The sequence below is a fragment of the Sciurus vulgaris genome, assembly GCF_902686455.1.
Source record: "Sciurus vulgaris genome assembly, chromosome: 6".
In the NCBI taxonomy this organism is placed as follows: domain Eukaryota; kingdom Metazoa; phylum Chordata; class Mammalia; order Rodentia; family Sciuridae; genus Sciurus; species Sciurus vulgaris.
The window spans coordinates 58,999,825-59,144,003 of NC_136466.1; the positions used below are offsets into that span (position 1 = coordinate 58,999,825).

General features: G+C 35.6%; 2 protein-coding genes across 4 annotated transcripts in view; both read left to right on the forward strand.

The window, feature by feature from the left end:
* The first annotated feature begins 21,188 nt into the window (after positions 1–21,188).
* On the forward strand, positions 21,189–76,047 carry SLC27A6 (solute carrier family 27 member 6). Of its 3 annotated transcripts, none has more exons than XM_079143862.1 (11): positions 21,189–21,428; positions 22,135–22,758; positions 32,330–32,533; positions 37,983–38,141; positions 42,021–42,145; positions 56,945–57,139; positions 64,315–64,405; positions 67,056–67,254; positions 68,574–68,671; positions 70,698–70,828; positions 75,366–76,047. In XM_079143862.1, the coding sequence occupies exons 2-11, from the start codon at positions 22,278–22,280 to the stop codon at positions 75,540–75,542; spliced, it is 1,860 nt and encodes a 619-aa protein (XP_078999988.1). In that variant the 5' UTR covers positions 21,189–21,428; positions 22,135–22,277; the 3' UTR covers positions 75,543–76,047. The 3 variants fall into 3 exon arrangements, with proteins under 3 accessions (XP_078999988.1, XP_078999989.1, XP_078999987.1); XM_079143863.1 differs by lacking the exon at positions 21,189–21,428 and adding an exon at positions 21,475–21,567; XM_079143861.1 differs by lacking the exon at positions 21,189–21,428 and adding an exon at positions 21,629–21,831.
* A 56,332-nt stretch (positions 76,048–132,379) lies between these two features.
* The window catches only part of ISOC1 (isochorismatase domain containing 1), a 22,151-nt gene continuing 10,351 nt past the window's right edge, over positions 132,380–144,179 (forward strand). The window contains exons 1-3 of the mRNA XM_079144677.1: positions 132,380–132,771; positions 142,432–142,551; positions 142,649–142,852. Of these exons, the coding sequence (XP_079000803.1) occupies positions 132,463–132,771; positions 142,432–142,551; positions 142,649–142,852 (633 nt within the window). The 5' untranslated portion in view covers positions 132,380–132,462. The remainder of the gene's footprint in view (positions 132,772–142,431; positions 142,552–142,648; positions 142,853–144,179) is intronic.

The following is a 144,179-nucleotide window of genomic DNA, read 5'->3' on the forward strand; positions in this document are numbered from 1 at the left end:
TTGTTATGGAGTGTGTGAGAATTACAAACCACCATGCATACTGAGACAAATTGAAAGGGAGAAAAGGTTCTTCAGAGAGCATGCCAAGCAAGCAGCAGCTGGGAGCAGGCTAATGCCTCAAAGAACACCCAGCACCTGAATTTTGGAAGTACAGAGTTTATAAAGGCAAAAACCACAAGAACAATTGAGGCACATGTAGGTCAGAAAGACCCTGTAGAGGCAGTTATTTTGAATACATGAGAGAATTGTTTTGATTATACGTTTCGGAGTCATTTTGTTATATATCAGGGCCATAGTCAGGGACATGGGAAGGTCCTACTGTACTGTCAACATAGATACAGCTGTCAGGAGGCTGAAAAGAAACTCTATGAGTAAGCATACAATAGAGTCAGGTCACAACAAAATGGCATTACCTTGGTTCTTTTCCATTTCAGGGTAATTACTTCATAAATATATTCCTACGTAAAACACACACACACACACACACAAACACTCTCACACACACACACACACACACACATCAATGAATTTGTTTAACAGGACATTCACAAGAAATATAGTAACCAAAAGAACATTTATATTTAGTTAATAATATTTCTTATTAGAAATAGATATTAAAAAACACATACATATATTACATATGCTCTTTCTGAATAATTTACTATTAATGAGATTTAAACAAACAAGCAAACTAAAAGAATCAGATTCTATTAAGAATGCCTTGGTGGTAGATGCTTCTGTGTGTGTATGATGATGAATCTCTATTTTTAATCTAGTGAACAAGCATCATTTTTTTCCTACAAAATCTTATGCAACGCAAATCTGCATAAAAACTAAACAGTTCATGAGCTTATATCAGAAAATAATCTGGCCTTGCCAAAAATAGAAAAGGAGTTGCCAAAGTAACTCAGATAGTAAGTGGGTGGGTTAGCCTCAAAAAGCATAGTACTAAAATACAGAGATGTAACCTTATGTCTCATAATCTATCTTCCAAACCCTCCTGAACCAGTCTTATAACCCTCAAATGCATTATCAATTAAGTTTAAGGTTTTAAGAAAAACATTCACAAAGTCTTGTATTAAATCCCTTCCTCATTCTATCTCCATAGTGAATCTCAGTAAGCTATAACTTACCCTATCCTTCTAATATGATGTGAGGAAATATACCAAGAAAATATTGAGCAATGTGGATAATTTCCATTTTGCTAAATGAAGCTCCTGCCTCACATCTTCTGCTCTTTTTACTTTGGTCCCTCTGCTGTCCTTCCTGCTTTATATTCAAATGCCAGGTTGATTCTTAAGCTGGGAGTAGGGATCTCTTCCTTCAGTGGACTCTGCCTCTTCCCTGCCTCAGTTGGCAGGGAAATATTTTTTTTTCCATTTCAGTATTTGATAGTGTCTGGTAGACACAGGGAAAGCTGGAAACATTGATAGCAATAGAGGGAGTTGCAAAAGTAAAACCAACACATTAAAGAAATTCCCAAATGTTCAGTAAATTATCGTTTAGTGAATTAAATTTTGTCATTTATCAAATTGATCTTTCACATTGGTAATTTAAGGGTCAAATACACATGACAGTCAGTGGAGTATGACCAGCTGAGAAAGGAAGGACTGAGATAGACCAAGTTAGAGATGTCCAGCAGGACATCTAGTGGAGGAGCCGCTGAATGGGTTCCAGGAGTGATTTTCTCTCACTTGTGGGCTGAGGGTACTTAAAACATCAGGCAATGCTGCTCAGAAGTCTTCCAGTAGATGCTGTTTGCTAAATAAGGGCTGATTGAGCCCCTTGGTAATCTGTTGATTAAATGGAATCAAGGAAATATAATATCCTTGAGTTAGATATACATTCTTCCCATTTTACCTGAAACTCCAACTGGCCATTGTGGTTATATGAAAACAGGAATACCATGCCAGACATCCTAGCCCTTTATTCTTAGTACTGAGACTGATGAATAGAAAGGTGCCACGAGTTTGGATTTTCTGGAATAGTGACAGGAGGGAATAATGAGGCCAGTGTTCAAACTTCAGAAGAAGTGAAATTTTCAGGCAGACATTTTCCCAGTATATTAGCTTTGAAACTGAGTATAAGCCAAGGAACCTCTTCTGTCTTTAGTGGAAGGTCCAAGTAGAATCATTACAGAGAGATGAGAGATACAGCTTATACCTGCCAAGGCTCCCTGATACCTTATGGACCCTAAGGATATATGACTACTGATTGAGGTTTTTGTATTTTTGATTTAACTTCTTGGACCCTATTAATTGTTATGCAGCTTCTCCAAATCCAGACAACATCCTGCTATTGGAATAGTCAGTGACAGTGAGAGATATAAAAAGGTAGTATAATGAAGGCTGTCAATAGATTAACTTATTGGAGAGAATTATAGTATGGCAATTTTGACCCAAAGGAGTGAGTGATAGGTTAAGTGATATGACACTGAGGGTACTCCTCAGTTTACAGGGTTCCTTGCATTTGCTATTAATTTGGAAATGGGTACTATGTAGAACTATGTAAAGTACCTGGAGTTCTATAAAAGGGTCCACTCTGAGAATATAAATTAGAATTCTTTAGTTTTTTTTATTGGTTCTTCTTAATTATATATGACAGTACAATACATTTTGATACAATTATACAAGCATGGAATGTATCTTCTAATTAGGAGCCCCTTCTTGTGTATGGACATGAAGGTGGAATTCACTTAGGTATTTTTGTATGTGCATATTGGAAAATCATGTTAGATTTATTCTACTGTTTTTCCTATTTCTATCCTCCTCCCTTCCTTTTATTTCCCCTTTGTCTAATCTACTGAACTTCTGTTCTTCCCCTCCCCAAACCTTTTATTATGGTTTAACTTCCACATATCAGCAAAAACACTCAACCTTCGGTTTATTAGGATTGTCTTATTTCACTTAACTTGATAGTCTGCAGATCCACCCATTCACTGTCAAATGACATAAGGTCATTCCTTTTTATGTCTGAGTAAGATTCCATTGTGTATATATACCACAATTTATTTATCCATTCATCTGTTGATGGGTATCTAGGTTGGTTCCATAGCTTTAACTATTGTGAATTGAAAGGCTATAAACATTGATATAGTTATGTCAATGTAAGATGCTGATTTAAAAATCTTTGCATATATGCTCTTTAGTCTTATATCGTGTGATCTTGGAGGCAAGAGGAAGGAAGAATTGAGTACACAGAACTGGAGATAACTCGTAGCAGGGGTTTGCATTGAGTGTGAAGACCAATATGCAGATTCACTGAGACCAGATGACAGGTTGCTAGCAGGTCAAGAGCAGGTATTAAAAAAACACTGTGATCTACCCAGTCTAGATGAATAAGTTCAGTAGAGTGGGTCCTTATGTCAAGTGGGCATCACCAGACAACCCTGAAGTCCAGATTCTATATGCTTGATATTGCCAATGGTTCATCTGCATTAGGTGCAGACATAGTGTAAGACATAAGCTTCCTGGGTGAGATGACACTTCATTAATTAACATTCCTTCCAGAGTCCTGTCAAAGATGGTCAGGAGTTGAATGAGGTACTCTTATGTTTAACCTGTGGCCAGATGACAATAGCAAGGTTCACAGGTGCTTCTCCCTCTCCCAAGAAATTCCTTAGCTTAAGATTCTTCCTGCATGGTATTTCTGGGAGGCCTGTCCCTTGTGCTTTTTAGAGAAGGGTGTCAGTTATTGTGTTTATTTTGGTTCTGTTTGTTGTAACAGGATCAAAGGAACCTGGTGTTGACTCTTTCTTGGAGATCCACAGCTTTGATGGAGTAACAGGTTTTCCCCATCTGATTTTGGATTTCTTTTACTAGCAAAAGGATATGTTGTTAAATTCACAGTGCTATTCATGATAATTCTACCCTGAAAAGGGTCCATTTAGGCTTATTGGAACCTTTCTCAGTTCAGAAGCCAATTGTAAAAAGTAGACAATTATTTCCTGGTGGCAAAGTTTAGACAGTCCTTGTCAGAAACCTTTATGGTTTTATTTGATATTATATTATGCAGCTCATGAACATCATGGAGTCAATGAGCCCAAATTTGTATGTGCTTCCTGTAGCAAATTAGGACACACATTCTTAAAATAGTTAAGGAACAATATCTCTTTGAAGCATGTAGCCTAAGAGTTTTCAGGCCATGTTCTATCATGTCTTTCATTTCTGAAAAGGACTGTTTGTTTGGTTTAGTTTTTTTTTTTTTTTTTTTTGAGACAAAAATCACAATATATCTCTCAGTTGTATTGCTTTAACAATCATTGACATATTTGTAAACTAGAGCATCACTGCGTATGTGTCTGGGTGCTATATGTTTTCTTTTTTTTTAAAGTTTTGTAAGTTTTTAATTTTTTGCATAGTTTAAGTTTTTTTTATTGTAAACAAATGGGATACATTTGATTCTCTTTACATGGAGTAAAGGCATACCATTCGTGTAATCATAATTTTACACAGGGCAATGTTGTTTGATTCATCTGCCACTTTTTCCCCATTCCCGCCCAACCCACCCACCCCTCTTTTCCCTCTATACAGACCTTCCTTCCTCCATCCTTGCCCCCCTCCCTAACCCTAATACTAAACCTAACCCTAACCCTAACGCTAACCCTTCAACCCCCCATTATATGTCATCATCCACTTATCAGCGAGATCATTTGTCTTTTGGTTTTTTGAGAGTGGCTTATCTCACTTAGCATGATATCCTCTAATTTCATCCATTTGCCTGCAAATGCCATAATTTTATCATTCTTTAGGGCCGAGTAATATTCCATTGTATATATGTGCCACAGTTTCTTTATCCTTTCATCAATTGAAGGACATCTAGTTTGGTTCCACAATCTGGCTATGGTGAATTGAGCAGCAATGAACACTGATGTGGCTGTATCTCTGTAGTATGCTGATTTTAAGTCATTTGGGTATAGGCCAAGGAGTGGGATAGCTGGCTCAAATGGTGGTTCCATTCCAAGCTTTCTGAGAAATCTCCATACTGCTTTCCAGAGTGGCTGCACTCATTTGCAACCCCACCAGCAATGTATGAGTGTACCTTTTTCCCCACATCCTTGCCAACACCTATTGTTGCTTGTATTCTTGTTAATCGCCATTCTAATTGGGGTGAGATGAAATCTTAGGGTAGTTTTGATTTGCATTTCTCTTATTACTAGAGATGTTGGTGAACATTTTTTCATATATCTGTTGATTGCTTGTACATCTTCTATGAAGTGTCTGTCATTTCCTTAGCCCATTTGTTGATTGGATTATTTGTATTCTTGATATAGAGTTTTTTGAGTTCTTTATATATTCTGGAAATTAGCGCTCTATCTGTAGTATGACTGGCAAAGATTTTCTCCCACTCTGTAGGCTCTCTCTTCACATTACTGATAGTTTCCGTTGCTGAGAGAAAGCTTTTTAGTTTGAATCTATCCCAGTTGTTGATTCTTGCTTTTATTTCTTGGGCTATGGGAGTCCTGTTAAGGAAGTCTGATCCTAAGCCGACATGTTGGAGATTTGGACCTACTTTTTCTTCTATAAGATGCAGGGTCTCTGGTCTGATTCTGAGGTCCTTGATCAATTTTGAGTTGAGTTTTGTGCAGGGGGAGAGATAGGGGTTTAATTTCATTCTGTTGCATATGGCTTTCCAGATTTCCCAGCATCATTTGTTGAAAAGGCTATCTTATCTCCATTGCATATTTTTGGCCCCTTTGTCTAGTATGAGAAAATTGTATTTATTTGAGTTTGTGTCCATGTCCTCTATTCTGTACCATTGATCTACCTGTCTATTTTGGTACCAATACCATGCCATTTTTGTTACTATTGCTTTGTAAAAGTGTTGAAGATCTGGTATTGCGATACCCCTGCTTCACTCTTTCTGCTGAGGATTGCTTTAGCTATTCTGGGTTTCTTATTCTTCCAGATGAATTTCATAATTACTTGCTCTATTCCTGTAAGGTACATCATTGGGATTTTAATTGAAATTGCATTGAATCTGTATAGAACTTTAGGTAGTATGGCCATTTTGACAATATTAATTCTGCCTATCCAAGAACATGGGAGATCTTTCCATCTTCTAAGGTTTTCTTTAATTTCTTTCTTTAGTGTTCTGTAGTTCTCATTGTAGAGGTCATTCACCTCTTTTGTGAGATTGATTCCCAAGTATTTTATTCTTTTCGATGCTATTTTGAATGGGGTAGTTTTCCTAACTTCTCTTTCTGAAGATTCATCACTTATGTATAAAAATGCATTGGATTTATGAGCATTGATCTTGTAACCTGCAATTTACTGAATTCACTTATGAGTTCTAAGAGTTTTCTGGTGGAATTTCCAGGTTCCTCTAAATATATAATCATGTCATCAGCGAACAGGGATAGTTTGAGTTCTTCTTTTCCAATTCGTTTCCATTTAATTTCTTTGGTTTGTCTAATTGCTTTGACTAGAGTTTCAAGGACCATATTGAATAGAAGTGGTGAAAGAGGGCATCCCTGCCTTGTTCCAGGTTTTAGGGGGAATGCTTTCAGTTTTTCACCATTTAGAATGATATTGGCCATGGGCTTAGCGTAGATAGCCTTTACAATGGGAAGGAATGTTCCTACTATCTCTATTTTTTCTAGTGTTTTGAGCATGAAGGGATGCTGATTTTATCGAATGCTTTTTCTGCATCTATATAATATCTAAATAATCATGTGATTCTTAACTTTAAGTTTGTTGATATGGTGAATGACATTTATTGATTTCCGGATGTTGAACCATCCGGAAAACTTGCATCCCTGGGATAAAACCCACTTGATCGTGGTGCACTATCTTTTTAATATATTTTTGTATGCGATTTGCTAAAATTTTATTGAGAATTTTTGCGTCGAAGTTCATTAAGGATATTGGTCTGAAATTTTCTTTCCGCGATGTGTCTCTGTCTGGTTTAGGTATCAGGGTGATATTGGCTTCATAGAATGAATTTGGGAGGTTTCCCTCCTCTTCTATTTCATGGAATACTTTGTGGAATGTTGGAATGAGCCCTTCTTTAAAGGTTTTGTAGAACTCAACTGAGAACCCATCTGATCCTGGACTTTTCTTTGTTGGTAGGCTTTTGATGACCTCTTCTATTTCATTGCTTGAAATTGATTTATTGAAGTTGTGTATGTCCTCCTCATTCAGTTTAGGTAATTCATATGTCTCTAGAAACTTGTTGATGTCTTCGAGGTTTTCTGTTTTGTTGGAATATAGATTTTCAAAATAGCTTCTAATTATATTTTGTATTTCACTCGTGTCTGTTGTGATATTTCCTTGTTCATTCCAAATTTTAGTAATTTGAGTTTTCTCCCTCTTTCTTCTTTGTAAGTGTGGCTAAGGGTTTATCAATTTTGTTTATTTTTTCAAAGGACCAACTATTTATTTTGTTAATTTTTCCGATTGTATCTTTTGTTTCAATTTCATTGATTTCAGCTCTGATTTTAACTATTTCCTGTCTTCTACTACTTTTGTTGTTGGTCTGCTGTTCTTTTTCTAGGGCTTTGAGCTGTAGTGTTAAGTCGTTTATTTGTTGATTTTTACTTCTTTTTTTTGAATGCACCCCATCAAATAAATCTTCCTCTAAGTACTGCTTTCATAGTGTCCCAGAGATTTTGATAAGATGTGTCTTTGTTCTCGTTTACTTCTAAGAATTTTTAAAATTTCCCTCCTGATGTCTTTTGTTATCCATTCATCATATAATAGCATCATTTAATCTTCAGGTATTGGAGAAGTTTCTGTTTTTTATTCTGTCATTTATTTCTAATTTCAATCCATTATGATCTGTTAGAGAACAAGGTAGTATCTCTATCTTCTTGTATTTGCTCACAGAAGCTTTGTGGCATAAAATATGGTCTATTTTAGAGAAGGATTCATGTGCTGCTGAGAAGAAAGTGTATTCGTTCTTTGTTGGATGGTATATTCTATATAAGTTGGTTAAGTCCAAATTGTTGATTGTGTTATTGAGATCTATGGTTTCTTTATTCAATTTTTGTTCGGAAGATCTATCCAGTGGTGAGAGAGGTGTGTTAAAATCACCTAGTATTATTGTGTTGTGGTCTATTTGATTTCTGGAATTGAGAAGGCTTTGTTTGACATACATGGATGAGCCAATGTTTGGGGCATAGATATTTGTGATTGTTATGTCTTGCTGATTTATGCTTCCCTTAGCAGTATGTAATGTCCTTCTTTATCCCTTCTGACTAGTTTTAGCTTGAAGTCCACATTATCTGATATGAGGATGGATACTCCAGCTTTTTTGCTGTGTCCATGTGCATGGTATGTTTTTACCCATCCTTTCACCGTTAGTCTGTGGCTATCTCTTTCTATGAGATGAGTCTCTTGCAGGCAGCATATTGTTGGATTTTTCCTTTTAATCCAATCTGCCAGCCTATGTCTTTTGATTGATGAGTTCAGGCATTAACATTCAGGGTTATTATTGTGATATGATTTGTATTCCCAGTCAAAACAAAAATTTTTGTTTTTTTTACATGATTTGGTTTCTCCTTTATTTGACTATTCCTTTAGGCTAGTTCCTCCCGTTGCTGATTTGCATCATTGTTTTTCGTCTCTTTCTCATAGAATATTTTGCTGAGAATGTTCTGTAATGCCGGCTTTCTTTTTGTAAATTCTTTTAGCTTTGTTTATCATGGAAGGATTTTATTTCATCGTCAAATCTGAAAGTAAGTTTTGCTGGGTATGAGATTCTTGGTTGGCATCCATTTTCTTTCAGGGCTTGGTAAATGTTGTTCCAGGCCCTTCTAGCTTTTAGGGTCTGAATTGAAAAATCTGCTGATATTCTTATTGGTTTCCCCCTGAATGTAATTTGATTCTTTTCTCTTGCGGCCTTTAAAATTCTGTCTTTATTTTTTATGTTAGGTATTTTCGTAATAATGTGTTTTGGTGTGGGTCTGTTGTAATTTTGTATATTTGGAGTCCTATAAGCCTCTTGTACTTGGTTTTCCATTTTATTCTTCAGATTTGGGAAATTTTCTGATACTATTTCATTGAATAAATTGTTCATTCCTTTGGTCTGTTGCTCTAGGCCTTCCTCAATCCCAATAATTCTTAAATTTGGCCTTTTCATGATATCCCATAGTTCTTGTAGACTCTGATCATGATTTCTTACCATCTTCTCTGTTTGTTCAACTTTGTTTTCAAGATTAAATATTTTTTCTTCAATGTCTGAGGTTCTGTCTTCCAGGTGTTCTATCCTATTGGTTATGCTTTCTATGGAGTTTTTAACTTGGATTGGTTCCTTCATTTCAAGGATTTCTGTTTTTTGTTTTTTTTTTTTTTTTTTTCAGTATCACTAACTCTTTATTGAAATGATCTCTTGCTTCCCGTATTTGCTCTTTTAACTGTTGATTGGTGTGATTATTTAATGCCTGCATTTGCTCTTTCATCTCCTCCTTCAATGCCTGCATTTGCTCTTTCATCTCCTCATTTGCTTCCCTGATTGTTTTAATTATGTACATTCTGAACTCCCTTTCTGTCATTTCTTCTGCTGTGCTGTCATTGGGTTTTATTGATATGGTATCTAGCTTTGTTTGGGACATTTTCTTCCCTTATTTTCTCATATTGGTCAGATATTAGTGAGACTCTGAAATATTGTAGTTTTCCTCTTTGGCTTATAGTGTCCCTGTAGATTTCCAGTATATCACCTCCCAGCCTTCAGTAGCCTGAAGTCTTGGAGGAACTTGATAATGCTGTGCTTCCGAAGAAAGCTGCCCCTAGCCTGATACTGGTTCCAGGGCTGGGGACTGGCTCTGTGCGGAGAGGTTCTCACTGGGCGGCCTGCTCCCAGAAGATGGCTGTGGAAGGAGCCTGCTGCTGGAGGGAGTAGCGCTGCTTGGGGAAGACTCTAGCTGCCCTGCCCTGCTCCGAGAAGTTGCCCCTGTCTGGGCCTGCTGCCCGGGCCGAGCTTCACCCAGTGGGAGAGACTCACCCCACAGCTCTATGTTAGTCTGAGTCTCTCATTGCCTCCCCTTCCTGAATCCTGGCTTCTGGAGCGATGGGAGATGCAGTCACCCTCTAGTCCGCCATTTTGGATAAATGGTTTAGTTTTTGTTTTATATTTGTTTTTTATAATTTGCTATACATGTAGGAAATAGTTTTGTACAAAGGAAACATGGATTTTGAATGTATGTAGTTTCATGTCAAATAAAACAAAATTACCATTCTAAAGGCATGAAAGACTTTAATAATAGTATTAGAATATAGAACCAAAACTTTTATATTTGGTAAAATGAATTAACTTTTATAGACATAATTGGTATAAATTTTGTGTGTTTAATTCCAGACCACTTTAATAAAGCAATTCACAGAAGTTTTTTAGCTTCCCAGGGCATATAAAAGTTATGTTCATACTATATTGTAAAAAATTAAGTGTGCAATATTAACATGGTAATAAAAGTGTACTTTCCTTAATTTAGAATAATTAATTGCTAACAAATGCTAAAAGTCATCTAATTCTTCAGTGTGTTGCAGTCTTCTTTGATGTTGGAGGGTCTTGCCTCTGTATTGATGGCTGCTGCCTAATCAGGTTGTGATTGATGAAGGCTGGGATGATGATGGCAATTGCTTAAAATAAGACACAGTGAAGTTTTCTGCATTGATTGACTCCTCCTTTCATGAAAGATTTTTCTGTTGCATGCAATGCTGTTTTAAAGCAATTTACTCACAGTAGAATGTTTTTCAAAATGGAGGAAATCCTCTGAAGTGCTCCTGTTTTATCAACTAAAATTTTATATAGTATTCTAAATACTTGGTATTTCAGCAATGTCCATGATATCTTCACCAGGAGGAGATTCCATCTGAAGAAACCACTTTCTTTGCTCATTCATAAGAAGTGTCTCCTCATCCACTTATATTTTATCATGAGATTGCAGCAATTTAGTCATATCTTTAGGCTCCACTTATAATTAAATTCTCTTGCTATTTCTACCACGTCTGCAGTATCTTCTTCCAATGGATTCTTGAACCTTTCAAAGTCATCTCTGAATGTTGGAATCAACTTCTTCAAACATCCTGTTGTTGTTGATATTTTGACCTACCATGAATCATGAATGTTCTTAATGGCATCTAGAATGAGGAATTTCTACCAGAATTCTTTTAATTTATTTGACCTATATTCAACAGATGAATTACTATCTATGACATCTATAGCCTTATGAAAGATGTTCCTTAAATAATAAGACTTGAAAGTTGAAATCACTCCTTGATCCATGGGTTGCAGGATGGATGTGTTAGCAGGTCTGAAATGTCATTGTTTGGTTTCATCAGAGCTCTTGGGTGACCAGGTCCATGGTCAATGAGCAGTAATATTTTGAAAGAAACCTTTTTTCCTATCACTAGATTTCAACAGTAGTCCTAAATAATTAGCAAACCATTATGTAAACAGATGAGCTGTCATCCAGGTTTTGCTGTTCTATTCATAGAGCACAGGATGAATCAATTCAGTATTTTAAAGATCCTAGAATTTTCAGAATGGTAAATGAACATTGATTTCAACTTAAAGTGATCAGGTACATTATCCCCTAATAAGGGAGTCAATCAATTCTTTGAAATTTGAAGACAGACACTGACTTCTCTCTGGTTGTGCAAGTTCCACCTAGATGACATCTCCTTCCAATATACTGCTGTTTTGTCCATGGTGAAAATCTATTGTTGCATGTATCACTTTTTGAATTACCTTAGATAGACCTAGAAAACTTGCTGAAGTCTCTGCATCAGCAGTTGCTGCTTTGCCTTGAAGTTTTATGTTTGGAAGATGGCTTCTTTTCTTAAACCTGATGAAAAGACTGTTAGCTCCAAATTTATCTCCTGTTGCTTCCTGACCCCTCTCAGCCTTCATAGAATTGGAGAGAGTGGGATCTTCCTCTACACTTTCTCTGCATCAGCAATAAGGCTGTTTCACTTTCTTATCATTTGTATGTTCACTGTTAATTTGCTTCAAGAACTTTTCCTTTGCACGAACAACTTGGCTAACCCATGAAAAAGGTCTAGCTTTCAGCCTAACTCAGCTTTCAATGTGTCTTCATCACTAAACCTCATCATTTCTAGATTTGACTTCAAGTCAGAGATGTGTGACATTTATTTTCACTTGAACACTTAGGAGTCATTTTAGGGTTATTAATTGACCTAACTTCATTATGTTGTATCTCATGTAATAGAGAAGCCCTGAGGAGAGGGAGAGAGAATGATGTGGAAATGACCAGTCAGTGGGATAGTCAGAACACACAACCATTATATATTAAGTTTACCATCTCATATAACTGTGGTTCATGGCACTTTCTATTACAGTATTAATAGCTAAGATCACAGATGACCATAATAGATATTATAATAAGGTAAAAAAGATAAAATATTACTAAAAATTACCAAAATATTACACAGATTCACAATGTGAGCACATACTGTTAAAAAATGTCACTGATGGACTTGTTTCATCCAAGGTTGCCACAGATCTTAAATTTGTAAGAAGAGTAATTTCTGCAAAGTAAAGTAAAGTCAAGAGCAATAAAATGAGGTATGCTTTTACTTACTTGGGGGACCATTTTATATAGTTCCTGGTATTTCCAGTTTAGTGGAAAGGAATCTTCTTAGAGGCTTCTTTTTGTATTTCTCCAATACTATCATACACTGATGGTAGGTATTCTAATGGTACACAAGGAGGGTATCTGATTATATCTAGAACAATTACAAATATATTTACTCTTTGACTCAGAAATCCCATAGAAAGCTATCCTGAATTTCTACCTGCAAAGGTATGCAACATATGCACAAACTCATTAATTGTAATATCATTTGTAATGGCAAAAAATTGGAAATAAGCCTAAATGCGCATAAGTAGGAAGTGAGTTGAATTAAATAATGACATTGTCATATAATGGAGTATATGCAATCATAAAGAAAGTGAAGAGAATTTCTATATAAAGATAGGTGTGCCACACTAATGAAGAGAAGGAGAATCACTAAAATTTGTGACGAAAAGGGAAAGATCACAACAGACACCATTGAAAGACATAACATAATTAGAAACTACTTTGAAAATGTATACTCCAACAAAATAGAAAATATTGAAGACATCGACAAACTTTTAGAGACAAATGATCCTCCCAAACTGAATCAGGAAGATGTATACAATTTAAACAGATCAATTTCAGGCACCAAAATAGAAGAAGCCATCAAAAACCTACCAACCAAGAAAAGCCCAGGACCAGATGGATTCTCAGCTGAACTCTACAAGAACTTTAAAGAACTAATACCAATACTCTTCAAAGTATTCCAGGAAATAGAAAAGGAGGGAACCCTTCCAAACTCATTCTATTAGGCTAGTATCACTCTGATACCAAAACCAGACAAAGACTTATAAAAAAAAAAAAAAAAACTTTAGACCAATATCCCTGATGAATATATATGCAAAAAACCTTAACAAAATACTGGCAAATCACATACAAAAATATATTAAAAAGATAGTGCACCATGATCAAGTGGGGCTTATCCCAGGGATGCAAGGTTGGTTCAAAATCTGGAAATCAATAAATGTAATACATCATATCAATACACTTAAGGTTAAGAATCATATGACTATTTCAATAGATGCTGAGAAAGTGTTTAATAAAATACCGCACCCCTTCATGCTTAAAACACTAGAAAAAAATAGGAATAGTAGGAATATACTTCAACATTGTAAAGGCTATCTATGCAAACCACAGTCAACATCATTCTTAATGGAGAAAAACTGAAAGCATTCCCTCTAAAAACTGGAACAAGACAGGGATAACCTCTTTCACCACTTCTATTCAAAATTGTCCTTGAAACACTAGCCAGAGAAATTAGACAGACCAAAGAAATTAAAGGGGTACAAAAAGAAAAAGAAGAACTCAAGCTGTCACTATTTGCCGATGACACGATTCTATATTTAGAGGATTAAAAAACTCCACTAAAAAACTTCTAGAATTAACAAATGAATTCAGCAAAGTAGCAGGATATAAAATCAACACGCATAAATCTAATGCATTTCTATTCATAAATGATGAATCCTCTGAAGGAGAAATTAGGAAAACTACACCATTCACAATAGCCTCAAAAAAAAAAAAAAAATACTTGGAAATCAATCTAACCAAAGAGGTGAAAGACCTCTACAATGAAAACTACAGAACACTAAAGAAAGAAATTGAAGAAAACTTTAGAAGATGGAAAGATCTCCCATGTTCTTGGATAGGCAGAATTAATATTGTCAAAATGGCCATTCTACCAAAGGCGCTATTCAGATTCAGTGCAATTCCAATTAAAGTTTCAATGACATTCCTCATAGATATAGAAAAAGCAATCATGAACATCTGGAAGAATAAGACACCTTGAACAGCCAAAACAATCCTGAATAGAAAAAGTGAAGCAGGGAGTATCACAATACCAGACCGTAAACTATACTACAGAGCAATAATAACAAAAATGGCATGATATTGGCACCAAAGTAGACAGGCAGGCCAATGGAACAGAATAGAAGACACAGTGACGAAGCCATATGAATACAGTCACCTTATATTAGACAAACATACAATGGAGAAAAGATAGACTATTTTCAACAAATGGTGCTGGGAAAACTGGAAATCTATATGCAGTAAAATGAAATTAAACCTCTATCTCTCATCCTGCACAGAATTCAACTCAAAATGGATCAAGGACTTAGGAATTAGACCAGAGACCCTGCATCAAATAGAAGAGAAATAGGCCAGAATCTTCATTATGTTGACTTAGGATCAGACTTCCTTAACAAGACTCCCAAAGCAAAAGAAATCAAAGCAAGAATCAATAAATGGGATGAACTCAAACAAAAAAGTTTTTCTCAGCAAAGGATACAATCTATAATGTGAAAAGAGAGCCTACAGAGTGGGAGAAAATCTTTTCCACATGCACTTCAGATAGAGCGCTTATCTCCAAAATTTATGAAGAACTTACAAAAATTTACACAAAAAATACAAAGAATCCAATCAATAAATGGACCAAGGAACTGGACAGACACTTTACAGAAGAAGACATACAGGCAATTAATAAATATATGACAAAGTGTACAACATCTCTAGTAATTAGAGAAATGCAAATTAAAACAACTCTAAGATTTCATCTTGCTCCAATTAGAATGGCTACTATCAAGAACACAGACAATAATAGATGTTGACATGGATTTGGGGGAAAAGGTACACTTTTACATTGCTGGTGGAGTTGCAAATTGGTGTAGCTACTCTGGAAAGCAGTGTGGAGAATCTTCAGAAAACTGGAATGGACCCACCATTTGACCCAGCTATCCCACTCCTTGGCTTATACCCAAAGGAGTTAAAATCAGCATACTACAGTGATGCAGCCATATCAATGTTCATAGCTGCTCAATTCACAATAGCTAGATTGTGGAACCAACCTAGATGCCCTTCAACAGATGAATGGATAAAGAAACTGTGGTATAAATACACAATGGAATATTATTCAGTTATAAAGAAGAATATATTATGGCATTTGCAAATAAATGGATGGAATTGGAGAATATCATGCTAAGTGAAATAAGCCAATCCCAAAAAAACCAAAGGCCAAATGTTTTCCCTGATAAGTGGATGATGATATGTAATGAGGGAGAGAGGGGGGGAGTGAGAGAAGAATGGAGGATCTTTAGATTATGTAGAAGGAAATGGGAGTGGGGGGTATGAAAAATGGTGGAATGAGACAGGCATCATTACCCTATGTACATGTATGATTACACAAATAGCATGAAGCTACATTGTGTACAACCATAGAAACGAAATGATGTACCCCATTTGTGTACAATGAATCAAAATGCAGTCTGTAAAAAATAAATAAATAAAAAATAAAAAAAAGATAGGTGTAAATACCAGTATAAAATGAATGGAAAGAACAAGGTGCATATCACTTATATAGAAATATATATAGATATTTATAAAATAAAAGAAATATATATATTATAAATATGTATTGTAATATATATACAAGTATATATGCATATATATTTGTAAAATAAAAGAAAGAAAATAAGTCAGAACTCTTTCCTACATTTGCAGAAATAAACATTAGACGGATGAACTAATAAAGGTATTACTATAAACATACTGGTAACAAGAGTGGAAAGGATAAAGTGAAAATCAGAAGTGAGTTATCATCTTTTTATTATTCTATTTTTTTTTTTTTTGTGGTGCTGGGGATTGAACCCAGGGCCTCGTGCTTGCAAGGCAAGCATTCTACCAACTGAGCTATATCCCCAGCCCTATTATATAATTTTTAAAGCCAATATATTATAAGTTTAAAGTACAATAATAGTTTAAAGCAAATTAAAAGATGTTTCTCAACAACAGAAGTCATTGCACACATTCTCCACTTTAAGTATTGGTAAGAATGAAGAATTTATCTCCCTTTTCTTACATACTCTATTTCAGAATAATCATGCAGTTCTTATCAATGAAAGGAAGATCTTTCAGAAAATCATGTTAGATGGTAATATAGAAAGAATGATAGAATTAAGGAATTATTTTTTCATATGTATGAGATAATTAATTCATGCAAGAATCCACTAACATCTGTTAAAATAATTTAGTGAAAGATTGATAGAAATCTCAATATTCACAGATGATCAAAATACCACTTTCTTGTTACGTTTGAGGTAGCACATTGAAAGGGGAGAAACATAACCAGGCTTTATCACCACTGATACCAGTAGTCAACTTTATAATAAACAAGAATGTTATGTTGTCTAATCCACAACAACCAGATATTATGTTTATTCATTCTGATGTAATGTAGCATAAAGAATATAATATTACCTAAGACGTTCTTCAAAAAATGTTTAACCTGAGCCTAATCAAGTCTGTAGGTCCAATTACCAGTTTACATGAAATGCAGAAGACAAAAGAGCTTGTCAAAGGGGAACAGAGAAAGACAATCAGACAAGATTGTTGAAAGTGGGACATGCCACAAGACCTCTGACCTCTTTGCTTTAACAAATAAATCTTGGGGTAAAAATAAAGAGGTTGTGATAGGGACTATTTTGAGAGGAATTAAATATGAAGAAGCAAGTATTAGAGAAAATATTAAATAGTCATTGGCTTTATTAGATGTGATTATGGTACTGTGATTGGGTAAGAAAATGTCCTTTTTCAGAGATGCATCCTTAAATATTTAGGGGAAGAATGTCGTGCTTGCAATGTATTTAAAATATTTTAGGGGAAAAAATACATGAAATGAATAGTGCATAATGTTAATCAGGAAATCCAGGAGAGGAGCATGTGGTGGGAGTAGTCTGATATTTTATTATTGATACCATTCCATATATTTGAAAATTTTAACTTAATATAAAATAAAACAAACAAACACCATTTGGTGTGATTTCTCTGATCCCTTTCCCCTTCCCTATGACCAGGAGAGGCCAAGAGCTAGAGCAGCTGCCTTGAATTCATAAGTATAAACCACAAGTTGAAGTTGGCAGTCATGCCAGTCCTGGACCATCAACCTACCCAGAGGAAAATAATTATTATAATTAAGTCATTGGAAAAACATTTAAAAATAAGTGTCATGAACTTGCAAAATGTATTGCGATGGAATATATGCTCTAAGCCTCTGAAGTCCCACACTCCCTGCCCATGTTTTTGAGACAGAATCTTTTTTTATGAGAGAAGCAAGAGCAGGGGCTCATGGGACAACCCACTGCAGCATCCAGAGCATGGTTGATTCCTAACAAAAGTTGCCAAAGACTATCATTGACATATCTCACCAGTGACAAAATGCTCTGCCTCCGTGTAAGTGGCTTATAAACTAGAAATGAAGCTACTCTAAGGCCCAGTCAACAATAAAAACTTTACTTTAATATGTTTTCCAACCAGTCAATTTTACCAACACAAAGAAAGGGGAAATTGTCATAACCAGAAGTATCTGCATATAAGACAGGTGTTTTAAAAATACCATTAGTAAAATACATGTGTCAAATATCTTCTTGGCAGAATTCTGATTGGCATAAATTTCTAGGTATAGTTTGCATTTAGTAGTAAAAATGGTAGTTAAATATTTAATTTGTTTGGGAGTTACTCCCAAGACTATTATTATAGAATCACTTACTGTGCTATAAAATTTTTATATTTTAAGAAGTATTTGATGTGTCCAAGACATGTAGTATTTTAAAAGCACTCCTCACCTTTAATATTGAGTTTGCTTTATGAGGCCTCTTGTGGAATAATATTCTGGGCAATGATTATTCATTAATCCAAATAAACATTAGATTATAAGGAAGAGTAAGTTTCTCATCAAAAAAGTTGATATCATATCCTAAATGCAGTGACTGAAAACTGAACAGGACCCTATTCCTGGGTAGAATTATATTCAACATTCTCATCCCCAGTTTTTCTCCTTTGAAATGGAAAGATGAAGATGAAGACAGTACCCTATCTCCTGGTATCTGTGGGAGAGGAGGAACATTTCTGGTGAGTGCTTTGCTCCAGATTGTAAAACTACTCCCTGTGAGGGAGATAGGAGTAATTTCATTTCTTCTTTGGTTAAGACCTATCAGCAAACATACATGGCCTGTGATCCCCTGCTAAGGTTGTTTGTGGGAGGAATCCTACTTCTTTTTCTCTGCAATGAGACTTAGTACTCTTACCATTCTGTCGTGGGCCACCTCTAGGAAGAGGAACCATGGTCCAAACATAGTCATGGAAACAGAAGGTTGGTAGTCAATTAGGACACCAGATTAGGAGAGTTGAGCAGAACTCTCATGGCCTTCGTAGACTGTACTGTTCACTTCTCCACAGTTTCAGGGAGTAATTCTTCCATAGTTCCTGTGGGCCCTTTCATTCAAGAGGAAACTTAGACGATCCCATTTTTAGAGTCATAGCTCCTTCAAATATTCCATTCCACCTCCATCCCTTTTCCCACACTCCAGCTGTTGTCAAGATAATCAGAACTCCTTGACCCATTGTAACACATTGTGATGTTCTGCAAAGTAGCACCATTTGAGATCATTCTGCATCCCTTGCTTCCTACCCAAGTTTCCCATTATCCAAATGGTCATTGTTGCAGAATTGCATCAGGAGGCTACTAGAGGCAAGTGATTGACAGTATGAAATCAGAATTCTTAGAATAAAGTGGCAAAATCCTGTGAACATGAGTTCATGTCTGTTCTATGATGCTATATGTTCTGTACTACTTTGATCTACTCACTAAACAACTGGTTCTCAACAGAAATGAGTGTGCAGAGGGGACGGGAAGTGTGTTAGGAGAGTGAAGTAAAAAGTGAGGAAAGGGTTGAGAGCATATGTAGACTGAAAATAAACTTCATTTTTGCATCAATTTAGTCACATTTTTAGTTTCAAATTATATTAGAGAAAAATATAAAATGTCTTATTACCTAAAAGGAAACCTGAGAAATAGTACACTGTTTCTGATCAAAATTAATGTTAACACAAATGTATAGACTATTTGAGTGTGTTTATTTCTCTTTATTTTAGTTAAATGATGGATTTAGTCACTTGAAGCTACTGCTGCTGACTTTTCTTATGTTAGCTAAAAATTATATCAATTTTACTTAGAGATCTTTTGTAATATTGAAAGTGAATATTAAACTTCTGGTCAAAATAGGAAAAGACTCATGGGCTGAAATAGGAATGCCTGAGGTACTGTCCCAGGATTTTTATGGATTACCCCTTCCATAGTGAGGCATGAAATTGGTTTGGACTGGGATACATTTTTGTAACATGTGCTTGTAGTTATTCCTAATAAATGAAACTCTTGGACTTATGGCACCAAATATAACCTGCATTCATTTATATCAGTAGTTGCTAAAAATTTAAGTCCATTCCTTGGGATTCTGATAGAAAGTTGGTGTCACATAATGAGTTTTTCATAAAATTAGTTTTCTTCGTTTTAAAAGACTGTCCTTTATTACAATGGTACTATACTCCTTTCTTTTTTTTTAATGCTGAAATAAATTGTTCCTTTATGCAGCAATGTTGAGAGTAAATGGTAATTGCCATAATGTGTTTTTAATTTAGCAAAATAAAAAGATGGCAAACCACTATTTTCCCCCATTTTTCTACCATATGAGGACAGAATTTCCTCATATTGGAAATCCAAACATCTGAGACTAACTCCATATTCTATTCTGACTTAAATGTTGTTTCCTAGGAGGCAACTGAATTATACCAGCGCTGGGAGAGGAAACAATATAACTTCAAAGACACTTTTCAAGTTGTAAAGTACTTGATGCTAATAGTTTTGTATTTAACTAAAGATATTTTTGTATTTAAAAATAAAAAACTAGAACATCTGAGGAAAGCGTGAAAGAGTTTTCTTCATCTACATGAGAGGATTTTAAGAGTCGATGTTAATTGAGGGTTCTTTGTCGTGACTTCAAAGAAATCAGGTTAATAAACCAGAGCCTGTCTTTGGAATTGTCAGGTTTTTCTTTTGTGGGGGAATCTGAAGTTAGGCAGAAACCAACTACAGATCATAGGATGGACAGCAATGTGAGGCCATGCTTAATTATATCAATACACACAATTAACCATTTATATACACTTTGAAGTCAAGAGCTGGGATAATGATGCTGTCTGCTAGGGGGGGAAAGTGTAATTAAGTGCTCCTTAGTGTTTTATTTTTAGTAAAAGTCACCTTTGTATAAAATTTTATCTTTTTTTATTCTGCTTCCTTTCTACTCCAAGCTCTCTTTAGAATTCTTAGTTCAAAGTTTTGATAATCATTAAATGACTTAACTGAAAAATATCTAACTTAAACATAGATAGGCAGCATTTTATACTTTATTTTTTTAACGTGGATTGACTATCAATTTAAGTTGTCAAATCGATAAAAAAAATTGGAAACTTTTGTAAAAAAGCACTGTGGAGGCACTCTAACGATACTAGTTTCAATGTAAGTGTAAACACCAACCTGTTTTCAAATATACCTGCCTTAAGGAAAAAAAAAATTGTGATGTTTATTAAGTTCAAACATCCCCTCCTTTCTCACAAATACTATTTTGAATGTGTCCAATTCATAAGTATATTTCTCTCCCCCTCAGTTCTTTGTTGTTGCTGTTGCTATTGTTTTCATTTTTTTCCAGTCTCTAGCTTTGTTCCCACTGTTGATTCTATGAATGAGCTCTAGTGCTCTACTCTTCTCCCCTGTGCCTCCGGACCCAAATCCCAGCAGCCTCTCCATGCTATGCCTTCCGGATCCCTGGCTGTCTCTGCATGGAACTGTCCTGTTTCCTGCCAGAAGTCTGGTCCCGGGCTTGGTTCGTGGAGTGGGAGCTGGCCAGCGCTGCCCAGGTATCCCAGTGGCTGTACGTGCTCCGGGAGGAGCGGGCCAGAGCGCCCAGGCTGGTGCAGCTGTGGGCGGCGGAGTCAGGACTGGAGTTGGCCTGGCGCCTGGCGGCAGGAGGTAGGCGGGTGACTATCCCGCTGCTGTTGGGAGAACAGATACACAACCCCAAGGACTCGCAGATCCGGAGCTGCGGCTGAGTGGGGGCAGTTCCTTCCACCAGATGCGGTGGTCACCTGGGAACAGTTGGATAGGACGGGTGCGTTCGAGCGCAGCTACTAGGCACTGGGCGGGGCGGAGTGGCGCTGCGGCTCCCTGGGGCCCTGCAAGGTTGGGGGCGCGAGCAGAGGCGGGGCCTCGAGACCCTGCCTAGTTGCTGGCTGGGTAGAGACAGGAAGCCACTGCATTTCAGTCTTCCTCACCTCAACCTCTCCCGGTTCGAATTCAGCCTCTGGATTTTAGCCTCCAGAGAAACTACCTCGAGAAGGGAGAGCATCTGCTTCTGGAGCTACTTCTTCTGAGGGTAGTGGAGTTTGCTTAGGGTCCCAGAGGCCGGGGGAGCGCGGGCGAGGGCTGGGAAGTACAGTACAATTCAGCAGAGTGAGGGCGGACGTCTGGGGTCGGGGGCCAGGGCGCTGCGCTGGGCTGGGCAGAGCTGGGCTGGGCTGGGCTAGAAGGCAGACTCCCAGCCCCTGCGGGTGCCTCTGTTGATTTCTTGTAATATTTATATAGACTTTCTGCTCTACACCAACCCGGTGTCCCAAGCCTTACTCCAGCATTCATTGAGGCAAACTTCTGGGTGCAAATCTCTGGTTCTGTTTCACAGGATCACTCGGGAAAGGGTGACAGGAACTGCAGGTGCCCTCCCTGAGCAGTGAGGACTGGTGGTCTTCGCCGAGGGAGCCACGGATCCTGAAAGAGGACACTGGTAGGGTTGGGATCAGAGCGGTCTCTGGCCCTGTGGCCTCCATGCTCTTGTCATGGCTAACAGGACTAGGGACTGGAATGATCTTTCTGCACTGCGTGCAGAGACTTCTTTTCCCTTATTTCTGGGATGATTTCTGGTTCCTGCTGAAGGTGGTGCGCTTTGGAATTCAGACTGCAAAATACAAACGAAGAGGCGAGCTGGTCACTGTGCTGGATAAATTCCTGAGCCATGCCAAGAGGCAACCCCAGAAACCTTTCATCATTTATGAAGGAGACATCTACACTTACCAGGATGTGGATAAAAGGAGTAACAAAGTGGCCCGTGTCTTCCTGAACCACTCCTCACTGGAAAAGGGGGACACTGTGGCTTTGCTGATGAGTAATGAGCCTGACTTCGTTCACATGTGGTTTGGCCTGGCTAAGCTGGGCTGCGTGGTGGCCTTCCTCAACTACAACGTTCGCGCCAACTCCCTTCTGCATTGCATTCGCACCTGTGAGCCCAAGGCCCTAGTGGTGGGCGCAGGTAGAGTATGGCGTGTGATCTGCTTAGGGAGAATGTGACCAGACCTATTTTCCTTTTTTTTTTTTTTTTTTTTTTTTTCCAATTTGTTCTTTTTAGATATACATGACAGTACAGTGTATTTTGACTTATATATACATGGAATATAACTTATTCTAATTAGGATCTCATTCTTGTGGTTGTATATGATGTGGGGTTTCACGTTGTGTATTTATATATGAACATAGGAAAGTTATGTCGGATACATTCTACTGGCTTTCCTATTCCCATCCCCCCTTCCTTCCTTTCATTCCCCTTTGTCTAATCCAAGGAACTTCTATTCTTCCCTATCCCTCCTTAATTGTGTGTTTGCATCCACATATCAGAGAGAACATTCAGCCTTTGTTTTTTGGGAACCTATTTTCCTGTCCTCCTTTCCCTTTAAAATGGTTCATAACTAATAATTGTAGATGTGTGAGAAAGTGTGCATGCTAAGAGTACAAAATAGTTTTACAATTCTATGGCAAGTGGTTTAAAAACCTCCTATGCCCCTTCAATCATTCACTCTTTTGTAGATTAGTTAATATCAATACAGTTTCAGAAAGCTTTTATGAAATCTCTGCTTCCTTCCATTTTGGGAGGGGGCAATTTTACTGCTCTAGGTAACTTCAGTCTTTGCAAGAATAGAGAGACAGAGAACTTATTTGGTTGTAAGTTTTATAAGATCTAGTAAAAAGTTTGACGAATAAGAAAGTCATGTTGACTTCATTGTGGAATACTTATCAGCCTCTAATGGTAAATTTATCAAGGATGATTGCATTGGCAGAACAGATTTGTTTACTCTGAATTGCATGAATTCTTATCTTCATGTCTGCTCTTATTTTATATGGTCTGCAAGCTAGGATTTGCCAGAGCAAGGTTGGGCCCCTACCTGCCAGCCAGTGGGCAGACTTTTGGCAGACTCTAGATCTCTTTCTCTCTTCCCCTGCTTCCCATGTGTGCATCATTATTATTTTCTCTGAGTAAGTTCTATCCTTCCTTTTATCTCCATCTTGGTGTTAAAATGGGGGTTTGGTTATAGATATTTACACTGATCTGTGAAGAAAAGTCTTTGGTTTAGTTACTAAATAACCAAGAATCTAAGAAGATAGATTGCTTAACAAAATGAAATTGAAGTATGAAAAATGATACTTATTTGATACAATCTAAATGATTTATGCAGATTCTTCTTGCATGGGGATAGGAAGGTGAGGGAGCAGGAAGAGCAGGAGGATTGGTGGTTAAGTACCTTCATGAAAATATTTAAGTATTTTAGATTAATAGATACATACTGAAACTTCATAGAGAGTTTTTAAATTCATGGAGCAGTGTAGAAAAACAATCTACATTTTTAATAACCTATATATCTCTGAAGTATACAAATTTATTATATAATATTTGTATATGACAGAAAACTGGGCTAGATGACATGAAGGAGGGTCAGCCCTTCAAAATCTCTTCGTAGTTCTCATTGTCCTTCCAACTTAGCATGGGGCCTGATACAGTGGTAAAATATTGACTTTCAATGTTGTTCTCTAAGACTGCAGGAGCTGGGAAGCAAGAGTGTCCTTTGGGTGTTGTTTGTTCATTTTTTTGCTCCTATCTTCCAAGATTAAACTCTTACCTTGGAAAGAGGTTAACCATTGTGATAAGTTTCAGTGACCTGTAGCAATAAGAATACATGGTCATACAGAATGTTGACAAAGTGGTAAAACAATGTCTATTACAGAATGCAAATGTGAATGTCCAGGATGAGTGAAATGTGAGTGCTGCAGGAAAAGTAGCCCAAGTTTGTCTGTGGATACACTGACATTTTGTCACATCTCTCATATTGCTCAACCTGATTAGATTGTGGAATTCCCACAGCCAATGTGAACCCCAAGTTATGCCAAAAATGATAAAGCCCTAAGTTTCTTCAGAAGAATATATTGAAAGGGTCACAGTATCCCTGAAAAGCTTTATGTTTCATGATGTTGAGGCCAGTCTGAGAAGCATTCCCAAATCTGTTGCCTGAAACATGATCTTTTTGAGATGTATTGGGCTGGTTACTCCCAAATTAAGAGCATTCAGACTTTGCTGTTCACTTAATTGTTACTTAATTAACTCCAATTAATTTTGCAGTTTTACTTGGGTTACTTTTTGCTTTGCTTGCCAGTCAATAACTGTATTATTTCCTTGATTTTTTTTTTTAACACCAACAGCTAGTTTTTTGTTCTTGTTGTTGTTGTTGTTTTCAATATAGAAAAAGTTACTTTGGGATACTAGAGTTTCAAGTCAAGACTACTTAGATGGTTTGCTAGATAAATAGGTAGCTGGAAACCTCAAGCTTACATAATGTGAACCATTCTTTCTAGTATATCTCCAAGATATAAATTACATGTGTTTATCAAAGATATGACACTTCTTTTTTGATTAAGGTTTTGTTTGTTTTGGTTTTGATTAAGATGTAGCTTAGATCATACCTGCTTCTTTTTATTTAAAGCTCCTATCCTGCATACCATACTCTTGACCTTTTGAGTTGCATCAGTTAATAAAATATATCCATAGTTTTAAGACTTTACATTTTAGAATTTTTAGATATCCTTTTTGAATATTTCTGAGGGAGATGTAGTAATAAATCATTATATCCCTAGGGAAGGCATATTGAGGTGGAAAGACAAGTCAAGTGAGTTAGAGTAAACCAGACAGATCTGAATTTCATGTTTTTCCACTTCATAGCTGATGATATTATCTGTGTCACTTTACCAAGTTGCAAAGTGTAAATAATACTGTGTACTTAATAGCAGCTTTTTCAAAGTGACTGAGTGCTTGATATGTACTAACTAGATCCTTATTGAATTAAAATAATTGCTATTATGATTATAAAGTCATAATAAGGAGCTTTTAATAAGGGATCTCATTTGGATTTTGCTGCTACAACCTAATTTGGTGCTAGTTAAAGAAAATTAGTGTAAAGTTTGTTTGAAACAGGACCTCAAATACATTATGTTTTAGCAAAATTTTATTTTTCATAGGTCATATAAAACCAGTTTTAAACAAGTTTATTATCAGGCCAGACCAGATAATAACCTTGGTGATAGACTTAAAAGCAACAAAGTACATTTGAGAATTTAGTAACTTTTTTTTTGGGGGGGGGGTGGTTACCAGGAATTGAACTCAGGGACATTCAACCACTGAGCCATATCCCCAGCCCTATTTTAGTATTTTATTTAGAGTAAATAGATGAGGGTAATATGAATTTTTAAGTTGTTCTTTTATAATAATGATTTAACATGTGATTCTTTAAGAAGAGAGAAAGCAAGTTGCTTGGCACCTCACTTTGCTGAGGCTGACTTTGAACTTACAATCCTCCTGCCTCAGGCTTCTGAGCCACTGTGATTACAGGCGTGCACTACTGCACCTGGCTAGCACTTAGCAAGTTTGCTAATAAAAGGTTCACTCTGCTCTCATTTTGATAACTGGTTTCAAAGGTAGAGATAGTTGAGGTTCCTTTGCTGTGTTGTTTGGTACCTGTGTTGCTAATCATTAGAAGCACTGTGCCTAAGAGGTAACAATTACTTTAGGTACCCTAGGCATCCACAAGATTTCAGGTTCACTGGCATGTTTTTAACTTGCTTTCTCTCTTCTTAGAGAATCACATGTTAAATCATTATTATAAAAGAACAACTTAAAAATTCATATTACCCTCATCTATTTACTTTAGATTTGATAATATATTACATCTCAACCTATTTTAAGAATTTTGGGTTTATCTTCTCAAGAAATTCTGATCTTCTCTATACATGTAGGAGTGCACATAACTGTTCACTGTGAGTTTTCATGAGCCATTATGATTCTCTAAATGACTTTCAGCCATAAAAGCAATTGCCTTGTAAAGATCAAGAGGATGAGTTAGGGGGAAAACAAGACCCTTCAAGTTTTATAGAATTTGATATTTATATATTGAGATAGATAAAATAACTGTCTCTTGTGAACTTTATTACCAGAGTATTATGATCTTTACCTGCTATTTCAGTTTTCAGGGCATTTAAGAATTTTTATATCTATTTCGTACAATGGCAGTTTTATATGTGTGTGTGTGTGTGTGTGTGTATACATATATATATATATTTTTCCCCACCTTATACTAAGCTAGGTCAAGCATTAGATCCACTTCAAAAGAAAACAATTTTACTGTTTAAAAACTACAGTATAATCACAAAACTAAACAGAAAATTGAGTGGATTGAGATTAATGGAAAAGGGAAGAACTATTTGATAAATCATATTGAGAACAACTGATTTTAAAAATAATTATAATGAATAGCAATATGGTATAGGTCTTAAATTTTAGGGAATGGATTTTGGAGTTTAGTACACCTGTATTAAAACACAAGTTCTACTGTTTATTAACATAGGCAGGTCAGTTAGCTTTTCTACCTTTTTTTGCCTTCAAATTTCTATATTTGATCTCTAAAAGTAGAGGTAGCACACATTTCCTAGAATTATCATGACAGTTAATTAATATTTACCAAAATAGCTGTTACATTATTCATGATGAATGAGTTTTGTGGCCTGATATTAAGTATGAATATCTATATCTCAGTATGCATTGCTTAGGACATTGCTGATTTAAGCTCAGTTTTCTTAGAAACCACAGCCTAGCCATGCATTCTCTGACAAGTCTGTTTAGCTTCTCTACAGGAAGATGATAGTTATAAGCATGTAGTAAGATTTATAATGGAAAGTTCAAGCGAAACATTTGTAGTTGATTTTCATATTAGGCTTATTCATGCATAAAAGTTTCATTTTTGTTAGGTTTTTGGTGATAGGGATAGATCCCAGTGCCTCACCCATACTAACTACATACTACTGAGCTATGCCCCCATTCCTACATAAAAATCGAAAAGTTTGATTTACCAGTGCATAAAAAACTATAATTGGTTGATTGCCTTCCTATACCTTTGAAAATATTAGCCTTTCCTACGTAGAATAAGATCATATTAAGTTTTTATTGCAGCACAAATAGCATAATTCATCACCAATGATATATTACAGAAATAGATGAAACTTTTATCCACTGATTTTATAGTCTCTTAAATGTGAATAGGAGATATAATTATACTATAGAAATAAGAAATTAAATTGTGCAAAAAGTGCTAAAATGTCAATAGTCAGAGATCATAATTCACATGTTTTTGTTCTTGTGACCCCATTTAACACAGTGCCCTACTTATGGGAGAAAATATATGCTTCTTAAAAGAGCATGTTCCTTTAAAAAAGACATTGAGCCTTCTCTTGCAATGTAAACTGTTAAAAGATTATAGGAAATCTAGCTCTTATTTTTCAATAACAGGTTATTTTCAGGACCTGAATCTATTCGTGAATTCCATGGTACAAAGTTCAGTTCCTTTAACCAGTTGTCTACCTACTACCTACAGTGTGTGTAGTCAGCAGAAGGAAGGAGTAGGGTACATGTCAATCTTTGGAGATGTCACAATTCTACAGGTGTCAAAGGTAGTGCATTTCACTGAGGAGTAAATCTTGATATACCAAAATCAAGTTTCCTTGAAGTATTTAAATATATGCTACTGTTACAGAGCTGGGCCCTCTGGGAAACCGAGGCAGTGGGAAGACCTCCTCTTCAAACCCTGATTCTTATAATCGCGTCAGAAAGATTTAAGACTGTTCTTTCAGAGAAACAAGCATGAGTCTATTGAAGGGATACAAAAGGGAAAGGGGACACTCTCAAGGGAGAGAATGGGTCCTCTCAGGCAGGAGAGGGACAGTGTGCCCTTCTTGCTCTAGTTTTATTGGAGATCACAGAGATATTTCCAGGGAGACCTGCCTAGGTCCACCTCTTGACTTCTGACTGATAGCAGGTGACATCAGACCTTCAAGACCCCACTGCCATGACAATTCCAGGTCACCTTGGTCCATGTTGACCAGTTCTGATTGGATTCTTAACCATAAATTCTTACAGATTTAATGGTGAGGAAGAATTATCCTTACCTGAGTTTTGGGATCTGGTCTGTGAAAAGGGTCACACATGTCTCCCTCTTCAGGGTAACTTGGTTCCTCTCATTGACATGATTTCAGGCCTGCATTTCTCCTGCACATAGCAGGTGTTTTGCTAAGGAATGTGACAGTCTCTCCATGCAAGCCAGGCAGGCTGCAGGTAAATTGCTTCTTGGAAAAGGAAGCCTGTGGGGGTCAGCACGGTGGACCCGTTTTATAGAATCATTCCCTTAACCTTGTGTTCCCACCTCTCGCACCTGCCTGTCCCCTATCACTACTTTGTGTCAGGACTTAACATTCAGAATTTACTTTCAAAATGACAAACCCCTTTTTCATTTCATCGAGAAAATTTGACAGTGATAATAGTGACACTTTTTCCTTTCACACTTTTGCTTCAGTTTTCATCAGCAGCATCCACATTTTCTATCACTGTTGAAGAAATAATTTGATTAGAAAAAATTCTATCTCAGAATTCTACCTCAGTTAAATCAATTACTTCTAAGAAAACAGAATTCTATTTCCTCTAATTCCTGATCATTCTTTTTTCTTGCAACTATTTCCACTCTTTGTAAATCTTCACTATTTCTTATACTCTTTGATTTCAACAAAAATTTGGGGCAACAATTCATCATATTATAACTTTTATTTTACTTATTTTCCAACTTTAGACATTCCTACCTTTATTTATATATTATTATTATTATGTGTGTGTGTACACGTGCATATATGTGTGATGCCAGAGACTGAACCTAGGGCCTTGTGTATCCACACAGTTGCTCTGCCACTGAGCTACATCCCCAGCCCTAGACATTTGTACCTTTAAGAACATAAAAAAGTATGCTATCAATTTATAATTCCAAATGACAGATTTGAAATTATGATGAGCAAAATTGTCAGTTCAGAAAGAATGTTAAGATATAATCTAGAGTTAACATTTAAAAACAAAATCTAGATCCTTTGTCCTGCTTTTCCATTTGTTTATGACTTGTCTTTCCTTCCAGGCTTCCTTGTGGGTTTTCCCTTCTTGCCAAAGCAATCCGTATACAACAGCATACTGTGTCTGTTAAGCACTAAGTATTTTCTCTAGAGTCGGACATTTTGTTTTATTTGGACCTGTTGTAGACATAAAAATTTAAAAACATTTTAAGTTTCTAATTTCCCTAAAAACTTAAAAATTCCTTATCACTTCTGTGTTTCCTCTGACTTCTTACAGGTTTTGAAAATCACCTGGTCACATTTCTCTTGGTACTTCTTTATGATCAATCTGAGTTATAGATTTTGAGATAGTAAATCATGAGTTTTTCCCAAAGCATTGCATTATAATAGGACTAATAGTAACTGACAGACAGCTTTGATGAAGCTGTCTGATTTATGCTTCCAGGAAAATGTGTAATGCAGCACTACAAATTCAGATTTAAAGCAAAATGTAGGTTACGATTAGTTTTAGTTTTTTTTTTTTTAATTAGAAAAAATATAATGCTTTAGATGTAAAGACCTATATTGGCAGGCATTGAACATTCTGATAAGAGTCTCTTGAACATTTAATAGTGTTTTTTTTAATGGCTACCTTTTTATGAAGTCTATAAATATAGTTTTAGAGTTAATTAGATGAGTTAGATTACCAGTTCTACTGCCTGCCAACCTGTGACCTTGGTGTAGCAGCCTTCTAGAGTAGCTATAATAAGTCCCCAACCTGAGTAGCTTAAAACGAGGGAAATGTACTCTCATAGTTCTGGAGTCTGGAAGTCTAATATAAGTGTCGACAGGATCATACTCTCTCAGAATGCTCTCCTGAGGGTTGCTGGCAGTGCTTGACATTCCTTGCTTTAACTCCAAAAAGCCACTGGGTATCATGTTTTAGTAATCCTAAGAATATTAATGTAGATTTTAAGATAAGTAATATCACACTCAGAAGTCCTGTATACTTTAGAAAAAATATGGCACATTATAGGAATATGGAAATAAAATTGGAGTGACCAGGTTGAATATAAGAGTTGAACCCTACTGTCAGAGGTCCATTTTAAAGTATGGCAGTTTTAAGTACAAAAGGAATATAAAGAATAAAGTAACTATAGATCTCTGTACTCTAGGGTTGGAGGACAATACTTCCCTCAGTTATACAAAGGACTATGTGAGAACAATGGCTTTTGTGTCTTTATCTAATCAGGTACTGGGTACTTTAGTGTGTAATATTTCCTCCTCAGGGACCCACTCCTACCTTCTGTCTTCCTTCTTTCCCATCAATGCCTTCTTCCTGAGTAGATGACATTTTCTCCTACATTAATGGCCAAATTAAGGAGCTCTGGTTCATCTCTCCAAATAACTCAATATATTCCTACCTTAATGGTTGCTGTTTTATTTATCTTGGCAGCAGATTCTTTCTGAGAAAAGTATTCCTTTCCTTCCTGAACCTGTGCTATCATCTACCCCCTTCATCTCCTCAGAGTCCAAAGTCCTTCATTTTTTTGTGCTTTTCTATTCTTCCTTTTTTCTTCTTGGTTTCTTTCTGCCCAAGGTCAGATCCCCCTGCCTCTGGTGAAGACTCCATTCACAGCCCACTCTCACCTGCCACTGTCACATCCTCCCCTGTATGGAGGATCTTATTGCCTTACCTGGAAGGCATTCTTTTTCTCCTCCACTTTCAAAGGCTCTTATTTATTTAATTTATTTATTTATTTTAGAGAAGGAAAAGTTTATTTGGGGCTCATGTTTTCAGAGATCTCAGTCCATTGCTGACTGATTTCATTGCTCTGGGCCCAAGGAGTCAGAACATCAAGGCTGAAGAGAGTGAAAGAGGGAGGGAGCTCAGATCATGGCACCAGGAAGCAGAGAAGCAGAAAAAGAGAACTCTGCTTACCAGGGACAAAATGCAAACCCCAAGGCATGTCCCCAGTGAACCACCTCTTCCGATCATACTCTAATCACCTACAGTTACCACTCAGTGGATTAATAAGGTTAAGGCTCTGATAACCCAACCATTTCACCTCTTATCTTTAGTTCTAGCTACATAGAGAAAAAGGCCTCTCTAAATCTCAACACTCAGCTTTTGGCTACAAAATGATCTCTAGACCACAATGAGCTTGTGATTCCACATCTGCCAGGGGATTTTCCCAAATATATTTTACCATAGAAGAAATACACCGTGAGAGGCAGATGGCTTTTTTTGGAATAACTATCTACCAAGTTGCACTAAAAAAAAAAAAAAAAAAAAAAAAAAAAAAAAAAAAAAAAAAATGTTTAGTGCAGTATCCTGAATTCAGAGTATTAAGTAATTTTATTTAAAAATTGAAAAAGAAAACAATTTTGATAATGGCATCTTCAGAAAGTCAATCTAAATTGGCCTACTTTGCATTGTTCAATCAGGTGGTAATCAAATCTCCCTTTCAGTTAGTCCTGTTGAAACAGAACCATAACATGGCAGTGACATTACTCATCCCAGATGAGAAGGAAGTCAGCATTTTATTTGCATTTTATCTCTGTTCCAACACACAAAAGGAAACTCACAGTGAATGGTTTGTGGTTCAAGTTTTGTTTATTTATTCTAATCCTTTGTTTTTTAGATTTGCTTGGCATTGTAGAAGAGATCCTTCCCAACCTCCCCCAAAATGTCAGTGTTTGGGGGATGAAAGATTCTGTTCCCCAAGGTATGATTTCACTCACACAAAAACTGAGCACGTCATCTGAGGAGCCTGTGCCACGCAGCCATCGAATTGCTTCAAGCCTCAAATCTACTTGCCTTTATATTTTTACCTCTGGAACAACAGGTATGTCCCAATTTCTTTTAAGGCTTAAGACGATTACAATGTATTTTCTGCCACATGCAGTGTCTAAGCATCCGAAGAAAGCACCCCTGCAAGAAGACCTAAAGTTCTCAGATCCTGGAACTTGCCAAAAGGAAGGAAAAAGTTTTATTGCTTTGGTTTTAAAAAAGTTCATTGCTTTGACTTTGGCAAATCACCATGTTCATTGACCTGTGTCTCATTTGAAAAGATTTTCTTAGTTTCATAGATTTAAAGGGCACTGGAATATCTGAAGACCTTCACCAGCCTGTTGCTCAGTGTCAGATGTTTGGCCAGCTTTTACGGCAAGACTTTTGCCAGCTTCTCTGATCATCAGGTTCCTGGTATCTAAAATGAAGAGATTAGTTTAAATAGCTCCTAATTATTCATCTGTATTTAAGCATTCATCAATCCAATTGCAAACAGGTCCCTCTATTTCTATGAAAATCTTAAATCCTAAGCATAGTCCTCTGATAATTGCAATTTAAGCACAGGTAACTGCTCTCCTAATTTTCCTAGAGTAAAGATCATGTCATTAACAGAAGTTCTGGAAGGTATCCCAGGTTTAGGAAAAGATAAATAATCAAGAAGACAAAAAAAATCAAATATTCAAGCTTTCTTTTATTTTGGGGGGGGGGGGCAGTAAGCTATAATGATAAGAAGAAAAAAAGAATAATAAACTGCCTGAGAATTCAAAAGAAATGTTTAATGTTGACTTTTTAGGAAATGTGAATGGTATTATTAATTATAAGCTAAATAAGCTTTTGTGATTAAAGATAATTTAGGATTTAATATACACATATTAAAATATTCTGTTGCTAATTTCTTATCCATAGGTAGTACTATAAGCACAACTATTGCATAAGAAAAGTTTTTCTTTTTCTTTTTTTTTTTTAATGACCTATTTGATTCCTAAACTGCAATCTCTTTCTTGACTGTGATTAGAACAACTTTGATAAATGAACTGGAAAATGCTAATATGTATTACACTGTCAGCATAAATTTAGTTTGACTTTGTACTTTGAAAGAGAGAATAAAGTTTTGGAAATGATATCTTTGAAAACTCCCAACAGGAAGTGCTTAGGCAGTTTGTCTTTATAGTTATTTTCCTGTGAAAAGTTGAAAGTGAGTCTGATCTTCAAAACAATCCTTCTCTACCCCAAAGAAAACAGGCAGATCATAACAGCTTTGTTCTTCAAGAGTAAAACTACGGTGTGTTATGCCCGTTGACAAAATTATATTTATTTCTTTTCATATAAAAGTCTCCTCAATCTGGAAGTAATTATTTGTTTTTGTCTGTCTGTCTGACTGCTTGCTTGCTATCTGCCTATGGCTATGGTTTCCTTATATTTTGGGCTTAAAGTTTCTCTGTTGAGATTGGCCATAGACCAAGATAGTTTATGCCCTGCGAGACCTTGACTGGGGAAGGTTCAGGTTTGTGAGGCACAAGGGTTTAGTGGACATGGGAAGTTTGAGAAAGACCATTGATATGAATATTGAGGTTCCGGTACTGCTTGACTTCTTGAGATCTTTATTGTTAATATGCTTTCTAAATATTTTAAGTAGGATGGGATTGTAGCTCAGTGATAGAGCACTTGCCTAGCATGTGCAAAGCTCTGGGTTCAATTCCCATAACTGCAAAAACAAACAAACAAACAAAGCCCTGAGAGAGAATATTTTAAGTAGGATCTGTAAATGCAGTTTTATCAAACTTAATTTATTCTTCTGGGTTTTTTTCTCCTTTAAAACCCTATCAACTTTTGATCACTTTCATATGTTGAATAAGCTCATGTCCTTTATCAAAAAATCTATCAAATAACTTGTACAATTTATAACAAATTAGTGTTATTATTATTCACTTAAAAGTAAGCAACCTAATTTTGTTATTTTTAATCAAGGAGGAGCATGCCTAATAAATTTACTAAAGTGCTTTGAAGGGGTAACATAAGCATGTAGGGGAAAGCTAGATAGAGCATCCTTTTTTTTCTTGACCTGCTTCCAAGTGAAAAGTTATTGTTTTAAAAATTGAATTACCACCTGATTCAGAGACACTATAAGGGGATGTAACGACTGAATAACATGGGAAGGGACTTGTTTGAAGCAGGAAAAGCATAAAATTTTGCTACTCTGGATGAGGAACAGAAAGATATTTATTGTCAATAATCCATGCTACAGTTAGTCTCATTTAAAATCTTTAGATGTAATTTTGAGGAGGAAATTTGTGGAGATTATCTATTCATCTGAATGACAATGGATTCTTTCATGTTGTAAAACCCAGAGTTATTGTGAACGCTACAGAGACTTTCTTTGAACATATTAATAAGTGAATTTTAGTTAGGAGAATAAGCAAAATAATACCAACCTGAAATAGGAGATTAAGTCTGGTTCAGTTAATGGAAATGGAGCGTAAAGCCTGTTAGAAATATATCAGAGTCTGTACAGAACAAGGTGGACTTGATACTCCTTGGCAAAAGTGTCTAGAAGTCTCCGTACACTGTAGTCCGGAGATTACTGGGTTGCTGCAACCAAGTGCCCTGTGAAAACTTTGGCTTTTGTCAGTAAATATGTTGAACTCAAAAAGAATGATGTCCTGCTCTGAGTTAAGACTGACCCAGTTCACTATGAAGTGTAAGTAGTTCTGGCTACAGCAGACCACAGAACATATCATAAAACCAGAGAAGGCCTTCAAAAGCAAAATCAAGATCTGGTTTGTATGGAATTGGTACAGCTGATTATCTAAGTGAAGTGTATGTTGGGAGAGAGAAAGAGATTCAAGAATGTGGGTCAAAATGACTATTAGAAAATAGCATCATGTAGTCATATTTACCAAGACAGGTAAATGATGAGTGAGTGGTAAGGAGACCCAGCAAAAGCTGCCAGCAGCAGGGAACTTCATGGGACCAGGGTACACCCAGAAATGCACATAGTAATCAATGGAGAATTTTGGCCATAAAACAGGACACTAGCTATGGGAGTATATATTAATGTAGGATTCTTGTGCTATACAAGAAGACAGTAGTGAGGAAGTATTCAAGTCTGGAAGACACGTTTTCAGTCTTGGCATTTAATTCCTGTAATTGGGAAATAAAGTCAAATCAGATGCATTAAGTTCACAAGAGCTACTGACATTTCGCAACTCCCTTTGACAGATTGCTACATGGGATTGTATCAGTATGTGGAGTGTAGAAAAAGATACTCTTAAATCTCAATTACCTGTGACTCATTATTCTGTATTCTTCCATTTGCTTGCTTCCAGTGGTTTCTCTATCATCAGTCTCTGCTTGCCTCCAAGAAATCTAATGATCCTCCTCATCACCATAGCATTTTAAAAAGCAACACAACTGTATTGATGAGTTATATGTGTTTGTTTCCTGTTTGTTTTTGTGATGCTGAGAATCTCACCTAGGCCCTTGTGCTCATGCATGCTAAGCAGGTACTCTACCACTGAGGCATAGGTGGAGACCTGATGAGGTAGATTTGCAATGGAGGCTTCTGTGTGAAGACATTCTTAAACTATTAAGACCCTTTTACCTGACAGATAGGATATGATTAAAATACAATTAAACCTAATGAATTAATTCAAGAGATAATACTTATCAACGTGAAACTAGGTGTGTTCTGTGGTAAAGAAATACAGGTTGAAGTGTATAAAATTGCTAACATTCAACCATACATGTGACAATAGCATATGGGTTAGCCTGTTAAATTATACTATATATTACCTATTAACTGAATGAGTTTATTACACTGGCAGAAGTATAGAAAACTCTATAACAATATGGAAAATATCTGACTGATTAATGACAAGTAATACAAGCAGTATGAAACTTTTATATCCTAATTTCAACTATAAATTTTTATTAGAAACTAATTCTATTGGCAGAAAACTAGAGGGGAAAGGAAAGCTATGTTTGGTTCGTGAATGTATGGGAAAGTGTCACCATTATATACCATGGAATCTGACAGGCTATTCTGATCATGCTGTGGGACATGTTAAACACAACAACATGAAAGAGTCCTGCTTGGAGCTGAATTGTTCTCTAGAAAGCTTCGATCTCAATTATAATTTAGATTTGTATTGGGATTTGCCTCATTTTGCAGATCTTTTTTAAAAATTTTTATAGCAGATGTGGGTCCTTGAAAATTGTATCTCAAACTACATAATTTTGGTCTTTCTGTACACATCTAAGATGTATAAGATTTTAGAAATTAATTATTGAAGTAACTTACACTTACATGACCTCTTTTATAAAGCACTTTGATGTATTTTGTCTCAATTTCTTATATACTTCATACTGGCATAGGCCTTCTTTCATATATACATATACACTTTCTTTCATATATACACATATAAATACACATATATTCTTTCATATATATGTATATTTCAGAGTTGTTATTTTATGTCAGATATGTATGTGTATGTATGACATAAAATAACAACTCGGCTTTAAAGGAACAAAAACACTTTACTCTGAGTCAAATATTGGTCACTATGGCCTGGAAACACAGATTTAAGTTACACTGAGTGACAAGTTATGCCATAAAAAAGATTACATGGCCAGGTGTGGTGGTACATGCCTGTAATACCCACAGCTTGGGAGGCTGAGACAGGAGGATCACGAGTTCAAAGCCAGCCTCAGCAACTTAGTGAGGCCCTAAGCAACTTAGTGAGATCCTATCTGTACATAAAATACAAAAAACTTGCTGGGTATATGGCTCAGTGGTTAAGTACTCCTGGGTTCAATCCCTAGTACCAAAAGATGAAAAAAAAAAAAAAAAAAAAAAAAAGATTACTTGAACTTTTATGGCCACAAGACAAAGATTATAAATAAATGCATTAGACAGGATACATCAGAGGATACATCAGGTAGGCAGACTATAAAGTGTAGAAATCTTTCTGTAGGTTTCAGATATTATCTCATAACATTCTTAGTTGTAGTATTGGTGGAGGCTGGAGATCATTTAAACTTAACATGATATCCCAAGATATCATGTTTACCTAATAGACATGATAATATTAGATCATGTATAAAGATTAAAAGTCAATGACTTTCTTTCTAAAGAGATATTGGAGGTAGAGAGCCTAAGATGATTTTGGCTCTCTACTTCCAATATTGATTGCATCTCTCTATAACTATGATGTTCTTCTTAGCAGAGGTCCATTAGTCTGCAGCATCTTTAACATAGAAGTGGCTTCTTTAGAGAGCTTAAGCTTCTCAGTGTGTGTATGTGTGTGTGTGTGTGTGTGTGTGTGTGTGTAACAGATATTAATGTCTGTTGTTTATAAGTTCTGAAGTTTATGGTATTTTATTATAGTAGCTCAAATGAACCAATATAATCAAATATTATATGGTTTAATTTATATCAAAAATCTAGAATAGGTTAACCAGTAGAATAAGAAAGTATATTCTTTTATTTTCTTGTCTTTCAGGACTACCAAAAGCAGCCGTGATTAGTCAGTTGCAGGCTTTAAAGGGATCTGCTGGATTGTGGGCTTTTGGTTGTACAGCTGATGACATTGTTTATATAACTCTTCCTTTGTATCATAGCTCAGGATCTCTCCTGGGAATTGGTGGATGTGTTGAGTTGGGTAAGTTTTCCTTTTTCTTTTTTTTATTGTAAACAAATGAGGTACAATTTGTTTCTCTGTTTGTACATGAAGTAGAGGCATACCATTTGTGTAATCATACATTTACATAGGGTAATGGTGTTTGATTCATTCTGTTATTTTTTCCCTTCCCCCCCACCCCTCCCACCCCTAGGGTAAGTTTTCTTTTTGGTAAGTTTTCAAAATGTCTAATAATTAGAACTCGTATTCATTAAAATTTAAAACTCTTAGTAGAATTCAGAGTGATTGCATGTATGTTATATAACAATGTAATTAAATAATTATGACATAATATTTTTATACCATAATATTTATTATAATGCAATTTCATGACATAAGGTATCCCTGAAGTAGAAAAGTCAAAGTCCTGGGGATTTGTCCATGTGGTTGGAGCTGACTGTTGATGGGGCTTCTTTCTCCTTACGATTGTTCATTCACTAATGGGCTACTCCTAGATTCCTTAAATGGCGGTAGTAGTATTTCAGTGGGGGGGGGGATGTGTGAATCAAAGAGATTATTTCACTCACATTCTGTTGATCAAAGAAAGTCACAGGTCAGCCCAGATTCAAAATTCAAGGTGTAGGAAGGACAGAGCCCACCTCTTCAAGGGAGGGAAAAACAGATTCACATTAAAAAACTAAGTGTGGACAAGGAATTATTGAGGTCATTTTTGCAGACACTGTACACTAAACACCCAAGACGTCAGCCAATAAAGCTTGAGACTGAGTAACTTCCATTCTAAACATGCACAATTATATGTTCTTTACTAGCCCTAAAATAATATATAGAGATCATTCATTACTTCTTGTATATGTCTAAAATACTATAAAATAATTATTTAGAATAGCATATTTAGAACATAATCTATATCTGCCATAAATAAAGATTAAACACCTTAAAATTTTCTGTGGAATATTTACATAAGACATGCATCATTGTCAAAACTGGGTTGTTGGAGCTGGAACAAGATGGCAGCTGAGTAAAATCCTCTGGTGATCATCTCCCCACAGACACACAAAATTGAACAGCTAAACACACAACAAAAAGCTAAGGAAACCCATTGACAGACCATAGTGCTTGTTTTTAGTATAACAAAAAGAAAAGATGCATCAAAGAGGGCAAGAAGAAAATAATTACCTCTGGTATCCCACCTCCAACTCCAAGCAGCTCAACCTTGAGAGAGATGCCTCCTTCTTGGGAAGAGGAGAGACCCTTAGACCTGAAACCCAGTACCAGACCTTCCGTGGCAAAAACCACTGCTGAACAGAGCCCCATGACCCTTACCACCAAGCTAACACTAGGTAGACTGAGCCACTGGAGCTTTCTTAGACTAGGTGGCTGACTGACTTTAGCACTCACTCCAGCCTCCAGAGGCAGAGCTTGGAGTGAGACCCTACGTGCTGGGAAGCAGGACAGTTAAGCAATCTCAGGTCTTTTTCTTGGAATTCAGTACCAGCACTGGGAAGAAACCAAAGACCCTATATACAGGTCAGAGCTCAAAGATGGAGGCTTTAGACTTTCCCCCATATCAAGCAGAAACCCACATGCTAGTAGTATAGACTGGTCTGCATCATTTCTAGCCTTGAAGTGGGAGTGGAGCACAACAGCCCTTCCCTCTATGAGACTGCAGGTGCTTCTGGCTTCATGACAGGCACAATCCAGCTTAGTTGTAGCAAAGAACTGTCTACACCTTGGGCAGTGGGGCTAGGACTATCACTAGGACAGTGCTCACAGAAGGGGCTCTAGAATTGCCCTGGCACCAGGCAGAGATCCATATTCCCATGGGACAGAATTGTGTTTTGGCTTGCATCACTTCTGCTGTGATATGGGCCTTGGTGTGCCCTTTAGACTGTATAGTTCCTTGTAACCCAGATTCAGGGACAACCAAGCTTAGCATCAGCCTCAGTAAGCAATGTACTGTCCAACACTACCCCAACATAGAGCATAGAGCAAGACCCCATTCTTGGGTAGGATATGTTGTAAGCTTAGTACTTTGTCCTGGAATGTAGTGCTTGGCTGGTGAAACTTAACAGTAGGGCAGATTCTAACAGCTTACACCCAAGTCCTTCCTGTGGATAGAGTCCTGGAATAGTATAGGTGCCAGAGGAAGACATGCAGCTCCAATTTATTGGATTTCTATCAGTCAGAATCATCTGTGACAGATCACTCAGGTCTTGTCTGTGAGTCCACCCCAGCAATAGACATCCTATAGCAGTATGGACCATGACCCTTTCTTATTGGAGTGCTGGTCTCGGACTATGGACTCAGAATGTGACAAATCTTTGTGACCTTGGTAGTCACATGCATGGCATAAGAGGATGGGGCTAGTCCGTCCATGGTTTTATTCTGCCCATAGATGGACAGAACTCTATACTGCCTAACCACAGGTGACTGGGCCTATTCTGGCCCCAGAAACAGGCTTGTTGGGATTAACTACACTTTCCAGGTACCCCCTGTTTTTTTTTTTTTTTTTTTTTTTTTTTTTTTTTTTTTTTCCCTGAACAACATATCAAGTGTGGATTTAGAAAAAACCTGGACTTGGATCACCCTTTAGTGCTGTAACAGTGACAACACACCAATAGCAGATTCCTGAGAAGTCTGGATGTGCTGAAATAATAGAAGTGACAAACTTAGAGAAAATAAGCAACTTGCTTAGAGTGTGTATGTCACAAAGCCAAATTAAGAAGAATGGGAATAAGTAACCAAAGTCTAACAATGTTACATGTCAACAAGCATCAAGAGCTTTCAGAAAACCATGGCTTCACTTAACAATCAAAATAAGGTGCCAGAAACTGCCCAGATTACTAGCAGCAATCAGTATGGAGAACTCTGAAAGAATTTAGACAGACATAAAAAAGAATATGAAATACTAAAACATGCTAGAAAACATTATGTTAAGTAAAAAGGAACTTGACAGAAAATGTCAAATCTTATATCATTTGATATATCTGAAATGTCCAAGACAGGCAAATTTAGAGTCACAAAATGTGTGAATGGTTGCCGGGAGTGAGGAAAAGTGGGACAGTAGAATGACTACTAAGAGGTGTGAGGTGTCTTTGGGGATGATGAAGATATTCTGGAATTAGTGGTAATGATTGCAAACTTTGTGACCATACTAGCAAACACTGAGTTATATACTTTAAATTGTGAATTGTATGGCATGTGAATTATGTCCCAATTTAAAGATTAAGACTCATTGTTAAAAAATCAGGTTATCAGATTGTTATTATTGGGTTCTGTATTTATTGATGAATAATGTTGTTTTTGTTGGTGCCTTTATTTTTATTTATTTATTTATTTATTTATTTATCTATTTATTTATTTATGGTGCTGGGGATTGAACCCAGGGCCTTGTGCTTGTGAGGCAAACACTTTATCAACTGAGCTATATCCCCACCCCTGTTGGTGCTGTTTTATTCACTCTACCTTATAAAATCCTGATCTCAGATACACTGAATCTGCATTTAGGTTTTAAAAATAAAAGTAGGTATATAATCAAGGTCAAAGGTAAGTAAATATTCTCTGTGTAAAGGATGATGACCCTTGTGTACAGTTATGCTCTAATTCTTGTAGCTATCCTACTTATTTTGACTGTTGCTTTCATCATATGTATATAATTTATATATAATTTAAAAAAGCATATTTGTAGTCAGAATACATAAATACAATTTCAATATTTTAAAAAGAATCATTGGACCATAAAATCAGTGTTTTCCAATGAACCTGATATAAATAATTAGAGATGAATTGTGAAAGGGTCAGAAGTGAGCAACCATGATTAGACAGAGTAGCACCATTTGTTTTTATATGAATTATGCCCTTGAAGTTTTAGCCTAGTTCCTGTTTTACCTTTTCTCATAGGTGCCACTTGTGTGTTGAAGAAGAAATTCTCAGCAAGTCAATTTTGGAATGATTGCAAGAAGTATAATGTGACTGTGTTTCAGTATATTGGAGAACTGTGTCGCTACCTTTGCAAACAACCCAAGGTAAGAGTACTTTTATCATCAGAGAACTTAAGTATTTCAAAAAGAGTAAGTATATATACAGAAATGTTAATTTGTATTGCTTTGTTTATACTCCACATTCTTCCAGAACATACTTTAGCTGAAATACAAAGATGCATGCAATACAACAAGATAAATATAAAACAGAGAATATAAAAAGAGATCTTTTCAGGAAAATACTAATATGTATTGTATTGCAGCAAAATAGAACACATCCATGATGCAGTGCACTGGAGTTTAGGCTAGTTAAACTTTCCATTATGAAATTGGATGCATGCTATGTTTATAGAAATCAGCTTATTCCAAATATAAAATAGATAAATCTTCAAAATGTTGTTCTTTAGAAAAAAAAACCTAATGACACTGAGTATATTTGTTTTTTCTACTTTTTTCTTTTGACTACATGATTATAATAGAGTATATTTTAGTTTTGTTTTACTTTAGAGATAAATTTTGTTTTGATTTGTACTTGTTTCTCCACCTAAGGCAGTCATTTCCACATTCTTTGATCAATCACCATCACCTGAAAAATAATACACACACACACACACACACACACACACACACACACAGACACACACACACACACACAGTTGCAAGAGCCTGAAGTTTGTCTTTATTGGTTTGTTTGCCTTTTGGCCCTGGGAAGATATTTTCCTTTTTCTAGCTTCATTTATCTTTCCAAATACTTCCTTCCTAACTTTCTGTTTTTCTGAACATTCTCAAGGCTACAACCAACCTCTTTATCAGATTGACATTAGCATCTTCAAGAGTGGCAGTGGAGAATGCCTCCCCATTCCACACGTGGGGCAGGACAGCAGGATCTTGGCCTTTGAGATTTGCCTTTCTAGATTGGGGGCTGTCACCCTCTTTGCCACCATCACACCTGCTTACTGCAGTTGGTGGGCTGGGATATCTTTTCTCATTTCCTCTGGTTAGAACATGGACACACAATTCTTCCACTAATTCCCATAACACAGCTGAAACTAGACTGGAGTCATTTATGCAAGACTTTATTAAAGATTCAGGGTTACAAAGAGGAGATGAACACAGAGAAGATTGTGAAATTGTCAAATCTGACTTAACAAAATCTTTTTATTTCGAGCTTGCAGTTTCCCAGGAAGAGACCTCTGGTCTATTACCTGACCTCCTCCTTTTGGCAGTAGATACCATCTCATTCTTTCTTTCCTTTCTTCTTCTTTGTTTTTGTTTGTTTGTTTGTTCGTTTTTTAAATTTTTTTGTTTTTTGGTTAGGAGTGTTCAAAATGACTATAGATACCATAGATCCATAGCTAAGTCATGAAGTTCCAGAGAAATTTTTTTGTGTTTTCTGAACTTTTTTCTCTTCAAGAATAGCTTGGTTTAGATAAGGATGTAGTCTTACCTGAAGAGTACCACCCAATAGAACAATAATACCCTAGCCTCATGTATTTTGTCTCCTAGCTTTCATTGTGTTTGGTAATGTGAAATCTGTTAGGTTAATTTAGGAAATCAGTGCCTTTCAGTAAGATTAAAACTACTTTAAATGGAGTTCCATTACTGTCAATAGTACGGGATATATGTTCTACCTGCTGACACTATGTTCTTTCTCAATCATCACCCAGCCATTCAAATGGCCTCTCAACCTCTTAATAGCAACATCATTTCTTCTAAGGTCATTTGTTCATTTAAGTATTAATGACTCATTGAATACATTTAGTTATTTTTTTTCTAAAATTTTACCAACTTAAATGCTATAGTTAGTGTCTTTGTGCTGTTCAATGGGGCCTCAGAAATGAAAGTGGTTAACTGGTATGGATAATTTTCTGATTTTTATGGAGCACTCCAAGATTGCTGTTCAAGGTGGATGAAGTGACTTAGAATCCCATTCCCCATGTGGGAGTATGTCTGTTGCACAGTTCTTTGTTAGTACTGGGGGCTATTAAAATCAGTGGGCTTTCTCTTGTGCTTCATGAAGAACTAGAAGTCCTTGAAGCCCCCGGATAAGTCTGAAAAGCAGAGCAGAGGAGAGCAAGCAGGCCAGTGTCCATGCCCACACTTTAAAATATTGTAGATGAAACCCAGTTTCTTCAGGCTTCTCAAAGGACATTTAAGTTTTGTTTTTAATTAGGAAAATGATTATTTAATGTCATTTCTGTTTTTTAGACTAAAAAGAATATATTATTTTGCTGTTTAACTTACAAAGCAGAATAGCTTTCTAACTATGTTATCTTTTTAAAAAGACTTTTTAAAAGTCTCTTCTGAGTCTTTTACCCACTTATCTTTTGGACACAGAATGTTTTATATCTGTTTGAAGTTTCACTTTACATAATAAAGGTATTAATAATTTGTCATATTTGCTGCAAATCTTTTCTCAGGGTGCTTTTCTTTGAATTTTTAATGAAATGATACACCTTTTTAACTTCTCTGAATTTGTATTGCACTAATTTTAGGAAAATATTACAGTTGCAGAGAATTTAAAGGAATTAATAATTGAAAAAGAATTTCTGGTTGTCTTTAATTGATTTCATTTTAGTTGCTAATTTTCATTCTTAGTAAATCTCTTTGCATAAAAGATAATGTTCATGAAAGTGTAGGAAATGGAAATAAATATAGCTTTACCCAAAGGAAAATAATTTTTTTTAAGGAAAGAAGCTTTGTATTACCTAATCTGCTTTTGTTGATTTCATACAAAACGAGTACAGGCAGTTCTTGGCATTAAAAATCAGAAAAAGGAGAAAGTCATTTGTTCTGACACATTCATTCAAGGAGATCTTGCTTTTTTCCTGTCCACTGTTCCTTTCAATGAACATCTCTTGAGGGGAACAGAGTATCTGCTATGTAGTCAGCTCAGCCAGTGGGTTTTGGTAGGACCAGAGTGAACAAGTGACAGGGTCTCAACTCAGACAACTAACACTGAACATCTCATAAGCCATTGTTTGAAACCTCACACACACTTATTTCAAAGGAATCTTTAAATAATAAAAAAAAAAAGCAGAGCCATGTGTTCTTTAAATAAATCCAGCTTTGTTGTCATATCCAGATAAATAGATTCTAAAAGAGATTTACCTGCAGGCAAAAGTCCCAGTCTGAATTGAGTGTTTATATGGATTTGCATTAAAGCTTCCTAAGGCTGGCTTTCCCTGACTGGCAGCATTTATCCACCCCCACTTTTTTTTTTTTTTTTTTAATTCAAAACTGCAGTTACTAAAGTTCCTTCAGTATAAACATCTTTAAGATGGTTCACAACAGCAGTAGATTTACAAAAAGCCAGAAGAACCAGTTCTTCTCAGTCATGCAGAAATGGGATAAGACTCGAAAGGTCTGAGACTAGGAAGGCAGCTCTTCCCCAGGTTTTCTACACTATTGGAGAACCAGCATGCAATTTTTGGTTGGATCTGTGTTTTCTTAATACTGATGCCCTTAATATTATCAGTGAAGAAAGTGGTGGGACCATAGATATCAGTGATTCTCTGCTGAAGACTTGCTGCAGAGTCAGTCTTAAGTATTTAACTCTGCCCAATCTGGTGGATAGTCATACCTATACCAAGGATACATCTGGGGATAAGATCATACATGCTGATCATTCATTCATTTCTTCAAGTAATATTGTAGGTTAGTTATACAGGAATGCATAAGACAAACTGGATGGCATCTCTCATGGAATTTATGCTCTGAAAGAAGACATATCGGGAAGAGAAAACAGGTCAGCAAACATACAACAAAAATAATTATGAAAATGACAAGTGTCATGAAATAAAACCCGATGAAGTAATAGAGGAAGATGGCGGTGGGAGTGGAGCATTGCTAATTAGATTGAGTAGTCAGGGAATTCCTCACTGAAATGATGACCTGCACATTTAGGACCTGGCATGACAAGTGGGATCCAGGCATAGGAAAACTGGGGGATTAGTCACAACAGAAGAAACTGAAAAGGAAGAGAACCACAGAGGAAACCACTTACATGTTTGAAGAGGAGAGTGTGGCTGGGTCACCTGTGGACCCGGTCCTCCTCCTTGGAGGAGAAATTTCATGAATTTATTTCCATGGGAGTATATGATAAAATATAAAGGAAAAAAATGGAAAAAATGATGTCATTTCCAGATCTATTATGGAAGGAAAGCCAACAGAACTTGTGATCAGGAATAGGGAGTGCAGGACTTGGTAGAATCAAGGATGAGTCCCAGGTTATAGGTTCAAACAGCTAGCTGAACTACAAACCATTTGATGATTTAGGAAAAACTGAGATTTGAAGAATGAAAGTAAAATGTATGCTACACTTGTTAAATGTGATATGTTCATTAGGCCTTAGGTAAAAACATGAAATAGTTGTATGTAGGAATGAAGAGCACAAAGGGTACAAAAGACAGGATACAGTAAACATAGCAAGGGCCTGTTCTACAGCACATAGGAATGCCCAGCATCATCATCCTTTATCTCAGACCAGCAAGAAAAGTGCAATTGTGAAATTGGTGAATGATTTAATTTGCTTTTTCAGATTCATTAAGTATAAAACTACCCATGTTTTGATGGCTTCCTATTTCTGAAACCATGAGGACAGGGTTAGTAAAATAGAGCATGGGTTCTGAAGCATTTTAGAGCTGGTTTCCTTCCTTTCTCCCACACATGCACTGTGAACCCCTCTTATGCACCAGGCCCTATTGCAGGCACTGTTCTAGGCACTATCATAGGCACTGGGGTATAGCAAAGTGAAGACTTGGCATCTACTCCTGCCCTCATAGACCTTGTGTTTTATCTAGTTCAAATTCTGTCTGTTTATGGTATGTACCCTTGTACCTGAACTTCATTATCCCTATTTGCCAAATGAAAACAATGTTTATTTTATACAGTGACTGTGATGATTGAAATAGACTAATACAATAACCTGGATATGGGGGCTCATACATGTCTCCCACCTTTGCTTTTCCTAATGTGCTGCAAATGGCTTTTGTCCCTGTATTTGCCCTGTATTTCTGTATTTGCCCTCTTCATTTTTTTTTCTTGATCTCTCTCTTTTTTGTTTTATGTGTGTGTGAGTGTGTGTGTGTGTGTGTGTGTGTGTGTGTTTATGTCTCTCTGTTTGCATATGTCTTTTCTGTGTATCTCAGTACCTTTGCCTCTGTGGGCAACTCTACGTGTCTCCTTATTTGAGTGTCCTGTGAGTGTGCATCTCTGTGTCTTCTTTGTGTATGTTTCCGGGTCTAAGTTTGTCTCTTTTTTGTATTGTTTTCTCTGCTTGTCTTTTGCTGGCTTTTTGTGTGTGTGCGTGCACATATGTGCATGCACACATATGCATGCATGCATGGAATAGAGAGAGAATCTCTGTTCATGCATCTGTCTGTATCTCTGTGTGTGGCTGTCTGTCTCTGTGTGAAGGTGTTTTATTCTGCACCTGTATTTGAGTGTATGTGTCTGTTTCTTTCTGTGTGGGTCTATCCATGTATGTAACTCTGTGTCTATGTTTCTGTGTATCTCTATTTCACTCTCTGTCCCTTTCTCTGCTTTGTTCATTACTCTTTCTCTCTCCCTTTCCCTCTTCATCTTCCCTCCCTCTCTATCTCCCTTTCCCTTTTTTTCTCCCTCCCACTCTCTCCTTTTCTTCCTTCCCTAGCTTGCTCTCAGTCTGCCTCTCTCACTTTTTTCTTTTACTCTGTGTCTCTCTTGCTTTTTTTCTCTCTCTCATTTTCTTTCACTTTTACTCTTTGCTGCTGTCTCTGTCTCTAATGCTCTCTCTCTCTCACCCCCAAGTTCTTCACTGCATATATATGTATGTTATTCATTTAATTATACTCATTATAATTATGCATGCTCTCTTCATTCCATTCCCAGCATAGTTTAGATATTCAGCAATATTTAGTAGCACCCTCATATTTTAGGAAGGATAAAAAGGAATAGGAATTTATGTTAAAGAAGCCTTGGGAGAAGAGACTTAAGAACACTGATTTTTTTTTTTAAATGACTGATTTTTTTTATTACCAAGATTTGGTTGCATTTTATGTAACATACCATTAGTTTCACAACATCTCAAAACTGGTACATATAAAACAAATATAAATAGCAACATTAGTCCTTTCTCTCAATATCTAAATATTCTGGGCTCACATTTAAGGCTCCTTTGCCAGTGCTGATGACTTTTGTCTTCTTCACATTTGTCATTCCTCTGACCCTGCTTTTTTTAATTTTTTTTTTATTTCTGCCACCATTCCTGGGTTCTTACCCTCAGTACCTTTTCTCTAAACCATATTACCTGCTGACCTTGACCTCACCGCCCTCCCAATCCATCTTTCAGTTGATGCCAGGTTAATGTTATTGGATCAGTCTCTACCTGAAGGCCCCCTCCTCTGGCTTCCAGTCATTTTCCAGGAGCAGTCAGTAGAGTTCACAGCATAAATAGCTGGGTCGTTCTTTTAAAAGGGTCAACTGACTAGTGCTTTGCACTTCTAATAGTTTGCCCAATGTGCACAGGAAGCCAAGTCATTGACTAGTATGATCAGGCTCTTCACCCCATTTTAAAAATAAAGCCAATTCCCAGTAATTTCCAAGGGGTTAAAACCCTTTTGGAAAAGGAGACATAGAATAAAGACACATGGGACTCTGGATGAGGAAACTTAGAGAGCCAATATTTGTAGCATCAGTGTGTGGTCCAGTTGACCAGATGTCATTTATTGTGTGCTAATAATAATTTTTCATTATTTGAACATATTTTAGAACTGGTGTCAGTAAATATTTTCTGCAAAGCACTAGATTAATAAATATTTTGGACTTTGTGGATCATAGTGTCTCTCACAACTACTTTATTCTGCCTATGTGTTTCAAAAGCAGCCACAGATGATCTACAAATAAGTGGGCATGGCTGTGTTTTAAGAAAACTTTATTTATTAAAATAGGGTGTCAGTTAGATTTGACCCCTGTAGGCTATGGTTCGTCAAGCCTTGATTTAGATTTTATAATCATATCTTATATATCCCTGTAAAATAAAATTTCTATTCCTGTGCAAACTAGTTTCTTAAAACTGCTTCTTCTATTTTTCCCTTCCTCCACATGTGCATATGTGTGAGAGGATATATGTGTGTGTTCATGTGTCCAAAATAAGGACATCCTCTGGGCTTGCTACAAGGTTTTGTATGATTTCCATATTATTATAAGTAAATGAATCATTATCTTCATTTATATATCTTTACATGTTCATTCTTTGTCTCCAGGAAACAAAAATATGAATTGATTTTTCTGATAATTTTCTCAATAATTTGTAAAATAATAATTATAACTTAATCATCTGTGCAGATTAAATCACTATGTTTAACACTTTCAGGAGTGCTGTGTTTGGATTCTCAGTGACATTTCAAAGAAAGATTTTAGAGAAGTGGTTAAAAACACTTTGTGTTTGTGTGCCTAATGAGTCAACATAGAGATGCTTGTGAACATTAAGGCTTTAATTAATTGATGCCCTTCTACTTGAAAGTCTTTGGATAAATGCTCTCGAATAGATTAAAATTTTCATGGAATCTAAATTGACCATAAATGAGGAGAATCCTCATGTGAAATTTAAGAGTTAATCTTTTTCATAAAGTTAATTCTAGATGAATGTAATAGTTAAATATAAAGAAGAGAGGAAGAAAATAATTTATAGATTATTATACTTACTATTTTTGCTTGGGAAAATATATTTTGATGGGAAAATACATTTTTAATCACAAATTAAGTAGATATATTAACACCATTTTAAGACATATCTAACTATACAAATAAACACTGGATATAATACTAAAAATAAACTACAAAGCAGAAAATACTTGTAAATTATTAAATAGTGTAATCTTCTGAACATGTTATTAAATGACAAGCATTCTATTGCTTAAAAACAAAGTAAATTAAATAAAATACACTATATTTTCTTATTAAGTTAAATAAAAATCCTTAGTCTTAGTTCATAAAAGAGGTAGCCACCACACCCTCTTCAATAAGATTTAAACAGGGGTGTACTTTTTAGACATTAGGTAACTAAGTCATAAAAATATTTACAACTATTGACTTCTTCCAGTAATCTATCCTAATGAGATATAAAGATTCATAGACAAGATATTAACTCAGTATTATTTATAGTGGTGAACATTTAAAAACCATGTTGCAATTCAAAAATAGATGAGGAAATAAAATGTGGTATAATTATATGATAATCTTTAAACCATGGAAAATTATACTTTTGAAGAATAATAGCTAATAGTTTTAGAATATTTAGAACATATTTATAAGGCAGAATATATACTGATATCATAGTATGATTTTAATTTTTAATGTATATACATATATGGATATGTGAAAAATTAACAATACTGTTATGGTGATACAGATATTTTATTTTTCTTTATTATATGTTTTCTATGATTTGTGTATATTTGAATACCAAAAGAAACATACATTTTCTTTACCCCCTCAACACTATATAATGTATTGGTTGATCTTTCCTCATATTCCTCAAGGTATAATCTTTTAAATCTTGATCTTTATTTAAAAGAAGAAAATAGAATAAAGACATTTTGAGAGGGAAATTAGTTTGATAGTTTTGGACAAAAGCCTTGATTCTATTTTGGTCATTTGGTTTTCTAGATCAATGGAATAGTTTAGGGTGATTATTTATTCTTACTTAATAAACTGGTACAGCTGCAGCCCCCACAACACACAGCCAATGGAATTTGGTTTATAAACCACCTTCATATTGGTTTGTGGAACACATCAACACCTTTCATAAATAAAACTTGCCAAAACTCATAACTGACCTGAAAAGCATCCAAGTGTTATCCACATAAAAGATTGTTCTCTGTTCAATCAAAATAAATCATCACAAGATTTGCAACACTAGAGTTCTTTTTGTGAAAAAATGGTAATGGAAAACCCAAGAGCTAGCTCCATGCCAGGTAAGCCATATCTGACATGCAGTTGGGATCCAGGACAGAATGGTTGTGAGCTATGTTTGGTAGACAAAAACAACCAGCTGTCTATCTTGGGAGAAGCCACTCTTATCTAGTGAGTTAGTTCCTTTATCGGCAGGATAGTTTCCTCAAATTATCATTGGCTCAAACTGTCATTGGCTCAAATGCATCAACAGGTGAAAGTTTTATTTCAGATGACTCCATAATCTTGGTTCTTATTTTTTTCAATTGACTTTATTTCTATCAAATTGTACTTTTATGAATTAAAAAATAAAACAGCACTCTCACCAACCCATAGCCAGCAAAAAAAGAGTCCTACTACCTCAAGAAACTGGGCGGCTGAGAACCTGAATGAGCTTGGAAAGTGTAGACTTCCAAGAGCCCCTGATAAGAGCCCAGCCAGTCCACACCTTCGTTTCAGCTTTGTGAGTCCTGGATTACATAAATCAGCTAAGCCGTTGTGGACTTCTGACCTATAAGAATTGTGAGATAATAAATTTTCTGTTTTAAGCTGCCAAATTTGAGGTAGTTTGTATGGCAGCAATAGAAAACTAAGGCAAGCATATTCTATTACTCTAAAACAACATTTAAATAATCTGTTTTACTATTGATGGATTTGGATTATTTCCAGTGGAGACCTTATATGATTCATGATGTTACTATGTACATTTGTATATATGTCTTTTGGCAAATGTATGTACATGTTTCGCTTGATAATCAATCAAGGGTAGAGTTGGCAGATTACATTGTATGCATATGTTCAGTGTTAGTAGCTATTGCCAAACATTTTACCAAAGTGGAGGCACTAATAATAATATACAGTCGTACCCTCCTAAAGAGTTCCAGTTGCCCCACATCCTTGGCAAAATTTGTTGGAAAATTTATAGTGCTAAAGAATAAATGACTTTTTTATAAATGCTTGTTGCCATCCCATGGCATTTTGATTTATTTCTCTGATGACTAATGATTTTTTTTCATATACTTATTGAATACTTGAATATTTTCTTTGAGGAATAGGTTCTCAAGACTTTATCAAGCTGTAGCAGTAGCACAGTGCTTGATTGGCTCATCACACTTCCTTACACTAACTATAAGGAAACAGTGAGCCCAAATGAATTTTTTTAAAAAAAATATTTTTAGTTGTAGATGGACACATTTATTTATTTATTTTTATGTGGTGCTGAGGATCATACCCAGTGCCTGACATGTGCTAGGCAAGTGCTCTATAACTGAGCCACAACCCCAGTCCGGCAAATGAATTTAATGCAGTTAATTACACATAGCTCAGTAGGTATCAGAAGCTTCTGTTCACGTCTCATGTCTACCACAGTCTTCCATCCCCCAAGTCCCATGGGGATAATGCAGAGGTGGGTCCACATGCATGCTATGTTTGTCACATAGCTCTATGCCTTAGCTGGGAAATACTACCCTTAGGAAATTTCTAGTCACTTAAGGAAGTTCTGGTGAACCCTGTCCTTCTTTTACTTCCTTGTTACAGAAAAGGAGGAAGACTTTCCTACCATAGAATGTAAGTAAATGTTTACTATGATCCAAAAGCTATCTATAGCTTCCAGGCTGTTTGTTATATAAACATTCTTGAAAATATAATCTGGTGTGTGTGTGTGTACACATACATACATCTATGTGTGTGTGTGTGTGTGTATATATATATATATAAATATAATTATATATGCACATATCAATAATTACAAATTATAATATAACTAATTTAAAATACTTATAATAAAATGCATTTATATATAAGCATACAAACATTTGTTAGATTGTTTTTATATGTAATATATGATTTTTAATAACATGTACTATTTGCTATAAATATGTCCTTGAAAAGATAGTCCATAGATATCAGGCTATATATCAGATCATAAACACTTACCCACAAATACAAACACATACGTTTTTTATATATGTCATGAAGAATTGTCTCTCAATATACTTTTCCTTATTTTTCTGTGTGGCATTGCTTTTTAAAGCAAATTTAATTTTGAGCAATCTATGTGTGCAGGATAGAGAGGAGTGAGGAAGGGAGCATGGAGATCATTTTTTAAGTATTTTCTAACACAATAAATTTCTCTCAAAGCATTGCTTTTGTGGCATATTTTAATTTTTATTGTTTTATTTTTTAAATTTCCGCCAGGTATGGTTGTGCACTCCTGTACTCCCAGAGACTTGGGAGGCTGGAGTAGGAGGTTTGAAAATTCCAATCCAGCCTCAGCAACTTAGCAAAATCCTTAGCAATGTAGCGAGATCCTATCTTGTAAAAAGGACTGAGAATATAGTCAAGTGTTTAATTACCCTTGTGTTCAATCCTCAGTACCAGAAAAAAGAATCTAATTTCCAGGGCAATTTTTTTTTTTTTTTTTTTTTTTTTTTTTTTAGCCATAGGTTGTTTAACATAGTGTGAATTATCATCCAAACATTTGGAGATTTTCTAGTTGTCTTTTTGTAATTGATTTCTGACTTAATTTTATTGTCAGAGTACATACTCTGAATAAAATTTAGTACTTTGAATTTGGTTAACATTTGTGATAGGACCCAACCTATGATTGATCTATTTTACTAAATGTTTTTATGGGCATTTGAAGAGAATGTGTATTCTTCAGTGATTTGTCATACTATGTGTGCACATAAATTAGATGAAGCTGATAAATTTTCTTCACAATTCTCTGTTCTTTTGATTATTTTTCCTGTTTGTTTTATCAGTACCTGAAAAGATAAGTTAAAAACAGATTTATCAATTTCTCCTTTTATTGCTGTTAATCTTGCTTTATATATTTTGACTATGTTAGATGACTAGAAATATAGGATTGCTATCATTCTGGCGAATTGGGCCTTTTATCATTATTAAATGTCCCTCTTTCTCTGCAGAAATGTGTCTTTATTTATAGTCTACCATGTTTGGCATTAGTGTAGTCATAATAGCTAGCTCTTGGGTTCTGAAGGTATGACATGTCTTTTCCATCCATCTATTCTTAATTTTTATAACATCTGATATTTAAGATATGTTTCTTATAATTAGCAAATAGTTAAGCTTTATATTTTCATGTATTTGAAACATCTATTCTATGTAGTATTTAGTCTGTTTATGTTTAAACTGTTTACTGATATATTTTGGCTTAAATCTTCCATCATGTTTTTCTACTTGTTTCATCCATTATTTGTCTCCTCACACAGTTTTCTTATCTTCTTTTGAAATTATATTTTTATAATTTATAATTTATATTTTATAATTTATAATTTTAAACTATTTCATAACTAGCTTTTTAGATACACATTATTGTATTTTTCTTTTATTTTCCTATTTCTCCTTGAGTGCTTTTATTCCTTTAAAGCATGCAGCATTCACTTATTCCATTCTATCTTAAGACAGCTCTTCTCTACTTATTTTCATTGCTAGGATTTTATAAAACTTTAATTCCATTTACCTACCTTTAGTCTTTTATGTTTTTCTTATCATCTACTCTATTGCTACATATTTAAAATTTTAAGAGTAATTTTAACATTAAAGTCTCAATGTTTATTTACATGTACCATATTTGAATTTTCTGGTCCTCCTCAGCCCTTCCCATTTTTAAAAAAAAATGTTTGTTTGCTTGCTCCTATATGACATTATTTCTTTTTCTCTTGTGTTAAAAACCTATGTTAGCATTCCATTTAGTACCCCTCTACTAAGAAAATAATTTTTTAATGTTGTGTGATGGTTGGTTGGTTGGTGGTACTCATGAATTACATTCCCAACCTAATTTTTAGAGCCTCAGATATGTTAGGCAAGTACTCTTCTACTGAGCTACATCCCCAGGCTAATTTTTAGTTTATACTTATATGAAACATGTTTTTTGTCTTTAGTTATGAATGATATTTTCACTGAATATAAAATGCTATCTTGACAATTATTTTCTTCAATATCTTAAAGATACTCTCTTATTTTCTTCTAGGTTTTGTAGTTATTATTGAAAGGTCAACCTAAGTAGTCATGCTGTCTCCTTTGAAATTGATAAACCTCTAACTGCTTTTAAAATTCCCAAAACTCTTTCTCTCATTTTTGCACTTTTCTCTTCTTAGAAATTTTACCAGAAAATGTCCAAGTGTATTTTCCTGGTATTTATTCAATCTGAGGTTTAAGAACTTGAATCGGTAGCTTGATACTTTACCATCACTTTGGAAAATTTTGTTAAAACGTCTTCAGATATTATTTTTTTTCCATCTTTCTTACTGTTTTCTAAGACTCTTGATATGGATTTTAAAATTTCATACATGTCTTTTAAGTCCTTTTATGTATTTTTCACCCTTTAAAAAAAAATCTATGCCTTAATCATATCTCAGAATGAAGTACTAGAAAACTGACTGCTCCTGAATGTAATTTGTTGACGTAAGGGTTAGATTCTAGAATGACTGAGGTAACATCGAGCCATTGCTCTGAGGTACTTCCGAAGAGTCACTCTTTTGGAATGATCAGTTTGTGATAGCAGCTCATCAGTTTCCTGCTCTGGTTTATACTTCTGAGTACCAAAGTTCTGAGGTCAGAGCAGTAAAAACACTTTAGTCATCTCATTCTCTTCTTAACTCTTCTGTTTTCAGTAGATTCCTCATAAGGAACAAGTATGTGTCTCATTGGTCTTCTCCAGAGATCAGTTCTTTAGTATTTGGCTAATGTGTGCCAAGGACAGACTCAGATACATTGTCTGAATTAGGATGTCTCCTGGTTCTGAAACCAACTCCAGGCTCTCTATTTTCCTCGTTCTTTTCTGATGCTTGCTTGACATTTTTCAGGATCACTTATTGATGACTCACCTATACGCTTAGACATCAATCTTATACATTCTGCTTAGTCATGTGCCTTTTATCTATTCATTTTTTAGTTCTGCGAATTACTTCTCACTTACTTAATTGTTCTTGAGAATGCATAAATTAAAATCTTTAAAGTCAGTGTAGTGGTGGTCAGAGAAGAAATTGAGACAAATAATATGTTTAATTTATCATTTTAAATTATAAATACCAAGAAAATTTATTTCTCTATTTTACTGTAATTGCTGATTTATCATTACTTCTGATTATTTTCTATTACTTTTGGTGATGATGGAGGTAGCTCTGAGCAAATTGTGGATTTACTATGGCTACTCCGATAAGATATTCTTATTCCTATTTCAGGACAGTGTATAATACATGCTAATCAACAGTATTTATTGAATATAGGACAAAATACAGTCTTATTTTTTCCCTTTGTTTCTAAAATAGGAACTAAATATACAATTGTGAGACTATTGCACATTCTAAAATAATAGTTACACATAGTTGTCATAATATTTGCAAACCAAATATTACATTGATTCTATGGCCTCAATTTATTGTTTACTCCATGTTAGGCTGCAGTACATAAGTGAAAAAGGTGTTATTATTCTTACATATGAATATGAAATCAGAGTAAGGGTCAATGTCTTGTTCAAAATTATGCAGCTAACAAATGTAGCACTGGGAGAATAAACTCAAGTATATTCCATGTGTTTATAATATTGTAAAAGAAATGTTTTTTCTCTGAAATGTGCTTTCTTTCTTACCTGATGTCTACCAAAAGAAAAAATAGCCTTCAGCAACCTGGAATTTAGAAAGAGCTCTTCCCAGCTATGGGGAAATACAAGCTGTAATACAGTGTATTGTATTGTCAGTGTAATTTTCTTTAGCTATTGGACACCGTACTGCAAGAGACTTATATGATTTTTATTTTCACTTCTTCTCTCCCATTGTTTCACAACTGCAGCTTATTTCTGAGATATTTGCTGTTTACATAATAAGAATAACGAAAGAAAATGTAGGAACTGGAATTAATTACAAGTAAAACCTTGTCTTCTAACAGAGAGAAGGTGAAAAGGATCATCAGGTGCGTCTGGCAGTTGGAAATGGTATACGGAGTGATGTATGGAGACAGTTTTTAGACAGGTTTGGAAATATTAAGATGTGTGAACTTTATGGAGCTACTGAAGGGAACATTTGCTTTATGAACCATACAGGGAAAATTGGATCTGTTGGAAGAACAAATTTCTTTTACAAAGTAAGTACAACTCTTTTTTTTATAATAAAAGAGATATATTGACGTCTGTTGACTCTTTTCTAGACTCTGTGCTTGTAAATTATGGTAAATATTATCACTTTTTTTAAGTTGGGAACTTCTGTAAATAAATATTGGCTGTAGGTGAACTATGATGTTATAGGTTATGGGAACCTCATTCATAGCTCATGTTTTTCCTTCATATTTTTAATATGGGGATAATGACACAATATTTTGTTCACTTTTAAGTTTAATGATAAGATGTCAAAGCAGTAAGCATAGGTCCTGATGTACACTAATATTACTCTTTCTATTTTCCTTTAATATTTTTAATCTACCAGTTCTACTTTAATTGCTTATGCTAATTAAAATTATATAGAGGCTTCTAATGTATGGTTCTTTAAAAATTATATCAAGATACCACTAAAATCTTAAAAGCAATGAAGGAAATCACCTTTTTAGGAGTGTTGATTGCCCAATAACAACAATGAAAAACAAACAAGACAGTGGATGTATTTTCAACTGACATGGAGAAAATAACTGTCAAATTAAACTATATTTTATACTCAACAATAGTATTTTTAAAAAATAAAGGTGAAAATAAAGAAAACAGCCTCAAAATTTATAAAACCAAAATTGATAAAAACTCAAGGGGAAGTAAACAAATCTTCAGTGACGTAGAATCTTTAAATAATACAATAAGTAAATACTGGTACTGAGCAACATATAAAGAACCAGGCATCTAAAAATTGTAAAATACCCTTATTTTCAAGCACTTACAAAACTTCAATAAAAATTACAAGGCCACTTAAGGAATTCCAACCTATCACAAAGTATATGTCTGGCAAACTGTCTGGCAACAGTTGAAGTTAGAAATAAACTTTTAAAGGGACAACTAGATAATCTACGTATTTGGAAATAAAATGGTTCTAAATTGTCTTAGGTCAAAAAATCATTATGGAAAATAGAAAGTGTTATGAGTCAAATTATAAGGAATTATCAATTTGAAAACTCACTCAGTTAAGAACAGCTGAAAATTAGTTAGATGGAGCTAAGTATCCATCTGTTAATAAAAATCAACTAAAATAAACTGAAAGAAAATAAAAGGAAGGAAATAATAAAGAACAGAAATTTATGAAATAGGAAACAAACATTTAGCAAGGAATTTCAAAAGAATTATAAATGTAATTTTTTTAAAGTAAAGAAATAGAGTTTGACTGGTTACCTGTACTTTCTCTCTATCCGACAATGTTAGGAATGGAAAATGGAATATCACAACAGTTACTTTACATATTAAGACAATAATAAGAATATATATTGAATGAGTTCACATCTGTACATTTGAAATTATTATATGAATTGGAAAAATTTCTAGAAAAATACAACTTATCTGTACTAATTCAAGAATTATTTCACTACCCAAAATGAATTTATACCCCAAACTTTTCCTTGGTCCAGATAGTTTCCCTATTAAGTATAAAACATTTGAAGACGAAATGATTAGAATCTTACACACTATTCCAGAAAATAGAAAAGGAGAAGAAACTTTCAGCTCATTTTCAGACTCCCAAGTTGACATGGACAGTGCAAGAAAAGAAGTTGGCTGATTGGGGGCTATCATAGGTATACGTACATGAAGAAATGCTTCACTAGTCAATAATTTCTCTCCTCTGCTATGTCTTCCTCTCTGGTGAGAGAACCCCCTACTCAAACCATTCTGAAATTGCTTGAAATGTCCTTTAAGTATTCCATGGTGCAAATTAAGCGCATCTGTATTCCTTGCATCCCTGGCTTTTTTAGTTTCACTGAATAAAATCTCTGTAAAATGAACAGCCCTACATCAAAGAACACCTGGAAGCAGGAAAAAAAAAAGTATTTGGCTTTTTAGTCTGTGGATTTTTTTCCAGTACCTGAAAGTAATTTACCCACATGCTTCTCATGATGCATTGACTCATTTTTTTAGACAAGCTATCTATTCAAAGCTAGTATAAATCACACTAACATTTTAAAACCAAAGAAGGTGCCAACTATTTTTATGCTTTTTGGATTATTAGGGTCTATTTGACAATTCAGAAATGTACTTTTGTTCTAAAGAAAAATACTTTTTTGGAAAATAAGTGCCAATATTACTGTTTTATATTCCTTGCATTTAATTATATCGATTTATTACATTGTGTTTCCACTACAAATTTTGTCTTCATATTAAGCCCCCTTTGTGAAGCCGAGTCATTCCAAAGTGACATCCAGTGGGAATGAGATGAAGATGAGTTGTATTTTATATTACTCACTTGACTTCATTATAATTTTCTAATGTTTACATTCTTCCTCTCAGACTATAATATTGTCAATAATATAAAAAATCATGATTGTCTCAAATTTATTTGGAAAACTTCTGATGTTCAACTCATTTAGTTTAGCTTTTCCCCCAAATTTGGGAATGAAAGAAGTTGTACCTATGCCATGTGGATTCTAGTGTGCTTTTTATTATTTCATCCATATGTTGTTTGGTTATCTATCAAACAATCAGGAAAAAAATAGTTCCAGTAATTGTTTAATAGTTAAGTAGGGAGTTTTGATAAGTATATCTCTAAAATTTAAACCCAATGGAAGCTTATACTTACTGCTTCAGAACAGAATCAACCCCCAGATGGAGACTGTTATAAGACAAGGAGAAAGATTAGGCGACATAGAGTTCCTGTAACTCAGCTATACTCCTTATGAGCCATGCCTGCTATGTAAATGCATGAAACTCAAGGGATGGTGTCCCATTCACATCCCCAAGGCAAACAACATAAAGCATTTGTTGACAACATATTTGAGAGACAGACCCAAGAGAAAGTTAAGGACAGCCTGTACTATGACATTTACACATGGGGAAAATAATCAGGAAGGGATAACTATGAAATCCATACAGGGTCTAAACCTTGAAAAGGGAGAGAAAATAAATCTAAATAAAAGGCAGCTGAAAAATATGAATGCACATCAAAATAGCAAGTACTTCAAAATGGCCAAGAAATGTTTAGGAAAACATTTTTTCCCATAGGCTCAAAAAATGACAATCTTCTCTTTAAAAATAAAACTCTAGGGAGAGGAAGTTTTATGGAAAACATAAATCAACAAAAGGAACAGAAAAGCAAATATACTCAGTTCAAAGAAAAATAGAAGAAAAATGAAAATATTACAAAAGTGAACACCACATTAAACGACTTAAAAACAAAATGGACTGTAAACAATGTTAGGAAGCAAGATGGATTGGATTAAAGAGTTGCCCACAGACAATAAATAATAAAAAGGAAGAAAATAACATAAAGCAAAACGATAGATTTCATAAACATAGACATGATCTGACATGTGCTTAGTTGGTGTTCCTGCAGAAAAGATCAAAGGGAAAATAATTATTTGAGTCATAATATAAGAAAACTTTCTTAAAGACTTGCATGCTATGTTCTAGTCAAAGTACATGGTACAGAATGATTATTAGACAAGGATATTCCAGTGAAATTATTGAACAGAATTAAAGAAACAGAAGGAGATATTGAGGTCCAAAAGATAAGGATGTACAAAGTGAAACAGGGTTGAAAGTGAGAAATAGCTCAGGCATCTCTAAAAACAAGAACAAAGTCCTCAAAACCAGACAGAAAGTCATGTCTTCACCTAAGGATTGTAGTTCTGCCAAGCTGTTCTTCAAGTGTAAAGGTAGCAGAGGTTTTCTCAAAGTTTTAAGAAATCAGAGAATGCAATACTTATGTGTTTGCAGAATGCAATGCTTCTCTGAAAAATTCATTAAATGAAACATTCTGGTGAACCAGAATGGAAAAGTGAACTTAGAAAGAAGGAATTACCTTCAGTTAAATGGTTGGATGGTCAGCATTTTAATCCATTTGAATACAGAGGATTGAACAGCTCCTAATTATGTCTGCAAATAGAATGGAAATATAAAGCCAGACAATATAAAATAATTCTAATGCTGACTTTAGGTTAGGTGAGTTGAGAGTAGGAAAGCGTAAGTGGTGATTCTCTCATCTTTAATAGTGCCGAATTCATAGACACAATATGGAGATAAAATATGGGAATAATGAAAAGGCTAATTTCCTTAATATTTTCATTTTGCCTTTTTGTCATCTTAAAAGTGGGCATCTTTGCAGGGTGTGGTGGCATTTATCTGTTATCTCAGCTACTTAGAAGGCTGAGGCAGAAAGGTCACCAGTTCAAGACCAGCCTGAACAACTTAGTGAGACTGTCTCAGAAAAAAAAAAAAAAAATTAAGAAGACCAGGAAAAGCACTTGCTTAGCATGTATGAGGCCCTGTACTATGTGTAGACACACATACAGTAGACATCTTTTAGGGACAAGGAAAATTAACCCACTTCAAAATTAGGGAATATTCCACTCAAGACCACCTTCACTTTTGATATCAACTGCAATTTTCAAACTCCCTAACATCATTCCTAGATTTGATAATTTGCTAAAGGACTGGAAAAACTCACTGAAAGCTACTATACTCATGGTTACAGTTTATCACAGCTAAAGGATACAGATTAAAATCAACCAAGGAGGAAGTGCATAGCACAGATCCTGGAGAGTCCCAAGGGCATAGCTTGTAGAAGTCCTGTCTCCTGGAATTGGAATGGCATTTCTATCCTGGAAATCATGTGTGAGAGTATGCCGGGAGCACTGTCAACGAGGAAGTGTATCCGAGCCTGGTGTCCTAATTCTCTTGGGACTTGATCATATTCATAAGGTTGACTGTCTATATGACTGACCTCCATTTCCTGCTTCTCAGGAAGTGAAAATGAATCATCCAAAGTCCCTACCACATCGCCTTGTTTCTGTGGCTTAAAGATCCCTTGATAAACCATATTATTACTCTCTAGTTGGCTTAAATCTCTTAGACAAATGAATATGTTCCTATTAAAAATACCATTGCAGGGACTTAGAGATTACTTTCCAGAAGCTGAGGAAGAAGGCCTTTTAGGGCAAAGTCAAATTCTTCTCTACACAGAGGCCCATCTCCCAGTTCTATCTCAGCTCTACACCACTATTTGACTTTGTGACTTTAACAAGTTGCTTTTCTCTGGGCTCAGAGTCTCCTTGTGTATTAATCAAGAAAATAATTTTTGTTTTCCTTTTCCAATATATACATTTACAAATCTGAATATGTCCAGGCATATAGGGATATGGGAGAACTCCCAGGGCCATTGTATATACGTGTGGGTAGACTCAACAGTTCTGGGGAAGCCATTTACATGGCTGTTATGAACAGGAGTCCCTGCCATGGTGCTCTGGACAGGTACTTATGCAGGTACTTTCAGGCAATTTTAAAGTGTGGCATCTCCTTTTATTTCTGTTATTGTAACACAGTCATTGTAATCTCATGGTGACCTGTTAAAGGCAAGAAAAAAAATGGAGATGCTTCTGGCTGAATGTTAATGCTGGGCCTAGGCCACTTCTAGAAGATGCTGTCATATGTTTAATTTCACTTGAATTATGAAATTATCCAATGTCTCACTGTCAAGTCCTCTATATCTGATAGCAGTCACATTGAACAGTGATTTGTTGTGGAATGAATCTCACCCATGCACATCATTGCCAAGTTAATCTAAAAGAAAACACTAAAGCTGATATCACAAGGTGCTAGAAAAATGGTCAAAAATATAAAGCATGCTGGAACAGGAGAGTAAAAAATGAGTAATGAACAGAGCTCTATTCTTGTTTGACCAAGATGATACCGGCATTTCCAGAACTTCTGCACTCTTTCTTTCTACCAGCAATTAGGCAAGTGGCCAATATCCTGTTATTCCAATTACAGACAAAGACCAACAAGATACGAGCTTGAATTCCAATCATCTGTATCTCTAGAACAACTATAATATTTGCTCTGCTGCCTCTTTCATTGGCTCTAATCTTAGAAGTATAATTAGTATACTTATTAGCATAATACTAATTTCTACCTCATAGAGTATTTTGACACTTATATGAAATACAGCTCTCAGCATGGTGTTTTGCTCAATTGATATTAGTTGCTCTGGTTTATATTTTAATTCAAATAGCAAATTGTGATTCTTGTTACACCCTGATTTTACCAAGCTCAAAATGTTTGTGTTTAATCTTTTTTTTTTTGTAGTGCTGGGAATCAAACCCATGGCCTTGTGCTTGCAAGGCAAGCGCTTTACCAAATAAGCTATCTCCCCAGCCCTGTTTAATCTTGATACTAAAGGATACTGTTACATTAACTCTCTAATCTTATTTATCTTTTCACAGTCATTTTCTATTTATTAATTTCTCTTTTTCTCCTACTCCCCCTCACCTCATATCTGTCTTTCCTTACTACTTTCTCTTATTTCATTGTATGACCTCTATGTTAGTTGATTATCTTCTAATTCAGTTTAAGAAGAGTACGTGCTTTACTGGTCAGTAAAACCTCAGTTCTTATGTATAAAATGAGGGTTTACACTGAACCCATCTGTAGTTCTCTCCCAGGATCACATTTAGTGGACTTATGTGTCAGTGTAACATGGTAACATGGTCATTATGGGAGCAGAGTAGCTAGAAATATTGGAAATGAAGGGAGACACCAATGTGATGAGGTCGTTCTAACAAATTTGTCATCTCTGACCCCAGTGGTCTACAGACGTCAAATGTTAGTTTAGGAGCAGTAGTGTAGAAGGCCTTGAGGGAAGGCCAAAGCAGTTGTGAACTGGTCATACCTTTTAGGCATTTGGTCAGCTTTCTAGAGACTGTGAGGAAAAAATAAGCAACAAAATCCTGGCATTCACATAGTTCATATTTTAGTGCTGTTGAATCTTTTTTTTTTTAAAGATGTTTTGAATGACTGCACAAATGATCCCTTCACCTATAGTTAGCAGAGTATGTAATTAAATGCATAAACTGCTTCTGTATCCTGACATCACCCATTCATGCTTAAAATTTAGTAGTAGTTTCTGAGACAAAGTGAAACACAAAGGAAATGAAAGTAAAAGACAGAAAACATGCTATTTACTAATACCTTCAATTGTGATTTTCAAATATTAATTTTTCATCAGTAAAAGTGACTTGTTTTAATAAATTCATATTCTAATTATTTATTTCAACTGAGGATAAGATCTACTACCAGTGGATCATGAATACCAGTTCATGAATAACTAAATATTTTGTTTTCTTGATTTTTGTTTTTGCAGCTTTTTTTCAATTTCCACTTGATAAAGTATGATTTTCAGAAAGATGAACCTTTGAGAAATGAAAAGGACTGGTGTAGCCAAGTAAAAAAAGGTAAAACTCATATTTTGAAGAAATCTCATGAAGGACGGTTTCTAGCCTCTATAATTATTATTGAAGTTAGGAAAGAATAACTAGTTCTAATGAGTAGTTTTACTTATTTAGAAATTCAAGGCAGGTGGAATGGTTAAATTATTAAATATTAAGAGCCCTCACTGGGTTACTCAGATGAAAAATTATTAAAATTGAAAAGTAGTTCCTATTTGGTTCATATTTTTCTTAATTCATCATCTGTAGTTCGTAATATTTGCATATGTCTAATATCCTATACCACCAAATAATATTAAAAATAATTGGCTTATCTTTCTGGACACAGTGAGAAGTCAGACCAGCTTGGATTCAAATTTGGGTTCTTAAACTTAGAAACCGTGTAACTCTGGGCAGGTTAATAAATCTGAGCCTCAGTTTCTTCCTATGTAAACTACAGATAGCAATATCTATTACGTGAAGCTGTTTTTGTCAACTAAATGAGATGGATGTTTGTAGATCCATGTGGCTCATTACCTTCTGCCTCTTCCCTCCCTTTTTCTCCCTTCCATTTCTCTCCTGTCCTCCTTTCCCCTGCCCTTCTTGTCTCTCCTCTCTCACTTCCCTCCTCTCTCAAGATGGACTTTCTTATAATTTTAGGTTAGGAATTTTAATGAAATCAAGCGTCCCAATTAACTGAATAGAATCAAACTAGAAAATAAATGTGCACTCACAATTGTCTAGCGATCTAAATAAATCAGTCCAATATTACTATTTACTGCCTCAAACTACATTTCAGAGATGACTTCCTAAATGTTTACTTCAAATGTGTAAAGAATGGTTACAAACCCCTCCCCATCCATTTCTGTTAGCTGACAGATTGAAAAAGTAAGATTTATTTATTAAAAAGCAAACCTTGAAGATTTCTAAATTTCAAGCCTGAGGAGTATTTATCTTGAGTTTCTCTAATTCAACTCTTATAGTCGAAGAAAAAAGAAGTTTCTGAAGAGATTGTAAAGAACTTAAATACCTTTATTTAGTATGTCTTATTACAATTACAACAATATCAGGCTTTGGAACTTAAAAAGCTGATTGACCCCAAATATCTGGTTCACTCTTTTGAAATTCTCATTAAGATCTACTTGATATATTTTTCATTAGGGCAATGTGTCTTTACAATGCAAATTATGCCTAAAGAGGAAAGATATAAATACATTGTAACCTATGTAAGAACATGCAATAATTAGTTTGTCCAAGAAGAAACTGATACCTGTGTCCTAGAAAAGACAAAAAAAGGACATACGTTTTAAGGTATACATGAGAGTCTTGGAAACGTCAGAAATACAGGGAATACGGACCAAAAGAATAGAGGATGGACATGAAGCTTTAGAATCTGATGGACCTGGTTATAAAAGTAAAATTCTCAAACTCCTATCTTTGATAGCTGTATGACTTTGGACAAATTACCTTTTCTGTCTCTCAGTTTCTTCACCTATAAAATGAAGGGCCTTTCTTGCAGGTTTGTGATGAGGACTAGATGGGGTATGTAACACTCTCAGAGTGGTGACTGGTACCCAGCACATGCTCAGTAGGTCTGCCCTTGGTGATGATGATACCTTGATGGTGTTAGTGTTGACAATGATGTTGCAAGTCAGAATGAAACAGCTGTTGTTGAAGCAGAGGAGGTGGCATGTGTGCCCTTGCAAACTAAAATTTCCACAAGAGTAAGAGGAAGAAAAGTGATAAAATGCAAGAAACTGCTCTACACTTTGACAGAAGGCAACCCTGTCTAATGTATCAGGTAGTCCTGCATTGATTTACAGCAGACAGAGCAAAGGGCTTTAAAGACTTCTGGGCAGTGATTGATACTTTCATCTTATCTTCTTACCAAACTCTTGTAGAAGTAGCTTTTACCTTGCAGATTGCTGAACAAAATCTTGATTAATTTAAATAAGTTTTATTGGAAAAATTTTTTCAAATAATGCACCTAAATATAATTAGAACTAAACTTGTGTCATGAGATGGAAGATCTTTTCAATCTTTCATTTCTTTTTTACCAAGGAGTTCCACAATAATATTCCAAAAGAATAAGTCATTTTCTTAAATTTATAATAGCATGGCAATAAGATCGGAGAGAGCAACTTACACAAAAACCTTAATTTGAGTTCAAGGTCTATTTCTTTCTTTGATTTTCACAACCTCACTTCCCTAGGCTCTATTTCATTTCCTCTAAAATAGATACCATGACATCAATTTCAAAAGATTTCTGCATAGAATAAACTAGTTGACCATTGCAAAGAGCTCTTGGTGAAAGTTCAGTAAATATTGCTATCATCATTTTATTAAAATGATTAGTAGAGTTTTATTTAATTGTCAATATTGTCTGTATGAAAATCTATAAAATCTAAAGTAAGAATAGTCTTTTGTCTGTCAATTGAGAAAGTAAAGAAGTTTTAAGCATCTTTCCTTGATATTCAGCTCCCTTTTCATTGTTTTTTTTTCTAAAGTGGCATGTTTGTGATAATCTGAAAGGTTGTACAGGAGGCAGGTGCCAAGAGTAAGTGACGTAAAGTAGAATAAAGTTCAAAGGAAAGCGAGATGTGATTTAGATACCTGCACAGTGTATGTAACAATAGTTTTAATCGGATAGCTGCAAAATTGCCCTTTTCTCTTTCAGGAGAACCTGGACTTCTCATTTCTCGTGTGAATACAAAGAATCCCTTCTTTGGTTATGCTGGGTCTTACAGGCACACACAAAACAAATTACTCTTTGATGTTTTTAAGAAGGGAGATGTTTACTTTAACACAGGAGACCTAATGGTCCAAGATCAGGAGAATTTCCTTTATTTTTGGGACCGTATTGGAGACACTTTCAGGTATGAACCACCATTGGATGCCCAGCTTGTTCTGGAATTGTGAAGCATGTGTCTATGGAAACATCAGAGACCACATGCTTGTTAGCTTTCAGGGCAGACAGAGCCCTTTTATCTCCATAATGCCTTCCCATTTAAAACTTTGTCAGTCATTTGTTTCTAGACTAAACCATAAACGCATTTCTTGGGTCTTGGGCAGGTATTAGGTATTGAACTTAGTGGCATTCAAGCACTGAGCCACATCCCCAGCCCTATTTTGTATTTTATTTAGAGACAGGGTCTCACTGAGTTTCTTAGCATCTTGCTTTTTCTGAGGGTAGCTTTGAACTCGAGATCTTCCTGCCTCAGCCTCCCTAGTTACTGGGATTACAGATGTGCACCACCACACCTGGCCAATAAATTTACTTTTGATGTAAAATTTTATAATTATTTTAATGAATCGGCTAAGTCCAAATCAATGAGCTCTCTTTTGGAATAGAAGACTGACACATGTGACATCTAAGTGGTAGGGTTAAAACAGAAAACCAGTTTAGTCAAATATGGTCTAACTCTTAATATGATGATACAGTATTGAAAAAGAAAAATTCCATTTCTTCTATTTCCTTTTCCTTTTTTAGTTCCCTAAAATCATTTTAGGCCTCTAAAATTATTTTGCTTTACTAAACAATGACCATAGAATAGTGAAGACATATAGTAAATATTTAACAAATATTTGAATGAATAAACAATTTACTCTTATTTTCTTGCCTTTATGTGTCATGTTATAAGCTCACTCTATATAAAATTATTTGAATTAAAATAAAATAATTATTCATGTGAATTAAAGGAAATTAAGGAGTTAATACTTAGAAACCAAAGTCAGTATATTAAAAGACAGCTATAACTTTTTTGTCAATTCTTTATATCATTCACACTAGAGATAAGAAAGATTTTATACTTATTTTTTAACAAAATCAAAATTTTTGTAATGACAATCTTCATTATTATTTTGTTTTGATGAAAGATTATAAAATTCTTAATGAGCTGGGATTATAGCTTAGTTGGTAGAGTGCTTGCCTCACATGCACAAGACCCTCGATTCAATCCCCAGCACCACACACACACAAAAATGCTTAATAATGAGTAACTTATACCAAAAAGATCTAGGTAAAGTAACTTTAACCAACATAGAGATGCTGATTTTGTTCAATTATGATCAAAGTACTTTCTTAGAAGTGCTTTTAGTTTTGAAGAGTATAGCAATTTTGGTTACTAGATGTTTGCTTGGAGCCAAATACAAGGCACTAAAACTAAAACTAGGCGCCAATTTGTCTTTCATTTAGATGGAAAGGAGAAAATGTTGCAACCACAGAGGTAGCTGATATTATTGGGATGTTGGATTTCATACAGGAAATAAACGTCTATGGTGTAGCTGTATCAGGTATGAATACGTCAGGTTTGGAAGGACTCTGAATGGTATGCACAACTGTTCCTTAGTTTTGAAATTTATTTTACTACTGTGATTTTCATTTACTAAAATAAATATCCTATGTCTTAGCAAGTGGTACCCTTGATTAAGCTAACAAATTCCATTGACACATCAGAGAAAAGTTGCCAAGTGAATTTTAATGTCTGTATGCATTTTCCAAAGTTTTTTGTTATAATTAATTATACATGACAGCAGAATGCATTTGGACACATCATATGTAAATGGAGTATAACTTCTCATTCTTCTGGTTGCACATGATGTAGAGTTACACAGGTTGTGTAATCATATATGCACACAGGGTAATAATGTCCAATTCATTCTATTAGCATTCTGTGTGCATTTTTAAACAGAGTTTGAATATTCTAGTTGTGACTCCCTGCTTGAAAATAATTGAAGCTCCTCAATAATCTTATTTTTCTCTTTATGATTGCTGTTCATACATACCACTGAACAAAAACATTCCAGTGTAAAGGCTTACAATAACTTGTACTTAAGGTGGGGCTCTTTAAGAATTATTTTAAAATTTGTATGACCTCGTTATCTTTATAAATACGTGTGTTAGGATCATTTCAAAGTGGTAAAAATGGAACATAAAAGTAACTGATTTAGAGTCATAGAACAGACATCCCCCTTCAGTCTTTTTTTTTTTTTTTTTCTTTTCTAACAAATCACAGTCATTTCTGGATAATGCTTGTGGGTGTTGTGGGTGGAGGGGATACCAGGAGTGGCAAAGCCACGGAAGGGAATATTTATTTAATAAATAGCCAATAGGTGTTGGAGAAATGTTCTGGGATGTTTTGACCCCCTATAAAGATCTGTAGATGATATGATATGCAGTATACAATATATAGAATTAATTATGGATATGCCAGTTTCTAGTTTCTTAACTTAAAAATGTGCGCTTAATTTTTTTGAGTTAATGCTCAAAATGTATACTTCTGCCAGAATATTTATTTTCACCTTCAAATGAATGTTTCTTTCTTTTTCTTTTTTTTTGACAAAAAGTATAAATATATTTTTAAGTTGACTGAAAATGTCACATCAACAAAGATGACATAAAACAATACATTGCTAAATGAGGACACCTATGACAAACTGGTTAGTGGGTGCCATCAACTCAAATATGATATGAACCAGCCAGGACACAGAAATCCTGTACATGCTACCTCTAATGGACACAATTCAAAAGATGTACATGATGTTAGTGACACAGATCTTATCAGACTTCAAACTTAAGGAAATAAGCCAACCATCCTAAGCAAGAACTATATTATCTTTCCGTCTTTGTTGTAGAAAATTACATTTCAAAAATTATTGCCATATGGTTAACTAATCAAAGAATACTTAGCCAAACCAACCAACAAACAAAAGCAAAGTATATCAAGAAGGAACTATGGCTGCAGGTATGAAAGATGGTGGAATGAGGCAGACATCATTACATATGTACATGTATAAATACACATGAATCTACATCGTGCACAACCATAGAAACGAAATGATGTACCCCATTTGTGTACAATGAATCAAAATGCAGTCTGCAAAAGTAAAAAAATCAAATTAAAAAATTAAAATTACTGATCCAAGAAATTAAAGAAAAAGGAAAAGAGGAAAAAAAAGGAACTATGAAGTGTGTCAGTCATTTAACTAATTTAAGTAATATGTTACTTGTACATAGGAAAGTTCTTTCTTAATATATGATGCAGATTATAGGTAGTTAATGGTATTTTTCATTCCATCTATTTCATTTCTGTAGTGTGGACAATTTGGGATAAATTCTGGCCTTTCCTATTCATTTATTTCTAGAGGTTGAGCCTATTCTCAGGGAAGGAGGCAGCCTCATTCATGCTACTGTTGCATTGTTACTGCTACAATGGATTTAATGTCTCTTCATATCTATGTGGATGTGTATGTAACAGGTCTATTTTTAACAAGTCATCTAATATTTATATAATTGATTGTAGTTCCAACTTTTTTTCAGGTTATGAAGGAAAAGCTGGAATGGCTTCTATTATTTTAAAACCAAATAAATCTTTAGACTTAGAAAAAATTTATGAACAAGTTGTAACATCTCTACCAGCTTATGCCTGCCCACGATTTTTAAGAATTCAGGTAATTTTCCAATCTAAATTTACTATCAGATTTGAGGCCAGGAAACCAGGAGGTAGTTGAGGAACAAAACTCATGTGGTAGCCTTTAGGTAATATGTGCACTTTTCATATTGTAAAGCTTCAAGAGTACTGAAAAGCATAGGAATACACAGCTGATGCAAATCAATGCCATGTTTGAAGCCCAAATAGGAAGGAACTATGGTGAAATGCTAGAATGTATTTGTCTTTGTCTTTATTGTAGAATTACTCCCTTTCTCTTCAATTGGGACCTGAAAGCAAAGTGACGGTCCCAGTGAAGTTGACAAGCAAAAACCTCATCTTGAATATATCATGTGAATACATTCAGTGCCATTTACCTAGAATTAGTTTCCATCGAGCCAACATCAAGGTGTCTGCAGAATGTGCGCAGAACCTGAAGGCAATTGGCTTGAAGCAATCCTGCTTTCAATCCTTTCATTCTGTTCAAACCCCCACTTCCTTCTGTTTTGGAAAGTTCTGAATTCATTTGTTTTAGGATGAGTGTTCTTTTATTGGGATACCAGCATAAAGAAAAAAGGATGTACTAGGCTACTGGTAATTTCATTTACTCATTTATTCAAGCATTTATTTATTTAATCTTATGCCTCAAACTCAATTTCTCAAGGTTAGTACACTCAATCACATAGACTTTTTCTGACTACATTTATTATATTTCTATTAGATCCCTGATGGAGAAGTAGATAGTATCATATTCTTATATTGCTTTTGGAGGGAGGTTTCCTGGGGATTGAACTCAGAATCACTTAACCATTGAGTCACATCCCCAGCCTATTTTTATATTTTATTTAGAGACAGGGTCTCCCTAAGTTGCTTAGGGCCTCACTAAGTTGCTGAGGCTGGCTTTGAACTCATGATCCTCCTGCCTCAGCCTACTGAGCTGCTGGAGTTACAGGAATGAGCCACTCTTCTGGCTCGTATTCATTTTTTAAGCATTTGCCAAGCAATCTTCACAGCCAAACCCGTGCATGTCCAATGGGACACTGATCTGAACTCTCAAAAGTACATAACCTATTTGTATATTTTTTAGAGTTTTATAGACATGAGCTCAGATTATTTTCATAACAATCCACTCTAACACTAAATGCCAGGAATATGTTTTAATTGAAAATTTTATTAAGATAGCTGTACATTCCTTTCCAGTTTTAAGAATTAGTGTAGAGAGATACTGTATCTTTTACCCAGTTTACACAGTCACAACTGTCACAACCAGGATATTGACATAACCCACCTATGCTAATAAATTTCTCCTAATTTACTTGTACACATACATATTGTGTGCTATTTTCTGTCTACTCTTACTATCTTCATAGCTTTCTGCATCCATGACCACAGTGAAGATATGAATAATTCCAACACCACAGGGATCCTTTGTGCTGTCCTTTTAAAACCACACACAACTCCCTCCTGTCCCTTCCCAACCTACCCCATAAGTAACATATTTTGATAGAATAGGAAGCTGATAGTGCAAATAATATTTTAAGCAGTTTTCCTCTGGGGCAACTCAAAATTCGCTTTCATTAAGCAGAAGAAATATTTTGGCATAGGACTTTTCCAGGAGACTAAATCAGCTTGGCACAGGTTTAGAAAATATTTTAATATCAAAACATCTAAAAAGAATGCAGACTATGACTGTCATGTTTATTATTGTATTTTTTTGTAGGTAGCACAAAACCCAATATTTAATCAGCAATCAAAATATTTATTAAATGAATTATAATAACAATAATAGTCTGATAAAAGTATTACAAAAGTAAGTTGCCTCTGAAAATGCATAAAACATTTATCATTAAAAACCTAGCCCAAGTTTTTTTAAGAGGACTTTTTTTTGCCAATAATTTACTTTTTATTTTTATTTTTCATGCTAGGGATAAAAACTAGGACCAGCCAAATGTTAGGCAAGTGTTCTACCACTGAGTAATGTTCCCAGGCCCCCATAGTTCGAAAGTGTGATAATGCTCAGTTACATGGGGACAAAATTCACGTGGTCATTTCAATCTACTTGTGGAAACACAAATTGTGACCTCTCTATAAAATTATTTATTAGTAAATGATCAGACTCTTAAGAGTTGGCAAATCTTTTGATTTAGTGATTTTACTTCTGGAAATTTATTCTTAGAAATTGATAAAAGATGCACAAATGTTACATATGAAGAGGTCTTTCAAAGTTTTACTAAAAATAATAAAATTCCATATTATCTACAAACTCAAAAATAAAGACAAAGATAACTAAAACATGAAAATTAGGTGCAACCTTATAAAACCATTTTTAAATTTATTTTCTTACTGATAGAAACATAAAAAATACTACCTAACGGGGTACCATGTGATGTTTTGATTCAAATATGCATTATGTAATGTTTAAATGAAGTTAAATACCTCTATGACCTCATTCATTCTTTATTAATGGTGAAATTATTTTTCTTTGAAAATTTTTTTTAATTTTCTGAAATAAACAGTATAGTTATCTATAGTCACCCTATTGTACATGAGCACATCAGTGCTTCGTGCTCTGATCTAACTGCCCCAGCACACACTGATCAACCCTTCCCATCCATCGCTCCAGCCTCTCTCTCTCCTCAACCTCTGGTAACCACCATTCTGCTTTCAACTTCCAGATCAAATGCTTTTAGACACTATATATTAGTGAGATCATGAGGTAGTTTCCTTTCTGTGTCTGGAACATTTCACTTAAAATAATGATCTCTGTGTTGTCCAAATGACAGGATTTCATTCTTTTTTATGGCCAAATCATATTCCATTGTGTGTGTGTGTGCCACATTTTCTTTGTCCATTTATCAGTTGGATGACATTGGTTGTTTCCTTGTCTTGGCAATTGTGTACAGTGCTACAATGAATATGGAAGTACAGCTGTCTCGTCAGTACACTGATTTCATTTCCTTTATACACATGCCCAGTAGTATTCCCCCACATCTTTTTCAGCACTTGTCATTTTCAGTGGTTTTGATAATGCCTGTTCTTACTGATTAAGGTGATTACTCATGGCGGTTTTAAACTGCACTTGTCTGATGATTCATGCTCTTCAGCATTTTTCATATAGCTGTTGGACATTCACATGGGTTCTTTTGGTAAATGTCTATTTATATCTATTGCCCATTTTAAAAAATCAGGTTATTTATTTGCTGCTATTAAGGTTTTGGAGTTTCTTATACACTCTGGATACCAACCCCTTGCAAATATTTTCTTCCATACTATAGATGTCTCTTCACTGTTGTTTCCTTTGTTTCACAGGTACTTTTTTTGAGGTAATCCCATTTGTCTATTTTTGCTTTTGTTTCCTCTCCTTTTTCAGTATTGTTCAAAAATTTTTTCCCCATTACAGTGTCTTAAAAGTCAATTTTTAAAGTATAAAATTGAAGAAAGTTATATAGCCTAGGAAAATATACCTTATATAATATCGAATATTTTAAAGTGAAGAACACTTAATGGTATAATTATGATAAGTTTCTAATTTTTTTTGAGAAAGGGAAAAATGACATGTGTACCTCTATGGTTACATCTAATTCTGTGAAGACAGTTGTGGTTGAGACAGGGAGAAGGATGCAAGGAGAAGGCTGGGAAGGCAGTTGACTCTTGAGTTAGTCCTTAAGGATGAATAAAATGACCACGTTGCTCATAGAATATTCCTTGGGGTATATGGATCTTGACAGATCATCTCATTTAAGGAAGGTTGCTTTCCATATTTGCAATTCTCCAAAAGGGATAAACTCATATCCTTTAAAAACCTTTAAAGCAGAGATTCTTAAAACTTTCTAAATTCATAGCACCTGGGATGTCTCAGTAAATTTTGTTAGGCATTCTTGAGTAAAACAAACAAACAAAAAATGTCTAAACACTCATTTATTGACTAATTAGGTCAAAATAAACATAAGTATTTAGGTCTAACAAATTAGTGGTCATTTGAAAAAGTAATGAATATCAAATTTATTAAAACCTTTTACCTTACTTCCAAATAACCACAATGACTAATTAAGGAGAGGTAAGTTAGGCTTTACACAATTCTTTAAACTTAGATTGGACTAGACAGGTTTGGACTGGTTCTTAGAGTTCTGCCTCATATAACAGATTTTGTGTACTTATATCAGAAATTGATGTCTATATAGCTTTTAACTCTTCTCTTCAGAAAGTATTCTCTGTACATAGCATTGTACTGATATTGAATTAAATGTTAAGCTATGTGTTTTAAACATACTTATAAAAAGTTTTTTGATTATGTTCATAATTCTTATATATTGAATGAGTTAATATTTAAATAAAGTTTACATGTAAATGAAACTAAACATTTAAAAATTAAACAAAGCATTTAAAATTTTTAATATTAAATTATTAGTAGTAAATATACAGAAGATATTAGATATAAAATGTTATAATTAAACCTTATAGTCTATGGTGATAAATATTTTATTTTTCTATGATATCTATTATATCTATAATATCTATTATAATATGTTTTCCCACTCATCCTGGCAATTATTTTATAGGAAAAAATGGAAACCACAGGGACATTCAAGCTACAGAAGTTTCAGTTGGTGGAAGAAGGATTTAATCCTCTGAAAATTTCTGATCCACTTTATTTTATGGATAACTTGAAAAAATCTTATGTTCCATTGACCATAGAACTTTATAATCAGATAATGTTAGGGGAGATAAAACTTTAAGCTTTTGTATACATGGGATTTTCGTGTACTTTCCTAGGAAAACTGAGAGAGAGTATAGATACTCTTTGACTTACAATGGGATTATGTTCTGATAAACCCATCATAGATTGGAAATAAATAAAAATACATTTAATACACTTAATCTATCAAACATCAGCTAGAAGCTGTATATATGTGAATCTTTACTCTGAAATAGGTAAAAGTGACTAATTATTAAGCACATGCTTTGTATCCTTAAAATGATTTTTTAATTTAGAAAAACTTCTGCTTTAATTGATATAAACTTTAGTTGACTTTTATCTATTTGGGAATTTTCAGTGTATAACTAAATATTTGTCTTAATATTAAATATTTTAAATAGTAAATAAGCAGTTACCCATTTAGACAATCATTGAGAAGTTTCTAATGTAAAGTTTCTAGTTTTTAATAAATGTTTAGATTTTATTGAAATATTTTATTTTTATGTGTCCTATTCTATAGCTCAATAAAATCATCTTCATTAATATATGTTTTGAGTCTTTGTAAACTTTGAGTTAAAGGAAACTACTTGCATGCATTCGTGTCTCCTTTATCTTAAAATCACATGAACATTACAGAAGAAATGTAAAAATACAAAAGAACAGATCAGGAAAGCTGGTATGAGAAATAGAAAGTCTGGTGGTCCATTTTCAGAATGTAGTATTCTGCATTAATTGGCCAATTTTAGCCCTGCCCTTTTGCCCACTCTAATTTTAAAATTAGTCAATTGCATAGATTGTCCCCCTGAGTCCTCCCATCAGGGTGAAGGGCAGCACTGCATTAGGTTAGAAATACAAGCTGGAGGACCGCCAGCCCAGGCAGGCTTGCTGGCAAAGTTCCCATAGCCCGCCCTTCTGCCAGAAGTAAAGTTTTGCCTTGCTCACCCACTTTTAAGCACAAATTTGATTTCTTGCCACACCTCATTATATCTAACACTGGTAAGCCTAAAGCATTTAGGATTTTTTGGAAGCTACATAAATGGGATCAATTTAACTATAAATTTCAACAGAACTTTAGGAACTACTAATAATATAGGGAAATAAGAGACCAGACTAGAACCCTGGGAGTATCACCAAGATCAAAGACAGAAAGGGCTGCAAGTTTGAGGAGGTTTTCAAGTGGTTAACTGGAAAGTCCATCACAAGCACAGTGTAATGAGTGCAGTTGGGGTTTGATTTGTCCTTCACAGGTTCAAGAGCTGGGAGGTTAGTCCCTAGTGGGACAGTATGGAGGTGGACATTGGGGGGAACCATTCTCAGAAAGGATTAATGTGGTGGTCCCGGGTTAGTTCTTGCAATAGTAGGTTGTTGAAAGACAGACTACCCCATGTGCTTGGCTTCTGCATAAAACCCTTCCCTTCTCACCACTTTGCCATGTTATGATGCAGTCACGGTGATCCTCACTAGAGGCCAGACAGCTAAACAACTTACTTACAAGTACACATCATCAAGTATTTTTTTATAGCCACAGAAAATGCATTAAGACAAATGGTATTGTGGAGCTAGACTGAGAAATGCAATAATACCAAGCAAAATGCCCCTGTATCCCAAAGATTAGCTCCCTGTACAACCAAAAGAAAAGTTTTCCTTACTTCTCGTTGACACCCACATGCTTAAGAACTCACTTTGGTTGGAACCAAAGTTGTAGGGAGTTCATTTTTATCATTGGAAAGCATATGTTATAAAATTTAAAAACTTTTAAATGCAAATTTTAACCACAAGTAGCACATAAATACAATGTGGAACTTTAGAATGAAGAAATACTGGAAAATAAAATCAATTTTGCCAAAATTAGAAATTTTTAAATATGGAGCTACACTTTCATAATTTATCATAAATTTAAATATAAAAGAAATTCAACTATTCCCATGTACTAATATATGAATTAAAATGTACTAAATTATTAAAATGTATTAAGTGAATGTTTAAATTGATATTTGATTTTCATTTTAGTGATTTGACCTATTAAGAAGTTGTTTTGTCTTTATTTTTTTAGTCTATAGGTGTTCTTTAGATATTAGAAATGAGCTACCATGTTTCTACTAATTTCTAGTTCTTTAAAAACTTGGAAGACTAGGTCATGATAGTAAACTGGTCATGCATGTATCAACTTTTACTGTGACGTCTTCCAAATCCATTGCAATTAAAGGCAAAATGTTTTGGAAAGACCCATCCATTTTAAAAGTATGTGTGAGGAGTAGGGGAGAGTCTGTCATAAGTGATGAAACATTGTGGGAAATAACTGGAAAATAAAAAAAAAAAAGAAAACAGATGAGATTAGATTTAATACATCCCCATGGAGGTAGATATTTTATGTGTATGTAGATAGATAGATACAGATATATATTTGTATGTGTTTTATATATTCATGTATATAACGTGACAGGTACTCAGGATACACTGATAAGCAAAATCAGGTCTACAGACTGAAGGCAAGGCGGAAGACATTAAATAACCACATAAAATCTGGAATTGCAAATGCGCCTAATTAGATTAGTAGACAAAGGGGGAGAGAATAAAGCATGAAAAACAGGCAGCTGTAAATTACTTCAAAGACAAAAGAAATGCCAATCACATAGTAACCCCCATAATGACCAAGATAGGGCTGTGTGTAATTATCAAGACACTTAATTACAGTAAATTGAGGTCTTTTCTCTGTTTATTGAAAACTTCTATTAGCAGAAAACATAGGTTGTATAATAAGCAATAAAAGTGAACTTAAAAATTTCTAAAAGACAATAAAGTTTTTCAAATATCTAGACTGAGGAAAAAACAACTAGATACCAGGGAAAATAGTTGTCACATTTCTAATATATAAAGAATACTTAGAGTTTGGTTCTGTGGCACATGCCTATAATTCCAGCTACTAGTGGGAGGTCAGCCAGGGCTTCTTAGACTTGTTCTCAGAATTTTAGAAAGGCCTGGGGATGTACATCAGTGGTTCATACCCAATACAAAAAGAAAAAAAAGGCAAAATAATTTTATGGAAAAGCATGAAAATAGGCAATTTAATAATACAAAAATTAAAAATTAATTTGCCCAATCACTTAATATACCCCCATAGAGGTAGATATTTTATATATGTATAGATAGATACAAAAATTAAAAATTCAGTTGCCCAATCATTTAATACACCCCCATGGAGGTAGATATTTTATGTATATGTAGATAGATAGATACAGATATATATTTGTATGTGTTCTATATATGCATGTATATAACATGACACGTACTCAGGATACACTGATAAGCAAAATCAAGTCTACAGACTGAAGGCAGAAGACATTAAATAACCACATAGAATCTGGAATTGCAAATGCTACAAAAAAGATATTCAGCTTTCCTGGTAAATAAAATTAAAATTAACTAATAAAATTACTTTTTTCCATCAGGAAATAATTATACACATTAATAATAGGTTTAACAGAATATGGGGATCTTTTGACTCTACAGTAGATCTATTTAGGTAAAAATTAGTGCAGCTACTCAGAGACTAATATGGCAGAATTTATTAAAATATATATGCATATATTACATGGCATTCTACTTTTAGACAATATGTAATACCTCCATACCTCATATACATTTGCATGTACATTTGCATAAAGGCATACTGTGAGGTAAAAATGAATACTGCTAAACAATGCACACAGTATGATAAATTTATGTAAACATTTACAAAACTGCATTCTTTTGTGCATACACGTGTATATAAATACATACAAAAGATTCTGAAAAAATTTTGTCATACTAATAACAGTGGTTAGCTCTGGTAAGTTAAAGGTGAGAAAGGTGTGAGTGCAGTGAGAAGATTGTGGGGAATGAAAAAGGAACTAAGCTTTTACACCACATACCTTTGTAGCATTTTTATAATGGAAATATTTGTATCATACTTTAAAGTTGATAAATAAGAGACATTTATCTAATATCTTTTATTATTATACAAAGCTTTTCTTACCATAAACATATATACTTTTTATAATGCAAAAATTCTTTGAATTTTTAATGTTTTTATTAGTGTGTTTTTATTAGTGATTTTTATAATAGTGGGGTTTATTTGATATAATCTTAAATGCATATAACATAATTTAGTACATTTCAATCCCCAGTACTTCTCCTTACCCTCATTCCTCCTTGCCCACATCCCCATCCTGTACTCTATTGGTCTTCTTTCCATTTACTCATTACTTTTTAAAATTGGTGCACTGCAGTTCTATCCAATAGTAGAATTCACTGTGATATATTCAAACACACACACAGCATAAATTAGTCAATTTCATTTCTCAATTCTTCCCCTTTCTCACCCCTTTCCCTTTCCATTGATTCCCTTCCTCTACTCCACCATTCTCCCCTCTATTTTTGTGAGATCCCCCCACTTTTTTTTAATCCCTTTTCTCTCTAGTTTCCTCATATGAGAGAAAACATTTGACTTTTTACCTTCTGAGTCTGGCTTATTTCAGTTAGCATAATGTCCTCCAGATCCGTCCATATACCGGCCAATGATATAATTCCTTTTTATTTCTGGTTGAGTAGAACTCCACTGTGTATATATACATTTTCTTTATCCATTCATCTGTCGAAGGACAAATTGGCTGATTCCATAACTTGATGATTGTGAACTGCACTACTATAAACATTGGAATTCAGGTATCACTATAGTATACTGATTTTAGTTCTTTTGGATAATTACCAAGGAGTTCAATAATTGGGTCATATGGTGGTTTTATTTCTAATCATTTTGAGGAATCTCCATACTGTTTTCCAAAGTAGTTGTGCTAATTTACAGTCCCACTAGAACCGTATAGTGTTCTTTTCTTCCCACATCCTCACCAGCACTTATCATTTATATTCTTGATGTTTGTCATTCCAAACAGTGAGAAGAATCTCAGTGTAGTTCTGATTTGCATTTCCCTGATCACTAGTAATGGTGAATATTTTTTCATATATTTTTTTGCCCATTTGCATTTCTTCTTTTGAGAAGTGTCTGTTTAGTTCATTTGCTCATTTATTGATTGGGTTATTTTTTGTATTTGGTGCTCAGTTTTTCAAGTACTTCATATATTCTGGATATCAATCCTCTGTCAGAGTACTTTGTACATTCTAGATATCAATCCTCTGCCCATGTAGCTGGCAAAGATTATCTCTCATTCTGTGGGCTCATTTTTCATGCTTTTGTTTACTTTGCTGTGCAGAAGTTTCTTATTTTGATGCTATCCCTCTCATTGATTCTTGGTTTTATTTTTTGAGCTTTAGGTGTTTTATTAAGAAAGTCACTGCACATATATTTGACTTTAACCCAGGCATGCAACATTGATTCACATATGCAAATCAATAAATGTAACTCATCACATAAATAGTATTAAGAAAAATATCACATGATCATCTCAAAAGACTTCAACAAAATTCAGCACCCATTCGTGTGAAAAACATTGAAAAAAACTAAGGATAGAAGGAATTTATCTCAACATTATAAAGGTTATATATGACAAACCTAAAGCTAGCATGATGTTGAATGGTGAAAACAATGAAAGCATACTTCTAACAAGGGATAAGACAAGAATGTCTATTCTCACCACTACTACTCAATATAGTTCTTGAAATTTTAGTTGGAATTAGGCAAGAGATGGAAATTAAAGAGCTACAAATAGGAAAAAAAGTCAAATTATCTCTACTTGTAGATGATATGGTCCTAACCACAGAAGATCCAAAAAATTTCACCTGAAGACTTCTAGAGCTGATAAATGAATCCAGCAAGGCAGCAGTATACAAAATCAACATACAAAATCAGTAGCTTTTCTAAATATCAATAATCAAAAAAATTGGTAAAACAATTCCATTCATAATAACCTCAAAATAAGAAAAGAAAAAAAAAAGAAATACCTGGGAATAAATAAAAACCAAGGAACTGACAGACTTCTGCAATGAAAATTATAGATCATTGAAAAAGAATTTGAAGAGGACTTTAGAAGACTGACAGACCTCTATTGTTCCTGGATAGCCAAAATTAATATTGTCAAAGTGACCATACTACCAAAAGCAATACACAAATTCAATGCAATTCTCAACAATATACCCATGAAATTCTTCACAGAACTGAAAAAAAAAAAAAGTCCTAAAATTCAAATGGAAGAATAAAAGACCCAGAATAGCCAAAGCAATTCTGAGAAATAAGAGCAAACACTATGACTGACTTCAAATCTTCAAATTACGCTACAGAGCTGTAATAACAAGCACAGCATGGTACTGACATAAAGACAGGAAGACTAATGAAATATAATAACACAAAGCAGCCAACTCACACAGATGCAATTATCTGATCCTTAACAAAGGTGTCAAAACACATTGGAGCAGTTTTTTTAACCAATGTTGCTGAGAAAACTGGATATGCATATGTAGAAGAATGAAAGTAGATCCGTCTCTCTCACCCTGCATGAAAATCAACTCAAAATTAATCAAAGACCCAGGAATTAGACCAGGAACTTTGCAACAGCTGGAAGAAAATGTGGGGTCTTTAAATTAAATTTTAAAAAATTAAAATGATTTTTGAAGATAGGAAAGTAGAACAAATATTACAATATAACTGTATTACCATTATAATATGCAAATCTGAAAACAAAATGAGATTAATTTTCATATATATCAACTATTGCTAACCATAATGACAAAAATCTGAGTTGTGGTATTATTTTCTTACAAAGTAGAATACAAATATAAAATATTAAAGTAATATTTAGCAATTAAAGTTAAAATAATTTGAAAATTTCAGGCATGAAACAGTTTATTAAAAATAAAATAGATAGGGCTGGGGTTGTGGCTCAGTGATAGAGCACTTGCCTAGCATGTGTGAGGCACTGAGTTATATCCTCAGCACCATACAAAACAGTAAACAAATAATGTTATGTGTTCAATAAAAATAAATAATTAAAATAAACAAAAATTCAGAAAAATATTTCCAAAAACTAATATTATAAATGTAAACTTTAATATATTTACATATGTATCTACAAGTATGTGACAGAAGTAACTAAGAAAGGGAACATAATCTATTTTCCAAAAAAGTTCCAGACAATATTTACCAAAATTTATTAAATACTAGGTAACAAATATGTCAATAAATTAAATATAGGATATAAGCCACATGAAAGAAAAACAAGTTCAAAAACGAGCTCAAAATTGAGTTTGAAATACATTTGATTTATCAAAACTATGAAACCCAGAAGGAAATGAAAACATCTTCAAAGTGCTAACTAAACCAACAAATGTCAAGCCAGAATTCTATAGGTAGCAAAAATATTTTTTAAGCATGAAGGTCAAATAAAGTTTTAGAAAAACAAATTCATAGCCAGGATCCCTGTTTAGAAAAAATGCTAAAGTAGTTCTTTATACCAAAGAAAAATAATACCAGATGGCAATTTGTATCTTCTACAAGAAATTTTGATTTTTGGAAATGGTACATATTTGGGCAAATATATAAAATTGTTTTCTTTTTTTAATTGAAAAGTGAATATAATTGTTTCAAGTAAATTTCACAATGTTGTTCTGTGGGTTTTTGCTTTCTGTAGATGAATACCAATGACAACTATCACATACAGGATGGGAAATCCAGTGGAGAGGTCAGGTACTTATTAAGCATTGGCAGAAATAACTCAAACTCAATAATTTGTAAAGTACAACTTAAAATAAGTATGAAATGTCTTTCTGTAACTGGAAGCATATAAATATAGGACTCATAGGCATTGTTGGTAGGATGGATACAACTCTCTGAAAGATAGTATCTATCAGAATATTCAATGCAGATAACTTTGACTTTGCAAGTCTATTTCTAGGTCTAAGAAAAACATACTATTTTTTTTATTGTAAACAAATGGGATACATGTGTTTCTCTGTACATGGAGTAAAGGCCATGTACCAAATTATACCATTTGTGTAATCATAAATTTACATAGGGCAATGTTGTTTGATTCATTCTGTTATTTTTTCCCTTCCCCCCTGCCCCACTTTTCCCTCTATACAGTCCTTCCTTCCTCCATTCTTGCCCCCCTCCCTAACCCTAACCCTAACCTTAACACTAACCCCTCCCACCCCCCCATTATGTGTCATCATCCACTTATCAGCGAGATCATTTGTACTTTAGTTTTTTGAGATTGGCTTATCTCACTTAGCATGATATTCTCCAATTTCATCCATTTGCCTGCAAATGCCATAATTTTGTCATTCTTTATGGCCGAGTAATATTCCATTGTATATATATACCACAGTTTCTTTATCCACTCATCAATTGAAGGGCATATAGGTTGGTTCCACAAACTGGCTATGGTGAATTGAGCAACTATGAACATTGATGTGGCTGTATCTCTGTAGTATGTCGCTTTTAAGTCGTTTGGGTATAGGCCGAGGAGTGGGATAGCTGGGTCAAATGGTAGGTCCATTCCAAGCTTTCTGAGGAATCTCCATACTGATTTCCAGAGTGGCTGCACTAATTTGCAACCCCACCAGCATTTTATGAGTGTACCTTTTTCCCCACATCCTCGCCAACACCTATTGTTGCTTATATTCTTGATAATTGCCATTCTAATTGGGGTGAGATGGAATCTTAGTGTAGTTTTGATTTGCATTTCTCTTATTACTAGAGATGTTGAACATTTTTTCATATATCTGTTGATTGCTTGTACATCTTCTTCTGTGAAGTGTCTATTCATTTCCTTAGCCCATTTGTTGATTGGATTATTTGCATTCTTGGTGTAGAGCTTTTTGAGTTCTTTATATATTCTGGAAATTAGTGCTCTATCTGAAGTATGCATGGCAAAGAGTTTCTCCCACTCTGTAGGCTCTCTCTTCCCATTGCTGATAGTTTCTTTTGCTGAGAGAAAGCTTTTTAGTTTGAATCTATCCCAGTTGTTGATTCTTGCTTTTATTTCTTGGGCTATGGGAGTCCTGTTAAGGAAGTCTGATCCTAAGCCGACATGTTGGAGATTTGGACCTACTTTTTCTTCTATAAGATGAAGGGTCTGTGGTCTGATTCCCAGGTCTTTGATCCCTTTCGAGTTGAGTTTTGTGCAGGGGGAGAGATAGGGATTTAATTTCATTCTGTTGCATATGGATTTCCAATTTTCCCAGCACCATTTGTTGAAGAGGCTATCTTTTCTCCATTGCATATTTTTGGCACCTTTGTCTAGTATGAGAAAATTGTATTTATTTGGGTTTGCGTCCATGTCCTCTATTCTGTACCATTGATCGACCTGTCTATTTTGGTACCAATACCATGCTGTATTTGTTACTATTGCTTTGTAGTAGAGTTGAAAATCTGGTATTGTGAAACCCCCTGCTTCGCTCTTTCTGCTAAGGATTGCTTTAGCTATTCTGGGTTTCTTATTCTTCCAGATGAATTTCATAATTGCTTGCTCTATTTCTGTAAGGTATGTCATTGGGATTTTAATTGGAATTGCATTGAATCTGTATAGCACTTTTGGTAGTATGGCCATTTTGACAATGAAAAACATACTATTGATAATGAGAATTTATGCACAGGAAATCATTAATAATATTGAATAGTTAGAACCTAAAATAGAAAAAGTTACGTATGTATTGGTATAATCCATGCTTTGCTATGCTCTGCAATGATTGCAACACGTGACTGATATGCCAGTCTATACTGACATTGAATAATACTGTTATAGTTTGGATCTTAAATGTCCCTCAAAGGCTCATATGCTAAAGCCTGGTCCCAGTCTGTGGCACTACTGAAAGATGTTAGAATCTTTAGTAGGTGAGGCCTAGTGAAAAGACACTAGTTCACTGAAGGCGTGCCTTTGAAGCGGAGACTGGAACCCTAGCCCTAGACTGTTTCTGTTTGTGTGCAGCCACCATTAGGTGAGCAGCTTGGCTCCACCACACGTTCCCTGGCCACAAAGTTCTGCCTCACCTTAAGCTCAAGAGCAAGGATTCAGTTGAACCCAGATGAAAATCTCTGAAATTTAGTAAATTTACAAATAATTTTTAATGTGTACAATAAAAGCCGAGCGTGAACCACATCCCAGATGATCTTTCTTTGAGAGGATCCTGTTACATCTGTGATATATACTGGTGAAAAAAATTTAGTAATAAATCTCTAGTTTAAAGAAGATTTGGGAAAGATCTTCAGTAAATGAAGTCAAAGTTAAAATGCAGAACTAAACATGTTTATGAAGTTTATTTTATGAATGTTTTTTCAGTGCTTTCTTATTCAGAATACTGGATTCCTGTTATAAGGTAACTGATACACAATGTGTGTAAACTTTTTGATGCTATCCATCTAGAGATAGGAGCATAGCCATGTGATGACCATCTGTGCACATTTCAAAAAATATGGTGAAGGGCTTAAAATGTAAGTAGGTTTCTTAGTCAACACGTCTGACCTTGTGAACTAGGAAGGTCCTTCCTCCTCCATCAGGTTACTGCATAAAGACGTTATCATCTTAGTCCCCTACTCCCAGGAAAGACAAATGGTTCTCAAGTCCAGAGTGCATAAAAATCATTTGTGCAATTCTTAACCTGCAGTTTTCTTGGTGCCAGCCAGATCTATTGAATAAGAAACTGTAGTGTAAGCCCTAGAACTTAAATTTTTAACACCCTCAGGATTCTGAATCATGGCTATTATTATATTCTATTTCTTTGCTTTCATCCTGTAATTTTTTCTGACTCCCAAACTTTTCTCTGGGTCATTTGGAACTCCAAATAAATGTGCATTCACCAAATTCTCTAAGTCCTTAGTGTCTTCCCACACTCATCTGATATGGCTTGTATCTACCATTGAGTTAAATCTCCAGCCCTTTTTAATTTTTTTTTAATTTTGATACAGGGTCTTGATAAGTTGCTGAGGCTGTCTTCAAACTTGTGATCTTCCTGCCTCAGTCCCAGAGTTGCTGAGATAACAGATATGTGTCACTATGACTGGCCTTTATGTTATTTCTTGAATATACTATTACTTAGAGTGGATGTCTGAGCCAATACCATCTTCTACAGATAAAGATTTTATAAATAACTATTACATAATGGAAAATTAAAGCAAATAATATATTAAGAGCTGAGGTATTCAGGTCAGGTATTATATACTCATACAAACAAGCTAAAAGTATTGATGGTACAGAAAAGCTTATGCCAAAAAATCAATAATATAATGAACACATTTTTCTCAGCCTGAGTTCAGCAAACAAAAAACATTCTGCTTTGATGTTAATAGAAACCCAGTAAGAAAATAATATGAACCAATTCATCTATAATATAATCATCAAACCTACTTCTATAAATTGGTCATAAGTCAGATATTTTGATTGTTCATAAGTATCCTAAACTGTAAAAATTAAAAAGAAGTCTATTAATAGTCAATGACTTTGATCATCATCAAATTATGGTTTTTCTAGTTCTTTACCAACACAATCTATTTAAATCCAAAAGTAAACACTGTTTGAAACTATTATGATCTAATTTGTGCTCTATGAGAAATGTAAAGAGACAGTAAGACCAAATAAAATTGGTGGTAAAATCAGTCAACCTTTACAGGAAATGGGGAAAATTTATATGAGAAGAGCAAAGCAGTAATGCAGGTTTCAAATATGCAATTTTTTTTTTTTGTTTTGGACTTTATTGACACTGGACTTAAAAGGGACAGGGCATCAACCCATAGATAACCCCAGACTTGCCATGAGAAAAAAACAGCAGACAAATCCCAACTGAGAACTTTCTCTAAAATACCTGACTAGCACTGCTGGAAATTGTCAAGGTCAGTAAAAACAAAACATAATAACCAAAATGTAATATGAGATCCTGGACAGGATCCTAGGACAGAAAAGGACATTAAGTAAAAAATAAGAACATTTGAATAAAAGTTGAAACAGTCATTAGTAACAAAGTATCAATATCAGTTCATTAATTATAAAAAATATAACACTCTAAGATGTTAATAATAGGGGAAACTGGATGTTGGGCATAGGGACTATGGGAGCTCTCTATATGACCTCATTTTTCTGTAAATCTAAAACTATTCTAAAATTTAAAAGTTTATTTAAAAAAATCCTGTGACTCTCTTTAGCCTACTATTGGAGAATTACTATTTCAGAGGGTAAGCATTTCATAAATGTTGTCTGCAATTCAACAAATTAAATCCCTTCTTTGGAGTTTTGGAGCAGCACTACAAGCTACTCTGGGCTCATCCTGTATATCAATTGTCCCCATCAGACATTCCTGTTTCATTTTTATTGGAGAATGTAAGAATCCAAGGTCTGGGTGACTCCTGGAACATTGTTGCTTGTTGCTTCTGGGCCTTGCCAGCTGCCAGAGCAAGGAAATGGTGTGCTTAGCTTCATCTGTGGGTATGCACATTCTATGAGTGTTTCTATATGTAGCCATCTCCATCTATGTTAACCTAATGTGAATTAATACTTGTGGTCTCTAAGTCATCACAATGTGGGATCCTCTCGCCTTCTCCCCTTGTTGATCTGCAGCCTCTTGCTCTGCAGGATATTCTTCCACTTGCCTACCCTTCCCTCAGAACTGTTTCAAGGGTACTATAAGCATTTTGTGATTCTGTAGAGGTGTTAACATAGTAATATTCAAGTGTTTATTTTGTATGATATTGATTTAAAGTTATCAAAATCAAATGAAGACTAGGAGGTTTAATTAAACTGTATTTAAAATTGTTATAGTTACAGACAACTTTTTAAAACATGCACATTATTAAATAAGTTTATATTTATATTTGGAATTTTAATTTTAATTTTGTGCTGCTTACTGCTTATATGTATTGTCTGTGTGGTAGAGGTATTACTTTAACATTCTATAAATTCTATAGAAAAGAGAATAGCAATCCTGCTTGTCTATTAATCTGTAGTGATTTTTTTTTTCCTCTTTGAAATTTTTCTGGTCACAGTGCATCTGTTCTCTGACCCAGACTGCAGGTGATATGTTCTACACATGACAAAATATATTCTTTTAGGAACTGGTTCTTGAAATTAAATTCACTACTGCCTTGACGTTGCTTTATCTGACATGTAGCCATTATGGCTTCCTATTTAAACTTATAAGTTGTTTTACCTCATAAACTTCTTAAGTGAAATGAAACTGGAGTCAGAATTACCAGACTCTGTTTTATCACAACTTTGGCATTTAACTAGCTGGGTGACCTTTGGCAAGTCACCTCTCTGAGCATTATTCTGTATCCATCAAAGAGAAATTATAAATCTACTTGCAAAAATATTGTAAGGATGAAACGAACCACAAATATGAAGGTCCTGAGTGCATTCAATTACAATGTTTGTTGAAACTATCTTCAGAATGTACAAAATTGTATGTAGCTTTCGTTTTGCCAAAACAGAGATGCCCATTTTTCTACCTTCAGGATAATATTGTCCAAAATCATTTCCACTGAGAGAATGGACATATGACTAAGAAAAAAGTGGTGTTTTCTCAAATAGCAATTTACTAATTCAGATGATCATTGAATTTATGGCAGTGGAAATTTCCCCTAGAAACGTGATTTTTAGTAGAGAGTAATATTTCTGAAGAAATGAAATGCCACACTTTATTAATCAAAACATGACAATTATCATAATTAACAGCACATTATATGTGTATATTATTCATCACAAAGGTATCTACAGTGTACATCAAGCAACAGAAATTAATAGCAGGCATGATATTTGCTTATCTTTATTTAGTAAATTCCAAGGAGAGGGAATGCCCTTGGTTGGGAGAGGCCTGGAGGAGGGCATGGGAAGGAAAGAGCTAGATGTAAGAAGTTTAGAAAAGTCTACTTGAGAATCCATGCTGCAGGAATAGGTCACTGGAGTGGCAAGATGTGGGGGTGGAAGTCTCTCAGAAGAAGGATGTTCACAAGTGAAGGCGTGAAGGCCAATATGCTAATTAACTAAGCCCCTCCTTTAAGTGGTGACGGTGATGATGAGGACCATAATTTCACTGCCCTCCATTCTTAAGGAAGAGTAGAGTTTGTGTAACTGACCTCAGCTCAGAGGTAGAACTGGTTTGTCTGGGTTTATTCCCGGTACCTGGGACTTGTTAAGCATGGGAATAAATCTCATATTCTGGTTAATGAGACACAAGGGCGTATTTTCTGGGAGTTTCTTGTAAAGGTTTTCCTTACACTTAATGGAGGGCAATGGCAAGTCAGCCTCTGAAGGAAAATGGGAAAGAGGAAGTATGTCACCCTAATTGTTGGTGGCAGCTCTTTTGCCTTTTCAAGGAGGTCAAGCTAAGGAAAAGCCTGACACTTTGAGAAGTGCAGAGTTGAGAGCACTGCGTAGAAATGGAACAGAATCCCTAATTGGACTGTCCTGAAATGTGTTTTTCATCTGGCCTTCTTGCTATGAGATACAATAAAGTTCTTTTAGTTTGATTAGGGCTCTTGTTACCAGTCACTGGAGCGTCCTGATATGCTTACTGTCGACTAGGAAACACATCAGAGCCTTTTAGGAGAGAGAACAGCAAAATCGAGTTCGTATTGTTAGTCAAACACAAAGCCTCACAGTATTTCCAGCAGTATTTCCACAGTATTTCTAGTTATGTCTTAACATAACCAGAAGGGGAAAACAGAATAAAAGCAGAAATAACCATTATTACAAAGAAATTATTTATGAGAACAAATTATGCCAAACATTACCTTGCATAATTAGGACTTTGAAAGATGAATTACATAGGTTTTAAAATGCCAATATAGTAGGTGGGTTAGGATATCTCTATGTGGCCTTGTTGTTCTCCAGTTATCAAGAACTGGCTGCCTCATTCCTGAAGTCCACATCTGCTAGGGTCCGCCTGTGTGGCTCAAGCAAGCATGCCCAGGTGGCCAGTTACAGATGGCTCTCCCTCTTTGCTGATAGTGGTGGCTGTGGAGTCCAATATGCATTCTGCCCCATTACTAGAGCCCTTAACAGTCATAGAGTTTCATTTTCCATAGGTCTGAGCACATTAGTACTCGCACAACAAGAATCTTTATGGGCTGGTGCCTGCTACCATATAAAATAATATTTACATCATGCTTTAAAAATATAGTTTTTGAGCAAAAACACTCATATTACTTCAACACCAAAACAAAAACATAAATTTAAGGAGAAGAGAGAGAGAAAGAGAACTCGTAATATTTGGCAGCATCTAAGGCTTAGGACTGAAAGTTGTCAGTAAAAGAAAGGTTGAGGAGGACAAGTCAATCAAATTTTTATTCCACTTTTTCCTGAAAGAAAAATTTTCTACCACCATTTGACTACAAGAAAGCAATTATAAAAGCATTCGTGAATTATTTTTTGCCCCAGCACATTTAATTCCTCATAACATTTTTAAAACTCTAAAATTTAACTTATATCCAGAAAATTTCAAGAAATAGTTACACATACAGAAAATAAGTGGCTAATTATCTAGCACCTTTTTTCTCTTGCACCTGGGTAGATAAGTTTCTACTCTCACCTGGATTTCACTCTGATATTTTTTCTCTGAAGTACAGCCATTTTACTTCACAACTCACCTAATTTAAAGAATTCCACATAATTGAATGAAGTTCCCTTACAAAATGCTCACTTTCATGTTTGCCATTTCCTTGTCTATGGGAGTTTGAGACTAAGGTTCTGTACTTGTATCTCTCCCTCAGTTATCCCGGGAATGACCCCTTTCCTCCACTCCCTGCCTCCTTGTCACCTGATTAACCATTTAGAATAAGTGGCTTGGCTCCTGTACCTCAAGGTACGGTGTATTAATTAAGCAGAACATACAACAAGAAGTCAGTATATGTAGCCTCTGAGCTTCAGAAGCTTAAGTTGCAAAGGCAATCAGAGCCATTATTTTCTGTCTCTGGAGAAAACATCCAAATTTGTCAGCCTAGAAGGCAGATACAAGAGGGTTAAATGTTGATGTGATTCCCTTAGAAGGGGCTCTGTGCCTTGGTTGATGTCTCAGGCTAAACACCAGGGAAGAGAAAAGACATAGAAACCTTAATTAGGATGGGGTATTCAAGTACTTCTCTAAGAGGCAGCAAGATTCCCAGGGCTCTTGCATTCAACATAGTATAGAGGTGTGTGCAAAAAGTTGCTCTTTTCCAGGTCTAGACAAAAAAAGGTCTGAGCTAGTCAGAGAGAATTCTTGAGCAGTATGTTTTGGGAGTATAGCCAAGTATTTTTCCAAGGCCTCTAGAGGAACATTGCAATAACAAAGGAGTAGGGAAAGAAACTTGAAGGTTGGAGAGAAGGAAGAATCAGCTGCTAACATGGACCAGCAGACCGGATGGTAAGATGGGATGATGTGCAACTCAGCAGATGGCAGCATGCAGGGATCTCAGTGACTGAGGACTGAGCTCATGTGCTGAGCACCTGCCCGTGGGTCCAGATACAGTCACCAGACACTGCTTGATTTTCACCTCCTCCCATGTTTATTGCTGAAGGAGAGTAATTAGCATTTCTTTGATATAAAAAGATTAACACAGATTTTGCTTGATATTTTATCAATTCAGTACTTTGAGAATATGCATATAGCTGAAGTAATGAAACAAGATATTTGAGTCTGATTTGTAGAAAAGTTTTGGTAAATTTAGAGTATCAGATAGATATATAGTATTTTTAAGTTATTTTTTAAAAGTAACTTCTTTACCAAATGATGTGCCACTCTTGCCACAGTAATATTAAAAGTTTATTTAAAATAATAATAAGATATAATTCTATAAATGTTTATAGTTCATAGTGACAATGTTCAGGAGGAATATAAGCAAAACTTAAAAACTATTTTCAACTGTTGCTGGTGATGATGTTTGAATATTTTGATAAGCAGTTGTTCAAATTATTATAAATACATTTTTTGCTAATAAATCTAATAAAATACAATAATTCAGAAAAAAATTATATGATGATTTTACTGAGTTTAAGGTTTAGCCCTTTTCCTTAATTGTAATGTGGTTTTTCCCAGGTTATATGAACCTAAAAATAATAATTAACTCAATAACCATATAAAGTATAGTGTATCTTCATTATCTAGCTTAGTACCTAGCACATAGATACTCTAATACTAATTTTTTTAAATGAATGACTTATCTCCTTTTCTAAATATTATACTACTATTATTGCAATTTAAGACTGTGTTATTTTAAAAACTAATATTAAGCATGGAGTCAACCAACTACCCACAGTGTTTTATTTTTGATATTTTCTGTGAAATTAGATCTTTCTCATATGTTCATTTTTTTTTTTTTTACACTTAAGAGCAAGAACTTTTGATTGATCATGTATCATGTCATGAACTTTTAAACTGCCTACTAATTTTTCTTCTTCTAGCTTTTTTCAATTGGTCTCAAAATACAAATAATTTGACCAGGTTTCCATAGTGTAGAGATTTTATGTTGGAGGATTAGAAGTCAAAATGAAAACCATATTTAACCTATGGGCATAAGTATCTACACTGAGAAGTTTTTCACATTTCATGGGTGATTGTTAGAACCTCTATGTCCTATCAAATATTAGAAGTTAAAAATGCTTAACTGATAATCATGATTATTATTAAATGTATTTGAGTGATCTAGAAAGTAATGATAATTAGCCCAGAGCTTGTACATGTTAAAGGGATATTGTAGTGAGACAATAACATGCTCCCCTCCTCTAAGATGTCTATGTCCTAATTCCTAGGACTTGTGCATATGTTACCTTAAATGTGAAAGGAACTTTGCATCTATGATTAAATTATATATATTGAGATGGCAAGTTATATTGAATTGCACAGACAGACCCATGTAATTACGGGAGACCTTATAAGAGAAACAAGGAAGCAGAACATCCTAGTCAAAGTTGGAGATAAGAAGATGAAAGCAGAGAGATGGGCAGATGTTAGGCCATTGACTGAGAACAGAGGTGAGTGTCATGGATCAAGGAATGTGAGGTAGCTCTTGAAGCTGGAAAAAGTAAGGAACAAGATTCTTTTCCTAGAGCTCCAGAACAAATGCAGTTCTGATTTCCAGAGTGGTAAGATACTATGTTTGCATTACTGTAAACAGTGATATTTGTCACAAACTAATAGGAATTCCAAGTTCTAGAAATGAAGATTATGGAGAGACAAACTCTGTCAGGTCAACAGGGACTGACCCCATCCTATTTCTGAAATCCTCTCAGAAGTAGTTCTTCAAATCATAAGACTGTGAGCGGGCTCGCCCAGCCACGAGCAATCAATATGATGCACCCAGACGAGAGGTTCTTAATTTGGAAAACTGATCCCTGAGGGAATCCTGTTTCTCAACAAATTGTAGGCATTTACCCAGGAAAAGTGTCATTGCTTTGTCCAGTTTCCCAAAAGAAGTCCAGGTTCAAAAAAATAAGGTTAATAACCACAAAATTGGAACAACGGTTTACTATTTACTCAAATTTATTAAGTAATCTATGATATTGATAAAACGATATTTCAATAACAGATTATGTCAATAGGAGTGAGTTGACAAATTCAGATGTAAAACACTGGAGACTGTCAAGTTCCAGACAGATGAGTTTCCCCTTCCCCCCTGGCCTGCTCAGTGTGTCTAAATTGTACACACTTAAAACTTGGGGGATGCTCTTGAAGGAGTTAAAATTTAAGTGCCCATAATTAAAGCACAGAATCTGTAGTCTAGCAAATGAACTTAGGAAAAGAAACAAAGAGGGACAGGCCTGAGGCCTGAACATACCTAAACGAGCCTAAATTAAGACTGCCAAATCATCAAAAACTAACTGGCCATGGAGGATAAACAATCTCCACAAGGCCGTGGACCACCTGGTGTCACCCACTTTCCCCCTTCTTCCCTTTTCTTTAAGGTTAACTTGACCCCTGCTAACCAAAATAAACTGCCCTACCACATTGCTGGAATGTCAATTTGCACGTACTACTTGCCGATGTAATCAACGCAGTCATGTGCCCGCTTATGTTTGAATCAGCCAATTATGTGTACCCGCGCCAAACTCCCTAACTTTTCCTATATAAACCCCTGACTTCTGAGCCTCGTGGTCAACTCCTCTATCTCCTGCGTGAGATACGTGTTGGCCCGGAGCTCCGTTATTAAAGTGCCTCGTGCTTTTGCATCAAGCCGGTCTCTCGTGTTTCCTGGAGTGCACCATCCTGAGACTCGAGTAAGGGTCTTCTTTTTGGGGGGTCCTACACTCTCATGTATGCTATGTATCTGGCCCCATTGAACATTGTATTGGTAACCAGCCACCATTAGGAACCATTTAACTTGACATGTTCTGGCTTAATTTTCACAAGATTTCTCAGGGGGCCAGAGTCTTCTGAGGCCATGATTAGTTAGTAGTGACCTGGGATTTCAATGCAGGCCTGCTCTGTCACTGAATCTAGGAATCCATGTCCTGGGGTAAGGAGGAATCAGAGGTTCTGAAGGACTGCATAAGGGAGAAGGCAATTTGAGTGGCTGCCTATCGCTGGGCAGTGATTCTCAGGTATGTTCTTGGACCAGTGGCATTAATATTACTTGGGAACTGGTTAGAAACATGTTCTTAGGTTCTATTCCAGACTTACTGGATCAGCAACTCTTGGTTCAGAGCAGCAATCTGTGGGTGTTTCTAATGCCAAGACTCCCTATCTGCCTATAACACATTTTTTGTCAATTTTTGTTTCACAATATTCAAATTAAAAATTCGTTTTCCAGGAATGGGAAGGAGATAGAGAGGGAAAAGAAGGAAGGCCAAGCCAAACCACAGGGAAAAAATGAATTATTTTTTCTCCCCTTCACCCTCCCTTAAAAATTACTAATACAATCATTTCCTGCTCACTTTTGGCTGAAAACAAATATTTTTTTTCCTAGGGAACAAACTACTCTTACCCTAGAAATCACTTGGAAACTATCAGACACTTCCAGGAGTTTATAATCCCCTGTGATTAGATTTTTATTATTAGGTCAATAGTTCAGTCTCAGCTAATTTACTCTAGTCTCAATAGCCAGTTTATAATATTAAGTGTAAGCATCAAAGTCAAATTAGATTAAAGCAGAAAGCGTTACCTGGGGATAATTTCAGGCAAAGGCCAGTGAATGTAGTACTTTGATTTAAATACTTCTTAGCTCTTCCATCTCAACATATTCACTCAACTCCAACATGACCTTTCTTAAAGTTCAACTGGGTATGCCTAAACCTAAGATCACTATATGTTAGGTCCTAAATGGGATAGGATGATGTGGTGACATATATAAACCAGATAAACAATCTCTCTGAATTCCAAAAGAGCAGCATAGATAAGAGATTACCAGGTGCAATGAATTGCCCCAAAACCCTTTCTCATTAGTTATTTTCCCTTATGTCTTTAGGAACATCTTTGACTCTTGTCCTCTATAATATTAACCTATCCTAACCTCTGGCATTTGCCTTGGTGGAAAGACTCCAGGATGTCCTTGAAGACCAAGAGCAGCCATATTGATAAGCAGACAGGCTTTGAACAGCACTGCCTTTCCATCCCATAATCATAATTCTAGCTCAGTCTTGCAAGCAAGATTCTTTTCTATAGATTTGTTCACAAAAGACTTTATCATAATTAGAGTATTCATTATGGGGATGATTAGGAAAAAGTGTTTCTCAATTAAGATATTTGCATTAAGATCAACTTTGAGTTTTCAGAATGCAGCTTAATCAAGGTACCATGCATAGTTGGGGTCTGATAATGCTTCATTTACAGGCTCATCTTTTACAAAATATTCACATTTGTATCTCCATTAGGCAACTTTTGCTTACTTTCTGTTGTTAAAAACATCCTGTAATTTTATGGCCAACCACTTGTATTACTTCCTGTCAAAATTCCTCTTTCTCACTTTGTATAAGCAGTTAATAACTTTTTTCTTCTATATTTATCCTACTGGTCCCTTCATCTTTTTTAGTGTGTAACTTTAGCATCTTCTGGAAACACACACACACACACACACATGTACACACTCACACTCTACCTTGACCTGGAATTCCTTTATACCATGTTTCACTATAGCCAACGTTCTTGAAAGTCTGCTATTCCCTTGTTTCCATTCCCTTACCTCCTTCGCATTTTAACTCTGAAACCTTATTTTTGGTGCCACAATGATGTTAAAATTTCTCTCTAAAAGTCCTTAATGATCAACATATTATTAAACTTAATGATTTTCAGTATTTTCTTCTTAGATTTAAAGATGCTATTTGACATCTTTGAACACTTTTTTCTCCCCAAACTCTCTAATCTTGATTTCCAAGTTATGTATTACTTTTTTCTGGTGTTTCTCCACTTCATTTCAAAGTCCTTCATTCCTCCCTTTCACCTCATTTCTCTTTTTCCTATATTTACTTTTCCAATATTTACTTAATCCTAGTTGCTGTACATATTAAACCAATCCAAGGCTTCTAGCAGAGCATCTATGTCCCACGCAGGACTCAAGATTCTGGATTCCAGGACAAGGGACCCAACACTGGGATAAAAAAACATTTCCTCATCTTAATACTCAATCTAATTGATAAAAATTAATAAAAACAAAAATTTTTAAATTACATATATTCATTATACAAAGTAATAGATATTTTTGTGCTTTTTCCATGCATTTTTTTGTGCATTAAAGGCTTAGAAGAAAAAAAGATTTATTGGCAGGAAGCAAGCAATATAAAATAGTTTTTCGATAACAAATACCAAATCATGTGATGACCCAATTTACCATGCTCCTAATCAGGAGATGTAGTGGCAAAGTATTTATGCTAATATATAGATAATATTATAACTCTATGAATTTGAGAACACGCCTGAATAAATAAGATTAATAGAGGATAAAACTACGTAATCAAAACCAGGGATAAACAATTTCCCAGTGTTTTCTAGAAGATTTTTTCTTATAATGTCTACAAATTTCACATCGATTTACACAATATTTCAGCCTTTAGGAAAGCTACATTTTGGTACATGATTTGTTTTTTCTATACTTGCTTGGTCAGTTTCTTGCCATAGCAAGAGCTCTTGAAGAGCAGACTTGATTCTAGATCTGTTAATTACTAGTTCTTCTCATCTAGAGCAAGCCTCTTTTATATTAGTTCATTATAGATATACATAATACTGGGGTTCATTTTGACATAATTTTACAACAGGGAGTATAATTTGCTCCAATTTAGTCCCTAGTATTTCCTCTTTTCCTCTTCTCCTCCCCCCTGCTTGATCCCTTTCCTCTACTGATCTTTGTTCTATTCATTTATAGTTTTTATATTATTTATAGTTTATCAATTAATGCATTATGGATATGCATAAAAGTGAAATACACACACATGCACACACATCATACACATACATACACATATACACTCACACACATACACAAAGGAAAGTTTGGTCATTTCATCATTCCTCCATTTTCTCACTCCTGCTTCCTCCTCTCAATACCCTTCCTCTGCTCCACTGATCTCTCTTCTATTTTCATGGGAAATTACTTTCCTTTATTTTTTTAATTTTCCTTATTTTTGTCTAGCTTCCACCTATGAGAGAAAATATTGAACCCTTGATTTTCTGGGTCTGGCTTATTTCACTTAGTGTGATGTTATCCAGTTCCATCTATTTACCAGCAAATGCCATAATTTCATTCTTCTTTTTGGCCGAGTAAAACTCCATTGTGTATACATACCACATTTTCTTTATCCATTCATCTATTTATGGGTACCTAGTCTGGTTCCATAGTTTGGCTATTGTGAGTTATGCTGCTATAAACATTAATGTGACTTCACTCCTATGGTACATTGAATTTAGATCTTTTGGAAATATATCAAGGAGTGGAATAGCTAGATTATTATGTTGGTTCCATTCCTAGTTTTTTAAGGAATCTCCATACTGCTTTCCACTTGTACTAATTTGAAGTCCCACCAACAATGTATGAGTGTACTCTTCTCCCATATCCTCATCAGTATTTATTATTATTTATATTCTTGATAATTGTCTTTCTGACTGGAGTGAGATGAAATCTCAGCGTAGGTTTGATTTGCATTTCCCTGATGTTGAACAATTTTTGTCATGCATCTTTTGACCATTTGTGCTTCTTTTGAGATGTGTCTGCTTTGTTCTCTTGCCCATTTATTAATTAGGTTATTTTGGTAGAGGACTAAGTTTTTTGAGTTTTTTAAAATATATTCTGAATATTATTCTCCTCTCTAAGGAGCAGGTGGCAAAGATTTCTCCCATTCTGTAGGCTCTCTCATCACACTCTTAATTGTTTCATTTGCTACGCAAAAGCTTTGTAAGTTGATGTTGTCCCACTTATTGATTTTTGCTTTTATTTCTTAAACTTCAAGGGTCTTGTTAAGGAAGTCATTTCCTTAGCCAACATGTTGGAGTGTTGGGTCTACATTTTCTTCTAGCAGTTGCAGCGATTGTAGTCTAATTCCTAGGTCTTTGATTCACTTTGAGTTGACTTTCGTTCAGGGTGAGAGTTAGAGGTCAAGTTTCATTCTTCATAGATATATGGTTTTTCCAGCACTATTTGTTTAAAAGGATATCTTTTCCCCAACATATGTTTTCGACACCTCTGTCAAGTATCAGATGACTGCCTGTGTGTGGGTTTGTCTCTGTCTTCTATTTTATTCCATTGGTCTTCATGTGAGTTTGGGTACAAGTACCATGCTTTTTATTACTATAACTCTGTAGTATAATTTTGAATCTGGTATTGTGATGTCTCCAGCATCACTCATTCTGTTCAGGATTACTTTGGCTATTCTCTTTTTCTGCTTTTTTTCTAGTTCTGTGAAGAATTTCATTGGTAGTTTGGTGAGAATTACATTACATTTGTGTAATACTTTTGGTGGTGTGATCATTTAATAATATTAATTCATCATATGCATAGGAAGCTTTTCCATCTTCTCAGGTCTTTTTCAATTTCTTCCTTCAGTGTTCTGTAGAGGTCCTTCACCTCCTTGGTTAGACTTATTCCTAAGTATTTTGGGGGTTATTGTGCATGGATATTTTCTCAGTTTCTTTTTCAACAGATTCATTATTGGAATATAGGAAAGCTATTGATCTGTCTTTATGTTGCTCTTGCATACAGCTACTTTCCTGAATTTGTTTTTCAGTTGAGCAAGCCTTTTAACCACTCTGCCTCAGTTTCTTCCATACTTCTTCTCTTCATATGAACAACAATAATTCCTACCTATAAGGTAACAGTGAGGATAAAACAAAATTTACAAAAAAACTATTTGAAAAAGAATTAAGACCTGGAATATATATAGACTATTATTATTGTCACATGGATGCTCATTGTTAGGGTGAGAATAAAGACTCACTCAATAGAAGATGTAGGAAGTGGGAGTGAGGAGGTTTCCATCTTATTCTTTAAACATTAACATGTCTGGGTTTCAGCCTGCTACATTTCTCTTCAGAATAAATGTCATCATTTTCTGTCTACCTGATCACTGAAGTCAGAAACTGCTTCTGTGCTTCTTACATGATTAAGCCTTAAAATATCTCCCTTAATTATCTGCTTGCATTGATTGCCCTTTCTAAGCATCCTTCTCCTTCTTGCTAATTCCCACTTATTATCCAACAGTCATCAAGGACCTTTTTGTTTACCAGGAGATCCTCCCTACTCTGAGTAGTTTCCAAACAGGTCTGCATTAAGTAAAGTTTGAGTATTAAAGTAACTGCGTCCTTCTTTTGTCTCTGACTGAATATTTCTCATTCAAGAAAAGCAAGTAAATCCCTTTGAGTCATTTAAGATTAAGTCTCATTTGAGTTCTGGTAGCTGTCTCATAGAGTACATTACCATATGGTTCTGTTTTCATGATCAAGAATAACCAAGCATAACAACTATGAAACTGAGATGAGAGGAATATTCACAATAGCCTCCAAATTCAATATTATTTGCATACTAGGAGAACTGCCAGCTGTTCTAGAAGAGATTCAAGGAGCCATAGTAGATCTTATGAAAATTGAGAAAAAAATGGCATTTGTCTTCTGTACATATTGACCTTTATCACTGTACTTTCAGCTTCATAGTGCTCTTGTCTCTCTCATGTCTTTGAAGTTCTAAATGTTCGTGGTACACTTGTCCCATGTCCTTAATATATCTGTTGCTACTAGGTTTTTTTTAGGATATTTTTAAAGGATGATGTTAATCATCCTTACACAAAACATATGCCCATTTTAATATTAATGGAATTGTATTCTGAGAAAATACATAGTATGAATTTATTAAATACTCAAATACATAAGTATGATATTAATGATTGAATTTAGAGATTTTATGACATTAGTGATATTTTAAACTGTTATTAAAACTCATCTTTAAAAATGTTTTAGAATTGGTAAACCATCTTAATTATGATCGAATGAGGCAAAATGATTGCCCTCATGCATGTTAAAAGAGAGAGAGGTAGGGAGGGAGTTTCTCTTTACTGGTAGCAGCAAACTTGATAATTAAGACCATAATCCCACTGGCAAAACCTGCATAAAATAAGTTGTAAAAATTTATTTGAAGTGATTAAGATCTTAACAAGATAGTGAAGAATTAGTGGATGAGGAGGCAGAAATGCATATTGTAGATTTAGACATTTGCAGCTCTTTGGCACAGGCTTTTGATAAGCCAGAGGTGGTAGCAGGAAGCTGATTTGCATTGCTGCACACATTTTTGAGATTTGTTACAGAAGTTGGGACTCCTCCACAGCCCACCTATGGTAGGGATCCTTCTAAATCCACAATGCTTCAACTTAGGGATCAAAAGATTTCAATCTAGGAATAAGGGTGAATTGGAAGTGAAGCAGCTCTTGTAGAGATCCTATGATAGATTTAGGTCATCTGAGAAATTCTAACGAAATCCCAATTCTAGTACAAAGAGCATCTACAATTAATATAACCAGGATTTGCATTTTGGGTGTATCTACCCAAAAGTGGGGTTGCTGAATTTGCGGTAATTTTATTATAATATTTGAGGAACCTCCATATTATTTTCCTAAGTGACTGTATTGACATTCCCACTAATAGTGTATGGGAGTTTCCTTTTCTCCACATCCTTGTCAATCCTTGTTATCATCTGTCTTTTTGATAATAGTCATCATAACAAGTAAGATATGGTATCTTATTGTGGCTTTAACATGCATTTTCCTAATGATTAGTGAACCTGAGCCTATTTTCTAGTATTTGTTTACTAAAGTTATATGTCTTCTTTTAAGTTATATCAGGTCAATTTTTGCCCATTTTTCATTGGTTATTTTATTGCTATTGAGTTATTTGAGTTTCTTATATATTTCGGATATTGGCAACTTATTAGATATATAGATTACAAATATTTTTGCCCATTCTTGGGTTGTCTCTTTACTCTTCAAATTGTTTCTTCTTCTGTGCAGAAACTTTTTAGATTGATACAATCCCATTTGTCTGTTTTTGCTTTTCTTGACCGTACATTTGGAGTCTTAATCAAGACATCATTTCCCAGATCATTGTCCCAGAGCTTTTCCTCTCCGTATTCTTTTGCAGCTTTAAAATCTTAGGTCCTACACTTAAGATGTTTAGAGTTGACGTTTGTAAAAATAAATAAATAAGTAAATAATACGTTTGAAATAAGGATACACATTCATTTGTTGGCAAGCATACATCCAGCTTTCCCAGATCCATTTACTAAAGAGATTGTCATTTCCTGATTGTCTATGTCTGGCACCCTTGTGGAAGATCAGTTACCCTTAAGTGTGCAGGGTTATTCCTGGACTTTCTAATTCCATTTGTCCATGTGTCTCCTTTCCTGCCAACACCATGTTGTTTTAATTATACTGTTTGTAATAAATTTTGAAATCAGGAAGAGTGATGCCACCCTCCAGCTTTGTTTATTTTGTTCAAGATTGCTTTGACTATTTAGGGTCTTTTCTGTTTCCATGTGAATTTAGAATTGCTTTTCTATTTATGTGAAAAATGACACTGGAATTTTGATAGGAATTGCATTGAAATAGTAGATGGGTTTGTTTAATATGGGCACTTTAACAATATTAATTCTTCCAATCCTGGAACATGGACTATTTCTCCATGTATTTGTGTTTCAATTTCTTTTTCAGTATTTTATAATTTTCAGTTCACAGAGCTTTTGCCTCCTTAAGAAAAGTTAATAAGGCTTGTGTGCTGTCATAAATAAGATTTTTGTGCTGTTATAAGTAAGATTGTTTTGTAAATTTCTTTTTTAGATAGTTCATTGTTAGTGCACAGAAATGTTCATGATTTTTGTGTTGATTGTATAACCTGCAATTTTACTGAATTTTTTTTTTTTTTTTGTGGAGGCTTTAGGGTTTTGTTATATGTAAGCTCATGTCATCAGCCAACAGATCATTTCACTTCTTCCTGTCCTCTATGGATGCCTTTTCTTTCTTTTTCTAGCCTAATTGCTCTGGGTAGGACTTCCAGTACTATGTTGAATAGAAGTGTCAAGAGAGGGCGCCCTTATCTTGGTCCTGACCTCAGAGGAAAAGCTTTCAACTTCTCACCATTATGATGTTAGCTGTGGGCTCACTATGTGTCCTTGATCATATTGAGCTACATTCCTTTTCTGCCAATCTTTTGAGTTTGCCATGAACAGATGTCAAAGTTTTTCAAAAGCTTTTCTGCATCTATTGAATGACCATGTGATTTTTGCCTTTCATTTTGTGGCATGTATTTATTGATTGATGTTTGTTGAACCATGCTTCCACCCCTGGGGTGGCCATTTCTCTTCCTCTACTTTAAATTTTATCTTGATTGGAGCTTGAGTTTCTTGTGTCTATGAACTGTTTTCTTTCATTAGTTTTGGAAACCTCTTAGATATTTTCTCTTAAAATATTCTTCTATCCACGCCTGCCCTGACCACCTTTTCGGGACATCAGTTAAAAGTATGGTAGGCCTTCTAGAAAAATACAATTACTTAAACTGATATAAAAAATAGTAAATTTGAATATCCTTTCAACTATTAAATAAATTAATTCTGTAATCAAAGGTTATACAGTTAAATAATTAGAGTATTGTCATAATGCTGAAAAGAGAAAATAGAACAAGGATGAGAATTAGGAAGCTAGAAACATACTTGTGTGCATATGGACTTCGGTTTATAAAAATAAGAAGCACTGAAGCGTATTGGGGGAATGACAGTGATTTCAAAATATTATACTTGAAAATCAGATATCCATATGAAAAAATAATGAAACATGTTTAACATCTTGTGATAAAAATTTAATTATAAATTAATTGCAAATATAAATGTGAAAGTCAAAATAATAAATTTCTTAGAAAATGAGAATATCTTTGTGAACTAGGAATATGAATAGTTTTAAATAGAAACAAAGCATTAGCTATGAGGGTAAAGAAGAAGATGAAAATTCAAGCCACAAAGTATGAGAAAGCATTTGTCATATGTGTATACAGAGAGAGACAGAATGAGATCATTTTGTATTAAAAAGAATAATCTTAAGTAAATAGCTAGAGTAGCAAAAATTTATAACCTTATATTATTAAAATAGCACTATTTTTCATATTACCCATTGTATTTCAGTCATGATACAGGTCTTGGATTATTTTACATAATTTTGATTTTCTACATCCTCTATTTCTAAAGTTCTCATAGATATCAAAATATATTAGTTATGTATAGCAAGACTTAGAGCTAATAAATACTAATATTTTAATAAGAAAGAAAAATGGTACCTAAACATTTTTTAACTTTTATTGGTGCAAAAAAATATAGGACAAGTAATAACACATAAAAAGTTGTGTTCAATTAATTTTTGCCATTTTATGCTTTGTGGTTCATATCATTAAAACCAATCAAGTGTAAGAAAAGCTTTTAGGTTTCAAACTTTGTCATAACCTTCAGTGAAATTAAATTTCTCTGAGTTAAATCTTTAATGTTTAAATTAATTTCCCTGAGGCTAGGGATTGTGGCTCAGTGGTAAAGTGCTCACCTAGCATGTATGAGGCTCTGGGTTTGAACCTCAGTGCCATATAAAATATAAAATAAAGGTAATGTGTCCACCCACACTAAAAAATAAATAAATAAATATATATATAAAAATTAAAAATATATATAAATTAAAAACATATATATAAATTGATTTCCTCTCTATCTTGTTTAGAAAATGGAAGAGTAAGTCCATAATCATAAAATAATAAGTATTTAAAAAATGATTATAAATCGTGAAAAATATTTTATCACAATATGTAGAATTTTTATTAATTTAAAAATTCCAGAAGAATGCGAGCATAAAACCCACATCATTCAGCTTGATTTTTGTTTGAAGTGCATCATGGAATATATTGTAATTAATTTTAAAAATAATTCTCAAAGTTATTAGATATAATAAAGGATTATGTTCAAGGAAATGAATCCTATCCCACATTCTGCCGCTTAAGTTTTTGGGTTTTTTTAACCTTGTATAACTTCTCTAAGTAACTTTTATCATATAAAGTTTCATACATGACAAAGATTACAAATTATAATTATATTCCACTTTATAATTTGTGCATATGATTATATTTATGTTCCTATAATAAATATGTAAATGGTAAGTCATCGTCTACTTAAATTTGATTTGCCACATTTTATATTAATCGTTTTGCCATCTCACATGTATTTGATAGCAATTATATTCTACATGTATTTCCAGTATAAAATAGATTTGTTTGGTTTTAATAATCAATAGTTTTTAATACCCAATTAGTTGCCAGGCACTGCATTAGGGGCTGCTTTCAGAATGTAAGAATATATGGACAATTACATTTTTTAAAAATAATGTGCAGTAACTGCAATCAAGATGGGTGTAAATATCAATACACAAGTATCACCAGATGATGTCATTAAATTGCAGACTGATTCTGCAAATTTCCCATGTTCTCATGAACCCCAGAAGATGCCCAAGCTGTGAGCACACTGACCACATGAGGTGAGCCTCTATTACTCACTTCTCTTTAAATTTCCCTGGGCTTTTTATCTTTTTAACTGTATGTCTCCTTTTGTGTGTGGCATTCTATACTTTTTTCCCAGCTCCTTTCATTACTTCCTGATAGTATGTCTTTTGAAATGTAATCTACATATTAAAAGACACTCACCAAGGTGTTCTCATTTAGAATTTATTTTTTCAGCCAAATGTGTCATCAGTTATTGGAAACAGTTGTAATTTGGAAGTTTCCTTCAATCAACATTTTCCCTCCTTATGAAACCAATGCTCTTTTCTCTTTATAGATCTATCTTTTGTAAGAAATCTCAGTTGGGACAAAAACTAGATGCCAGAAGTTCAGATAGTTGACTTCATTCCAAACAAGCTCAGGGGCTACAAATCATACCAGTGGGAAGAAAATGAGGTGGGAATAGATGAGAAACGCATTTGCTAAAGGAATCCTGGGGTTTAAATTTATTCTGCCCACAGGAGAATTTAATTTTGCATATCTAGGAAATGACAGACAAGTAATAAATGTAAATTGTGTCACATCCTAGTGCCTCTCTATCTTGATACATGCTGCTTGGAGTTTCAACTTCATCATATTAGTTTGGCAGAGTACTGAGTAGGGGAAGCTCCTTCTGTCTCTTTTTCTACCTATCCACACAGTCCTAGTTTAGGATAAATGAAATGTCAGCTAGCCTCCTGCTCCTGCTCATTGGTAAGGCTCACAGAAAAAAAAAAAAATAAGAAATACAAAGACTGAACAAACATTCATCTTTTCTCAACTTCCTGAACTGTCTCCCCTTTGTTTTTATTATACTAATGTGTGTGTGTTGGTGTGCTCATGCACATGTGTTGAAAGTCTTTTTTTTGTTGCTAGATTTCCATACCAAGAAGTAGCACATTCAAACTGAGGTAGAGACTGGTGAATTTAACACAATGGTTCTGAACATTGAGCTTAATGCCATGACGAAGTGGGATTCTGGGGTTGTCCTTCTTGGGGTAGGGATAGATGCATTCATTGTTGGAACTGAGAGAGGGAACCAAATGAACCAGTATCAGATAACCAGAATAGTGATCTTTGGTAGTCACTGTGCTATATACCAAATATTTTCAGTTCATGTCTTTATAGACACATCATTGAAGGCATTTCAGTTCTTCTTAAAATTATAGTTGGCCATGAAATTTGTCTTAAACAAGTATGATCAGAAATGGTATATACCCGGGAGATCCAAGATGGCAGACTAGAGGGAGGCTGCGTTCCTTGTGGCTCCGTAACGCCAGATTCAAGCAAAGGATATCTGTTTCTTGGTGAGGCAGTTTTTGCTGCTTATCGATCCCCTGGTGTTTACCCCATTTGTCTGCTGTGATGACCTGCAATCTGCCAGCATATCGACGCCTTTTTTGAGAGCAGATTGCTCACTGTCAGGCGTCTATCATCCGCCATTTGCCTGCCTCTCACCTGTCCATCGCCTGCCTTACCCCTATCCATCACCCAATGCTCGAGGTTCACCTCCCGATCTTCCCACAGCTGCAAGCAGACTGACCGCAGACAGCCAGTGGAGCACCAGCTGCCTGCTTTTGCCTGGAAGTTCACTGCAACAGTACCTGCAGGTTTGATTACACGTGGCTGCCGCCATTTTGAGACAACAGCCAGGCCCTGTAGGACCCCTGGCCGGACTGACTGAGCCCCATCTCCAGGATCCCTTACCTCGACCGATCACTCCCTGCCTCTGGGGCCCTCACATCAACTAACTGCTCCCTGCTTCCAGGACCCTTAGACCAACTGACTGTGCCCTATCACCGGGAACCCAGACCAACTGATTGCACCCGGCCTCCAGGATCCCACAACTACACCAAACACTCTGGACCCCCAGGACCCCTACCGGACTGTATCCCGTCTCCAGGACCTCCAGCTGACCACGTCCACCCCTGAGCTGCAACTCCCCATTTGCCAACACATTTCGAAGCCAGAGCGGCCAACTTGGATAATCCTGGAAGCCGTAACTCCGATCTTCGGGTGGGGCAAATCCCATCCTGTGACGCCTGCTGGAGGCTTGAAGCTCATTGTGAGATACCTCTCATGCATCAGGCTACTGAACACTGGGAGGTTTCATTAGTATATGACTGTTATACAGTAGATTTTCTTTTTTCTCCTTTTTAAAAAAAAATTTAAGTTTTTATTTCTTTACGTTCTTGCTTTCTTTTCCTTTTGTTTACCTGTTCCCTCAGAGTCTCTTTCTCCCTTTTTTGCATGCTAACATCTGATTTCTTTTGATTACACTATCACCCTTTCTATTTTCTAGAACTTCTGTATATTCTTTTCTTATCCCATTAACAGCTATATTCTACATCCCTCTGCATCCTCTTTGTCCTCCATTAGAAACTACAGACCTTATTGCAAACCTGTTTGTTTTACTGAAGATAACATTTGAACTCATTTTGTTTATTATGACAATTTTGTTATTGTCCCCATAGGGGCTATTTGGTCTAGGATTGCATAGTGTCTGATTTGGGCACTGCTAATATTGATCTCCCCTTAAAGAAAGGGTTTTGGAAACTATAGGGCCACTATAAGCCTATAGGGGGAAATCTGCAATACCCCAGATCTGCACTGCTAGAGGGGAAGATACATGAACAACATGAAAAAAAAGGGAAGAAAATGATCCAAACAAATCTAGATTCTATAGTAATAGAATCCAATGACAGTATGTTAGAAGAAATGTCAGAAAAGGACTTCAGATTATACATGATTAAGATGATTCGCGAAGCAAAGGATGAGATAAGAGAGCAAATGCAGGCAATGAATGATAATACCAATAAGCTAAAAGAGCACCTGCAGGAAGCAAAAGATCATTTCAAAAAAGAGATAGAGATTCTCAAAAAAAACCAAATGGAAATCCTTGAAATGAAGGAGACAATAAACCAAATAAAAAACTAAATGGAAAGCATCACCAACAGACTAGACCACTTGGAAGACACAACCTCAGACAATGAAGACAAAATATTTAATCTTGAATATAAAGTCGTCCAAACAGAGAAGATGGTAAGAAATCATGAACAGAATCTCCAAGAACTTTGGGACATCATGAAAAGACCAAATTTAAGAATTTGGGATTGAGGAAAGCACAGAGATACAAACCAAAGGAATGAACAACCTATTCAATGAAATAATATCAGAAAATTTCCCAAACCTGAAGAATGAAATGGAAAATCAAATACAAGAAGCTTACAGAACACCAAATTCACAGAATTGCAATAGATCCACACCAAGGCACATTATAATGAAAATGCCTAACATTCAAAATAAAGATAGGATTTTGAAGGCCATGAGAGAAAAGCATCAGATTACATATGGGGGAAACCAAAATGGATAGCAGCCAACTTCTCAACCCAGACTCTAAAAGCTAGAAGGGCCTGGACCAACATATTTCAAGCTCTGAAAGAACATGTTTGCCAACCAAGAATCCTATACCCAGCAAAACTAACCCTCAGATTTGAAGATGAAATAAAATCCTTCCATGATAAAAAAAAAAGAGTTAAAAGAATTTACAAATAGAAAGCCTGCGCTACAGAATGTTCTCAACAAAATATTCCATGAGGAGGAAATGAAAAACAACAATGGAGGTCAGCAAAGGGAGGAACTACCTTAGAGAAAAACCACTCAAAGGAGAAACCAAGCTGACTTAAAAACCAAAAATAAGCCAAATGACTGGGAATACAAATCATTTCTCAATAATAACCCTGAACTTTAATGGCCTAAATTCCTCAATCAAAAGACATAGACTGGCAGAATGGATTAAAAAGTAAGACCCAACAATATGCTGCCTGCAAGAGACTCATCTCATAGAAAAAGACATCCGCAGACTAAAGGTGAAAGGATGGGAAAAAACCTACCGCGCACATGGACTCAGTAAAAAAAGCGGGGGTTTCCATCCTTATATCAGATAAAGTGGACTTCAAGCCAAAGTTAGTTAGAAGGGATAAAGAAGGACATTTCATACTGCTTAAGGGAACCATAAATCAGGAAGACATAACGATAGTAAATATTTATGCCCCAAACAATTGTGCATTCCTGTACATCAAACAAATCCTTCTCAATTTCAGGAATCACATAGACCACAATACAATAATTCTGGGCGACTTTAACGCACTGCTGTCACCACTAGATAGATCTTCCAAACAAAATCCAACCAAAGAAACCATGGAACTTAATAACACAATCAATAACCTAGACTTAATAGACATATATACAACATTCCATTCATCAATGAGTGGATACACTTTCTTCTCAGCAGCACATGGAACCTTCTCGAAAATAGACCATGTGTTATGCCACAAAACAGCCCTTAGGAAATGCAAAAAAAAAAAATAGAGATACTGCCTTGTGTTCTATCAGATCATAATGGACTGAGAGTAGAAATCAATGACAAAATAAAAAAAGGAAATTACTCCAAGACTTAGAGACTAAATAATATGCTCTTGAATGAAACATGGATAACAAAAAACATCAGGGAGGAGATTAAAAAATTCCTAGAGGTCAATGAGAATGATGATACAACATATCAAAATCTCTGGGACACTATGAAAGCGGTACTAAGAGGAAAATTCATTGCATGGAGCGCATTCCAGAGAAGAATGAAAAGTCAACAATTAAATGACCTAACATTACAGCTCAAAGCCCTAGAAAAAGAAGAACAGAATAACAGCAAAAGTAGTAGAAGACAGGAAATAATTAAAATCAGAGATGAAATCAATGAAATTGAAACAAAAGAAACTATTCAAAAAATTGACACAACAAAAAGTTGGTTCTTTGAGAAAGTAAACAAAATAGATAAACCCTTAGACACACTAACAAAGAGAAGGAGAGAGAAGACGCAAATTACTAAAATACATGATGCAAATGGAAATATCACAACAGACACCACTGAGATACAGAACATAATGAGAAGCTACTTTGAAAATCTGTATTCCAACAAAATAGAAAGTACCGAAGACATTGACAAATTTCTAGAGACATATGCTCCTCCCATACTGAACCAGGAAGACATACACGATTTAAACAGATCAATATCAAGCAATGAAATAGAAGAAGCCATTAAAAATCTCCCATCCAAGAAAAGCCCAGGACCAGATGGATTCTCAGCTGAGTTCTACAAGACCTTCAAAGAAGAACTCATTCCAATACTTCTCAAAGTATTCCAGGAAATAGAAAAGGAGGGTACCCTACCAAACTCATTCTATGAAGCTAATATCACCGTCATACCCAAACCAGGAAAAGACACATCAAGGAAAGAAAATTTTAGACCAATATCCTTGATGAATATAGATGCAAAGATCCTTAACAAAATATTGGCAAACCGTATCCAAAAACATATTAAGAAAATTGTGCACCACAATCAAGTGGGGTTCATTCCTGGAATGCAAGGATGGTTCAACATTCGTAAATCAATAAACGTAATCCATCATGTCAATAGACTTAAGGATAAGAATCATATCAATCATATCAATTATTTCAATTGACGCAGCAAAAGCATTTGACAAAATACAACATCCCTTCATGCTCAAAACACTAGAAAAAATAGGGATAGTAGGTACATACCTGAACATTATAAAGGCTATTTATGCTAAGCCCATGGCCAACATCATTGTTAATGGAGAAAAACTGAAACCATTCCCTTTAAAAATGGGAACAAGACAGAGATGTCCTCTTTTACCACTTCTATTCAACATTGTCCTCGAAACTATAGCCAGAGCAATTAGGCAGTCTAAAGAAATTAAAGGGATACGAATAGGAAAAGAGGAACTTAAGCTGTCACTATTTGCGGATGACATGATTCTATATTTAGAGGATCCAAAAACCTCCTCCAGAAAACTTCTAGACCTCATCAATGAATTCAGCAAAATAGCAGGCTATAAAATCAACACACATAAATCTACAGCATTTTTATACGCAAGCAACGAAACAGCTGAAAGGGAAATGAGGAAAACCACTCCATTTGCAATAGCCTCAAAAAAAAAAATAAAATAAAATACTTGGGCATCAATCTAACCAAAGAGGTAAAAGATCTCTACAATGAAAACTATAAAACACTGAAGAAAGAAATTAAGGAAGACCTTAGAAGATGGAAAGATCTCCCATGTTCTTGGATAGGCAGAATTAATATTGTCAAAATGGCCATACTACCAAAAGTGCTATACAGATTCAATGCAATTCCAATTAAAATCCCAATGACGTACCTCACAGAAATAGAGCAAGCAGTCATGAAATTCATCTGGAAGAATAAGAAACCCAGAATAGCTAAAGCAATCCTTAGCAGGAAGAATGAAACAGGGGGTATCGCAATACCAGAACTTCAACTATACCACAAAGCAATAGTAACAAAAACAGCATGGTATTGGCACCAAAATAGACAGGTAGATCAATGGTATAGAATAGAGGACACGGACACAAACCCAAATAAATACAATTTTCTCATACTAGACAAAGGTGCCAAAAATATGCAATGGAGAAAAGATAGCCTCTTCAACAAATGGTGCTGGGAAAACTGGAAATCCACATGCAACAGAATGAAACTAAACCCCTATCTCTCACCCTGCACAAAACTCAACTCTCAATGGATCAAGGACCTTGAAATCAGACCATAGACCCTGCATCTTATAGAAGAAAAAGTAGGTCCAAATCTTCACCTTGTTGGCTTAGGATTAGACTTCCTTAACAGGACTCCCATAGCACAAGAAAGAAAAGCAAGAATCAATAACTGGGATAGATTCAAACTAAATAGCTTTCTCTCAGCAAAGGAAACTATCAGCAATGCGAAGAGAGAGCCTACAGAATGGGAGAATGTCTTTGCCACTCATACTTCAGATAGAGCACTAATTTCCAGAATCTATAAAGAACTCAAAAAACTCTACACCAAGAATACAAATAACCCAATCAACAAATGGGCTAAGGAAATGAACAGACACTTCACAGAAGAAGATGTACAAGCAATCAACAGATATATGAAAAAATGTTCAACATCTTTAGTAATAAGAGAAATGCAAATCAAAACTACACTAAGATTCCATCTCACCCCAATTAGAATGGCAATTATCAAGAATACAAGCAACAATAGGTGTTGGAAAGGATGTGGGGAAAAAGGTACACTCATACATTGCTGGTTGGACTGCAAATTAGTGCAGCCACTCTGGAAAGCAGTGTGGAGATTCCTTAGAAAACTTGGAATGGACCTACCATTTGACCCAGCTATCCCACTCCTCGGCCTATACTCAAAGGACTTAAAATCAGCATTCTACAGAGATACAGCCACATCAATTTCATAGCAGCTCAATTCACAATAGTCAGACTATGGAACCAACCTAGATGCCCTTCAATTGATGAATGGATAAAGAAACTGTGGTGTATATATATACAATGGAATATTACTCAGCTATAAAGAAGAATAAAATTATGGCATTTGCAGGCAAATGGATGAAATTGGAGAATATCATGTTAATTGAGATAAGCCAATCTCAAAAATCCAAAAGAGGAATGATCTCACTGATAAGCGGATGATGACACTTAATGGGGGGTGGGAGGGGGACAAGAATGGAGGAAGGAGGGTCTGTATAGAGGGAAAAGAGAGGTGGGAGGGGTGGGGGGAAGGAAAAAATAATGGAATGAATCAAACATCATTACTCTATGTAAATATATGAATATGCAAATAGTATGCTGTTACTCCATGTACAAACTGAAACAACATGTATCCCATTTGTTTACAATAAAATAAATTAAAAAAAAAAAGAAATGGTATATACCAATTAGGGGAGGAGGTTCTTAAGATTATGATATTTCTAAAGATCCTTCTATCCCCTGTAACTACAGTGGGCAAAACTCCTTTTTGACTCATGCTGAACATAGAACATATGCAACTAAAATTTTTGTTGCATTACTATTAGGGATTATTGGGATTATTTGTATGAATTGTTTGTTACTGCAATATGACCTTGCCCTTCTTTTGGCTAGTGCAGAAATTTAATTTGCTCAGTCTCTGTAGTCCTAGCAGGTTCAGATTCTTCCCATATGTCTTTCATCTCTTCTCTACCTCCTTCAAGCCTTAGTGCTCCTTTTAGCCTATATCTAATAGTTTGTGATGGACAAATAGGCTTTGGCAGAGCCCCTTAATGGTTAACATATAAATAGCCACCAGTATCTATTCTAAAGGGGTACCCTGCTAGATGTCATACTACTCAAATAGAATTCATACTGACAATATGAATTATCTCTGTGCCATCTGGGAATGACTCACATTAGCTAATGACTGGCCTTCCCAATACTGGCCATATGTTTTTGTTGTAAATACTATTAGCTGATGGATTGTAGCCATTGCCTAAATTAGCAGATATTTAAGACTAGATGAGCTGTATTAAAATCGCAGCAATTGGCATGCTTAGCTTCTGTTGTTTTTAGCTGCAGGGAAGTGAACTGTGAAAGCTTTAGAGCCTTGTCATTCTTTGATCCACATAGAATATACATTTTCCTTCAGAAATTCCTTTAGTGAATCGTATTTATTAATTAAAATAAAAGCAACTTGGAAAGGATTATAATTTGTCACCAGGGTTTCCAAATAGTAGTTTGATTTTTAAACTTTATTTACCAAGCAAAACAAATGGGCAATAACATGTGACATGCTTTTATCTTTAAATTAATTTAGTTTTGAGAACATTCATAACTGTAAATACATATGTATATATACATATATATACATATGTACATAATCTCTGAAAATCATTGTTAAAGATAAACACCATTATCGGAGACTTTAAACAGTTAATATAAGACAAACCTTAATGCCCAATAAATACATGAAAAATGATTAACATTATAATGAGTGAGAGAATAGTTGAAACCACAGAAAATTATCATTAAACACTATAATGTTGGCCAAAAAGGGGGAAAAAGTTTAAAAGAATCAGCAAAAAGATAGGCAAGATTTGATCTCATGTATTCCTAGTGGAACATAAACTCAATAAAAGAATGATTTGGCAATATATAACATCTCGTAAAATCACATTTGGTGAAACAGAAATTTCACTTCTGATAATAAACTCTAGGGAATCTATCACATACATTCACTAAGAGATATGTAAAGAAATGTTTATTATTTTTTGGAATAGCAAAAAATTGGAAACACCTTAATATCCATCTTTGCTCAATGAAATCAATAAAAGAATTATAGATTATATTCATCTAATAAAAGATTGTGGAACCATTAAAATAAATAAATTAGATCTATAAAATCATTATACTGGACATATAATGTTTCTTGGCAAAAATAAATCAAAGATTGATATCATTTATCAAATTTTAAAAGTTCTAAATAATCATACTTCTACTTGCTTAGCTAGAGTAAAATATCTGACCAGGAAGGATATACATTGAAGAAATCATTTTCTCTGTACCAAAGGGAGGGGTATCAGGTGGAACAGTAAAAGGAATTTCAACTATCTCTAATATTTTATTACTTGAGAAGTTTTTGGACAAAACAAAACAGGACAACAACAAAAAGGCGAAAAACAGTAAAATTCCAAGATTGGAAAAATGTTAAAAAAACAAAAACAAAAACATATTTAACAGTGGTTAAATTTTTGTTTTAACCTAGTTAAACTTATGTACTTTATAAAATGTTCTCCTTCCTTTGTTTTTTAGGTGTTTTTTGTTTTCTGTTTTTCTTTCTTTTTTTTTTTCTTTTTTTTTTCTTAGTATTGAGGATTGAACACAGTGATGCATTATCATGCTACATCCCTATCCCTTTTCATTTTTTTATTTATGAGATATGGCCTCACTAAGTTGCTTAGGGTCTTGCTAAGTTGCTGAGGCTGGCCTCAAACTTCTAATCCTACTCAGCCTCCTGAGTTGTTGGGATTATAGGCATGTGCCACAGTGCCCAGCTATCCTACTTTTTAAATTTAAAATACTTTATACTTTCCCATATTATTATGTAACTGCAATAATAACTTAAATAGCCATAGTATTAGTGTGTTGAATGTGTGTGCCATTATTAACTTACTGATATAGATTATTCAAGCTAAATCAGAATAACAGTAATAAATAAATTTGTTATAAAGGTTTAAAATAGAATAATACTAATAGTAACTATTATTAAATAATCACTATAACAAATAATTTAGTAAATGCTTTAAATATAATAACTGAGTTAATCTTCATCAAATGCCTTAGAGATGATTGTCTAAACTATAAGATGCAACATTTTGTCTGGCAAGAACCTGAGCAAGGATCAGAGACAGCATTCAAACTGGAGTCCACCTGCCTGGCCCTCAATCTTGTGTGCTTTCAGCATGGAATCTACATTATCTCTATGCTGTGTTTACATACAATATTCAGACTTATTTCTTTTGGAAGCTCTATCTGGCAAAGATTGTTATTAGTTAATCAACAAAGGATCCATCCTTCTTAATTCACAACCTATCGATAGACTTTCTTCTCAGGTTCTCTTACAGTTAGGCATAGGCATGTGATGAGTTTTCACTAATGGAATATAATGGAGTGATGGGTATTAGGTCTGATTAAAGCTTTGAGTTTATCTCCCTCTATGCTCTCTTTCCTCTTCTGTCTGCCAAATGTGGATGAGGTGGAAGACAGAAATGGCACAGTTTCAGAAGGAAGAATCCTAGTCTCTGAATCAGCGTGTTGAGAAAATTCCCTAAAACAAGGTTGTTACATGAGAAATAAACTTGTGTTTAAAACAATTTAGAGGTTTGGGTCATTTACAGCATCTTATACAATAGAATCATAATAAATTATTCTGATTATTTTAAAGGTTCTTAATATATTATGTCGTTACTATTTACAACGAGTATGTTGGTTTACATGCTCACAGGAAATGTATGAGGGACTGTCTCATTCCATTTATCAACATATAATATTTTTATTATTTGATATTGTATTGAATTGATATAATTTGAATGCATCTTCACAATATTGGGGGTTTTGTTTTGCTTTAGAAACTGGATCTCACTGTGTGGTTTCGGATGGCATTAAATGCCTGGGCTCAAGCGATTCTCCTGCCTCAGTTTCCCAAATAGCTGCAGTAACTTATGAAATGTGCCACCATGCCCAACTTTTCCAGTATTTTTAAGATTATCAGTACCTTGTGGTGTCTCAGCCTCTGTGGAATAGCTTACAGCTATGTATTGACAGCATGTGAGCTATATTGCTAATTTAACAGAAAATGAGATTCAAGTGAAAGAAAGATGTGACCTTCAAGTCATGTAATCCAACCTGAAGATTGTGGTAATATGAAGATCTATGAAATTGTAGTGAAACTCTGAGAAAAGTAGAGAATGAATTTTAGAGATAAAACTAGAGAATGAATTGGTATAAATAATGTAGATCTGGAAAAGGGCATAAATACAGAATTGTCAGAAAGAGTCCCTAAAACCTGCAATCAAAAGTGACCTGCCTGAAGTGCTGGGGCGTGATATTGGCCAAATTATATTGTCATATTGTATGCATGTAGGAATATGTAACAACACATCCCATCATTATGTACAAGTATAAGTCACCAATAAAAAGAAGTGGAAAACAAAAAAGAAGTGATTTGCCTGATTAAAACATTCTGTCCTAAGCAAGAAGCAGAGATATGTAGATCAGACATTTCAAGGGGCAGATCCTTCAGGATTCCTTAACTCAAAGGTCATAGATTGCTAGGAGTTTGACAAGGTTGATTCCATAAGATGCTCAATTTAGAAAACTCATTCCTGGTATGTAGAGACTGTCAAAGAAGTTTTAAGTAGAATGAAATTTGGGGGGCATAGGAAGTCCAACAAGCTGTTCTAGAAGTTTCTGTGTTTATAAGTAAAAGATGATAAGGACCATCTAGAAAGACTTGTTTATTGCTTGTTGCCAACCTGTTCTTTTGATGGATTGGTTAAAAGTTCACCTCATTCTGTAAATATCTCAACTGCACAGAGTTTATACAGCATGCTTTTCTCATATTACTCTAAAAGCCCTGTCCTTAGAATGATTGTGTATGTATAAGATGATAAAGTACATGGTGGAACAAGGAGCCCTGCCAAAGAAGAGAAAGTAGGACAATTCTGTCACCGAAGGGGACTGCTTTTTAAAAATTTGTTCTTTTTAGTTATGCATGACAGTAGAATATATTTTGACATAGAATACATACATTGGATATAACTTACCATTCTTGTGGTTGTAGGGGACTGATTTTAGTGGAGAAATTCTTTGCATTTGACTTCTATCTTGGCACACTGTGCTGGTGAGTTATTGTATAGGAATTATTTTTCATTTACTTCCAGTGGCAGGTAGCTTTTCTAAAGGCCACAAACTTTTATGGTTCAAATCCAGAAACTACTACTTAATAATTCTTTGATCTTAAATAAGTTGGGTGACCTCTCTGTGTCTCTGTTTCCTCATCAGTGTAGTAATAATCATCACACTCATCTCAATGGCTATTTGATTATGTGAGATCTAGGTATAAATGGTGCAGTAGGCTAAAGCACAGCTCCCAGAGATATCTGGCCTTAATACCTGGAACCTATAAATGTTACTTTATATGGTAATAAAGGGCTTTTGGCAGGTGTGATTTAAGTTAAGGATTTTAAGATGAGAAAATTATCCAGATGAGTCCTAAATTCAATCATATGTATCTATCTAAAAGAGAGGAAGAGGGAGATTTCACCACAGACAGATAAAAGGTGATGTGAAGATGGAAACAGGGATGGGAATGATGTGATCACAAGTCAAGGAATGTGAGCAGCCACCAGGAGCAACAAGAGGTTAAGAGGCAGCTTCTCCTCTTGAACCTTCAGAGGGAACAGTTTTGCTAACATCTTGATTTTGGCCCAATGATACTGATTTTGAACGTGTAGTCCCTAGAATAGTGAGAAAATAAATTTCTTTCCTTTTAAGTCACCCAGTTTGTATTACTTTGCTATAGCAACTAGAGAAACTAATACTAAGGTTTAGACCCATGCAAGCCAAGTCTTTAGCATTAACTATTAATATTCCATGAAAATGACAAGAAGTTGACAGTCTGAATTACTGAGAACTAGGACAATTCATGGACCTAAACTATATTTTCAAGGAACTTTTATGCTTGGACATAGGAGGATGTTTCAGAGAGAAACTTATTCTGATGAGGGATGTGAAGAGAACATGCCATATGATGATCCACTACCTTCCACCAATATATCTTTTAATTGAATGAAGCAAGGGAGAGGAACCACTGCAGTGTTACAGGGAGACAGCCATCAACCTCCAAAGCATTCTCCTTTTGCTTAATTAAGGTACCCTATATATATTCTGAACAACAAAATCTCTGGAAGGATTATGTAAGTTATTTTTCAAGCCTAGAAAACAGTGGTCCTAAACTAACAGTTGTTTCCCAAGTATAAGAAATGCAAGCAAGAGAAGGTGTGCTACTATAGTAATTAAGAGCCTTTGGAATAAAATGAATGTCCTCTCAAGTCCCTACACGGCAGTTGCAAGTTATATGAGTCAATTAAGCCATTTTACCTCTTTGAGTCTCTGTTTTCTCTGTAAATTCTCTGTGCACATGTGCGTGTATGTGCGTGTGTGTAAGATAAGATCATTGCCTCATGAGATTATTGTATGAATCAAATTAAATAATGCATACAAAGTTCTCAGTCTCTTGGCCTGGTTAATAGTCAATAGGCAATAAAGTGTATCCCCAAAATATGAGGCTAAAGGACTACTTTATTTAGGAAACTAGAATATTGAGTAGATAATTGAAGGCCAAGATAATGTACAAAATGTGTGCAAACAAAAAGTCCCATTAGATTAGATTTTATTTGTTTTAGCTCCAAAGATTATTTATTTCCTAAATCTTAAAAATTTAGTAGCATAATGTCTAGGCATAATATATTAGAGTTGGAGTGGTTGTTCCTGAAAATGAAGTGGTACAAGATCAAAATATTCCTATATATATATATATATATATATATATATATATTTGTACTAGGCATTGAACCCAGGGGCACTTAACCACTGAGCCTTGTCCCCAGCCATTTTTTATTTTTTATTTTGAGATGAGATGGGGTTTCACTAAGTTGCTTAGGGCCTCGATAAGTTGCTGAGGCTGGCTTTGAACTTTTGATCCTCATGCTTTAGCTGCCTTAGCTGCTGGGATTACAGGAGTGTACCACCGTGCCCAGCTCCAATAAATTTTTAAAAATTTTTTAAAAAATTTTGCCTGTGAACATAGATGGTGGCTTCAAAATCATATTGATGATAAAACTCCTATTTTTGCCAGGTTTAAGTTGCTGAAAGGAAATTCTCAGAAATCACTTAAATTCTTCCTAGCTGGGTTTTAAAATTTAATAGAGGGGACAGAATTGACAATATAAAGTGGCCACAGAAGCCATACAGAAGAGTCAGACATGTAATAATTTAGTGGAGAACATGCTAAGCCTCCTATACTTTTAAGTATTAGGGTACACTTGTTACCCACTTCTGGCCCATGACATACTAGATGTTTGATGTTTCTGGAAAAGATATGTTCACTTCGATAATGACCAAAAAGCAGAGAAAGTTTCTCTCCTTTGTGCTTCCTTTACTGCCAACCTCTGAATACAATTGTATGATGCTTGGAACTACAGAGGCTACCATGGGATCGAAGAGAAAGAATTAATAGAATTAGAGCGATGCTAACCTTAGACTATGACCTTGTTGAGCTGCTAACCCATGGAAGTTACCTTGCTTCTCTGGACTTCTGGTGATATGAATTTAGATGTTGTAGTAAGTAAATCATGGGAATATATCACAACATTTAAGGACAGTGGGTAGAGAAAGAAGAAAAGAGGACTCAGGACTACTATGACAACTGACATTTAAAAGGCAGATAATGCATATTTTTGGCACCTTTGTCTAGTATTAGAAAGTTGTATTTATTTGGGTTTGTGTCCATGTCCTCTATTCTGTACCATTGATCTACCTGTCTATTTTGGTACCAGTACCATGCCGTCTTTGTTACTATTGCTTTGTAATAAAGTTGAAGTTCGGGTATTGCGATACCCCCTGCTTCATTTTTCCTGCGAAGGATTGCTTTAGCTATTCTGGGTTTCTTATTCTTCCAGATGAATTTCATGATTGCTTGCTCTATTTCTGTAAGGTACGTCATTGGGATTTTAATTGGGATTGCATTGAATCTGTATAGCACTTTTGGAAGTATGGCCATTTTGACAATATTAATTCGGCCTATCCAAGAACATGGGAGATCTTTCCATCTTCTAAGGTTTTCTTCGATTTCTTTCTTTAGTGTTCTGTAGTTCTCATTGTAGAGGTCTTTTACCTCTTTCTAATACTAGACAAAGGTGCCAAAAATATGCAATGGAGAAAAGATAGCCTCTTCAACAAATGGTGCTGGGAGAATTGGAAATCCATATGCAACAGAATGAAACTAAACCCCTATCTCTCACCCTGCACAAAACTCAACTCAAAATGGATTAAGGACCTTGGAATCAGACCAGAGACTCTGCAGATTATAGAAGAAAAAGTAGATCCCGATCTTCAACATGTCGGCCTAGGACCAGACTTCCTCAACAGGACTCCCATAGCACAAGAAATAAAAGCAAGAATCAATAACTGGGATAGATTCAAACTAAAAAGCTTTCTCTCAGCAAAGGAAACTATCAGTAATGTGAAGAAAGAGCCTACAGAGTGGGAGAATATCTTTGCCAATCATACTTCAGATAGAGCACTAATCTCCAGAATCTATAAAGAACTCAAAAAACTCTACACCAAGAATTCAAATAATCCAATCGACAAATGGGCTAAGGAAATGAACAGACACTTCACAGAAGAAGATGTACAAGCAATCAATAAACATATGAAAAAATGTTCAACATCTCTAGTAATAAGAGAAATGCAAATCAAAACCACCCTAAGATTCCATCTCACCCCAATTAGAATGGCGATTATCAAAAATACAAGCAACAGGTGTTGGCGAGGATGTGGGGAGAAAGGTACACTCATACATTGCTGGTGGGGCTGCAAATTAGTACAGCCACTCTGGAAAGCAGTGTGGAGATTCCTTAGAAAACTTGGAATGGACCCTCCATTTGACCCAGCTATCCCACTCCTTGGCCTATACCCAAAGGATCTAAAATCAGCATACTACAGAGATACAGCCACATCAATGTTCATAGCTGCTCAATTCACAATAGCCAGACTATGGAACCAACCTAGATGCCCTTCAATTGACGAGTGGATAAAGAAACTGTGGTATATATACACAATGGAATATTACTCAGCCATAAAGAATGACAAAATTATGGCATTTGCAGGCAAATGGATGAAATTGGAGAATATCATGCTAAGTGAGATAAGCCAATCTCAAAAAGACAAGGGACGAATGATATCGCTAATAAGTGGAGGATGACACATAATGGGGGGGAGGGAAGGGTTAGTGTTAGGGTTAGAGTTAGGGTTAGGGAGGGGGCAAGTATGGAGGAAGAAAGTACTGTATAGAGGGTAAAGAGGGATGGGAGGGGTGGGGGGAAGGGGAAAAAATAACAGAATGAATCAAACAACATTATTGTATGTGGATTTATGATTACACAAATGGTATGCCTTTGCGCCATGTACAAAGAGAGAGGCAACATGCATCCCATTTGTTTACAATAAAATAAAATAAAAATAAATAAATAAATAAAAAAAATAAAAAAAATAAAAGGCAGATAATGGAAGAACAACAAGGTGAACAAAAAAAGAAAGAAAAAATAGATGAAAACAGTGAGAAAGAAGTAATGTCAGGGAAATATAATGCAAAGGCAGCTACGACATAACAGGGTTTCTTGCAGAAGAGAGTGTCAGAGATGCACTGAATATGTTTGAAAATTCTAATGAGTTGAGTGGGTAGACATGGCCCTTAGCCATAGATATGGTCATGAGATTTGGCAATAAGAGATCATTGGTGACTAGAGCAATTTTAGTGAACTGAGTTCAAAGCCATATCAGACTGAGTTAAGAAGCAAATAAAGGAGTTAAGTCACTTTTTAAAGATATTTTTCTATGGGGAGTAGGAAAATGGGTCAATGTTTGTAGAAAAGGAAAAATAGAGTTATTTTATTATCTTCTCATGTAAGAATAAAAAGCATGTCTGATAAGAAAGACCCAGTAGAAAGGAAGAAATTGCTTATGTAGGAGAGACATGGGGATAATTGCAGAATAGAAGCCCTTGAGGGACAGAGGCATTCAGTGTCCAAGTGGAGTCTTCAGTAGGAGCAGGGATGATGATTCATTTAACTCATGAGGAAGGAAAGGCACTAAAAATGTTGTGCTGACCCAAAAGACTCTTCAAACTTTCAGACAAAGAACGACAAATCACAAAAATGAGTTTACTGAGGGTGACATACTCACCTGCAGCAAAGCAACAATGACAGCTACATTGTGACTAGAAATTCCCAAACCAGTTAGAGCTGACCCTAGAGAAATTAAAGTCAGGCAAAATGTGGTAAGAGAAAATGATGCTAACCTGTCTCAGGCTGTGTAATTTCAAGACCTTAAGATAAATTTTGGAGACAATGGGAGTTCCCAGTTTGGGACAAAGTTTATAAATTTGTCTTTTTTTTCTTTCCACTTTAGAAGTTCATTTATTGAAAAATGAACCAGATAGTCCTGGACAGAAACTTCCTGATGAGATCCATGGAAATTCTGAAATTCAAAATATAATAAATTATAAACATTTTTCTATCTTCTAAAGATGGTCATGGTGAAGTGAATGTACTAAAATAGAAATGTGTCTCTGGAACTATATTCTTTTTAAAGAAAATATGCCTGAACTAGGAATACAAGAACAGGTCAAAATTATGGTTGCCTTGAATATAGTGATGTCTATTTAAATTATACTAAGAAATAAGGATAACAGACATTTAAAATGATATCCAAAGTCAAATAAACAAAAAAGAAAACTTAGATAGCTCCTTCATTTTCATGTTCCAATCTTAGTTAAAGACCTGTATCTTCACTCACATTGCTTGCTTTCCATTTTCTATGGAACAAGTGGTCCTCATCCTACAAGAAGCCCAAACTTTCTCAAGTGCTCTGGATTTTGTCCTTGTCATCATTCAAAGACTGAGCTCTTTCAGTTATCCTCTCCCCCAATGCACCAAAAATCTCTCCCTTTCTTCTGACTAATTCTCTCCAGAACAGAACACTAATATACTGCTTCTAGCATTTCCTGTTTTTAAAGAAACTCTCCTAAGTCCTTCTTATCTAAAGAGTTGGTTGACCCACTTCTTACTAGCAACTTTCTCATTGAGTTTGATAAAACCAGGCTTCTATTCCCTCTTTTATACTGGGACTACTGCCACCAAGAATGTTGATGCCACCTTATTCTCTCTGGCCATTCCCATGGTCCTGGATCTCTCAGAAGCATTTGATATAGGGCTATTCTTTCTACTAATTTGAAACATTAAATTAATGGTTTTGTAGGCCTAAAATTATTTAGGCAATTTCATTTGGCTCAATTTAAGAGTAAGATTTTTTTCTTAGGTTCCCTGATTCCTAGTGTTTGGATTTTTTCAAACCTCAATATCAGTTTCTTCTCCATCTCATTTCTACCTTTCCTCCCTTATTCAACCTTAGTCCTCTGTTACCAATTTCATATTCTACTCTACTGTCTTCCTCCAGATGATCTCATGTATTCTTATAGTTCGAATAATTTCTTTGTGCCAAGGCCCTTTATATTTATTTCTTGAGCCTTCTCTCTTATGAGGTCCACATTCAAATATGAAACTCCCTATCACCATCTGCTTTTGATGTCTAATAAGCATCTCAAACTTGACAGAGCCAAAACAGAACTCTTTGCTTTCACTCACCCATGCTTACTTCCTATTCTTTACCTATCCTATAGAAAGTCTTCTTGCTATCGTATCTACAAAAACGACACATCCATTCACTATTCCCGTTTATAGTCCCAATTTCCTACAGTAGGGTTTTCCAGGCTTGGTGCAAATGGTCTTTGGGGATAAATCAGTTTTTGTTATAGAGAACTATCTTTTTCTTTGTTGGGTTTTTAGCACAGTAGATATCAGTAGCAGTCCTGTTCCCAATTGTGACAACCAAAAAATGTCTCCAGACATGCTAAAAATGCTTTGGAGTAAAAAATCAGCCCAAGCTAAGAACCAATACCCTTCAGCAATCTGCCATCACTTCTTGTCTATAATAGCTAGCCACCCAAATCTCACTTCTCCTATTTTGACCCCCTACATGCAAGTTTCTACATTGCAGTGAGACAAGTCTTTTAAAATCATAAATCCCTGATTAAAGCATGTCATTCAGAATAAAATCAAATTATTGACATAGACTACAAAGCTCTCTTCTTGATATGACTATTGCTCACATCTCTGGTCTCACGTCATGCATTTCAGCATGTTCCAACCACAACCTAGTATGTTCTTTGAACATACTAGGCTTTTTGCTAGAATGAATAGATGAAAAACTCAAGCAGTTCACTTTTATATGAAAGCAAGTTTGAATAGCACGATGAGTTACAGTTATAGCTAGATAGGCCAAAAATCAATGGTAAGATCCTCAGTGATGGTATAATAAAACAGCACAATAAAATAACAATAAAAATTCCTAGCAATAATTTTCTACTGTATGATCTCTACTCGAAGATTATTAGATCTTTCCTGGTTCTAAAATGTATCTGGTAGCTCTTCACTCAATTGCATCACATGCCATCTATGTATAAAATTTCATATTGCCACTCTTCCCTGCATTCAGAGAATACTGTCAGAATTCCCCATGGACATGACTGTGAAAACTGTTTTGATCCTTAGCTTCCTTTCCTGCCTTATCACAGAATTTCAGAAAATACAAATAGAGTTAGACAATCTAGTTTGGAACCTGCTGGGTAAATCCAATAATCCTTTAAGAACAGCTACACCCGGATTAATTTACAGTGAAGACAAAGAATTTTCCTTAAAAGAATCACATTTGACTGAGACTATTCCTTTGATCTTTTTAACATAGTTAGCCTGAAGATATATTCAGTTCAATGACTCTTCAAGCATATGGAGTATCAGTCAGTGTTGCAGGAGTTGTGACAGTAGTGAGCAAAATAAGTCTCTGCTTTCATTATGTACACAAATGGTGATCAATAGTAAGAGGAAGAAGAAAAATGGAGCAGGAAGTAGATATAGGTTGTGATAATGGTAATTGATATTAAGGGTAGAACTCTTTTATTTGAGGAATGTATTTAAACACAAACCTAAATTAAAGGAGGGAGCTAAAGCTGTGTGGCTATCTGAGAAAAAGCACATTTTCAGGCAGAAAGAATGGTAGGTACAAAGGGTGAGTTACAACAAGGGGCTAGTTGGGCTGGAGTTCAGAAGGTAAGTAGTGATGTTTAGATTCAGAGAGATATAACATTCTCTTGCCAGGTCCCTGACTAGCTGGTCAAACATTTTCACTGCCCATGTGTCTCGTCCAGCGAGTACAATGAAGACTCGGCTCTCAAATGAAGTTTTAAGGTCTATATTTTTATGGGAGAGCTTCTGAGCCGAGTGCCTGGTTCTTCCTCCTCCTCCACCGCCGCCGTCTTCTATTTCTTCTCTTGTTGCGCAGCTCTCTCTCTCCTTCTTCTCTTGTCGTGCAGTTTTCTCTCTCCTTCTTTTCTCTTGTGCAGCTGTCACTTCTCTCTTCTTCCTCTCTCGTCGTACTGGGGCCGCCTCTCCTCTTTTCTCGTCCCGCAGCTGCTGCCTGCCCTCCTTGCCTCCCTTGCTCCGCCTTGCTTGCTCTCGGGGCCACGCAAAATACGCAGCTTTATGGGATATAACAGCCAATCACCTTAATGGGTCAGGCGTTTGGCTCGTGGAGACTTAATGGTGGGTAATGAGGACATGTACTGATCACGAGCTAAGCACAGACACGGAGGAGATCAGTCAGCCAATAGAAGCACTTGCAGCTGGGCTTCTCGGCGCCATAGGGCGAGGCCAGCCACCACTGCGGGCCCTACAGGGCAGCGGCCTCCAACACCCATGAATTTGGATATTTTCTAATTTCAATTCAGACAACTTTCTTGTCACACAAAGCAAATGACCAGGTTACTGCCCAAAGTTTTGTCCACTGGGAGTATTCCCCCTCTTTTCTGTCTTTCATGGCTTGCACCAACATACTGAATCAATCCACGTGTGAACCAAGCTCAAATGTTTTCCTATCAACTGTTAATAATGAATCCCCCATGTGATTCAGGGAAGAGGCACTGGTGGAACCAAGTGTTGAGAGAAATCCTAGTTCTTGGCTGGCAGCAGTGAACGTCTCAAGTGTGTAAACCTGCAGGGAGGAGCATTCTGCTTCAGCCACCTAGGAAAGTACACAACTTCCCCAAATTGGCTCAGTGTTGCCAAGGGAACTCGTATAGGAACCTGGTGGTCTGATCCCCCATAGCACATTGTGATTGGGCAAGAAACCTATAAAATGTATACCTGTTCCGGCAATAAACAAGTTTGCAAGCTGCTCGTCGCAAGCTTGCTTCACCCAACTCCCAGAGTCTGGGTCTTGACTCGGTGCTACTTACTCCACGAATGAGCTAGCCCAGCACAAGAGAAGCTACAACCAAGTAGATGACAGGGATGTGTAGGGTACCTGGTCATTTGTTGCATAATCTGTCCAGTCTTTTCTATACTTGATGTCAGATGCACCACTTCTGCCTTCTTAATGATTTTTCTGTGCCTGCTCATCCTGTGTCTTGGAAGGTCTGATAGAAATCATCTCAGGATGGGCATTGCCATCTGCATGGTCACTTGCAAAATAAATTTCTGCTGAAGATGGCATGACCTTGTTCCAGAACTGATGGTGTCTGTATTGTGATTCTTGTTTTAGGGCTTGCCATAAGTCTAATGGCTTTTTTTTTTCTTTGTATCACCAGTATTTCCAGTATTATCGGATCTGTCAGGTTATGTGGCCTAATTGGCAGGGCTGTTTGTACCATGAGCTGCTTCTACTACAAAATGCTTTCTGTTGGTTTGGGCCCCAGTTGGAGCTGGCAGCACTTCATGTCACAGAGAATGAGTCATATCATTATTCTTAGTTATGGTAAATGTTGCTTCTGTGATCCGGAGGTCACCTAAACATTGTGCTTCCTTATTCATGGTGGGAAGTGAAAATGTAAGAAGCAAACATTTGGAGGAAATGTCTTGGAAGGCCCGAAGACACAAATTCCTAAAATTATTCTAATGTAGTATTCCCTTAAAACTCAGAGATTAGCTCTCTCCTCTTGAATGCTTGTGTCTTACCAAGGTCTTCCATGAATAGTCACTTTTGCTTGACCAGTTGGCATGATGTTTTTGGCATAGTGGGCAAATATGATATTTTACAGGATGCCCAACTCGTTTATGTCTCTTCAGAATATGTTATGACGGAAGACAAGACAGTTAATATAACCTATGGTTGAGAATGTACATTCATGATCCCTTTAGGAGCAGCCCTAGAAGCTCTGTGTTCAGACCATCTACCGTAGCCTTATCAGGGTGTTAGATCCTATATTCTAGTAGTGTCCCGGAGTAGATAAATTTATGTTACACATCCTTGATATGCATGCTGAGAATTCAGAGCCATACATAACTTCTTGGCTCCTGCTGGTGGGTTCTGACAAGCTTCTGTAGTTTCTTTGGGAAACAGACCCTTTCCTTTTTTATCAGGCCCAGCATATCTATGTCCAGGTCTTTTGGTTAATTATACCTTCTCATGGTCTTAGGTACTATGAGGGAAGGTATGAGTAGATCCTAGATGAGCTAATGTCTTGCTGGGAAAAAGGCCTGCACTGTTTTCAAGAAATGAGGAAATGCTACTCCTCAAGAGAGGAGTAGGCCACTTCTGCAAACCAGATCAGTTAAAGGAATCTGCAGATCCATGATTATCAGCATGGTCAACCCCATCTCATGGGTCATGGTCCTATTTCCCAAACAAGGCCCTGAACTTTGCATAGCAAATATGCATTTATAAAAAGAGTTTACCCTTTTTTGGAACTCTATTGCTCTTATTAAATCCTGTTCTTGATTCTGGCTTTCTCTGTCCTCCCACTTCAGGAATTGAGACAATCTTGTGGTGCTTCCAAAAAGGCCTGTGGCCTTCACACTGGCTTTCAGTTGCCAATTTTCTTTTTATCATCTTTTTTCTAGAGCAACAGTCAAGATTTTCAATTGTCGCTCATCTCCTTTCTTCTTCTTTTTAAAATTTTTTTACACACTGAATTTTAATCCATTGTACACAAATAGGGTACATCTTTTCGTTTCTAAGGTTGTGCACGATGTAGATTCATACGATTCGTGTAATCATACATGTACATAGGGTGATGATGTCTGTCTCATTCTACCATTTTTCATACCCTCCCATTCTCCCTCATTTGTGCATATTTTTCAAATGCTTGATAAAGTTAAGACATTCCCTTCCACTAGTATATGATCCTGATTCATCACTGGTAAAAAATTTTTACCATTACTAGGAACAATCAGTGTTCCACAAATATTGGTGGTAAGGTAGTCATTACCAGCCTGACAGTAGGTAATCCCACTCCAAAATTCCATCCACATTGGCTGTCTTGGCTCTTTCCTGGCACCAAATGTCACAGGTTGGTTTCCCTGGAAAGCAGGTTCTGAGATAAAAATTAGCATGCTGAAGACTTAATAGGAGGTACTATTTTGGGTCCCTATTTCTTCAAATATTCTTTTTGTTCCATTCTGTATTGCTTTTCCTTCTTTAACTCCAATTGTTCATATTTATAAGATTGTTTGATATTGTCCCCAAAGTTACTAAAGCTGTCTTTATACTTTTTCAATATCTTTCTGTTCTTCACCTTAGACAATTTCTGTTCATCTGCTTAACAATTTCACTAATAATTTGACACCTATAATCATGTTTATATCATGCAAGAAGTTTTTAATTTTGGACTTTGTACATTGCACATATAAAAGTTACCTTTAGTTATTTTTGTCATTTCCATTTCTTTGTTGATATTCCCCACTGAATCTTATCATTCTTTCTTTTAAGTCATTGAATATACTCATAATAACTTCTTTCAATTTTTGTTCTCTTAATTCCAAAATCTGGATTTTTTGAGGTCTGTTTCTGTGTACTAGAGGATTATGATCAAAGCTGTGACTCGCTCAAAAACTTATGTTTTTAAAGTACCACTTCAATTGCTATGTGGTAAATGGGGTATAAAAGCCAATGTATATGGATAAAAAAAGTTAATGAGGATGACCAAGTCATTGGCACCATTTATAATTAATTATAGTCAGATGCTTGGTCTTGGGTGGTAGAACTGGTATAGATGAAAGGAGTTGAATTCTGACCACAGGTCTTGCTGATAGACTGGAGGTGAGAGAGTAAAAGAGGAGAAAAAGTGTGAACATGTAGCTATTGTAGTCATTGACTAAAATGGAGTTGCCATCTGCTTAGGTGTTGACAGGGGAAGGGAAATATTTGGCAAGGGGACAAAACTAAGACTTCTGTTGGGTCATGATGAATGTGAGGTATCTACTAGATATTAAAACAGAGATGTTGAATAGGCACTTGTACATGAGCTTGGAATTCAGGGGTCAGGTCCTGGATGACATCAGTTTGGAAGTCAAAGGTATATGGATGTTGTTTAAAGCCATGGATCTTAAGAAAACAGATGTGATGTCTAAGCCTTGGAGTACTAAAATGATTAGAGGTTTGAGGAATGAGGAGAAAATAGGAAAAAGGCATGAAAATAAAGTTCAAATTGAGACAGTGGTATCTAAGAAAGGAAATGAAGAATATGGCCCAAATAGGAGTGATAAGTTTGTCAAATATTGCTATTCACTAAGAAAAGTGAGAATCAAGACTTTGGTTAGCTAATCCACTGAGAATTTGGGGTTTGTTTCTGTAGTACATTAACATAATCATCAATACTGTACAATTTAAAGTCACGAATTGCTGGGAATTTAAAATCTGAAAGTAAGTGCTTAACTTTTTATTACCAAAGCTCTTCGAAGTTCTAAATGAGATCATTTTGAACATTTTATCCATAATAGTGATTTTGTCAATTAGGATAGTTATCTTCTACTTGTCATTGGAATATCCATTTATAGGTTCTTATTCACTGACTCCTTCCAATAACATTTATAAAAGTTACTCTAATTATTACTCTAATAATTAGATTCTTGAGAAGAGTAATTTGTCAGTGAAATGAGCACTTATGTCACTTTTCTAGTATAGTGACACACAACTGGCCCTCAATAGATGTGAATGGGCCCATCAAATAGCTACTTTATGAATGCTATTTGATGTGCCATTACCACAGTGACTGCACCATTAAATTAGGCTGCCAACAGCCAGTCTCAAGTAGCACAGTGGATATGAAAATTAGTTTTCTCACCATAAGTCAGAACCCTATTTAAAATTCTGAGGGGAATGCAGTATGCTGACTTTGAGCCACCTTAGAAGGTTTGCAAATGAAAAGGGGTTCTAAAGCCCAGGTCAATCTCTAATCCCAACTTGCTCTATTCTAGAAGACCTCAGTGAAGTGGAAGGAACACTTTATTAATGAGTTTATGCAGAGTAACTTCCTTTTTGAAATCAGTCAGCCTAGAGCAAGTGTATTTATTTTATCAGTACAGATTAGTACATCTGCATACAGAGGACCTTGTAATGGGTTGATAGCTGCAAGATAATATCGTTTGGAGTTTTGGGAGTTCAACAACGGTTATAAATGAAATCTCTCCAAGTTTGATGAGAATCCAGACATTTTCAACAGTTTAGGTACAAAGTGAGCAAGACAGGTCAAAGGACAGTCTTTGCATTATTATAAAGCAGTGCATTTCTCGACTAGGCGCAAACCTCCCTCTGGAGGCTGTTCGGCCATGTCTGAAAACATCTTTGATTGACATGACTCTGAAGTAGTCAGGCACACATGAAGGTAGAGGCCAAGGATGATGCTAAATATTTTATAAATGTACCTGATTACTCCCCCGGGGGAGAAATTGTTTGAATTCCAAACGTCAATTGTGCTGGTTGAGAAATCTTGACTTAAAAGTTGTTACTCTTTATAAGAGAACATCTCTAATACCTGAAATCTAATTTTATGTTTATATTCTGAACCTATCACCCCAGGATCTGACATTAGGATCTCTTTGTTCCAGTCTATGCTTTTCTAATTGCAGTTAATTATGGTGGTGGTGTGCCGAGCATCGTTTTATTTGAAGGTGATCACTTTTAACTACTTAAAAGCTGAAATCCTGTTTGAATTTTTTAAAAAAATTATCAAGTTTTGCTCCTTTTAATACTTTGCAGTTCCCCGTCCAAGTCCTCCCAGAAATTAGGTTGAGATAAAGTGATTAAGATTTCAAATCCATTATTGGAAATTTCTGTCTTCTAAGGAACTGAAACGAACAAAATTTTGAGCGGGTCTTCATTCTCCAAGGAATCATCAAATTGTACTAGTCTTCTTAGTGTATCTGTTAGTCTGTGCTGTTTTCTTTAAGACACCATGGCCATCCTCCAGAAGGACTGCAGGACTCTGCACAGGCCAACAGGTACCAGCAGATGGTTCCTGGCTGATTTGTCTCCAAACACAATTCTAAACTCTCTGAGAACACCGCTGTTCGAAGGCCGGAGGAGCTGGGGGAGCGAGGGGGAGCACAAACCCCTATGCTAACTGGGTGCAACCAGGCAAGAACAATTGGGGCAAGAGAGGTAGGTCACCGATCTGCTAGGTACTGGGCGCTCAGTTGACTGTCTGAGAAGGGGCTGGAGTGCCCACGCGACTAGAGCTGCCGCAGCACTGCGCCTGGGGAAGCTAGAGGGGGCGGTCGAGCGCGGCGGACGCAGGCGCGCACACCCCAGTCCCGCCGCCCACCCCTCCGCCGCGGTCCGCCCTCTGCCGGGGCGGGGAGAGCACGCGAGGCGCGGCCGCCAGGGCCCGCCCCTCTGCCTGGCCAAGCGGGCGAGCGGGCGGGCTGCGCGGGGAGGCGGGGCGCGGCGGCGGGCTGTGTCTGCGCCTCGGCGGCCTCGGCGCCCGCAGACGCTCTGGGAACATGGCGGCGGCGGAGCCCGCTGTCCCGGCGCTTCCCGGCAGCAGCGGCGTGGGCACGGGGGCGCCGTCGGGCACCGTCCCGGTGCTCTTCTGCTTCTCAGTCTTCGCGCGGCCCTCGTCGGTGCCGCACGGTGCGGGCTACGAGCTGCTCATCCAGAAGTTCCTCAGCTTGTACGGCGACCAGATCGACATGCACCGCAAATTCGTGGTGCAGCTCTTCGCGGAGGAGTGGGGCCAGTACGTGGACCTGCCCAAGGGCTTCGCGGTGAGCGAGCGGTGCAAGGTGCGCCTCGTGCCGCTGCAGATCCAGGTGAGTCCCGTGGGAGGGTCGCGCGCCTCGCCGCTCCTCCCGGTCGCCGGCAGTCCGGGTGCAGTCCTCGTCCCCGCCCCTGCCGCGCTCCTCAGGTGCCCCGAGCCGCCAGGGCGCCGGGCCCTGCGCACTTGGCGGAGTTGGAAGGGCCGAGTCGCTATCGCAAGCCTCGGGGCCGGCTCGGAGAATGCGCCTGTCCGAAGGTGACGGTCACCAGCTGTCCCCGGCGGGGGCGTGGGCCTCCCAGCTGGTCGCGGTGCCCGCGAACGCCCCCACGTGTGTGGACCTCTGCCGCCCGCATCCGCTTTGTGTGCCAGCCTCCTGCGTAACCAAAGAGCTGTGCAATAGTAGCAGTGTTTTTATTTTGATGGGTGATGCAGAACAAGGGAGAACACACTGTGGGGAGTATTGGCATTAGGGTTTGTTCCCGGACTTGTGTTAACCAGTTGCGGAATCCCAAACTTTAGGAGTCAAACCTTTTCCTCCTGCTCTTCCCCAGCTCTCGCGGCTTTGAGCTTAAGCATCCCCTGTTCTAAAGTGAAACAACCATTTGCTTAGCCTTCTTCTAGTAACTGTCAAATGATTCTGTTGAATACGTTTGAGTTGCCTACATTGGAAAAGTCCTTCGATCCAGAACTGTAATACCGTCTTTAATACTCAGTTTAGGCAAGACCATGAATTCCGGTCCTGCAGACTAAGAAAAGTTGTATCTGAGGATTATTTCAGAGTTTTTTATTTTTATGTTTTAAAAAATGTGCTCTCATACCACGCAGGCCCATCTCCTGATCCTCCCCCCTTATTTTTTCATATCAAAGAATACACTGGAGAATTTATATTTTTGAAAGGAAAGAATGTAAGGTATAATTTAGGTACTACACCATCCATATTTTTCCTTTAGCTGAAAAACTGATGTCCTTTCTTTGAAAGACCACACCTGAAAGTGGGCTATGAGATTAGAAGGGATTTTGATATTCAAGTGCCATTTTCTGAGGATCATTCCCTAGTTGTTTTTTTTTTTTTTCCCCAGCTGTAGTTGGAGGATGAATTGGTGATGTTTCCCAGCACTCCATCACCCATTCCAAAAGGGTCAGAAGTAGATACTTTAACCTGTGTGAAGTTCTAATATTCAGAGGGCAGAGTCTATAGGATTTCACTGTACACCCCTGGAGAGCCTACTGGGGGTAATCTGATTCCTGTGCATTTGCCCTGCTGCCCAGATGGAGAATTGCCTTTCATTGGTGCTTAAGATTCCCCATTCTTATGTCTTCAACAGTTTTCCTGCCTGATACCTCTCTGCAGCCCTCCTTGTCAGTCTATTTAGATTACTGCTGCCAGAATACCTAAGATGTTGGATGCACCTTTGACAAACCCACTTACAAAGCAAGACTCCAAAATTTGATGAGATCTGGAGCTATACTGAGGATGCATACTTCTTTGTGAAGCATTTCCTGTTATCCTTGGGAGGGAGGGTGGGTTCTTGGCTAAGACAATGCTGTCCTGAGCTAGCCTCTGAAGTCTGTAAGCTTTATTTCCCTCCACAGGGTATGATTTTTATATTTTGAAAATTTTAAGGCCTCAGTCTGAAACTCTTTTTAATTAAACATTCTGGAAATTAATAACATCAGTGTATGTGCCTGAAATATCCTGTAAACACTCACAAAGCAATATATAATTCAGGTCACTTGAAGCTTTTGAAACATTTTATGTGTAGTTAATTTTTCTGTTGTGATGTTTGAAATAACAATAATTCAAACAAAATAGCATTACTCTGTTCCATCTGTTAAAAAATGTTATTTTTTCTCACTGAATAGTCCACAATTCTTAAGCATCAGTTATATATGTTTATACTTTAAAAGTTTAAAGTATCTAAAAATATTTTCCCTTATGTTGTCTCATTTTAGTAGTCATAATATGTTGATTTCTTTAGCCAGGTTCCTCTCCCAGCATACAAGTAGATAATATGAAGGTATAATATGCATAGATATATGCACCATGTACCATATGTATACCTTTTGATACCTTTTTGTATCTATATGAGGTGATTTTTAACCACACAGACACATGTGTGTGAATATACTCCAAGAATATACTCTAAGATTTCTATACTATATTTTATGGAACCCATCTGATCATCATAGTGACATGGACATCTTATGGCTAGCAGAGACCCTAGTGTTCATTCTAGGGTCTTAGAGTCTTAGAATCCAACTTTAAGTGATCATTGTAAAGGGAATGCAAACCTGGATTCCAGGTTTAGATTCAATTCCAATTTTTCATTTCACAGAAGAGCAGAACATATAGAGGTAAGGAATTTAGGAAATTGCTCAAGGTTATATTAGCATTAGCAAACCACACATAGGTCCTCAGGTAATATCTGCTAGAGTATTCTCTTTTCAGGCTTAAATCAGAATACTGAGCAGTCTGGAAAACAAGCCTCCAACTTGAGTTGTTATTGGTTCATTTGTCTTGATGCTGCTCATTGTTATTTGGAATAAATTCCTGTCTCTTGGAAAGACCTAAGGTGGCCCATCAGGGAGGCCAGACCACCTGGGATATAGAAACAAAGAGCACAAGTTCTGCCATGTGTGACTACTTAAATAATGGGATTTATTATTTCTCCAAATCTAGGTCCTGGACCTTTTGTGGCCCTGGCTCACATTCTGGAATTTGTAGGATCTGAGTCTGCCTTCATACTTGCTGTGAATACTGTGGCTAGTGACCTTGTGAAACACAGTAGTGGTTTGTACCACACTACACCTGTGTTTAACAGTGGTTCTATGGGAACTGATCTTTAAGACCTCCACTACTAGTGTTAGGCTGTGTAATTTTTAGTGTCTCCTATTCCTAAATATTCTGTCAAAGTGACCGGGCATCTGCTGACAGCTCAGGTAGCTGAAGATGTGGTGTTCCATGCATGGTTTATGTGTCTGAAAGCTTGGTCAGATGCTTGAAGTCTGATGAATTTAGAAATGCAGAGGACAGAATGTAAATGAGAGAATTGTATAGTGGGAATTTAGGTCATTTTTATGACTTAGAAGTTTTAATTTTAAAGGCATTTTCCAAGTTTAAACTAATGGAAACATTTAACCCTGGAAATTCCTATAAATCAGTGATCTTTTCACTACCAGTTCCATTTTTAACCTTTGACCAGGGAAGGCAGAGACTAAGGAAAAGACAGGAGGAAATGGGCTTTGTGAGCAGGATGTCAGTAAAATTTTGCTTCTGTACATGGAAGGGAAGGTTTTGGCAGCCTTGCATAGCCAGGAGAAAAGGGCTTCCCTGACAAGGTTATTTTGACCTTTTCATGAAATGGTTAATTAATTGGGAAGGTTTGCGGATCCAGCTTTCATGTACTTAGAAGTTTATTATTATTATTATTACCATGCTACATGGGAGTGCATCCATTTTGTAGCTGGAAGAGACAGTAGAGTTCATAGCGGGAAGGGATGAAAGGCAGGGTTTGGAAAGAAGAGGGGAAGGAATCTGGTCAGCTAGTTTGAGGGTGGAGATTTGAAATTATAGGACTGTAGCTGTAGGAACATTGTAGGAAGAGCAGGGAGATGAGCTGCTGCTCAGAAATCTGCCGGCCATTGTGCTGCCAGGGGCACTGAAAGAAGACAGCTGGATCCTCAGGTTGTGGTATTGTCTCCAGCCCATTGGTTTGATGAGTGTGAGTATATGTCCAAAAAAATGAACATTCCAGAATAATACCCAAAACATTGTGTACTTTTTGCTCTTTGTGAATACGTTAGAGGTTACCTATAAATAACTGCATTTGAAAGTTTTTTTTGTTTTTGTTTTTTGTTTTTCATTAGTTAGGCAAAGGGAATCCTAATGTAGATTTAAATGTCACTGTGTTCCTGGGCTCTGTCCAGCTTCACCTTCACCCTAGTCTGAGGCACAGTCTTAAGAAATACCTAAGTACTCAGCTCTGAAGTGGGAGGAGATAGCTAGTCTTCCCTGGGGTGTTAGAAACTCTGACTTGGTTAAGCTGGAGATATAAATGTTATGCCAATGACATCTGTGTTCATGGCAGTAAAATATGTTGAGAAAATAAGAATGAAATAAATATTCTCTTCCTGCCTACATGAAAAGATCCCAAATCTGTTTTGTCAGGAACAAATTCTATAATAGTAAGTTTTTGATAACATCTGGACAGTCACTTTATAAATTCCTAATTCTGCAGACAAAGTTAACATAAATTATGCAGTATTAGTATTTCTCTGTAGGTTTCTAAAGTGTAAATGATGTTTGACCTCATTAGAAAGTATGTTTTTTTAACATTGACTTAGCTGAAGAGTGTAGTGTTTCTTAGTGTTTCAGTCATAGTGTTTATTGATTGATTACACGAAACTTGTTTAATCCTTGAAATAGCCTTAAAAGTTAAATACTGCTTTTGTTTTGTTGCTGTTAGGGAAACAGCTTCTGGAGACGTTAATGATTTACCTAAATTCATGTAATTGAAGTTTTTGAAATTGAAATTTGGACTCAGATTCTAATGACCAATGGCCTGTGCTTTGTAGAGAATGCTTGTAGGTTGGGGAAGACACCTTGCAGCCCTCTGTGGTAAGTGAGTCAGTACTGGAGCACGGCCTTTCTGTAGTTGTGGCGGTCCAGGGGAAACACTTGAGAGTGTAATACTGGTATCCTGGATCTCCTTCCTATATTCCTTCAAGAAGATCATTCCTATTTTGTGACTTTTTTTTAACACATCCCATTTTTTAAAAAACTTTAATCCTAAGTGGATACAGACCACTCACTGTAGTAGTTTGCTAGGGAGCTGCTGTAACAAAGTACTCCAAACTGAGTGGTTTAAACTGCAGAAGCTTTTTCACATTTCTGGAGGATAGAATCCGAAATCAAGTGCAGCAGGGCTGGTTCTTCTACGAGGGTGACTCTCTCATGTTTCTCTCCCAGCTCTGGTAGCTCCCTGGACATCTTCATTGCTCCTCGACTTAAATACGCATCATCCCAGTCTCTGTTCATATGCATAGAGCATTCTCACAGTAGGTATGTGTGTCGCTGTATGCCAGTTTCTCTTTTTAAAGACACCAGTCATATTGAATTAGGTGCCCACCCTACTTCAGTTTGACATTATCTAATTAATGATATCTTCAGTGACCCTGTTTCCAAGTAAGGTCATTTTCTGAGGTACTAGGGGTTAGGACTTCAATGTGTGAATTTTGGGGAACACAGTTCAACATATGACACTCACCACATATTACTTTTATGGAGGGAATGAGAATTGGGGCATGGCGTGTCACTAAGCTACGTCAGCCACTCTGTATGGGATTTGGGCAAAGGCTAGTGCAGATTCCTAGTAGAAGTAGCAGCTGTTGTTGGAAAATGATCAGCGCACATGCATTCATGAAAAGGGGTAAATAGTGTCATAGCAGGAACATGGGACTTGGTGATGAAAAATCTGTTGGATATGAAACCGAAGGTCAAATTCCAGCTATGAAAATTCTTAAAGTGAACAGAAATTTATACTTGAATTTGATCTTTTAAACTCTTGCTTGATGAAGCTATTGGCTGTGATCAACTTTTTATATTTAAAAATATCTTTTTATTTTTTATATATTTATGTCTTGTTTGTGTATGTGTAGAAATGCATAGCTTTATAGCTATACAGAGGTATATACACGTGGGTCCAAGTCCACTTTTAATTTGCTGCAGCAGGATTGGTAGTCTTTCAGTTGCAACATGTAAATGTTTGGCTATTAGTAGTATTTTTGGTTATCTAGAAATTCATAAGTTAAAGTAAGAAATCCCTAAATTATATAGAGTGGTGTTATTATAACAACAGCATGTTGAAATTTGTGTGGATTTGGGGTGGGGAGTAGAAAGGACTGGTTAAAAGTTTTTGGTTTGTTTTTGGTTGCCAGAACTTCCTTTCTGGCCTGTCAGATATGGAGGTTATTAAAAAAGTAGCATTTTCTCCCAACTACCACAGCATAGGGAGGCTATTACTTTTATTTTAATAAACTTTTTTTTTTTTTTTTTTTTGAGCTGTTGGGGACTGAACCCAGGGCCTTGTGCTTGCAAGCACAAAAAAAGTCATTAGAAAGCAATGAAAGTCAATGAAAATATCACATCTCTAAAATAAAATGTTGCTCTATCAACTGAGCTATATCCCTCGCCCCTCTAATAAACATTTTGTTTTAGAGTAGCTTTAGAGTTGTAGTGAAGTTCCAGAGGTAGTACAGAATTTCTGTATGCCTCTCTGCAGATTCCTTTGTTAACATGTTACTTTACTATGGTACATTTGTCACAACAAGGGAACCAACATTGGTATATTACTGTTAACTAAATTCCACATTTTATTTGGATTTCACTAACTTTTCCTAAGGTACTTTTTCTGTTCCAGGATCCAGTCCAGAATACCAGTTACATTTAGTTGTCATGCCTCCTATGACTCCTTTGGGATGTGTTATTTTCATTGACTTTCATTGCTTTCTAATGACCTTGAGAGTTTTGAGGAGTTCTGGTCATATATTTTGGTAGAATATCCTTCAGTTTGGGTCATCTGAGGTTTTTCTTGTGAATCGATGGGGCTGTAGGATGTTGAGAGAAGATTGGGAAGGTCATTCTCGTTGAATGTACTCTTTATCAACATGCCATCATGAATTAGGACAGTCACAATCATCTGGCCAAAGTATGCTGTCAGGTTTCTCCTGTTTGTCAGGTAAAGTTACTCTTCCCCATGTGTACTGTATTCTTAAGAAGCAAATTATCAGATGCAGCCCTGTTTAAGGGAAAAGTGAAGAGGATCTAAGCAAGGTGGGCATTTTTGATGCACAGAATCTGCACGCAAGCATGCTTTGTTGCTGTATTCTCTATGCTTTCTTTGTTTACTGAGAGTTCTTATTCTAGAAAGGTTTTATAGGGTGCTGGGGATTTCAGGGCTGCATTTTCTGACATCCTTCATCTAGATCTAATATGACATACACCTGATGTAGTCCCCTGTCCCGAACAGGTAACTCATAGCTAAAATGAGGTACAGGGAAACACCAAGAAACAGGAACCCTCCGAGACCACAGCTCTCTGAATAGGTAGGATTTCTGACTAACAAAGGATTTAAATTTTCAACTTAAAAATATTTTAACCTTTTCCTATTGTAGTCCTTCTGAAGTATTATATAATTTTTACATATTCCTAATGAGTATGCTAGATGGATGTTTTCCTATTTTATAAGTTATAACCATGTTGTATTCTTTCACCTGAGGCCTAGACTACAATGGAGTTTGATCTGCTTTTCTTGCATTTTGATCTTTTCTCTGTCAGCTATCATTTCTTGAGGCTGTTAGTTTGCCTGCCTCTAGCAGTTCTCTTTCTAATTTGCTGTTTATAACCTTCTGTGAATTTAGAATCCAGACCACCAGACTTGCTAGGGATGTACACAGACTTAGTCAATACAGTGTGAGATAGAATGTGAGAGTTGGCATTCCAAGCAAGTGTAAGCTGTGAGCATGTTAGTGAATGGCCACCAACGCACTTATGTTAGTGCCTGGGAGTTTTATTTTGCATACTTGCTCGCAACTAGAATGGCAAGATTGACTGAATTGTGTTACTATAATTTCAGCAAGGCCATTTGCATGCATACTACATTATCTAGGGTTTTACCTTGAGAACAACTCGGAGCCCACAGTTCAAGTTTATAAAAAGAAAATATGTAGATTTTCACTTGAGATTTAATGTTTACTAGAAATTTAAAATGCATAGTCATAAGTAGTGATTGCCTTTTAAAATAGTACACTAAATACACAAAAATTGGCCTCTTGGCAGTGCTTATATATGCAGATCATATTCATTGCTTTTGAAAATGAGCAAAATGGAGGCGTACTTCTTCCATTAAAAATGAAGTAAGGAAACAGCCAAAGCTGGAGTATGTAATTGAAGATGCTTGAATATTTAATTTAATAATACTTTATTGGCAATGTAGAAAAACCCTACATATAGTGTTAGAATGACAGATGGCTCTCATTCTAACATGAATTTGGCGGATTATATGTGGTCAATCAGTACACATCCTATAGACTCAGTAGCAGCAGGGAGATTAAAATGCCAGAGTCCCATGGACCAGGGAATAGAGAAAATAGAATACAAACTGATTAATACAGCCATAGCCATTAAGGATAAAAGATTTGTTTTATTTAATTCATGAAGGAATTATTTCCTGAGTCAGCTGTATGCAGAGATACTGAGGCAGAGTCAGGCTGCACTGGTGGTAAAGCCGCCAATGTGTAATTGAGACACAAACTTCTCTAGGAAATTATTAATAATTGTTACCTGTGGATGATTTTGGGGGTGCCCAATAAGATAATTAGAAGGAAATTAGAAGGGTCTGCTGGTAAGAACAGTGGTATTGGTTCATTTGGGACCAGAGTGATGCGTTGCAGAGCTTCCTATAATTTAAAAGAGGAAAGAAAAGCACCGTGGTTTTTAAGAAGCCGGTGAGACTAAATCCTTGTTTTCTGCAGTGATTTTTGCTTTTTCAGTAGATGCCTTTTTGGGCTCAAATTGTTAGAGAAGAACAATTATAGCATATAATGTAAACCTTAGAAATGTAATACCCAGTGTTGCTCTTAATTCTTTGATTTTCTTGGTTGTGATAAATACTTTGAAGAATGCAGATGTCAAACTTGAGTCTGTCCCTCTCTTGGTTCTGTTTAACAGTGATGGTATTGTTGAATATGGTTGGCATCATTTCATTACATTTTTTTGGACCATAAAAGTTACTCTTAAGAATTGCATCTGAGCATTTCCATCTTGACAGCAATAATTTTGTATTTGTTCTAAATCTGTTTATGGATGCGTGTGTTCGTGTGTGTCTAGTTTGCAGTGTTTCATAGTCTCTGCAAGAGGTTATTCTTTCATCCTCTTATTATCTTTATATGGATTATTTTAAGTTTTACTTTTTGTGCTTAAAAGCAATACCATCAAATTTAAGCTTTTTAGTATTGTAAATTTTTTTCTGATTATAAAAGTAATATGCTTTTAAATAATACTCAGCAAATGTGTTTAAATGAGATTTGAAAAAGTGTAAAGTGTAAATTAACAATTCTTTTAATTATGTAACTGTTGTTTTTACGTATTTCTTGTTTTTATTTATATTTTCACATTACTGAAAGACTGTTGAACTGTGCTTTTTTTAAAATTAACATTATACAGTGAGCATTTTTCCTTTAATGGAACCAGTTCTTTGAAAACTTATGTGTGTGTGCGCATGTGTATGTGCGTGCACTCAAATGTTTTTTAATTGTCTAAAAAAGACTTTCTTATGTGAATGTGTTCAAGTTTGTTAACATATTTCTGTATTATTGTTTCTGGATTTACTTCTGATTTTCCTTCTTAAATTCAGAGAATGTCTTTGTGGAAATGCTGTTTTTTTCCCCCATAATTCAGATCAATTTTTTTTTTTTTTTTTTGTGGTGCTGGGGATTGAACCCAGGGCCTTGTGCTTGCTTGCGAGGCAAGCACTCTACCAACTGAGCTATCTCCCCAGCCCCAGATCGTTTCTTTTTGATAATAGATACAGTTGTAGAAATTGGCTTACTGGGTCAAACAATAAAAGCATTTTTCTTGGTTTCTTCAAGTCCATTGTAAATAAATGTTGTGGTTTAACAAGTCCTAAATCATTCTTTTGTGTTTTTTCCTCAGCTCACTACTCTGGGAAATCTTACACCTTCAAGCACTGTGTTTTTCTGCTGTGATATGCAGGAAAGATTCAGACCAGCCATCAAGTATTTTGGGGATATCATTAGTGTGGGACAAAGATTGGTATGCTTGTTTGTTTATTTGCTGAAATGTGATATACATTCACACATATGCTCATGTGTATATTGCTAATTCTTCTTGTGCTTGGTTATTTTTTCAGTTGCAAGGTGCACGGATTTTAGGAATTCCAGTTATTGTAACAGAACAATACCCAAAAGGCCTTGGAAGCACTGTTCAAGAAATTGATTTAACAGGTGTAAAACTGGTACTTCCAAAGACAAAGTTTTCAATGGTATTACCAGAAGTTGAAGCAGCATTAGCAGAGATTCCTGGAGTTAGGAGTGTTGTACTGTTTGGAGTAGAAGTAAGTACCTATTATATTTTGGGTACAATATCATTATGAAAAACTTGGTATTTTCATAATGCAGGTTTATATATAGAATACCAAGTAGGTAGTAACAGTGATGGAGAGTAACCACCATTTATTATGTATTTCACTATTTGCATGGCACTGATCTGAATACTTCATAGCAACAAACCTATGAGTTAAGTATTCTTAGTGTTTCAGTATTCTGAGTAAGGAAACAGTTTCAGAGATTCAGTATAACTTGCCTAAGGTCGGAGAGCTAGTGTAAGGGATGGGGCTGGGTTTGAATCTAGGCTGACTGATTCTTAGAGTATGCTTTTAACCACTACTTTTTAACCACTACATTGTTACCAAAGGGTTATTTTTATTTATGTGTTACAGGATTTCACTTTGGTCATATTTTTATGCTTAGAAAAATCTTAAAGATCACGGAATTTGTTGTCTTTCAAATTTGAATCATGTACACACTCTTAAAGGAAAAAAAATACTCATAGATTCCTAATGCTGATTTCAGCTGATTTATTCCTAATTAAAAAAAAAAAAACATTTTTAACTAAATTAATTTAAACTAAAAATGTTTAAATTATAAAGAAAAATATTAAAACAATGAAATTAAAATAACAATTGAATATGGTTATGATAGGTTTTATGCTAGTGGATTTTAATATAGGAAGATGTATCCTTTCTTCTATGAGATGTACATTCAGCATTTCTGATGTTTTTAGTTTAATAATGACAGTATAGGAGAAGCCCATTGTCATACCAAATGCTTTTGCATGATTTTGCACATTTGTTTCTTCTTCATCATGATGAGACATTCTTAATCAAAACTGGCTTTGAGTAGTCTTCTGTTGCTAATTTTAATGAGGTGTCAGTTGAGTTTTCCAAAGCTCTCTTGTCATATGAAGGTTAAGTTGAAATGTGGTATTATTGAAATCTGCTTTCATTGGTTGTATAATTCAGTTACTGTTGGAGTGTGTTTTTACTGTGTATTCTCTATAATGAATTGTTACAAGTTACTATTTAGAGATGTTATCTATATAATGGAATTGTCTATATAATGCTATTGCTAGTAATATACACCATATATCCATCAATTCCTGATTTTACAGATGATTAAACCCAAGACAGAGATACTGAGTTGTACTCAAAATCATCTGGCTAATTAGAAGTAAAACTAGATGTGGAACAAGGTCAATCCATTCATAGTGCTTTTTCTGCTTTATCATGTTGCATCTTTGCCAAATACTTTTAGTTTACCATGTTTTCACATTTTTTTGGTCACACTTTGTTTGGGTTTGAACTATCTTTATGACTAGGTATC

Coding starts and splice junctions, on each gene's coding strand:
- SLC27A6 (XM_079143862.1), top strand. CDS start 22,278: ATGCTCTTGTCATGGCTAACAGGACTAGGGACTGGAATGATCTTTCTG. Junction 57,140..64,314: donor GAACAAATTTCTTTTACAAA/GTAAGTACAACT, acceptor TTGTTTTTGCAG/CTTTTTTTCAATTTCCACTT. Junction 64,406..67,055: donor GTGTAGCCAAGTAAAAAAAG/GTAAAACTCATA, acceptor TTTCTCTTTCAG/GAGAACCTGGACTTCTCATT.